Source organism: Malaclemys terrapin, chromosome 1 (assembly GCF_027887155.1).
Source record: "Malaclemys terrapin pileata isolate rMalTer1 chromosome 1, rMalTer1.hap1, whole genome shotgun sequence".
Lineage (NCBI taxonomy): Eukaryota > Metazoa > Chordata > Testudines > Emydidae > Malaclemys > Malaclemys terrapin.
In genome coordinates, this window is record NC_071505.1 from 218,434,727 (window position 1) to 218,562,541 (window position 127,815).

The 127,815-nt window shown below is 43.4% G+C and overlaps 2 protein-coding genes across 2 annotated transcripts; both read left to right on the forward strand.

The window, feature by feature from the left end:
- Positions 1-59,956: 59,956 nt before the first annotated feature.
- On the forward strand, positions 59,957-102,385 carry GEMIN8 (gem nuclear organelle associated protein 8). Its single transcript, XM_054007454.1, has 4 exons — positions 59,957-60,045; positions 72,621-72,657; positions 75,526-75,973; positions 100,500-102,385. Exons 2-4 carry the CDS (start codon positions 72,655-72,657, stop codon positions 100,754-100,756), a joined length of 708 nt encoding a protein of 235 aa, XP_053863429.1. The 5' UTR covers positions 59,957-60,045; positions 72,621-72,654; the 3' UTR covers positions 100,757-102,385.
- On the forward strand, positions 62,346-65,079 carry LOC128825210 (uncharacterized). Its single transcript, XM_054007442.1, has 2 exons — positions 62,346-63,559; positions 64,504-65,079. The coding sequence occupies exons 1-2, from the start codon at positions 63,016-63,018 to the stop codon at positions 65,004-65,006; spliced, it is 1,047 nt and encodes a 348-aa protein (XP_053863417.1). The 5' UTR covers positions 62,346-63,015; the 3' UTR covers positions 65,007-65,079.
- Positions 102,386-127,815: the final 25,430 nt, after the last annotated feature.

The window sequence follows — 127,815 nt, forward strand, 5'->3', positions numbered from 1 at the left end:
TGCTGAACAAATTGCCCTATATCAGCTCCAGAAATCATACAGTGTCGTGCTCTCTTATTTGTCAGTGTTTGATTTTGCAAAGGGACACATTTCTGTTTAGCCAAAGTGAGCAGAGATGCCTCGTACTTGTGTGAACAGTGCAGATAACTTCTGCTATGTTTGTGGTGAAGTGACTTTTTGCATCACAAAAGCGCAGTATAACCACTATGGTTAAGAAAGCCTATCACCTTTATTTTGGCTGCAAAATTGGAGATCAGGACAAGAGGTGGGCCCCACACATATGCTGCAACACTTGTGCAACAAATCTTTGCCAGTGGTTGAACAGGAAAAGGAAATCTATGCCTTTTGCAGTGCCAATGATTTGGAGAGAGCCAACAGATCATACCAGCAATTGTTACTTCTGCATGGTGCCTCCAGTTGGGAAAGGTGTGTCAAAGAAGAAAAAGTGGACTGTGCATTATCCAAACACTCCATCAGCTATACGCCCAGTACCCCACGGAGAAGGACTGCCGATTCCTGATGCACCAGAATCATTCTCCCTTGAGTCAGACAAGGAAGAGGATGAAACTTCTGGTCCTGAACCATCAATGTCACAGGACCCACATTTTCTCCCATCCTCCTCCTCTGAACCACACCTTATAACACAAGGTGAACTGAATAACCTTGTCAGGGATTTGGAACTACCCAAGAGTAAGGCAGAGCTGTTGGGCTCCAGACTACAGCAATGGAATCTCCCGGCAGGTGATGTTAGGGTTTCCATGTTCCGTGACCGTCAAAAGGATCTTGTCCCATTCTTTTTCATGGAAGGTGATTTTGTAGCCTGCAACAACATCGATGGTGTGATGGCAGCCCTCAACATCGTTCATGATCCAGATGAGTGGAGACTGTTCATTGATTCATTAAAGACGAGTCTTAAAGCTGTTTTACTGCATAATGGCAATGTTTTGCCACCAATTCCAGTTGGTCATGCAGTCCATATGAAGGAAACCTATGACAACATGAAACAACTTTTGAGGTGCATAAATATGACCAACATCAGTGGCAGCTTTGTGGCGATTTGAAGGTTGTTGTTCTCTTGCTTGGTCTGCAGACTGGATACACAAAGTACTGCTGTTTTCTCTGCGAATGGGATAGTCGTGCAAGAGATTCCCACTACATCAAGAAAGACTGGCCACTCCGACAGTCATTGGAGCCTGGGAGGAAAAGTGTTCAGCATCCACCACTTGTTGAATCAAGGAAGATTTTGTTACCACCCTTACACATCAAGCTGGGTCTGATGAAGAACTTTGTCAAGGTCATTGACAAAACACAAGCAGCTTTCAAGTACCTCCGTGAAAAATTTCCAAGGTTAAGTGAAGCTAAGATAAAGGAAGGTGTCTTTGTTGGTCCTCAGATTCGTGAACTTCTTCGAGATCATGCATTTGACCATGCACTGCGTGGCAAGGAAAAGAGGGCATGGAAAGCCTTCCAGTTAGTGGCAATAAATTTTCTCGGAAACAACAAGGCAGACAACTATAGGTTGTTGGTGGAAAACCTCCTCAAGGCATATAAAAGCCTTTGTTGCAACATGTCACTAAAGATACATTTTTTGCACTCTCATCTAGATTTTTTTCCACCGAACTGCGGAGCAGTGAGCGACGAGCACGACTAGTGATTTCACCAGGACATTGCAACAATGGAGAAACGCTATCAGGGCAAATGGAGCCCATCAATGCTTGCAGACTATTGCTGGACAGTGACAAGAGATGCTCCATTTAATGAATACAAGAGACAAGCCAAGAAGCGCCAAGTAGACACTGAATAGGACTAAACTATGTACATAATAGTTTTTTGCCTTTTGTTTCATAATACATTTTATTTATATAACCCTTTTGCTGATTTTTAAAGTGTTACATAAACAGGACAGGTGAAATATTATCATGTAAAGCAACCATAAACACACGAAAAGACCTGGTTTACAATTTATGATTAAAACTCTATCTACACAATATACATAGACATAAAATGTAAAAACTTAGAAACAGTAGCCAATCAGTTGTTTTAATTGTCATGTTTGAATTCAGCACATCAAAATACATAATAAATAGCACATTTTATCTCTGAAGCAGACGACTTCTCAAAAATTGTAGACCAGTGTAATGTCACACTCATGATTCAGCAGGTTTGAAGCTCTCTCAGCCCACAGGGAAAGTTGGGTTGTAAGGCTGGCTCTTCAGACAGTGAAGGGGGCACCTGTCCCTTTCATAGACTACTGCCAGAAGAATTTCCAGTACTTCCTTTTCTGGAACTCCTGGCATGAAAGGGTAACTTGCTGATTCTCCATATGGAGTAAGGATTCCTGCCATGTTGGTATCTTGAACACTGGCAGCTCATCACCTTCATGCTCCTCGTGTTCAAATACCCTTCACAGCAGTGTGGCCACTGAGGAGCGTGAGTGGCTTAAAGTGGGATTTATTTACCTTTGAAATTAGAGGAGGGGAATTCTCTAGACATTTTCCTTGAGGAGATGGCAGTTGACACTTGGTCCTCCCCTCCCCTCCCATTTATTTAGCGTCTTCATCCAAGCCCTGTTACATCCAGGGCATGTCAGAACATGAGCCAGGCATTCACCCTTAACATTATCTTGCAGCTCCGTGGCTTTCTGGAGTCCCATTATCTGGATGAGCATGTGACAGCTTTCAAACAGCTGGAAGACCATATCACCAATCTGAAGCATCTAGGGGCAGCCCAGAGGGGCATGGGAGAATATCTGTTTGACAAGCACGCATTGGGAAAGAGCAGCTAAACTTCCCCCTACAGACAGAGATTACTGTGAGGACCCATGAGGCTTCTGTTGCTTGCAGAGTATAGCACAAATATGTAGCCTGAAAATACTATAAATAAACTCTGCTGTTAACTCCAGCTGGAAGTCAGGTTTCTGTTGGGGGCTGCCATAAAGAGTAATTGGGGGGAGTAGGGAGGAGAGAGACTTCTCTGGAGATCTCTGCAGAGAATAAACATCTGAATCTGCCAAAGACTGCACTAAAACTGGATAGGTTTGGAAGATGGAACTACAGGTTTGATTTATTGTGGGGGTAGGAGGAAGAAAGGGAATGCTGAGGTTGGGGGAATGGGATAAAATGTGACAGGATTAAATGCTAAGGGAGAGGTGAGGAGTACTTCAGAATGGAATTGACTGGATGAGGGGAGGAAAGAGTAGATCAGAATTGATAAGAGGTGACGAGTAGAGTAATGAAGTGGGGTGGAACCACAGACACGACTGTGAAGCCCAAAAAATCCACGGGGATAGAATTGCCTGTGTAAAAGAGAATCCGGGTAAGGGGTTGTAGGTGGCATAGAGACTGAGGGAGGGGTGTGGTAGAAGACAATAAAGAGTGAGTTTATTAGTCTCTCCATGCCAAACTATGGCCCAGGGGCCACATCTGGCCCTTCAGATGTTTTAATCCAGCCCTCGAGCTCCCGCCGGGGAGCGGGGTCTGGGGCTTGCCCCATTCTGCACGTGCCGTGGCTCCTGGAAGCAGTGGCATGTCCCCCCTCCGGCTCCTACGCGCGGGGCAGCCAGAAGGCTCCGCACACTTCCCCTACTCCAAGCACCACCCCCGCAGCAACCATTGGCTAGGAACCTCATTTCTGCCCCCCATTTCAGAGCCCTCACCCCTCCCGCACCCCAACCCCCAATTTCATGAGCATTAATGGCACGCCATACAATTTCCATACCCAGATGTGGCATTCGGGCCAAAAAGTTTGCCCACCCCTGCCGTAGGTACAGGTAGATCTCAGTGCATATATTAATCTTAAAAATCTGCAAGGACAAAATGAGGACAGACTATCATAATGGCCCCTTCTCATCTCAGAGTCTATGGATGTGCCTACATGCAGTTGGGAAGCATGATTCCCAGCACAGGCAGGATGCACTACCTCACCTAGAGCTAGTGTGCTAAAAACAGCCATGTGGATGTTGTGCCCTGGGCAGCAGCTTGGGCTAGCTGCCTGAGCTCTAACCCAGGAGGTCAGGGGGCTTGGGTGTGGGGTGCTAGCCTGAGCCTCTGCCAATACAACAATGTCCACACCACTATTTTTAACACACTAGCTTGAGCTGAGACAAGCCCAAATCTGTCTGCCTGAGCTGGGAATCGCACCTCTCAGATGCAGTGTAGATACACCCTCAGAATCTTACTGCTTCCCCATGCCTGGAACAGCTTGCTTAATGAAGTACTCCATCCAGCCTCATTCCTCTCAGTAAGCCTTTCACTGCTCAATTATCTCACCTCTCCTGCCTGGCCTTCCAACCATTTTACACTGGCTCACATTCAGTTTATTAAAATATTGTTACCTAAAACTCTTGATGCAGAACTGCATCATTCAGGCTCAACTATGCCAACAGCAGCCTCTGAACTAATGGTGGCTGTTGTACTACAACTGTGACAACCCAACAGCAGGGTGGATCCTGGTTGGAACAACTTTCCCCTGATGATTCCTATAGGGAAGAGCATCGTTAGCTTGTACGCAGGGTACAATGAGCAGAGACCATACACTGAATGGCACATTTGCTAAGCATTCTAGCCACTGCTCTCTAGTCTTGATGACTTCTGGGATGCTGCCTTCACCTTTGCACAGAGTTGCCAGCAGTGAATGCCCGGCACCCTAAGTAGCATCAGGAGAAATCAGAGTAACCTGTGACTGAACATACCCTTTGGCTATACCTGACTCCTGAAGACATATATGTTCACTGAGGGGAAGGAATCTGTCTTTGTGTACTTCTGAGAAGCACTGTGCACATCTAAACATTACAGAAGTACTATTGTATTGGACACTTTCCTAAAATAGCCCCCTAAACTCTCAATTTGACTTCTGAACATAAATACCAGATTACAAGCACGCAAGCTACCCTCCTTTGGCTGACTGCAGTCTGTTTCTAGAAATCAGTGTTTAATTATACATGTACAAACCACCCTATTACCAAAACTGTGTGGTTAAGCCAAGCCATTTGCTGTGCAGCTTCTTGCAAGAACTGCCATACATATTCAGAGGTTGCTCTAGCTATAAGCAAATAGGCAGCTGCCTGGGGTAGGTGGGCCAAATCTGAGTGTGTGGTATGGAGGCCTTGTACATGGGGTGATAGCGTCACTCAGGTTTGACCTGGCCAGGTGACTTTGGAGTGAGTGGCGGTTGGAGTGGCACAGTGAAGTTTTGCATAGGGCAGCAGATTGTCTTGAGTGGCCTCTGTCCATATTCAGTATGATCTGGCAGCTGAATCCACCTCAGATCTACAAATCTCATTTTCTTTTATGCCACTTGCTTTGGAAATGGCCAGTAGAGATGCCCCATTTTAATGTTCTGTGAAGTCTCCTCTGGGGAAGGATGTTCAATATGGAAATTAGTATGTGCAACAAATAGCTACCAGACTATACGTGTGATTGGATGGAAACGAAACCTCTGTGAGGCTTCATTAGTTCAGTGTACACACTTTAGCCGCAGCTGTGCTTTCTAGTCACATGTTACTAAACTGCTTTTAATGAAAGCCAAGACAACAAAGAACTAGCTACTGCTATACAGTTTAGTATGTGGGCCTTGAACTGCTGTATGCTAGCATCAGTGACAGAAAATAGTTGAAGTTACTGCAGAAGACATGATTGGACATGTTCAGCCACCAGAATATAATTTGAGTAATGGGTAAATCAGAGGATTTACAGCAAATCAGTTTACATGTTCTTAGTCTACTTCTTGAATATTCTGTTATGCACAATCTCTTTATTTTATTGGATCCCATAATGTTACATGGCACCACAATCTACTATATATGGGGTGGTTTGCCATTGAAATAAATGTTTTTACCATGGAAGAAATTCATGACATTTTTTCAGCTATATCACCCTAGGCTGTAATCTCATCCACTGTCATAATGCAATTAGAGTTGGATCTGGTCAATATTTGGATGCCACACCACTACAAGAAATGCAGATGCTGCATGCTGGTGACTCAATGGGTAGTGCATCTCCCTTTATATTTGAATCATTCCATTTGAAAGTACATGGCTGGTCTCCGTGTTTGGAAAGACAGAACACCTTTCTTAGGGGAAAAATACTATAAGTGCACCAGCTTGCACTAAATACACTTATCTCAGCATATCTCATTTGCCTAATCAGATTAGGCAATGTGTTGCCAACTTTCATGATTTTACTGTGAGTCTTGTAATATATGGTGTTTTTCTTAATCCTGGTCAAGGTATTATGTGAGAATATCAGTTTTCATTTTAAAAGAAATTTCTAACCCTTTTGGTTTCAGAGGGAAACTTGAAAAGATGACCCTGGTGTCACCTTTAGGATCAAAAACCAGAAGGCAAAGAAAAACACTCAATCTCCTGGCTTTTTGTGTACTGACCTGTGATTTTTGAACATTTAGAAGTGGCAGTACTGTAATCAAGTTGATAGATATTCTGATTTGTTATTTCAGGAGCAGCCAGATGATATTTAATCCGTTCAGATGCCTGCAGAGCAGCATTGTGCAATAGAGACGCCATCATGAATCAAATTTTGCTACCAAGCACAAGCAAGCAAATAACTTTCCCTTTTTCTTCCACCTTCATTTCAATTTCTTGATAACTATATTAAATGCTTTCTATATACTGTAAATAATCCTATATTACTGGACCATGCTGCCAAAATAACTTTGATTATAATCCAGAATATCGTAAAAAATCCCTGCTATTCTAGTAGGGTTTTGTGTTTTTTATTTTCTGTTTTCCAGTAAAGGTCACAATGACTGAGTTATAGTGAGTGTGTGTGTGTTAGCTCTCTTCCTACTGCCCCTGCACAGCAGCAGGTGTGCATTAATGCTCCACTGAAATCCAAAGGAATGTGAGCAACTACCTATGTACATTAATCAGCACAGCAGCTGTGTTCAGCCTAGATGTACCTGGAACATTCGGCAGCCGTCAAGTGGTTCATGCCAGTGTAGGTAATGTAATTGTGACGAGGTAACTGATATCAGCGCCAAATAAAATCATTTGAGTGGATGCAATGGATAGTACATTTGATTAGTAATGGAGTTTCTTGTGTAATTCTACCCTGAAGAAAGCAGCATACCTAGCACTTTCCCCTGAAATATGAACAGAAGTTTTTGTTATCACCCTGAATACGTGAATAGATTTCTCCTTGTTGAAATCTATTGTAGCTCAGTGTATACTAGATGGATTACCAAGTGTTTTGTGTTGTGCATTAGCCCTTCTAGAGGGACCATTTCCTTATTGTTAGATTTCATTCAACAAAGATTGAAACATTGAAGTATTGGTAAAGTTATAAATGCATATTACATGTATTGTATTGGCATAAAGCTCCAGTTAAGATCAGGCCCCACTGTGCTAGATTTCATAGATTTTAGGACTGGAAGGGACCTTGAGAGGTCATCGAATCCAGTCCCCTGCCCTCATGGCAGGACCAAATACTGTCTAGACCATCCCTGATAGACATTTATCTAACCTACGTACATGTAGAGTTTACGTACATGTAGAGTTTTTGCTAGCACCAAAGAGAAAACAGGTCTTGTGGCCTGTAGTGGTGCAGGTGGCCCACTCCAGCAGGGGGTGGAGCAGAAGCAGCCAAGGAGACTGTGGAAACCTGCAGCTAATTAGGGAGGGGCTTGTTAGGAGCCAGACAGGAGGCAGCTGCTGGGGCAGCCCAGATATAAGGAAAAACAACGAGGAGACCTTGTGGCACCTTAGAGACCAACACATTTATTTGGGCATAAGCTTATGCCCAAATAAATGTGTTGGTCTCTAAGGTGCCACAAGGACTTCTCGTTGTTTTTGCTGATACAGACTAACAGGGCTACCACTCTGAAACCAGATATAAGGAGCTGCCCCGTAGAGCAGAGGGGAGTCTCTCCCTGACAAGCAAGGGAGGAGGGCTGGCTCCCAGGGACAGCACCTGAGATAGAGCAGTGCTGCGCAGGCTCAGGGGAGCGGAGGGTGAGCTCTGGCCTGTTACCTACTAGGCTGCAGGCCCCTGCCAGAAAGGGCCAAGAAGGTGCAAGGGCCAAGGGGAAGAGGCCCAGGGGCGATAGGCAGACAAGGGGAGAGAAGGAGGGCAGAGAGGCTGCCGCTAGAGGGTCCCTGGGTCGGGACCCAGAGTAGTGGGTGGGCCTGTGTCCCCCCTGCACTGGACCTGGCCATGGAGGAGTATGACTAATACAGACTGCAACTTGCCCCTGAAGTGAGGGGCTAGACTTTGGGTTGTGGTTGGCCCCTGCGGCGGGTGCAAGCTGAAGGACTGCCATTACCCCCAGAAGGGGAGAGAATGGAGGGGGCACTGCCAGAGGGCTTTGTCCAGAAGAGGACGCCGCAAGCCAGGGAGCAACATGGGTCCCAGACAGTGGAGTAGAGCAGATAACGGGCAAGACACCACCCGCAGAGGGTGCTCCGGAGCTGGACTGAGCTAGTTCCCGGAGCAACCAGCAGGAGGAGCCGTGGTGGTGAGTCCAGCAACCCGTTACCCAGCCAGTTGTGAAACTGCACAAACATATGAAAGTTCAAGATGGAATTGTCCACTTGACTATCTTGAAATCACCTTGATTCCCACTCTGAGTTGTAAAAGTCATCCTATCAAAAAGTAGAAATGATACATAAATGATAGCTCAAATTCCTTAGAAATCCCCTTGCAGGGAGGGATAGCTCAGTGGTTTGAGCATTGGCCTACTAAACCCAGGGTTGTGAGGTCAATCCTTGAGGGGGCCATGTAGGGATCTGGGGCAAAATCAGTACTTGGTCATGCTAGTGAAGGCAGGGGGCTGGACTCAGTGACCTTCCAGCTCTATGAGATAGGTATAACTCCATTTATTATTACTCTGCAGGGTGAAAATTATGTGTTATCATCTGGTTGGTTTCTTCTCTCTAGAGGATGTCAGCATTGTATGCATACAGGGGCATATTGTGGCTGGCCTTGTGAGTTGAAGGGAGATGTTGTCATGGGACCTTCCCTCTTTTTCATGTGTGAATGCAGACCTGTGCAAGGCTAGTGCTGCCCATAGTGCTTACTTTCCCTACAGGCTACAGTGAGAATGGGGCTGTGACATCCCAAGTACATCCCTCTTCATTGGCCAGGAGATCTGATAAAGAGGGGAGAGCATGCTGCACCTTTCACTAAGTACCAGAGCACAGCATGCAGTTCCCAAGAACCAGAATATGTCCTTGGGATTCCTTCTTACAGCAGAGCCCTCCTTCATCCTATTTTATATCAACATGGGTCATGACTTTAATCCACAGGGCTCTGTCCTTGGTCTCCTTCTCTCTATATATACCTTATCTCTAGAGTATCTCATCCACAAACAAAAATTCAACTATCAGTTCTATTCTAATGACTCACAGATATCTCTACTCCAGAGCTGTCTCCTTCTGTCCAAGTGAAAATCTCAGCCTGTCTCTGTAACATCTCCTTGTGGATATCTAGACACCAACTCAAGATCAACATGGCTAAAATAGAGCTCTTAATATTACCCTGCCCCCAAAACCTCCCTGATACCTCCTTTCTTGATCACTGTGGACAACACCACCATCTTCCTTAGCACACAGGCCCATAACCTGGGTGACATCTTCAACTCGGACCATTCTGTAGGTCCTCCCATCAAGGCTATGTCTAAATCTTGCTCATTCTTTCTGCACGTGGCCTTTCCTATACATCCACTCTGCTAAGCTCTCATTCAGGCTGTCCTCAACATCCTTCACTCTGGCCTTGACAAACACAATCTCACCTCGCTCATATCCATCCATTTATTGCTGCTACAAAGATCATTTTCCTAGCCCATTGCTTTAATCATGTCACCCCTCTCTTCGAATCCCTCCACTGGCTCCTTCTCTATGGCATCAAACATATAAGGTGCTTGTCTTCATTTTCAAGGCCCTTCACAATATAACCCCAACCTATCATTTCTCATTTGTTATCAAGATGCTGGCTCCCACCTCCACTCAGCCCATGATCTCAGTGTTCATTGCCCACTGATTAAATTTTCAAACAAGCACCTTCATGCTTCCTCCCCTCCTTCCCCTCAGGCTTTACAGAGAGGAGCTCCTTTTAAATATCCACAAAGATACCTCATCCTCCTTCAAATCACTCCTTAAAACTCTCCTTTGCTGTGATTTGAAAACTTGACAAGGGTTAGGCTGTTGGTGTATTAAGACTACTGCCTATCATGCTGACTAATACTGTCTCATTGTTTCCCTGTACTTTCCTATCAGTCTATCTGTTGTCTCGTCCTATACTTAGATTGTAAACTCTTTGGAGCAGGGAGCATCTTTTTGTTCTGTATTTCTACACCATACAGCATAACAGGATCCTGGTCCATGCTTCGGGGCTTGTGACCAGGTGTATAAACCCTGCACGGATACCAGAGAAACTCCATTTTGTTTCCCTGGCTTCCATTTTAAATAAGCAAGAGTCACTCCACCATTAGATGGAAGCTGCAGGTCACATAGCATTGGCAGAAGATCTGAATTGGCGGGGAAAGGGATGGTAACAGTAGATCATAACACTGAGGAAAATAATGGTGGCAGTTAGAAACAAGGCTAAAAATCGAACTGACCATTTGGCATGTGTTGGCATGCATCCAAGGAATGTTGGCAGTTAGCATGAATCCAAAAGACAATCTGACAGAAAGATATAAGCGGAAGTGTCCAGACAATTCTGCCAAGACGGTCTAAAAGTTAGTGTGTCAGTGGGAAATTGAGAGAGTAAGAGCTGCAGAAGCAGAGACCTGAGAGCTGACAGACAAGTAGGCAAGCAAGCAGCAGCAGAAGCAGCAGTAGCAGCACAGGGAATCCTGCCACTGGAGCAGATGGAGGAGAGACAGGGAGAGAGGAGAGAGAGAGAGCGTAGGAGAGACAGCATGGTGAAGTCAGCAGACAGGGTAAGCTTGTCAGTTATAGTTATAGAATAGTATAGTGTTATTGTGTAGTGGGGGGAGGGTTAATAAAGATATAGGAATGTGTGTTAATTGTAGGAGGAATTTATATATGTAAGACTTAAGGTACATTAAAAACTGCTGTCAGCAACCTGTGAAAGACTGGCCATCTGTAGCAGGGCACAGCCACCTAGGGTTATCTCAACTGTATGTTATTGCGGTTTGAGGTACTCTTTAATTTGCTATAATGGATTTGTTATTTTGTAATATATATAGGGTGACCAGATAGAAAGTGTGAAAAATTGGGATGGGGGTGGGGAGTAATAGGTGCTAATATAAGAAAAAGCCCTGAATATCAGGACTGTCCCTATAAAATCGGGACATCTGGTCACCCTATATATATATATAGAGAGAGAGAGAGAGAGAGAGAGAATGAATACCGCTTGTGTCAATCATTTATTTATCAGAAGGCTGTATCCATGTCATCCAGATATTTCCTTAGCCACCCTGGAGACCCATACCTAATGAGAACCAATTAGTTATATGTTTTCAGGGTAACAGCACCAGTGATAAAGGGGTTAAAGAGCTGTTGTGGGCAAGGCAGGCCCCGTCAATCATGTCAGTGGTGAAATAAGGGCTTACAAGCAGGAATTCCCAGTCAGTTGCTGTGCTGCTCTGGGAGCAGACAATGGCTCTACAGCGCCCAAGAGCAACTCCTGAAAGCCTTCAAAGGAATTGCCCTCATCAATGTCCCCATGCCTACAAGGAGATAACAGACTCTGATATACTGCCCAAGTAGGATAGGTTTGGCAAGCCACAAGGTGAGACATTAGGTGATTGGTACCACTACCCTCTACTTCTTTTGGGGTTAGGGAATCTGGGACTATACTAAAGGGACTAGGGGAGTGGGAGACAGGAGACCCGTTCCCTTCAAACACAATCAGACTAGTTGACTCAATTTGTATCACAGATGGGGCACCCCAAGGACTTTTCAGTGTCCAGACAATAGGAGATGCCCATCAGCAGCCTGAGAATTGTAAGAGGGCTCCTAGGCTCTATGGCTATACAAATAATAATACAACTGACAGATCATAAGTGCTTCACAATCCTTCAAAGACTCGCTATGAATGAATGAATGAAACGTTTACTCTTATTATTCTAAGAATTAATGTTTTAGAGAAAAACAAGGGGAAGGCAAACAGCACTTTCAGGAACAGTCTAACAACATTAAAGGGGAAATGGCTGCCATGTATTTGCACTAGTTATACGTTTAAATACTATAATATTTTTGAGGTAGCAGAATGAATGTAAATGTAAGGGAAATGACCAAACTGATCATCTTGAATACTGCTAAAGACAACATGAAATGGAAATTTAAACCTGGATAGGGTTCAAGAAAGGGTCTTGAAAGAGTCTGCAGTAGAAACACCAAAAAATTCACTAAGGCAGCAGTTCTATAAAAGGATTTTGTATACTGAATGATGATGTTATATCATGCCATTGAATCTCACTAGACAGGTCTCCAGCCTCATGTAATAGGGACTGGAAATGCATCTAACTGATATGTATTAGCTTTTATGAGTGGATGGCTGGGCTAATTTATCACCAAAGTCAATCTCTGAGCATCAGCAGTTCTTGTTATCTCACTTCTGATGGAATGAGAGAGGGGTGGGGAAATCTAGCTCCTTTGGTAACCAGCAGCAGATTAATTTTAATCTGAAAAGTAAAGTGCTTTGGAGTCTCCAGAAGACCTCTGGTAGGTTATTTCTGTCAGTGTTCTTTCTCCAACTTGTCCACATCTTCCCTGAAAGTGGCAACCCAGAAGTGGACACAATACTTCAGTTGAGGCATAATCAGCACAGAGTAGAATGGAAGAATTACTTCTTGTGTCTTGCATACAAGACTTCTGCTAATACATCCCAGAATGACTTTCTCATAAACAAACTAGGGAACTACAACCTAGATGGAGTTACTATAAGGTGGGTGTATAACTGGTTTACTGTTGCAGCAGTGTTACATTGTTTAGCTTGTGATTCACTATGACCCCCAGATCTCTTTACGCAGTACTTCTTCCTAGCCAGTCATTTCCCATTCTGTATGTGTGCAACTGATTGTTCCTTCCTAAGTGGAGTACTTTGTATTTGTCCTTATAGAATTTCATCCTATTCAGACCATTTCTCCAGTTTGTCCAGATTATTTTGAATTTTAATCCTATCCTCCAAAACACCTGCAACCCCTCCCAGCTTGGTATTATGGACAGACTTTGTAAGTATACTCTCTATGCCATTACCTAATCATTGATGAAGATATTGAATCAAACTGGACCCAGAACTGATCCCTGTTGGTCCTCACTCAATATGCCCTTCCAGCTTGACTGTGAACCACTGATAACTACTCTCTAGGAGTGGTTTTCCAACCAGTTATGCACCCACCTTATAGTAGCTCCATCTAGGTTGTAGTTCCCTAGTTTATGAGAAGGTCAAACAAGATAGTATCAAAAGCCTTACTAAAGTCAAGATATACCACATCTACTGCTTCCCCCATCCACAAGACTTGTTACCCTGTCAAAGAAAGCTATCAGGTTGGTTTGACATGATTTGTTCTTGACAAATCCATGCTAATATTACTTATCACCTTATTATCTTCTAGGTGTTTGCAAATTGATTGCTTAATTATTTGCTCCATTATCTTTCAAGGTGCTGATGTTAAGATGACTGGTCTGTAATTCCCTGGGTTATCCTTATTTTCCTTTTCATAGACGGGCACTCTATTTGCCCTTTTCCATTCCTCTGGAATCTCTCCCATCTTCCATTTTTGAAAATAATAATTAATGGCTCAGATACCTCCTCAGTCAGCTCCTTGAGTATTCTAGGATGTATTTCATCAGGCCCTGGTGACTTGAAGACATTTAACTTGTCAATGTAATTTTTACTTGTACTTTCCCTATTTTAGCCTTTGATTCTACTTTGTTTTCACTGACATTCACTGTGCTAGACATCCAATAGCTACTAACCTTTTTGGTCAAAACTGAAACAAAGTCATTTAACACTTCTGCCATTTCCACATTTTCTATTATTGTTTTTCCCCCCTCCTTGAATAATGGGTTTACCCTGCCCTTGGTCTTCCTCTTGCTTCTAATGTATTTGTAGAGTGTTCTCTTGTTACCCTTCATGTCTCTAGCTAGTTTAATCTCATTTTGTGCCTTGGCCTTTCTTATTGTGTTTTTTTATATATATTTATCCTTTGTAATTTGACCTCGTTTCCAGTTTTTGTTGGACTCTTTTTTTTTTTTTTTTTTTTTTGAGTTTCAGATCATTGAAGAGCTCCTTCAATAATTGAAGATCTTCAGATCATTGAAAATCTCCAAATTACTGAAGATTTTGGGATTATTTGCATTATTTTAATGACAAGAACATATTGTTCACCTCCTTGTATGTTAAAATGCAGTCATACTGATGTGCTAGTTATCAAAAATCAACTACTTAATAAAGGAAAAAATAATGGACTTCATTTAGCATGTTGAGGGCTTGTTGGCTTCCAAGGACACACTAAATGTATTTTTGATAAATGAAAAAACTGTGATGGTTTTTTGTGGAGGCGCAAGGAGTGTTAAAGTCTTATTATAGGCTAAGGACATTAGTAAGCATTAACTTTGTCTGTAAACTGAGTCTTGGAGAAGCTTTTGGTGTGGTTTGTTTTGTTCTTTTCTTAGTTACAATGTGAATCAGAGTGTAATCTTACTCTGGGACATGATGTCACTATATGGACTGTGCAGAATCACACTGGCCTTTTCATTACTCTTGTCTCATGGCAAACTCTGAGCTAAGGTCAGAGTGACCCCTGGGTCATTTTTGGCATTACTGACTTCTGAACTGTGAACATCTGAGTTTCTGATTATTTTTCCCTGTAAATTTAAACTAGCACTATTGCAAGTTGAATCCCATTTGATTTCCCGACCATGGGCCTGCTCCTGCAAATGCAAGGAAAAAAAGATACTTGCATATGTATTTGAAGGAAGAGACCCTATATTTCTAGCCTTTCTGAGTGTCTTTGTATAATTTCTCTACCACCCAATTTAGTGTCAGCTGCAAATGCAACTTGTGTTCTTTACTCCCTCTTCCAGATCAATCCTGTTAAAGACTGGAGCTGGTCAGGAAATTTTCATTGACAAAGTCATTTTAAGGAAATATGGAAAAGATTTTCCCACCATTTCTAATAAATACATTGCATTTAAAATACATATATAGAACGTAGTTGCTTAGGTCTGATTCTTTACATGGTTAGGTGGTTATAAGGGAGTTTGCTCAGAGTACCTCACTTGATAGCATCAATAATTCTAAAATCTAATTATCTGTTTTTTTCTGCTTTTAGCCTGTCATCAGTCTAGCTTTATGTTGTCATTTGTATCACTTCGAATAAACTTCAAAATTAATTTCCTTTAGCCATTTCATTATGTTTTTCTTATAAGACACTCGGATATAATCATTTTTGATTATGTCATGAATTTGTATTTTCTATTAGAGCAAGTAAGGCTGTAATCTAGTTTTATAAGCTAAGACAATATAATGTAATATTGTGGATTTTAAGGTCAAGAGGTGTCACTTTCACAATGATTAAATATTGAAATGGATTTTTATTGTTACCTAATTTAATACAAGACAAAATTAAGTGAGTCAGCTGAAGATGGATCAGCAAGGTTCTAGGTAATGACAGATCAGGCCTGTGTTTCGATTGCAAAACTTTAAATCAGTTTCATTTTGGGGAATAACAGAATATATGATACAGCTTTCTCAAGGCAGAACTGGGAAGAAATGATGGATTGGCAGAGTCTACACACACACCTCTGGGGTTTACCTTTATTGTTAATTTTACTAAAAAACAAAAACATTTGTTTGTTTTCTCCTGACCATGACTTGTTCCTAAAGTTTCATCTTACAAGGCCCTTCTATCTCTGCACTTCATTCCCTCTTCCCTCTCAGAAAGACAGTGGCACAACTTTTATATTCTGAATTGAAAGTAATGAGCTTGTAGCAGGTTAGCAGTTTTTTTTCCTGAGACACCTCACCCTGTTAGCATGTGTTGGTCCTGCTGTCTTAGATGTATTCTAAATCTGGTCACTGTTTCATCCTTTCTCCTTCCCACCTCAAGGGTACCATCTAGGATGTACGTGCCTTTGTTTTCCTCTGTGCAATCCATCTAGGACCCAGCTCCCAAAATCCCATGTGGCTGCCAGAAGGGTCTCCTCCCTGCCTGTGGCATTTCCCCTTACCATGCCCATGAACAAAAGCAGTAAAAGGTTTGACCTGAACAGAGCCCCATAAATCTTTGGATGTGGACCGTCACCAGAGTCGGTCTCCACAGATGAGCTTGCAGGATCAGTACCTTATTCATTGATACTACTATACATAAAATAATAGAAATCTTAATTAAAAGAACATCTACAAAAATAAAGTTGCAAAGCTAAAATCAGATGTTGTCAAGAGCGCATTTGGCTGCTATGAAAACACTTATACTGGCAAACACTTTTATAAAAGCTGAGAGCCCCAGCCATCACCCCATCCCTGACAGTGTTAAAAGGAACTAGGGGCGGGAGGTAAAAAAACCTTTCCCTTCTCAGCTGGAACAAAATGTTGGGGTGATGGGGGGGGCTCTTGCTTTCTGTGAACCCTAGTTTAAATAACACTTTTTTTCTTTATAGTACTGTGATGAGTTGGAATTAAGGCTCTATTTATTACTTATTTGATGCGTTCTATATTTTTTCTCCTTGGAGTGAATTTATATTGTGATGAAGCTCAAGAAGTGTTTAGCTGAAGGTATTCCTAGTAGTCATTTTATTGGGATACACTATATAGGCAGCTCTCCCTGGGATTTCTCTCTGGCTGTTCTATATGCTGTCTACCATTGTTCTTTTTCTATACTCCTGTTGTTGAAGGTGTTCAACACAAAGCAGAAAAATAAGGGTGAGGCTTATGTAGGATGACCAGATGTCCTGATTTTATAAGGACAGTCCCGATTTTTGGGTCTTTTTCTTTTATAGGCTCCTATTACCCCCCACCCCTTGTCCTGATTTTTCACATTTGCTATCTGGTCACCCTAGGCTTATGTAGAAAAGTTTATAGCAGTAGATGCCTTTGTGACCCCAAGTGGGACCAAAGCTACAAGGAGGCAGTTCTGTTAGCAAACAATGATGATCAAATTCCCCTTATCTACCATGATACATTAAGCTGTTAAAGTGGTCCAAGAAATACCAGATGTTATGTCTTTGGTTTCTAAAGCTGCTTCTAAGGTTATACTTGAAACTACTTTTTTGTGGGAATGCAAAGTTCGGAAGTTCGGTTTGATTTCATTGAGAATAAATTACATTATATTTACAAAAATATCTGAATGGAGAGAAACAGGCAGAGGTAGTGGCAGCAGGGAGAATGCTCTCCTCCGTACATGGAAAGCTACTTAACTGACTGACTGTTTAGGTGATAGACTGGCACCCCGGGGCCAACAACAACATCCACCCCTAGCGAGAGTGTAGGAAAAGGCATTCCCCTTTGTTTTGTATTGTGAATTTGTTTCCTGTTGTTTGCGGGAGGAGTACTCCTTGGGCCTGCCCCGAGGCAGGAGCAAATTTACTATGAAACAAACCATGTGGTGGGATGGGGCCCCCAACAACAGGGGGGCCCCCAAAGTGCAGGACAAATCTCATCTGACAACCTGCCCCCAAGTCCCGGCCAGCAGCACAGCAGGGCTCAGGCAGGCAGTGTCTCCTCCCCCCAAGGGGCACACAGAGACATGCCAGCAACAGGGTTAAATCGGCTCACCGCCCTCTCTGCCTCCCGCCCTCCGTGCCGCACTGCTCCCAGAAGCGGATGGCATGTCACTGTGGCCCCTGGGGGGGCGGTCTCTGCGCCTTGCCCCGAGCGCCAACTCCACAGCTCCCATGGGCCGGGAACTGTGACCAATGGGAGCTGCGGGGGCAGCGCCTACGGGTAGCAGTTCACAGAGACCCCCTGACACCGCCGCCTAGGAGCTGCTGCCAGAGAGGGGGGGTGTGCCGGTCGCTTTGGGAGCCACGCCACCCGAGATAAGTGCCACCCCTCCTGCCCCTGTCCCGCACCCCACCCCACCCCCCTGCCCCAGCCCAGAGCCTGCACCCCGCACCCAAACTTCCTCCCAGAGCCCAACCCCCGCATCCCCTCCTGCACCCCCCCAATCAAGGTACCTCACTTTATTTTCATTTACTTCCCATTACTTATAATATAGGAGAAGGAAGAAGAAAAAAAGAATGAAAAACACGAGGGGGGGCAAGGGGGCGGAAATAAAAAGAACATTCTCTCTTCTTGGCTGGGTCCTGAGGGAGGGCCCCAAAAATGAAGCTACGCACAGGGCTGCACTAACTCTAAATCCGCCATTGCCCCGAGGCCTACCTGGAAAATATTGACAAATAAACACCAAGTGGGAAAATAAATATTGTCCAGTTTGGGGCTGATTTACTCCAGGCCCCCCACTGCCAGAGCGGGAAGTGCTGAGCCCGGTGACATGGAGGAGGTACCTTGCCATACCACCCATTTTTGAAAATCCTTGCCCCCTCTTCTCTTTTCTGTTGTGTAGAAAAGTTTTGCCTAGTGAACTATTCAGACATTTGAAAAGAGACAAACAGGACATCGTGAGGTCTTTTCTTAATATTTTACAGACCCCCAACTCCTTTTCTGTATGACTGTGTGTGTGTATATATATATACTTTCTCTAGAAGTCTTGTTGTAACAATCTAGATAATATATTGCAAAGAAAAGATAAAGAAAAATACATTTAAATGCCATTAAAAAGTAAAATAAAGCCATACATGGCAGCCAGAAATAGACTAGTTCCCAAAGTGTGACTCAAAATACAATTATTGTGTCTGTGCCTGTGAACATGCCTGGAAGGAAAATGGAGGACTCTTAGGAATTTGAACAGTCATTCCTTGTTTGCCTCACATACAGCACTTTGCTCAGAGATCTCCATAGGCTGGATATGTTATGGACTTTAACTCTTTTTTTAGACTTCCATTTAAGAGTGTCATTCCAAGTTCTTCTACATGTACCAAATAGATAGGCACCAGCCATTATATCTTGGTCATCAGGGATGGATCAGAGACATTCAGAGCTAAACATAAGCTTCTACAGTTTGAGCCAGGGTACTGTTTCCCCTACCTGCAGGTGACTTATATCCTCTGGAGACAGGGCCGGCTCTAGGCACCAGCAAACCAAGCACATGCTTGGGGCAGCAGAATTCTAGGACGGCATCCTAGGACTGCATTCGCATTTTTCACAGCCACATCACATTGACAGTCCAATCACATGGGTCTAAATGGGTCTTTAAACCAACCTCTTTGTTGGGGGAAGTGCCCTTTGGAGCAGAGGCTGCAACTGAAGAAATTGCACAGATAAGCTTCCCAATCACATTAATTCTCAAGTGGCAGTTCTACATTCAATAGTAGAGCTGATGGAAAAAATGGAGAAAATCCCTGTGACAATTTTTGTGACATGTTCACCCTGTTTTGTGTCACAATTTCAAACTTAGATGAACAATTTCACCAGCACAAGGTGGGTTTGGCATATGCTGTCAAAATAGGGAATTAAAAGTCTGAGATTTTCTTCTTGGCTGATCCTACTTCCCAAGCTGCTTTTGAAAATAGAATGGTCAAAGAAAATTCTGTTTTTAAATTTGAAAACATAAACTATCCATTATCTTAAGTAAATTAGGGAAATGGTGGGACTCAAGAATTGGACAATCATTTCTTTACAGCTGAATGGATGGGAACTGCCACTTTTTCTCCTCTATTGACAGAGGGAAAACTCAACACCCCTGGCAACTGTGGCCATGGTGCCACTGAATGTCTCAAGACCTTGTAGGCAATGCTAAGAGTTTAAGAAATGCCCCAAAAGCCTGGGCCAGTATGGCTTAGCAGGGAAGCATTCTCAATCAGTTCCTGAGTGACATGTTCTAATTGCCTCCTGAGAGGAATGAAGAAATTCAAGTCTCCTATCTCTCCCAAAGAGCATACATTTCCTTACACTTGCTCACATGGAAAGTCGGTGCCTGATTTACTAAACTCCTTAGCCCCATCCTCTGAAAATTCATAAACACAGCCTCACTGACAGGTTGGCCAAACACAAAACAATACCCTAAGCTAAATGATTAAAGCAAAGAACAAGAATAGAAGAATAAAGGAATATCCACGGGAGCAAGAATTCTTAAAGGTGAAAAGTCCAGTTTGCAAGAGAGCTTTAAAATAGACTTACCACTTTTTCATGTATGCAATCCCGTGCCATTAAATAGCTTTTCTAGTAAAAGAGCCATGACATCTACATGCCTTTTGCTCCTGGAGAGGTAATTGCTTTTCAGCACAAGTCATTTCAAGCTCTGTGCCATAAACTGAGTGACACAGTGGACAAGTAATATTGTGTTCCCATAGCACAAATTAGGAAGGCAGCAGACCAAGAGAGTGACCATATGCCCACCAGCTCCCCTGGATTTCAAATTACAGCATGTGAAGCACTAAAAAACCCTGTCCAGCAATTTGTTACAAAATGGACAGTATTCCAGCCCATATTCTTTCAGAATAATTCTGGTGTAAACTGGTTTTCAGATGTACTGTGAATACCTGGTACTTCAAACAGGAAAGATTTTTATTGTTCATTTTTAAATGTCTTTTGATTGTTTTGCATTTGAAATTTGTTTCTCGGCTATGTCAGATATTGTGACTGTTTTATAATGATTTCAGCTTCAAATTCCTAGCTCATAGCTGAGTGAAATGAATATGTAACTCCCTGCTTGCTCAGAGTGGCGCTCTGTCCCGCTCTAGTGGTGGCTAGGCCACCTAGAGAACGATGAGCCTGCTACAGCCTTGACTAAGAGAGCTGTGTCTTTTAGCTCACACAGTAGAAGCTTATGTGTTTAGCTCCAGAGACTCCCCAGGTTTGATCTCCACTGCTGACGCCCATGTGCGGGTCGGTGTTACAAATATATAAGGTTTAGAATATAATATCAAAAAATTACTTGAAAAGAATGTTAAGGTTGCAGAATCAAGCGCTCAAAAGTTAGGAAAGGCTAGAATTCAGGTTACCTGTGCAACCTTAATTTCATCCACCTTGTGCACATGCATTATTATGCAATCTTGAATTACATGACCACATACTATCTCTTCCACAGGACCCCTGCTTCATTCAGTGTACAGAATGGACAGCACTCACTTAATGAGCTGCTATTCAATATTTCATTTTATCCTTATTGCTCAATGTGTGGCCCTATGTCTTATTTACTGCACGCTGCCCTGAAAACATCATTATTATTATCCTCATAGGCTTTTCTGCGATGCTTAACGCTATAGTATCTAAGTGCTTCATAAACATGAATTTATCTTCACCAGACCTCTGTGAGGTAAGGGGGTGTGTGATGGGATGTGTAAAACCCACACTGGGTTCAAAGGGGTTAAAGGACAATATTGGGCCCAGGTAGCTCCACCCCTGAAGATCATGATCCAGCAGAAGAGAAAGCTTAAAAGGGAGCAACTCACTCAGAGAGGGGAGCAAGACAGACCTACGAGGGGGCCAAAGAAGCCTCCCTCTGGGGAGAAGGATGCACACTGAGTCCAGTTGGGGCTGAATGTTCAATTGTATTTTCTTTTGATATCTTATATTGGACTTGGAGCCATGGGAAAGATGGAGTGTAGAAAGTGACATAGGGAGGCACTAAAATGAGCCAGACCTTGATTGGCTCTCAAAGTCCTGGTTGAAAGCTCATTGGAGTGGGAGGGCCCTGGTTCCCCTACCAACTGCCCCTGCTACAGAAGGGACATAAGTCTCATTCCCACCCCACTCACTGTCTCGTAAGGAGAGGACAAGGATAGTGAAAACACAAGGTGAAGCTAAAAGCCCATACATTGATGAGGAATTGGAATGAAAAACCATCCCACTGGAGGGTGAGGCTGGATCAGAGATGATTGGTACCTGCTGATAGTGGGGGAACACAATTTAAAGGGTCACTCTCAACAGCTTGAATCACACCCCTCCCAGGCATGCCTCCCCTTACCTTCAGCAGCCCCTCCCTGCAACTCCCAGCTGTTTGCTGTTGCCTGTCCCCACGGAGATAAAGCAGTGGCCCTTCGCTGCAGCTCTGCCTCTCCCTGTGACCGCAGCTTGCAGCTCATCAGCTCCACGAGCTGCTGCACAGGAAGAGGCCCCAGCCAGCAAACTCCGGCAGAAATCAGGGGTGGGGACACGTGCCTTCTCATGACCCCCTCCCCGCAGCCTATGTGCCGCCTCTGGGCTGGATATTGGATGTGCTACCTATTAGACCATGTAGTCCTCCGAGGACTCTGTTACAGGGATTATTATCCCTATTTTACAGATGGACATCAACATGGGTGGCGGGTGAACCCCAGTCTCAGGGAGGCTAGCCCCTGGCCTGCCCCTTCTACCTGAGATCCCACCCCTCTCACGGCAACCAGCTCCCCTCCGCCCACTCCAGTGCGCTGGGCAGGTGATGCAGTCCCCGTCCCCCAGCCCCGGAGCACCGGGTGGGTGGGCGGGCAGCGTGGCCCATGGTCCCCTTCCCCTAGCCCCGGAGCATTGGGTGGGCAGCGTGGCCCATCTCCCTCCAGCCCCGGAGCGCAGGCCAGCCCCCATTAGCCCCAGCCTGGGGCCACAGCCACGGGGGGAAGAGCCCCCAGCAGCACAATGCCGGGAAGCAGGAAGGGGTCTGGCAACGGAGTATGGGTGGGGCCACGCAAGGCTGTTTGGGGAAGCTTAGCCTTGCCCTGCCTTCAATACCTGCTGCCCACAGACACCAAGGAACACAGATTACGGTTAAAAGTGTCCACTAGTCTGAGACACACAGGATCTGATTTTTCAGAGTATTTAGCATTATCTAGCACATTATATGTTCAAAGTACAGCTCCAGTTGATTTCTGTTGCAGTTGTGAGTGCTCAGCACTTCTGCAAGTCAGATGCCAGTGTCTCAAGGCAGGCAACCAGAAAATGAGGAACCCATAATTAGTGACTACCTGTGAAAAGTTTTGTTTAAGTGACTTAGCCAGCGTCACATGGGAACTCTATGGCAGAACCAGGGACAGAATCCAATTCTCCAGTACAATATTCAATCGTTTGGTCCCAAATTCAAACCACATGCTATGTTTCAATTCTGAAACATCACTGTGATTTTCTAAACATAAAAGGTATTACTGGCCTTAGCGATCAAACAAATTGAAAGCGGGAGGAGAGAATCTCAAAACATAGTGTGGAAATAGAATTAAAATCAGTTAAGATAAAGGAGTAGTGAAGGGGACTCTTAACATGAAGCTATTTTGTTCATAAAAGTTGAAATTCAGAGATGCACACACACACAGCCTGAGTAATGGACTATGTGGGATGCTACACTAGCCTTAAGAGGAACCAGAATCCCCCACTCTAATCTGGGGACAGGTTGCTGGTATGTCTCTCCTTCACAGGGGCTGAAGCAATATACAATTCCCCTCCATGCTCCTGTGTAGCTATTCCCAACACCATATTTAAATAAGCAGCAATCTGTAGCCCCACCTCCAATATGCTCCTCCACTCTGGTATATTCTGAGCTGATTAGAAATCCATCTCCCCAGTGTGCTAAGGATGTTTCTCCCACACTCCATCCCTCGAACAGATGCTGTAAGTCTTCTGCAACACAGAGAACTCACACAGCCTTCTTCCAGGGAAGACTTTAACCCAAATGGTATCAGAGGGGTTACTATAGGATATAATTACATAAATGTTCAGAGAGAAGTTTAATAGATCTCTCAACTGGTTTATGTAAAAATCTGCAGGGCTAGAAGTGGGGACCCTGGAGATCATGGGCCACTGATGCCACCACATCACCACTGTCTGGGCTCCTGTATGAGGAACTTGGGAGGCTGGGCCAGCAGGAAGTACCACCCAGCAGATCCTGAGTGGCAGCTCCTTGCAGCCCACTGATTTGCTGGCACCAGTACTTAAGCCAGGAAGACATGACAGGGAATTTTCTGAACAATAGATACTGCCCCCTTGTCTTGTTTCAGACCCTGCATGTGAGATCCCAGACTCCAGCGTCTGACCCTGCCTGCCTCCTGGCACTGGTCTTGGTTTACCCTCCAGCCTATCTTAGACTCTGACCTCCTGGTAACTGGACCTTACCTGTCTTCTGATGCCTGACTCTTGGTTTGCCCTCTGGTACCCGACTCAGCCTGACTCTTGATTCCCGGACTGACCACTAGATCGGACCACCCATGACCCAGTCATGACAGTTTATATGTTAAATACTTTCACAGAAAAATTAACTAAATTCATGAAAATCTGTACTGAGCAGCAGGCTTCATCCAGTTCCTTTAAAGATTGTCTTCTCAGGTCATTAACATGCAGGGGATGTAAAGGCTATAAGTAAAGGCTTCCAAATTCAACTTTAGCTGGAAAACCCAGACAATTTATGGCTACAGTCCAATACCTTTATTCACAGCAAGTGGAATTTTCCTTTGTGAGTGGTCCTATTGACTTCAGTGGGCCCACCTGTACAGTAAACACTGCTCAACATGACTAAGGATATCAGAAACAGCCTCTTCTTACATGCTTAAATAGGACGTACGTTGTGCATAAGTTTTCTGCTGGCCCTCTGCATAGGGTGATTTTCACTCAGATATCAGGACACTGCTTTCCTTTATGAACCAGCAAGTTCAGAACCATTGGTGGTTCTTCGAGTAGTGTCCCCAGGGGTGCTCCACTATATGTGCAGTAGTGCCTCCACACCTGGGATCAGAGTTCTTCGGTAGCGGTGCCTGTTGGGCTGCACATGTGCTCCTCTCCATCTCATGCTGTGAGCAGCGTCTACATAGCGCTGTGCAGTCCGACAGCCCTCAGTTCCTTTTCGACCACCTTTGGTCTGGGACAAAATCCTGAGCAAAGCCCCTCATACGTCCTTAGCCTTTAGCAATAATAGTGTTTCCATTATAAAGTTGTAGATTTTAGCCATTTCCTTTGTTTTTTTCCAGGGGAAAGAGAAATATTCTCTTGCTCTTCCCTGCCCGTTATTCTTTAGCTTAGCACAGGTTTCCTTTCCTACGCCCTTCCCGAAATTCTCCCCTCTCAGGGTTATGCCTGGATCCCCTGGGTTCAAGAGGTGCCTCTTCTGTCATGAGACCATCCCCATGAGCAACAGTCACTTAGAGGGCATATGCTGTCTCAGTGAGGGACATGTCTCACCGAAGTGTACCCACTGCCTCAAATTGAAGGCTCGGTCCAGAAAGGACCACGAACTGAGGCTAAAACTTTTACTAATGGAGAGCTCTCTGCGACCAGCCTCAGATCCTGACCCTGATACCTCTCCTACACAGCAATCGCCATTACCATGGTCATCAGCTGACCCTCATTCACCACGCACCACCAAAAGAAAATCTACTGTCTCCTGTCCAGACAAAAAGAAACAGGTCACTAGTTCACCCTCTAAGGAGCTGCCTCAGAGAAAGACTTCCCCTGTGGGATGCCTCAACGTCTTCAGGGCTGAGACTTAGCTCCAGCAACCACCCAGGCATCTCCGGTACCACCACTAAGGAGAGGTCCAAGGACCCTAAATGGGCAGGACTGCAGACAGAAACACTATCACCCAGGACCAAGAAGGACAGTGCAATAATTTCAAAATCAGTACCAACCACCTCAACCCAAAAACAACAGAGTGCTTCAGCACCTAGCAATCCCTCGGCACTGAACAAGCCCTCGGCACCATCTACTGGCTGCTCAAAAGAATGCAGTCCACCCTTGGCACCAGCAATGCTCCCAATCTCTACACAGCCACCCATGCTGATGATGTTCCTCACAGTACCACAGGAGTTTCAATATCCCAGAGACCTGATCATCTCAGACACCCCAGAGTCGCTGCTTCTCCGTAGTGAACTCCCTACAGCTCATGCCTCTTCCTCAGAGACACAACACCACTCCCCTTCATCACCGAGGATCGCACCACCCTTCTCTAGCAAGGAAGAAGAGGAGGAAGAAGAGACATACTCCATTGCACCATGCACTCCACCAGCATATCAAGGGCAGCCATACAGAGAATCATCTCATCCTTGATATCCAGAGACCAGAAGCAAACCAGACCTCTGGTACAGACCCCCATGGATACAACCCCTTATGCCAGTGGTTTTCAAACCACGGGTCGTGACCCAGTACTGGGTCGTGGAATGTAAGGCACTGGGTCCCGACAACTCTGGTCAGCACCACCGATCGGGCCATTAAAAGTCCCGTTGGCGGTGCTACCTGGCTAAGGCAGGCTAGTTCCTGCCTGTTGTGACACCTAACTGCGCCCCAGAAGTGGCCAGCAGCAGGTCCGGCTCATAGGCGGGGAGGCCCTGGGGATCCATGCACTGTCCCCGCCCCGAGCACCGGCTCCACACTCCCATTGGTCAATGGGAGCTAGGGGTCGGTGCCTGCAGGCGAGAGCCACGCAGAGCGGCTTGCGCACCTCCACCTAGGAGCCGTACCTACTGCTGGTCACTTTTGGGGCACAGCACGGTCTGCAATGCCAGGACAGGCAGGAAGCCTGCCTCTGCATCCCCGCTGTGCTGCTGACTGGGAGCCACCTGAGGTAAGCCCACGCCCCAAGCGCCTGCCCCAGCCCTGAGCCCACCCCCCAAACCTGGAGCCCCTTCCTGCACCCCAAACTCCTCATCCTCAGCGCCACCTCAGAGCCTGCACCCCCAGCCCAGAGCCCCCTCCCACACCTTGAACCCCTCATTCCTGGCCCCACCCCACAGCCCTCACCCCTGCACCCCAACTCTCTACCCCAGTCCTGAGCCCCCTCCCACATCCCAAGCCCTTCATCCCTAGCTCCGTTGGGTTGCGGGCATCAACAATTTTCTTCAACTGGGTCGCCAGAAAAAAAGTTTGAAAACCACTGCCATATGCCAGTTCCCGTACATTGGCCCTATTGGAACCCATGGGCTGCATAGAGGGTGTACTTTCCCAAACCGCCTGCAGAGCGGAGACAGAGATAAATACACCCTCTGTCTTCATCAGCTCTATACCACCTGAAACTGAACCAAAAGCACGAGAGAAGCAGGAGGAAGAAACTGATGTAGAGGTTACACCGCAAACCCACTATTCCTCATCTTCCCCCAGTGAGGCCATCATGCTATCACCTCCAACGTTGGCGGACGCTTTTAAATAGTTCCAAAAACAGTTCTGCATGATTGCGGACTCTCTCCAGAATCTTCCTCTGGAGGAAGTCAGAGAGCAACAGCACAAGTTGCTTGACATCTTGCAGGCCTTACATCAGCAAAGAGCACTCCTGATCAATGAGGCCTTGTTAAACCCTGCCAAGGTGATCTGGCAGACCCCAACGTCAATACCACCCACCCGCAAGTGAGCGGACAATACTATGTCCCCACTAAGGACATGGAATTTCTCTTTTCCCACCCTACTCCAAACTCCCTTGTTATCAATGTGGTACAAGAACAAGGGGAAACATCACCACTCTAGGACAACTCCCTAGGACAAGTTAGACCTCTTCAGTTGTACAGTAACGCCTCGCTTAACGTTGTAGTTATGTTCCTGAAAAATGCGACTTTAAGTGAAATGATGTTAAGCGCATCCAATTTCCCCATAAGAATTAATGTAAATGTGGGGGGGGTTAGGTTCCAGGGACATTTTTTTTCCACCAGATAAAAGACTATATTATATATATATACATACACAGTATAAGTTTTAAACAAACAATTTAATACTGTACACAGCCATGATGATTGTGAAGCTTGGTTGAGGTGGTGAAGTCAGAGGGTGGGATATTTCCCAGTGAATGCCTTACTGCTAAATGATGAACTAGTACTCGGCTGAGCCCTCAAGGGTTAACACGTTAATGTAGCCTCACACTCTACAAGGCAGCACAAATGGAGGGAGGGGAGACAGCATGGCAGACAGAGACAGAGACACACACCATGTGTGTGTGTGTGTGAGAGAGAGAGTGAGAGAGAGAGAGAGAGAGAGAGATGCACATTGCCCCTTTAAGTACACTGACCCCACTTTAAGTACATTGCCTTTTTAAGTAGATCAGCAAGTTGAGACAGCAGCTGCTGTGAGCAAGCTCCCTTCCTGAGCCCTGTCGTGTCCCCCTCCCTCCCCCCCTGCTCTATGGAGATGGGGTAAGAGGGGGGCAGGAGCAGGGGGGCACCCTGACATTAGCCCCCCTCTTCCCCCACCCGCACAGCAAGCAGGAGGCTCCCGGGAGCAGCTCCAAGGCAGAGGGCAGGAGCAGCACATAGCAGTGGGGGGAGGGACAGCTGAACTGCCGTCAATTGACAGCCTGCTGGGTGGCTGCGGCACAGGTAACTTAGAGGAGCTGATGAGGGCTGCCGGTCCACCCTGGTTCCAAGCCCCCACCAGCTAGCTCCAATGGGCTGCTCTTTCTGCAAGCAGTGGACAAAGCAGGCAGCTGCCAAACAACGTTATAAGGGAGCATTGCGCAATTTTAAATGGTCATGTTCTCTAATTGATCACCAACGTAACAACAAAACAACATTAACTGGGACAACTTTAAGTGAGGGGTTACTGTAAAACATATTCTTCAGCTACACTCCAGTTCCATATCGCTAACTATGAGGCACTTATAGCCGAATATAATCAAAAACTATTCCAAATTCCAGGAATTCTGTCAACATCTCCCAGATGACAAAAAGGAGCAGTTCCAGGCACTGAAGACTCTGATCCCAGGTGCAGGGGCACTACTGCACCTACAGTGGAGCACACATAGGGACACACATCTCGAAGAACCTCAGTTACTGCACAGGGTGAGTAACCTTCTCTTTTCCAGTCCAGACATGAAGACCTCTATTGGGCCACCACTCACGCTACAAAAATGCAGAAAAATATGCATGTGACTCTCCCAGAATGCCCTCTCCTGCCCCCAGGCCTTCCCTCAGCATCCCCCAAAGCCAAGACTTGGGGACAGAGAAGTAGCATATGGCCACTTATGGAAGCCTTCTGCAGTGCCTGTGCCAAGTCTTTCATGCCCTCTTTTGACAAGGTGAAGCAGCAGCCTGGAAAAGATTAAGGGATCCCCCTATCACATGGCTGGGCAGGATATATAATGAAGAGGAAGTTGGGCCCAAGTGGCAGAGGAGATGGGTGTGTAGTCTTTTCCCCTGCCTGATAGAGGCAGGGAGAAAATCTGTCAATTGCTAGCTACAGTTCCAGAGGAAGAGTTACTTTATTTTATGCTATTTATATCTTGTTTTCAACCACTAAATCATACCCTGAGGCAAGGACCTCAGAAGGACTTGTGTGTGATGTTTGCTTCCCTTTCCAGAGTAAAATAACCCATTATTTTACACACCTGTATGCCAGGTCACAGCACAGGAGACAATTAAAAAAAAACCCACAGTGCTCAAAGTGGCATAAACAGGTGCTCCTGAAGTATCTGATTGCAAACCAGGAGCAGATACACTCATCTTTTCTATAAACTGTAAGGCTTACTCACTGAGAACAAGCTTTTTTGTAGCTGTTCTGTTCAAAGGTAATTCATTGCTACAAAGTCTTCATCCCAGTAATAGCATAAACAGGTTTCATAATCTTATTCAAAAGAATACACTGATATACTAAAAGATGGCTGTATTTCATTTAGGGTCAGTATGATGGGGTCTGCCTACCCTGCACTAGCCCAGACAGGATTAAGCCCATATTATTGACAGCAGAAGTCCCACCTCCCTGGCGGGACTCGGCATGCTCCAAATGCTCTAGCAATATAAAGGAAGGAAGCTTAACTCATTCTGGGTTATAGGCCACAGGGGAAGGACTTGTCTGGGAAGCTCTTGTGGAGGGTCAGCCACAGCCCTGGACTACTCCAGGAATCAGCCTTCCTGGACCCGCTTGAATCCCTGCGACTGAAGGAGCTACAGGAAGTGACTGGCATAACTGACCATGGAGAATCCAAAGCCTCATGGGAGATCCAATGCAGATACTGGTAGGAAATGACCAAGGGAGGGTGATGGAGCGGTACCTCCCACCTGGGAAACCTCGGTGTGTTTTGGTAGGACCCCCTGCTGAGTCAGTGGAAAATTGCTCTGCCACTGTTAGGGCCCTGGGTTGGGGCCTGGTGGAGTTGGATGGGCCTGCCCCCCCTCCCCCACTGGGCTGCCACACCCCTTGGTGGGTGCCCCACCCCCTATTGAACTTTGGCTGCTAGGCCATGCTGCCCTGCATCTTAAGGGCTGTTCTATTGACTCTGGTTGCTAGATCATGCTGCCCTATATCTCAAGGGTGGCTCCACTGAACTCTGGCAGCTAGGCCACGTGGCCCTGCACCCAAGGGCTGTTCTGTTGACTCTGGCCGCTGGGCTGGGCTGCCCTGACCCTAGGGGTGTAGATCATCAGGGTCAGAAAGATGGAGAAGAGTCAGCTAAACTGAACCTCCATTCCCATTTTTAAAATGTGAATAAATATGGCCTTGAAAAACTGGATCTATCCCTTACTTGTTACAAGGCTTCCAGTCCTGACAGTCCAATTTCTGACTACAAATTTTCACTACTTTTGGACTGACTTTTTTTACTACTGAATTTGATGTGTACTATTTACAATTAAGTGCCATTCATAAACATTCAGACCTAATGTAACTCACACCAGTGATAATTTGGTCTGCTGAACGTACTGTAAGAATACTGGACTAAATTCTGCTCCTGGTGTACATTTATTGTAGCTTGAAAGTAACTCCCCTTAAAGTTACTCTGAATTGTCATTGCATACATGACAACAGAATGTGGCTTACTACCTAATGCCATTCAAAAAGTTTTAACAATATTTGCCCACTTTTTATGTGATCAGAGCAATTTTTCAGGTTGTGATCAGTGGGCCAGAGTGTGGAAGTGTATGGAAACTACCAGCCTTCACTTCATTAGTATGAGCAGGCATAATCTAAATTTTTACTAGTATTCAGTCCTTTGATCCAAGCGCCAATTTTTCCATTTATACTATTTTCAGAACTCAACTTTTTTTTTTCTTTTTTTCCAGTGAAATGGCAGTTTTTCCCTCTGTTGAAGCTGCTTTTCAATGTTAACAACAACAAAACATCTAAGGCAAAACTACCAAGTGTTTCTTGCCAGAGGTAACTATTTACCACAGCGCCCCCAAACAGGTCAGCATTACCAGAGAGTAAAATAGGCCTAAATATATTGATATTATGAAACATCCTAATTGTCAAGTTAGGAAGCCCCACAGATCTGGCCACAGTCATCCATGCATTTATGACCTTGAGGCATGGTTACTGCAAGTCATGTCTAAGAGTGAAGCTACACAACTTGGGGGGGAAAAATGGTACAAAATACAACTGATTTGCGTAGCAACAACGCATATCAATCCATGGCTCTTTAGGCTAGCTCCCGATGACTAAATACACAGCCACTTTCAACGGCTGTGCTGTTGTTCAAAGCCTTCCAGAGGCTTGGACTTTGCTAACTGAAAGATCTCCTCCTCTTCCTCCATGACCATAATTTCCTATAACAGACGCCACTGGAATAATGCAACTCTTGACTAGCATGGGGGAGTTTGTCAATGCAAGAGACAGAACTTTTGCAAGAGCTGAAAATGATGATAGATATTTATCATTCTCGTTTTATCTGTTAATTATAGCTTTCCATCAATAAATTTACTCATTCTCTCTCTCACACACACTCACACTCTCTCTCACACACACACACACACACACAGAGCTATTTTCTCTGTACGCTGAAAAGAGAGGGATTGTTATTTCCACTTGTAAGTGTTTTGGAGACATCCAGATAATATGGTGATGGAACCTATAACAAAGCCTAGTTAAATAGAAGTAAAGCATTTAATATCAATCATGGAATTGAACAACAATATTGATCATGGATGATCCATGATCAACAGTTGCATCCATTTATAATAATTCACTTAAATATAGTTTTGGCTTTTCCAATCATTGAGGTTGATACCCATGTAAAAATGTGACAGGTATAAACACTATGGCCAACATTTTCAAATCTGAATGCTTACAGCACCCATACCTTCCACTGATGGTAATGGAAACTCAGCACCTCTGAAAGTCAGGCTGCTTCTCATTAAGGAACCAAATCCCTATTTAGGCTCTGGTTTGACAATGTTGGTGTTGCAGCCCAATTCTGAAGTCAACAGGCGTTAAACTACTGTACGAGCAGGGAGAATTGAGTGTGAAATCTCTTATCCTGTAGAATAGTTTCCCAAGGCAAGTGATGAATGTCATACTAGAAAATAAACTGTAGGGAGAAAACTACATTAATAAAACCCTTTGATTGACCATTTATATCCACAAGAGTCAGGAAATTCACAACTATGGATCCCAGCACAATTGTGGGATTTACCCATGTATATTAAGCAACAAATGTAAGATGACTATTTATTACTGTATAGCTTATATAGTAACATTGGTGTGCATGGCACTGTGCAATACACTAGCTGTGCCAAGGCAAAAGAACTGGTCCCTGCTCAGAGAGTTTACAGTATAAAGATACAGCCCATATAGTGTAATATAAAATGCTGACAGCCCTAGTATAGCTGTAGGCATTAAACATGCTTAATTGCACCCACCCACCCAAACAGACAGGCATCAGTGCTACAGAAGCAGCATTAATGTAGGCCTGTATTCTGGCTGCTTTCAGCTGCATGCAGAAGCTTGTATATAGTTTATATCTTAAAGGGCAAAATTCACCTGCACCCTGCTCTGACCCACCTACCACAAATTAGTCCTAGGAATTTTATTTTTATAGGACTAATTTGTGGTAGGTGGGTCAGAGCAGGGTGCAGGTGAATTTTGCCCCTTAAGGTCTAAACTGCCACCTCTAGTATGGGTGGCCTGTGTTTAGGATCTCTGCAGGCAGTCACTATTGGGGGGGGGGGGGACACACCATTCCTGTCTTGGGGTTTCCTTTCCAGGCCCTGGCTTTTCAGGGTTTTATGGTACATATGTACAGCACAAACCAAAATTAAGCCAAAAATGGCTTGGTTTAGGGCTAAGTTTGATTGTTGCTGGATTTTCTTTTATTTTTGTACCTTTAAATTATCAACCATAATGCTTCATTAATTTAGGTTTGGGAGCAGGGGGAGGGGGCGGCGGCGAGGGTATTTCCCATTGTCCTAGTTAAGCACAAATTTATTCAATGTTGGATGGCTTTACACTTCTGTATTGCCCTACTTCTCGTTTCATGGTCTTCTGCAAAATTAAATCCAGTTCTACCAGATACATTCTAATGAGTTCAGGGTACATCTATCCACATGTTTGAGGCAGTGTTACGGGTTGGAATGTATTTTGTACATTTGCTCCAAAAAAGAGAGAAAACCGAAGCTGAAAATGAAATCCTTAAGCAATGAAACAGCACCAAGAAAATTCCCCAAACCCCCAATTACTACAAGACCTTGCTCACTCACACCTGCTGTGCTGCCAACAGACCACACACTGCTAAAACCAAGTTCGCACTATTTAGACTTGAACAAAAATTCTGTGAGTCTATAGAGCTAGCAGAAAAGTCAGTGGCACAAAGACAACCACAAACAATAGGAACACTTAGTGAAATCACTACATGGAAACATAGGCACTGATGGAATTTTCAGTTTTATTGAGGTCAATATCAGTTCATACCTCTCCGTAAAAACTGTATCAGAAGATGATAGTCTCTCCTGACCTGTCACTATTATTGTAAAGTTCTAAAATGGTGCCCATCCTGTGCAGTAGGTGCCTAAACCATCAATTAAAAAGCAAACAAACAACTTTGCATCAATATATTCACCTCAACCCACCCCTGCCTCGACAGCCTTAGAGAAGAGAGGGAAAAAAAGATGGGCTTTTCAACGTTCCCAGAAGGCTAACCGATCTGGGCTCTGCTGCACCAAGAGTGGATTGAGATCTTCAGCTCCTCTGGTTATGTATTAGCTAAAGTGAGCTGGGAGAGTGGGACAGAAATGCTGGCAATCTAGGGAGGGAGGAAGAGTTCTTTTCTTTCTCCCAGGACAGTGTTACTGGGTGACGAGGAACAAAAGGGAGGTCTAGTGGATTGCTGATCTAGGGGACAGGAGAGGAATCATTGTGTTGGGGAAGAATTCAGTGAGTTGGGAGACAAGGCAAGAGTGGGGTTTCACTGGTCCTTGCCCGAGTTGAAGGTCAGAGAAGGACCTTGTCTGTAACAGCAGCCCCCTCCTCACCAGTAAAACAAGTTGTGGCATACAACACTCTGCTCCCTGATGAGGGGGTCCTCTGATCCATGTCACCCCTACTGACTAGATAATCTTGATTTTATTTTTTACAGTGTAACCCGCTGTGCTCTGCAAGCACCATCAGAGTTCCTTCAAAAGACAAATCAGGTAGGCAAAACTCTGAACTGCACATGTCAATAGGTTATTTTTATAGTAGTTTTTATTTTGACTTGGCTTTCAGACTAGCTCCTGAGGACTGGAAGTACTTCAGACTCTATGCTGCCCTCAAGGCAAAATGTTATTAGGACAAATTTAAACTCCTCTTAGGAGATGAAATCAAATCTGACACAGAGAAACAAAATCATTTACCTTTTCCCTTATGGGAGAAGTGGAACACTATTAAAATAAATTCATTTCCAGTAAAGAAAACTGCTCAGTTTTCTGTTTACATTTTTAAAGCAACATTTTAAGATTACTACTCTTAAAAATATGGAGGAATGGGAGGGGGAGAATAAACCCTCAACTTTCAATTAGTTGTACCTCCTGGCCTTCAAAGGATACTTTTTGGATTTTTAGTTTGTTTTATACATTATTCATGGTCTATTTCCAGGAACAGCCAAGATTTTTGGTTAAGTATTTATTGAATTGGTGTGATTTATCTTGTCACACTAAGGGCAAGTCTACACTACAAAATTAAGTCAACCTAAGTTAAATCAATGTACAACCACCGCGGTAATTAAGTCACTTTTGCATGTCCACACTATTCTTCTTGTGTTGGCAGTGCATGTAGGGTGACCAGATGTCCTGATTTTATAGGGACAGTCCTGATTTTTGGAGGTCTATTACCCCACCCCCGTCCCGTTTTTTCACGCTTGCTGTCTAGTCACCCTAAGTGTGCGTCCTCACCAGGCGTGCTTGCACTGATTTAACTGTCAGTGTGGGGCATTGTGGGACAGTGTCTGAAAGGCAACAACAGTCCATGTAAGCAACCGTGTCTACGCTGATACTGCATCGACTTAATTACATCAACCCAAGTGCTATGCCTCTCGTGTAGGTGGAGTTAAGTCAGTATAGCGCAGGGGTTCCCCAACTTGGTTCGTGGCTTGTTCAGGGTAAGCCCCTGGCGTGCCACGAGATGCTTTGTTTACTTGAGCGTCCGCAGATACGGCCGCTCGCAGCTCCCAGTGGCTGCGGTTTGCCGTTTCTGACCAATGGGAGCTGTGTGAAGTGGCGCTGGCCAGGCCACCACTTCCCACAACTCCCATTGGCCGGAAACGGCGAACCACGGCCACTGGGAGCGGCCGTACCTGCGGACGCTCAGGTAAACAAAGCATCTAACCGCCTGCCAGGGGCTTACCTTGAACAAGCTGCAAACCAAGTTTGGGAACCCCTGGTGTAGTGGATGGGTTACATTGGTGAGAGCTACATTTTAGTGTAGACACGAGTTAGGTCAACGTAAGGCAGCTTATATCAACCTAACTCTGTAGTGTAGACCAGGTCTAAGTGTTATGCTAATCTCACACTCCATGCTAAACAGGCCTCAGCTCAACTACTCACATTCCTGCTATTGTATGATGAATAGAGTAACATCCTGGGGTTTGCACAGCAGTTTTAAAAATGAGAGACAGAAATGCTTTAGGTAAAGTTTTCCCCAAGTCTGTTATACAACACCCTTCCTCACCACAAATCACAGAAAAACTGACATAGTATGAAGCTGAGTAATCTACAATATCAAGTTTCAGAGTAACAGCCGTGTTAGTCTGTATCCGCAAAAAGAAGAACAGGAGTACTTGTGGCACCTTAGAGACTAACAAATTTATTAGAGCATAAGCTTTCGTGGACTACAGCCCACTTCTTCGGATGCATCCGAAGAAGTGGGCTGTAGTCCACGAAAGCTTATGCTCTAATAAATTTGTTAGTCTCTAAGGTGCCACAAGTACTCCTGTTCTTCTTTCTACAATATCAAGGAAAGAAAAAGGAGGCCTGATTCTGATCTCCTGAGTTATACTAGTATAAATGAAAAAGTCAGACCCTCAATTTTATGCCCTTTGCACAGGTGTAAACTATCACATCAGGGGTAACATAGTAGAGAATCGGGACCTATGTATTTATTGAAATGGACCTTACTTGTTCAGAAAACTTTCCTGGCTTCACTTGAATTTTATGCCCCCTGGTAATGGCTTAGTTATTTCAGTTTCTTCAGTAGCTCTGTCCTCGGCAGCAGACCCCCTCAAGCATGCTACATTCTGTGGGACAGGCAGGCTGTCTCTGCTGGTCTGACTCAGTTGGAGAGATGGCCTTATGCTGGGTCTCTTTCTGCTCCTTGGAGAGGAAGGAGAGAAGCAAGAGGCATCCAAGGGAGAGACCCAAGTTATCTAGGACCCAATGGCTGTCTTTTGAGATATGGGAGGCCAGAGGGGAGGAAGTAGCTGGATGGAAGGAAGAGAAGAGTGGGCCTTAAGCTGCTGCACTCTTCACAGCTCGCTACAGTACAGTGATTGGTATCAGTTGGCAAATGTCATTTTAATGACAAACATCTATCCGAGCTATTGCCTGTTAGAATTATAGGGGAGAAACTGGCCATCTGAGAAACCACCATGTGGATACTGTTAGCAAATGCTGTATAGCACAACTATAAACAGACCCAGGCACAACCTAGCAAAATTCCTCCACCTAATTAAAGGTCTGACCTGGATCCTAGTTCAAGGGTGTTTTGGTTCTGGCCCATCTCTGCTTCTAATCCCCATTTCTAGAGGTGTTGTAGTAGCTGATATAGGTAACTATGAACCACCTTCTTGCTATAACTGAAAAATACAGGAAACAAGTTTTCACAGTCATGGATTTCAGTCTCTAAGGTTGGCTAATTATATTTCTCCATGGATAAAAAGAAACCATTTAATTTCAGTTTGAATAACTTACTTTATAAACATGGAAAAACAAAAAAGCCTCCATGAGAGAACCTGCTCTGTGACATGTAACAGAGGGTCCTGTGGCACCTTTGAGACTAACAGAAGTATTGGGAGCATAAGCTTTCGTGGGTAAGAACCTCACTTCTTCAGATGCATCTGAAGAAGTGAGGTTCTTACCCACGAAAGCTTATGCTCCCAATACTTCTGTTAGTCTCAAAGGTGCCACAGGACCCTCTGTTGCTTTTTACAGATTCAGACTAACACGGCTACCCCTCTGATACTTGATCTGTGACATGCTGCATCAAGCCTGCCGCATCAAATAGCAGCTGCTCTGCATACAAACCCTTTAGAAACTGAAAGGTACAATACATAGAAAACCAGTTGTAAGTTACAGAAATGCATATACCATATCAACTGGTCTGGAAATTGTGCCTAAATCTTCTGTGAAGATTTAATTTCACACCTAAATTGATGTAGAATCACCTCCCCGCTCTGTTTTCAGAGATACTGAATTTGTTATAAGTAGCACCTATGCATTAGTAGTGAGCATCCTCTTTGAAAATGTACACCACACCAACTTTAAAGTGCACCTTTTTAGGCATCTGAATAGCAGGTTACATGTAAAGTTGCTATAAAAAGGAGGATTTTCTACAGCTGCTGTCTGATTTCACCATTCATTTTAATTATAGCTCATCTGATTGGTTACATTATGAAATATACTGAAACTATGGTGCACTTGGTCAAAGAAACATTCAGTGAAGATAATTGTTGTCCTATTTTATTACTAAAGTTATTGCAAGGTTATATAATAACTTGTATGAATTACCGGTAGTGCTGAATATTTTGCCTTGCCAGCTGTAATATAAGCCAACTATTTTGCCCTTGACCTACAACAGTTTACATAAAACATGACAGATTTACAGGAAGAACGGGACACTTTCCCCATAGTTTGAAGAATTTTGAGCATCCATAGAAAGAAAAGCAGTTTAAAGGCAAACCAGTACTTTAAGCTCAGTTGTGTTCAAAATGAATAGTGGGAGAAGAGTATTAGAAGATTGGTATGATATTTATTAGGTTATAATGACATTAAAGCATTTAACTGTGGTGTATGTATAAATCTTTCCTATCTAAAGTGTATAACTATAATATATTGTGACACTCTGCATATGGCTTTTATATTTATACACGTTGTGCTTCTTAATTTATTGACTTTCATAAAACACCTTAAAGATGAATATACAAGAATGTCTTTCCTACATACATATTGAAATGTATTTTTTAAAAAAACTTTAAACAAATAGCCAGATAAATATACAGCTGGCCAGATAAATAGGTAAATGGGTTGGACTGTTCTCCAGTTCTGACAAAGAATCTTGTAGCACAATGTATTTAAAATAAAAAGTCTCCTCTTACTTTTTTTTTTTAAATGAGCTCAGTACAACAGTAAGCACAATACTTTTGTATTGCCCGATAATATACATTTCCCTGTATGACAAATACTTACTGATGCTACCCACTGATTTTCTTTCCATGACACCTTGTATGTTTATTTTTCAAATTGAGGGCAAAAGGTCCTATTGTTTTATGTAAACTGTAATAAGTCAAGGGCCTTATAGCTGACATTGCACTGCTGGCAAAGCAAATCTGCAGGATCAGGGCCTTTCTATGCAAATAATATCTGTCTTTTAAGGTGGTAATTTGACATACCCTGCTTGACAAATTGTACACTTACTTTATAACTAACTAACAATATATTAAAACTTTAGTAGATAATCTGGTTATATAATATATATGTGTATGAGGTGCTGAGATGGTCTAAGTTATTTTTCATTAATTGTATTAATTTTAAAATGTATATCAGCATTTTCTAAATAAAAGCTGTGAATAAATATGAAACATCTTGAAAGTAATTCATTTCACTTAGTTTTCTGCATTTGAAAGAATACCAAGGCTTTTTTTTAATTATTTTAGGCATGTGTTTAATATCCTCTGTAGAAAGTGAGAAGGCTGAGATAAAGTGAATCATAAATTAATACTTGTGGATTATCAGAATGTAAGATGTAGAGTCACTTAGTTTATATGACTGTGTCCAAATTAGTGGCAATCACCAGTTGATGCTATCTAAAAGTCTAAGTTGTGTTTAATTAAATGTTTGGGCAGATAGAGCTTGGTGAAATGCTTGTTGATAGTTAACTAGTTATTGATTATTAAACATTTAAATTGTGTTGCAATGCAGTTCTTTTGGAAGCTGTAGATGTTGCTAATAAACATTTGATCCCTCCTTCAGCTTCTCTGACTAGAATAATGTCTTAGGTTCAGTTTGGATGCCTACAACTTATACTCACACAAGAAGGATGCCTATACTTTATATCCAAATAAGAGAATATAAATATTATCGTGTGTGTGGCGGGTGTTTTTTTTTTTTTTTTTTTTTTTTAAACTATGGTGTCAAAACTCCTAAAAGTGCAGAAACAGTCTAAGGAAAAAACCTGGCTAATAAGGAGTTTAATGAACTCCAATAGCACAGGGTGGGACTATTAAGGCTGCAATCATGTAATGAGATACATGCAAGTGGACCCTTATTACTTCCAGTGCATTGCAGGGGGTCAGTATACATGCATCCCATTGCAGGCTCATTCCTCAATAATTAGAATTCAGTTTTCAGACACAGTATGAAACCCTTTTGTAAAAAAGGCAGCACAGAATGACCAGGGCAAGGTGAAAATATAAGTGGTAGAGGAGCCCTCCACATTACCAAAATCTTATCTATTGCAATTTAAAAGAGCAACCACATCATACCGGAGAACAGTCATCTTTAAGCAACATATAGCACCATCCAGTGTATTTCCCCAATAAATTCACATTGGGACATGAAGCATTATTTAAAGGGGAGATTTTTACAAGGGAAAGTGTTATGAAGTATTAGAAATTAAATTGCATTTATATTACCATCTTCCATGATGCATCATCAAAACTCCTTATCGGGAGAGAGGGCTAGGAGAAGGAAAAAAATATGACTAGGCAAATATATAGGAGCAGTGCCCATATTATTTTAAGTTACTTTAATTTTTTTAAATCTGAAGGAGTCATGATGGCCTGTGTTGTATGTGTACAGACTGTTTTGTTTAACACATTTGTACATTTTCTAAAACAACAAGCTAACGACTGTCACAGCCACTGCAGTTAATGAAGATGTGGGGATCTTCTACAAAGATAATATGAATTCAATGAGAATGCAACAGCTATGATAGTTTAAGTGCTGAAAAATGTAGTGTCCTATTAACTCTTCAGAAAGTTGGACATATGAATTTCTAGTGCTATTTATGTGCCAATCAAAGCAAATCCCATTGCAAAATGAAAATTTCATATTCTCTAACAGAACCTTACACATTAGACTGGTGTGAACAGTGACGCAAAGATAGTTTGGGTGGAGAGTGGATGCAGTCCACTATGTCAGTCCCCTCCCTGACCTGAGACCAGTATGCTTTTGTCTTGTATTTTTCTTTTGTTTTTTTCTACTACTTTGCATGTTTACTTTCACTAATTTCAGAATAATACTGTCTGAAGAATCTCTTGGGACACTTTTGTATGCCAGACAGTTTTCCAGCTGGAAACGTATACTGTGTTGAAATGTGAGAAGAACATGTTTATAGCCTAGGAAGTGCAGTATCTGAGACAGATTGTGCTTTTAAGGCTCAGTCTAGGGTTATTGGGTGCAGAGGGGCTGCATTGTAGAGGGAGCTCTAGGAGCAATTCTTGCTGATGAGGCTAGAAGTCTTGGAGGGAGCACACACAGTGGTGAACCCCTCACCTACCCTTTGCCCTTTCACAGCCTGCCAGCTCTGGAAAGGATGGGCATGGACCCTGACTTCTGAGGACACTGGTGCCTAGCCTACTAGTGTGTAAGTACATCAAAATAGCAATATTTTTCTACTGAACAAAATTATATGTTGTAGACAAATGTTAGATATGTCAATGTATTAAACGTAAACATAAATTGAACAAAACAATGAATAAATGTAACACATTTATTCAACATATTGCTTTGTTTGTAACTGATGACATCATAAAAATATGCCCACTATGTTAAATCAAGAACTGTTCTTGTACTAAAACTACTGCATTTGATATGGAACAAATCATTCTCACTCCTATACCCCACGTTTACCCAAAACCCCAGTCTCTCCCTTTGCTTATACCAACCCTTATATCAGCCAGTTTCTACCTCTGCCTCCTTCTCCTCCCCTTGATCTCATTGCCTCCTGCCTAATTCTCATATTTAATTCAGTCTTACACTCATTGAAGTCATTGGCAAAGCTCCCATTGACTTAAATGGCACAGATTGAGGGGCACTTACAAAATGGGTAGCCATCTTAGGCCTGGCCTACACTATGGGGTTAGGTTGAATTTAGCCATGTTAAGTTGATTTAAAAATGAATGCATCCTCACAACCAACCCTGTTACACTGACCTAAAGGGCTCTTAAAATTGATTTCTGTACTCCTCCCTGGCAAGGGCAGTAATGCTAAAATCAACTTTGCTGGGTCAAATTTGGGGTAGTGCAGATGCAAATTGACAGTATTGGCCTCTGGAAGCTATCTCAGAGTGCTCCATTGTGACCGGTCTGGACAGCACTTTGAACTCTGATGCACTAGCCAGGTACACAGGAAAAGCCCTGGGAACTTTTGAATTTCATTTCCTGTTTGGTCAGCGTGACTAACCCAGCAGCACAGGTGACCATGCAGTCCCCCAGAATCGTAGACCATAGAATGTTTCTATGCTACCCCTATCATCTCCGTCCCTGAGGTTATCGCAGATTAGAAGGCAAAAAAAAACCAACGCACTCACGATGACGTTTTCCGAGCTCATGCAGTCCTCCTGTACTGATAGGGCACAGCTTAATGCATAGAAGCATTCAGTGGCAGAGGCCAGGAAAGGATTAAGTGAGCACAAAAAGCGGAGGCAGGACGCAATGCTGAGGCTAATGAGGGAGCAAAAAGACATGAAGTGTCTGATGGAGGAGCAAACGGACATGACGAAGCATCTGATGGAGCTGCAGGAAAGCCAACAAGAGCACAGACCCCTGTGGCATCCACTCTAACTGCCTCCCCTCCTCCCCATGTGCCATAGCCTCCTCACCCAGATGCCCAAGAATGTGGGGGGGAGGCTCCGGGCACCCAGCCACTCCACTCCAGAGGATGGCCCAAGCAACGGAAGGCTGTCATTCAAACAGTTTGATTTTTAGTGTGGCTACAATAAGCAATGTGGCCTTGTCCTTCCCTTCTCCCCTACCCCACCCAGGCTACCTTGTCCATTTTTTTTTATTAATAAAAAAAGGATGCATGGTTTCAAAACAATAGTTACTTTATTTCGAAGGGGGAAAGGTAGTTGCCTTACAGGGAATTAAAATCAACAAAGGCGGCAGGTTTGAATCAAGGAGAAACACGCACAACTGTCATATCGAAGCCTGGCCAGTCATGAAACTGGTTTTCAAAGCCTCTCTGATGCGCAGCACACCTTGCTGTGCTCTTCTAATCGCCCTGGTGTCTGGCTGCTCAAAATTGGATGCCAGGTGATTTGCCTCAACCTTCCACCCCGCCATAAACATCTCCCCCTTACTGTCACATATTATGGAGCACACAGCAAGAAGCAATGGGAATGTTGGTTGCGCTGAGGTCTGACCAACAGCGCCAGTGATTTTTAAATGTCCAAAGGCACATTCTACCACCATTCTGCACTTGCTCAGCCTATAGTTGAACTGCTCCTTACTACTGTCCAGGCTGCATGAACAGATCCCCTGAGCTTATCGCTGGGGAGCAGGAGAGCAGAGTTGCAGGGGAAGCGATGGAGCTGTACACCATGCCCTGGAGATTGCTAGGAGCCAGGCAGGGAAGACGTTCCCAGAACCCCCGGCCAAGCTACATGTCTGACGGGGACGGTTACCAGTCCTACTGCACCGTCTGCTGCCAGCAGCACCCAGGAGGACCAGTACGGATCCTCCGAGCTCGTCGCTGGGGAGCAGGAGAGCAGAGTTGTAGCGGAAGTGGTGGATGACGACGGTTAGCAGTTCTACTGCACCATCTGCTGTGAAGGCAAGGAGCTGCTGCTGTGTAGCAATGCCAGCTGTTGCAGGTGCTTCTGTGTTGAATGCTTGGAGGTCCAGGTAGGGCAAGGTGCCAAGGCAAAAGAGCAAGAGCCCTTGAGCTGTTACATGTGTCAACCACAGAAGTGCTATGGGGTGTTGCAGCTGTACATCCAGTCCGGTCGGCGCTGTAAGATTTCTTCACCAGCGACAAAGGAGAGGAATACGATGCACCTAAAATCTAAAAAGGCCCTCACATTTCCCAGAGTATCTACCCACAGAACGTCAATGATTGCATTGGCTACTTGGATCACAGCAGCCCCCCACAGTAGACTTGCCCACAACAGCAGCGGTGACAGTGAGCTGAGCGGGCTCCATGCTTGCCATGGTATGGTGTCTGCACAGGAAACCCAGGAAAAAAGGCGTGAAACGATTGTCTGCTGTTGCTTTCACAGAGGGAGGGGCGACTGACGACATGTACCCAAAACCACGACAATGTTTTTGCCCCATCAAGCACTGGGAGCTTAACCCAGAATTCCAATGGGCGGCGGAGACTGCGGGAACTGTGGGATAGCTACCCACAGTGCACTGCTCCATAAGTCGATGCTAGCCACGGTAGTGAGAACGCACTCCGCTGACTTAATGCACTTAGTATGAACATACGCAATTGACTGTATAAAATCGATTTCTAAAAATCAACTTCTCTAAAATTGACCTAATTTTGTAGTGTAGACATACCCTTAGTTGAGGGCATCCTGACTTTATTCCTGTCTTACTAGGGGCAGCATCACAAAGACTTGAGAGAAATGATGACCATCTTAGCCAAGGAAGCCTGGTTTCGTTATTATTGAAAGTAATGTGAGATTTTGAAAAAGGCCAAAAAACTAACAAGATTGTTGCAACAGTTCATGAAAAACTTTTTAAAAAGCCTGATACCATGAGACTTATAGAATCATAAATATGCATGACTAGAAGGGACGTCGATAGGTCACCTAGTCCAGTCCCCTGCATTGAAGCAGGACTAAGTGTTTGTCTAACCTGTTCTTAAAAACCTCCAGTAATAGAGATTCATGGTAATATAGCAGGAGTTGATAACTCTGGAGAGGTTAGACCCACTAAAAAGAATTTTGATAAGGTTCATTTTCCAATGCCTGTAACTCAAATTAACAGATTTAATTGTAAAACCTCAAAATTATTTCTATACATAACTAAGATTTTGTACCCTTAACTATGGAGTTATTATGGTTTCTTCATAATCTTGTAAAAAAAATGCATGTGTACCCATATTACAAAATGTTGTGCAAGAATGGATTTATGTTGTATACAGAAAAGTTATACAACTATCCACTTACAGTGCACGGCATCCACCACCATCATATCTGAACACCTTCCGCGTATTTAAAATAGGAATAACAATCTCTCTCTCTTCCTTCCCAACTTTAGAGGGGTTCATTATTCTTTCATGTTCATTTCTAGGTTTGTTTGTATACATCATGTGTGTACAATGCCTAGCACAAGTGGATCTGACCTCTGCTGGGGAGTGCCTCTGGGCACTAGAACAATACAAATAATAACAAAGGATACATATCTTTGTTTGCTTGTTTATGTTTGTGTGTGCATGTGAATAAGTTGAGGGAAAGCTAAATTGCTTTCAGAACTATTTGCAACACACATTGATTCAGTTACTTTTTTGAGCATACTAAAAATGCTTATTCTATTTGACAGAGTTATCTTTACTCATGTGGACTGGTTGTCTCACTACTCTGCTCTGCCCCCAAACTAGGCCCACACACCACCTGGTGCAATAAACCCATCAGGAAATGTGCTGACAGTGAGATTATGGTTTTCACATTATACTATTCAGTTCATTAATAAAAAGTTTCATTGCTATCTTCTTTGGGAGTTTTTCTGCAAATGCTGAAAACAAACATTTAGGGTTTTATTTTTTAACTCAACAGGCAAAGGCTTTAGCTGTGGATTACAGCATACCAAATAGGAAAGATCATTTAAATTAGCAGAAGACGGGCGCTGCAACAATGTCTAATTAATGCTTTGGGAACTAATGTCATTACCATTTAACATCAAGTACTTGTGAAGGAATAAAAAGCTCTCTTACACTCCCTCATACTCCTGTGTCTTTTGCTTTCCTTGTAGCGTACTTAATGCTGGCCAGATTCCTCCCTAGTTTAACTGCTGAAGTCAATGATTGTCTTCCACGGACAACATCTATGGAATTGTACCATGGATGAATTTGGCCCAAACAATCTGCTTTGACTAGCTTCCATTCTTCTCCAGGGATAAAAGAAGCAGCACTTAAAAAGCTTGTTAATTCAGTTTGACTGGCTGTAAATGGTTATTTGAAGGTGTGACCATGGGATGTAACCAGACCACGCTTGATACATTTTTAATAAGCTCTCCTTATTTCTACTCTTGCTTAAGTTTGTAAACTTTACTTTTATCTGAATTTAGTTGTATCAGTGTGAAATTAGACGTTGCTCTTGCATCTTGATTAAAAGCAGATCAGGAACTGCTTTGATCATGGTGCTAAGCCAGTATTTGGTAAACCAAACCCACTTTGGTAACATGGCTAGTTTGAGGAGAAATAGCGCTATTTTGGGTAGGATGTTGTCTGATCTGCAAGCAGTGAGCGGTGTTCTACACTATGAGTAAAAGCCTGGTCGATGGGAGTTTTGCCATTGACTTCAGTGAGGCCAGGATTTCACCTTGTGCCTTTACAGTACATTTTCTCACTAAATTCAGTAATATTTACATTTAATATCCAACAATTATTGCTTTACTGTCTTGTCAGCCTTCCATCATTGCGCCAGGGAGATATGAATGTTCCAATTTTAAGTGAAATTAATTATTTCCTGTGAATAATTTGTCTAACTATAGTCTCATGCAAATGTGGGGGCTGCAGTCACACAACTTCCATAAGAGCTGTGCAGCTAAAGCCCCGAACAGATTGGTATTCATCAGTCCTATTCCCTACTTTTGAGCCAAATCCTGAAGTCCTTACTCAGGCCAAACTCCCATTGACTTCAGTGAGAGTAAGGACTACAGCCCAGATTTTCAAAGGCATTTAGGCATTGCTGTGCTCAGTGTTACAATGCCTAACTGATTTAGGAGCCTAAATCTTATTTTCAAAAGGGAGTTAGAAGCCAAAATCCCATCAACTGAATGGGATTGGGCTCCTAAGTCAGTTAGGCCTTGCAACACTGAGTGCAGCAATGCCTAAATACTTTTAAAAATCTGAGCCTGAGGGCCTCATGCAAAGCCTATTGTATCTTTTTGTAAGACCACCATTGCTTTAATAATGGGCTTTGAATCAGATCTAGCTAATGATTGCAGGACTTGGCCTTAAGTGCAGAAAAACAATTGCTTGTTTTCATTTAAATCATGAAAAGAAGACCTTCATTAAATTATTATTACATATGTCCTTGAGTTCAGTCTGATGGTGAAGTTTTGGAGTGCTTAAACCAGTTCAGTTTAAATAAAACCAGAAACCAAAAACTCACACTTGAACAAAACTTGTTTAGAGGCTTGATTAAATATTTTTAAATTTCTGAATTTACAGGTTTGTGCTGGGATTAAGCAGAAACATGTAGCTAAAATAAGAGAAGCAATAATCCCAATCTGGTCAGAAGCAGTATAGGTGAGTCGCATCATATGCGCATTTAACTTACGCGAATTCAACTATACGCGCTCAGCAAAAAAAAGAAAAACAACAAGATATCTGTAAATAGTGCGGGCGATTCCACCCTCCATTCCACTCAATGAGTGTATGCCCCGGAGTGAGTGTGAGATGGGAGACGTGAATCTGCTGTTCCCTCAGTCAGTCTTAGTTCCCGCGTGCCTCTCATAGTGTGAACATCTTGCCACGCTGAGTGTGATTCTAGTGTTTAAAGATACGTATTTTTCATACAACACGCCCCCTAAACGCAAGCCAACTACTTCATCTGGTGCTCAACTGAAGAAACAGAGATCTGTTCCAACGCTGGAAGAAAAACTGGCTGTGTTGGACTTATTGAGAGATGGTATGTCAGTCTCCAACATGGCGCAACGAATCTAGCATCGTTCCATCAAGATTCGAGAGAGAGAAATTCATCAAGTGCTCCAATAACTGCTAAGGTGACGAGCCAGGTGCATGATAAGACTTTAGTGAAGACTGAAAAGGCATTAAACTTATGGCTGGAAGACATGAACTGCAAACGTGAGCCTATCAATGGCAACATGTTGAGAGAAAAGGCTCTTACTATCTATGCGCTGTTCAAACCTCCTGCCGAAGAGGGACAGCCTTCTGATGAGAAGGAATTCAAAGCCAGCCCAGGTTGGCTTAACAGTTTTAGGAACCGCTTCAACCTCAAAAACGTGCAAACTACTGGTGAAGCTGCATCTGCCAATGAAGAGGCAGCAAAAGCCTACCCCAAACAATTAAAGAAAATCATAGAAGAAAAGGGCTATCTTCCGGAACAAGTTTTTAATGCTGATGAGACTGGGCTCTTCTGGAAAAAAATGCCCAACCGCACTTACATTTTGAAATCAGAAATACAAGCCCCTGGCTTCAAAGCAGCTAAAGTCCATGTGACTGTGTTATTTTGTGGCAATGCGGCTGGGCATTTAATAAAGCTGGGCTTGCTCTACAGGACTGCAAATCCCTGTGCCCTAAAAGGCAAGAACAAAAATCTCCTGCCTGTGTTCTGACAATCAAATAAAAAGGCTTGGGTGATAGCAGCATTATTTCTGGATTGGTTCCACAAGTGTTTCATTCCGGAGGTCAAGCGGTACCTCGAAGAGAAAGTACTTGACTTTAAAGTGTTGCTGATCGTAGACAATGCTCCTGGCCACCCTGTGGCACTCCAGTTTGCACACAACGATGTTGAAGTAGTCTTTCTCCCCTCCCAATACCACCTCCAACCTCTCGACCAAGGTGTGATTCGCTGTTTCAAGGCTATGTACACGAAGCTTATGTTCTTACGGATACGTAGCGCTATGGATGCTGATCCCAATCTTAATGTGATGGAGTGTTGGAAGTCTTCAACATTGCCGATTGCATCACTTATATTAAACCGGCAATGGATGCAATCAAGCCTGAAACAGTCAATGCATGTTGGCGAAACCTGTGAAAAGAATGTGTGAATGATTTTAAGGGTTTCCCGACCATTGACAAAGAAGTGAAACACATTGTTCAGGTGGCCAGGCAAGTGGGCGGTGATGGCTTCGTCGACATCCTTGAGGAAGAAATTAAAGAATTACTTAAGAGCCATAGAGAAACATGGACTAACAAAGAGTTAGAGGAACTGATAAAATCGTCTACAGAAGACGAAGATGATGACGACAAACAAGAAGAGCCAGCAAGTTAGAATCTTCATAATTTGCTGAAGTGTTCCAAGCAGCGAAACACTTCAATGATTTAATTTCTGAATACAATCCCTCTATGGAACGAAGCCTTAAAATCACACGTAGTATTACGGACGATTTGAGACCGTATCAATAAATGTTTGAGCAGCTCAACAGACAACAGTGACAGTTGCCAATCACCATGTTTTTCAAGGAAAAACAACCAGCAGCAGATGAGCCTACGCAATCAATTTCTCGAGCTGAACCAGAGCCAACCACTTCATCTACAACTCGCTCTCCGTCACCCAAGCTCTCCGTCACCTCCATCTCTTGGATTGACATGAAGCCCTGACGACCCCCTGTAATTACCCCCTGTAATTAAAAATACAGTACTGTAAAATTATATTTTGCATATGTACTCTATTATATACTGTACATTACTGTATACATTATACATATTACTGTACAGGGTTGTACACACAAAACCATGTACAGTATACCATACTTTATGGGCGATTTTAAGGGATTTTCAAGGGTAATTTTGACTATACGCGATTTTTGCCTTACGCGCTGACTTTAGAACCTAACCCCCGCGTAAGATGCGACTCCATTGTAATTAATGAAACCTCATAAGAGAATATGTACTCATGCTGTTTCTATGCCAAGGATATTTAGAGACAAGGTGGATATATTGGACCATATATAGAAGAGCTTCTTAATAGAGAAGAGCTCTGTGTAGCTCAAAAGTTTGTCTCTTTCACCAACAGAAGTTGGTCCAATAAAAAATATTACCTCACTCTCCTCATCTCTCTAATATCCTGGGACCAACATGGCTACAACAACACTGCAAACAACAAAAGAGATTTAGATTAATTCAAATTCACTTCCACATTTGTTTCCAAACCCTTTGAGGTTTGCTCAACACTAATTTAGATCCATTCTATTTACATTAATACTGGCTATTGTTACTTTATCTAAATTTAGCTAGGGCTGAATGTTGAGGCACGGGCTATCTTTAAATTAAGCCTTGTGCCAGATCCTGACGTCCATGCTGTTTATATCCAGCCCTTACTCAGGAGAGAAAAATGAAGTGAAGGCCTCAGGTTTTCAGTGCAAGATGTGGCATCATGTCTCCCAGATCAATGAAGGGAGAGGGCAGTTTGCATGTGGACTTTGCCCCTCCTGCATGGAAGCAGGAGTCAGCCACCTCTAGAGCACCAACTTCCTGGGCCCTGCAAAGGGCATTCTGTGGCTCTGAAGTTGGCATAGGAATAAAGAGCAGACCAAAGGCAAAGCTGGTGTGACACATTGTCCCTCCTCCAGCCTTCATAGGAGCTTTCCTGAGAAGAAATTCTACTCTGTATTTTTCTTCTGCAACCCCACCTCTTCAGTGACCCCAGTTGTGGCTTGCTACTGTGCTGCGTTCCACTGTGCTGCTGTTCACAAACCAGCCACAAAATGACCTATAGCAAGTATTCTGATGAAAACTGTGGACATAACACAATAGATGCCTTGTATAATTACAAATGGGTTCAATCAGTAACCTAGCAAACAAAACAAAACAGTCCATTGACATTCAAAATAGGCAAAGTAATTGAAATGCATAAACACAAATATATTTCACTCCCCCTGAAATAAACACATTATTTATGTCTATACATTTCAATTGCTTTGCCTATTGGTTCTCTGGCATATCTACAAACTGCTTTATATTTGGCCTCTATGTATATGGCCATGGTTCATTACGACAGCTCTGGCAAATCCAACAGAATGACTTGCTAAATGATGTCTGTGGACACATACAATGCTTGGAGTGAAGAATAAAATGTTGATACTGGCCTATAAACTGGAGTCTTGCTTTCAGGGTTATACAGTTTTATCAGGAAGATAATTCCAGCATTTACTCTATCTCAAAAGGGATTAGTTTAAAGTGAAAATGAAAAAAATCTGTAGCTGGATTGAACTTTGATTTAGCTGGCTATTTTATCCTGCTTCAAGATTTGTGGTGGCAGCCTGACAAAACTTTTTATTTTTAGTTTCTCACAGAGGCTACTGTATATCTGGATTAAGAACATGGCACAATAGCACAAGAAACATCTTCTGAGATTCAGGTGTATAATTATTTCAACCTTTCCTCTTGTAAGCTTTATATAGGGGGGAAATGCCATAATCTTCCCTTTCTGAAGGGATCACTGAATGTGTTTAAAGGGGGATAGAATTGCATATAAATCCTGCAGTCCTATTGCTTTCCCAGTGTCTAGAAAAGATAAGACCCTGGACGAAATTTAGACTAAAGTCAAGCCAAACAAGACAAAGATCTTGCTAATGGGTAAATGAAAGAATTTTTGTAGATAGACAGAGCCTCTGACTGATCCCTTTATGGAGGGGCATGCTTTCTTGTCCCTGTGATTTGCTGTCTGTCTTTTTTTTAAATTCATTGATGCCGCTGGATTCTCAACTGACATCAGTGGCCCATATAATGCCTTTTACCATATTGGCTGGCCTGGAGGTTTTGTCTCTTGAAGTCTGCTGTTGACTTTACTACAGTTATCTGTGCCTTTGAGCTCAAAAATTGACCAATGGAGTGTGCCCTACATATGGCTCTCCTTGAAGATGTCAGCTAGTGTAAAGTACATCTGCCTACTTTTTAATTGGGACAGAGCAACATGAACACATGATACACGTCGTCTGTTCTGGCTCTCAGTTTGCTTCTGGTTGCAAGGTGTCAGTGATTATCTTAAAAGAAACACCTTGTATTGTCTGGGACATGATTATCTCTGAGAATGCTTTTCTCTGTAAAACCAGTTGTAGCAGTTGGATTAATCAGCATGGTCTTGTCTGTCTCAGGATATGTAAAATTATTATTCTGAATCTACAGCACTGGGTAGGCACATTTATGAATTTTAATGAATAAAGAAAGAAAAGCTACACAATAGTATAGGACAATACTGTAAATGCAAGAAATCATGGAGACATCACTGAGGCAACCAATGAAGGAAGGCTTCCCAGTGCAAGGTCTACTGCTCAGGTATGTGCATCCAGTGTTATGTGCAGTATGTGCAGCCACCTCTGCAGCTGGGAGCCCCGGGTTGATTTAAAGGCCCTGGGGCTCCCAGTCACAGCCGGTGCCCCAGGGCCTTTAAATCTTGAGAGGCCCTGCCTCCTCCGGATGAGGCCACGCCTCTTCCGGATGAGGCCACGCCCCCCTCAGGACTCCGGCAGTACTGGTAAGTCCTGTAAGTTACTTTCACCCCTGGGCAAGACACAACTAGTGGCTGTAAGAAACAATAGGAAAGGAAAGGGGGAGAGAGAAGATGGGGGAAACTAATAAAAATCACAAAGTTACAGAGGCTAACAATATGCATAACTTGATGCTTCCCATTCAAACAGTATCTTTACACTTGCAGTTGGCATGCTAAAAATAGAGATGTAGCCTCAGCAAGATGGACTAACCAACCCGAATACAGCCCCACCCCAGACCTTAAGTTGTCACGGTTTTTAAATCTTTGCCTATTTCCAGGTTTGCTTTTTAAAGATATGCAGCAATACACACCTGCATGACTAAGGGCATGATTAAGCCTTAAGAGTGGGGTTTGCAAAACTGCCTACTGGGTTTGGATGCCCAATTCCTGTTAATTTCAGAGTACTCTTGTGTCCAAAACTCTTAGGCAGCTTAGCTCAGCCCAAATGTAAAAGTTAAATGGCTAAAGACAGAAAATTCTCTTAGGGAAGTCAGTCCCATCCGTAATATGCCCTGCTATGCCAAAGTACTAATGCTTATGCTATGTTACTGTATATTCTCTATTATTGCAGGTCAAACTGTTTGAAAAGCCCTACAGCACTAGGATGCAATTTAAATGCTATATTTTAGCATTAACTCTGATTTATTTTTGTGGATTTTGGCTCATTAATGCAGATATTTAACATATCTGTGTGTACGATTTACATGCCTTTGAATTTCTGTTTTTAGTAATATTTCGAGAACTGAACGGAAAATTAAAAGAAATCTCCCATTGAGGCTGGGCCCAAAGAATCATTGGGCCTTAAAAAAAGGGGGAGAGGCAAATTCACTGCTGGAGTAACTCACATGGAATTTGGTCCAACATGCTCAGATAGGGCCAGATCTTGAAATGCTTTACTCATTTTAAATAGCACTCTACTTCACTTGTAGTCCCACTGAAGTTATTAACACTACTCATGGAGTAAGATGTAAAGTAAAGGTATCAGAATCTGGTCCATATCCTTTGCCTTTACAGTCTACAGTCCTCCTGCAATTGCCTCACCTATCCACTATCGCCTTCATGTATTTAGAACATTTGGCATTTTTAATGAGATTTCTAAATAAAAAATAACTGTTGACGCTTCTTTTGTCATTGAAATAACTCGGTTGTTTTGTATTCAAGGAAAAAAATTAAAAGAAATGTGACTGGATCACATTATCAGCCATAATTTCTAATTATAAAAACTAGATACAATTCCTAGGAATGCCAAAAATGACAACATTCAAAGAGCTACATTAAGACAAACTAAAAAACCGACAAACCCAAGGGGGTAAAGAAATTCAAAGACAAGAATTAAACTGCATTATTATCATATTGATTATGCATACATACTGCATAAAGTACAGAAAATTCTGATCTATATTATAGACGGTTGTGCCAAATGTCCCAGTGCTAAACCTTCAGGAATGGGAATTTGAGAATTGAGTTTCTAGCTCTGAAAATTCAGATGACACAGGGGTTCTGTTTTCCAAGAAATCATACAGAACACAACATTTTATTGAGTATTAGCTGCACATGTCATTTTTAGTTGGCAGATGATTTACCTATTCAAAATTTTAGATTCACAACTATTACTGTTCCAAAGAATTGATGCATTTGTACTTACAATACTGCCACCTATTGATGTAGATGTAGTATTGTGTATTATACCAGAGCATTGAGACTTTTTTTTTGGTAACACTTTGCACTTTTTAATCACCTTTAAGCTCTGTGTAATTTACTCCCATGCCCCAATCAGTAAATGAGGAAGAGATCTTCAGCACAGGGATGCTGTGAAACTTACTAAATTAATGTTTTGTAAATCACATCCCTGTACTTGAGTGGGAGACACTGTAGAAATGTAAGGTAATATGTTATTACTGCTAAAGTTTACCAAAATGGGGCAGTCTTTTCATTAGGTTACATTATAACTGGAACTAAATAGGATTCACATCACTTTGACTTTTCAATGGGGGCTAGATGCCTAATTCACTTAAGCACTTGAAGAGCTAACCCTTGGAGCCCAAGTCCTATTTTCAGAAGTGACTTAGAACCTTAGGATCCTCAAGAGGTATTTAGACATCTAACTTCCTTGATTTAGATCTGGGCCCTAAGCATCACTGAAAGTCATTGGTAACTAAATTTGTTAAAAGGAGCAGGGCAGTTTTAGTGGGGGATCTCGGTACTTGTAATGATCAGGCTGAGTTTATATCTCCCCTCTTTTAAAGCATAATGCAAAACACATATCTTCCTTTAACAAAGATGATGAAATGGGCAGTATCACTTTTCCTTCTTCTATATATTTTCTTCCAAGAATGCTCTGCAGAAAAATCTAACTAAGGAGGAGCTGTGATGGTGGTTCATACTCAGTCAGCAACTATATTCTTTTAGTTCTTCTGTGCTACAGTGATAGGCACACTAAGAATAAACAGAATTGTTTTGCTATTTTTTCGGCAGAATACCTTGCTGCTGTCTGCAAGGAAGGATATTAAAATGAAATCTAAATGCTATGTTCCAGTGCTGCGGTTTGATATGGAACTTGGACAAATCTTGGAAAGGCTGATGAAGGATGCAAACAGTAAAGAATTCAATGATGGCAGCTTAAATTAATGCCAATCAATATGGTTTTATGGAAAATAGGTCTTGTCAAATAAACTTGATATTTTGAGGAGATTAGAAATTTGGTTAATGATGATCTACTTAGACTTCTATAAGGCTTAGTACCACATGACATTTTGATTAAAAAATTAGCACTGTACAAAATCAATACAGCACATATTAAATGGCTAACTTATGGAATTCAAAGTAATTCTAAATGGAGAATCATTATCTCCGTGTTTCCAGTTGGGTGTCACGGGGATCTGTTTTTGGCCTAATGCTACTCAATATCTTTATCAATGACCTGGAAGAAAACATAAAATCAATCTAGTAAAGTTTGCAGATAACACAAAAATTGGTGGAGTGGTAAATAATGATAAGGACATGTCAATTCCATGCATTGATCAGGGTTGCATGGTAAGCCTGGGACTTTCTTGAACAACATGTATTTCACTCAAGCAAAATGCAATGGCATACACCTAGGAACCAAGAATATAGGATGGGGGATTGTATTTTGTAAGGCAGTGACTCAGAAAACATTGGGGGTCATGCTGAATAAACAACTGAACATAAGCAATTAGTGTGGTGTGATGTGATGTGATGGCTAAGCAATGCAATCCTTGGATACATAAGCAGGAGAATATTAAGTAGAAGTAGAAAGGTATTATTGGCACTGTATATGGCATTAGTGACACCACTGCTGGAACACCATCCGGTTCTCATGTTCACACTTTAACAAGAATGTTTACAATTTGGAAAGGGTTCAGAAAAGAGCTACAAGAATGATTCGAGGTCTGAGAAACCTTCTTTATAATGAAAGACTAAATAGGATCAGTCTATTTAGTTTATTCAAAAGAAGATTAAGAGGTGACATGATCACAATCTATAGGGGAAGATTTCTGATGGTAGAGGGCTCTTTAATTAGCTGACAAAGGCATAACAAGATCCAATGACTGAAAGCTGAAGCTAGAGGAGGGAAAAAAATAAACTAGAAAAAAGGTGTAATTTTTTTTAAACAATGAGGGTAAATAACCAACTTACTTAGGGATGTTGTGGATTCTCTATCACAGAAAGGCCTTAGATTTGATATCTTTCTAAATTATATGCTGTAGCTCTATCAGAAGTTATGAGATTGATGCAGAAATTTCTTGGTGAAAGTCTATGACCTCGTGTAGTCTGTTGGGGGGAGTGGCTCCTCCCCCTCCAGGTCTGTGGGCAGCCAATCCGCCCCATTACGTCTCTGGGGGTCGCCTGACTTGGGGAATCAGCGGGGCAACGGGAGATGTGAGCTCAGGCCTGTACTCCGTCTGAGCTGCTAACAGTTGATTATCCCAGGCCCTTGATCAGGGTGGGGCAGTAGAGAGTCAGGGGAGCTGCAGTCAGTCAGCCTAGGCTCTGGTTCAGAGTGGGGCAGTAAACAAAGTCTCTCAGTTCCAACCTGTATTCAGGTGGGGCTGCAAACAAAGTTGGTTAACTCAGGCTTTCCTTCAGCTAGTCTGAGGGAAGGGGAAACTGTCACCCACCGCTTGGGTGGCAGGGAGGGACACAGGCCTTCCCACTCCACTGCGTCCCAGCCCAGGGCCCTAAGGGTGGCGGGAGTCTGCCACCACGTCAATGGGGATCCAAGCCACAACACACTGACTCACCCTCAGGCAATGTGGGATACTGCCGAATAATTCTGGAGGCCATTCACAGTGCATTGGATGGCCACAGTGGCGCCGCAGCACTGCAGTGGCAGCGCTGCACTCGCTATTCCTCTCGGAGAGGTGGAGTACATGCAGCGCTGCAACCAAGGAGATACAGCGCTGCAAATGCCTTGCCAGTGTGGACGGGGAATGAGTTACAGCGCTGGGGGCGGCTTTACAGCGCTGCAACTCGCAAGTGTAGCCAAGGCCATAGAGTCATTCTGCTGAGTCTAAACCAAGAGATTTATTTTTTGTTTTGTTTTTTAATTCCACCAGTGTGTGTGTTTATAGAAAAAGAAACATATGAGTGTTGTGAGGCTCACCATCTCAGTGCGCCCCCTCACAGCAAGACCTGGCATTGCAGCATTTTTACCTCAGTTTCCCTACAACAATCTTTGACCCACTGCCACCCTAGAGGTGACTTGACACTCCAACCAGGCCAGAATTCCCTGGAGAGAGAGATGCAGGCTGGCTTACCTGTAGAGGATTCTAGCAGTCTTGCTCAGGAAATTCCTCTTCCTCCTTTTAAGTCCCACACCCTGCACCAGTGGAATTGAGTAGAATAGGGGTTCTCAAACTGGGGTCAGGACCCTTCAGGGGGTCACAAGGTTATTACATGGGGGGTCATGAGATGTCAGCCTCCACCCCAAACCACACTTTGCCTCCAGCATTTATAATGGTGCTTAATATATAAACAAGTGTTTTTAATTTATAAGGAGGAGTCACACTCAGAGGCTTGCTATGTGAAAGGGGTCACCAGTACAATAGTTTGAGAAACAATGAAGTAGACTAACTCAACAGGGCTGACTGGCCCAAGACCTTCTATCCCTTAAAAGAGCAGGCCACTCTGTTACAGAGAGCCTTTTTACTTAAAATGAGAGAGGCCCAAACAAAGTGAGAGTTGGCAGAGAGCATAAAGGTGTGTGGACATTCAGCACTGAGTAGAAAAGGCTGCTCCATTATTTGTTAATGAAGTAAATTAGAGTCTCTGAAATAAACACACACAAAAAAAAAACTTTAGCTTCTAACTAAGAAAGAAAACACAGGTCAACCTAGTATCTAGTCACGGAGTAAAAACCCAGTATAACTATGCAGGCAGAAGAGTACCAAGAGATTAGTCAAGATCGGACTGCTTACCTTGTGGCCAAATGGCAATGCTACATTTGTGCAAAAATGTGTGTAAAGAGAACACTTAAGTTTTAACATTCTCCAACAGACAGCTTCTCACTTTGAGAAGATGACCTCTGTTACTGCATTTGTCTACTGACAGACACTTGAATTCAGCGGAACTACTCACATGTTTTAAAGCATTTGTGTGTTTGCAGAATCAGAGCCCAGAACTCCAGAATTTTATCCAAAATTCTCTGTGAAGGCAGACCCAAGCAGTCCCAACTTTGGGAGATCAAAAAACAGAGCAAAGCTAGAACAATGTTGAGCACTCTGAAAATCCCACCCAGAATATTTTTTTAAGTAATTTCTTGTTTATTTTTGCAAAATTCAAGAATAGTATTATTCTGCAAATAAAATAAAATAAATAATAAAACAATAATAATAATAGCACCTAGGAGCCCTAGTCATGGAACAAGACTAGGTTGTGTTAGCCACTATACAAGTACTGGACAAATGCTGTTTTTTCCCCTTCATCATTGCATTTCTAGTGTATGATCGGTTGCATTTTTAGTAAGTGGCTGTTATTCCTGTAATGTTTGGGGGAGGGATAGCTCAGTGATTTGAGCATTGGTATGCTAAACCCAGGGTTGTGAGTTCAATCCTTGAGGGGGCTATTTAGGGAACTGGGGTAAAAATCTGTCTGGGGATTGGTCCTGCTTTGAGCAAGGGGTTGGACTAGATGACCCCCTGAGGTCCCTTCCAACCCTGATATTCTATGAAATCACTACAGAAATCAAAATTCTCTTGTTTAAAGTATCCATTGCTTCACTTTGTGGGTAATAAAATCAGCTCCTTAAGTCAACATTTCAGATCCAAAGCTTCCTGGTGGTAATAAAACATCAATTATGGAAGCATGTATCCCCTCCCACACACCTGTTCAACTATTACCTGAACAGATATTCATTTTATTTTGGAGATCAACCATATTTCTTACCACTTTCTGTGATCACAATTTATATTGAAAATAAACCCTTCTTATTCTCCCCAGCATCTGCTCTACATTTCATGTAAAAATCTTCTTACCCAAGGAAATTGCTGATGCTGATAAAGCAGGAGAAATTAATCACATACCATTCCCTATGATGTCCAGTAAGCATTAATGTGATTACTTAGACAATAATTCAGCAAGGCACTTAGTGCGGGCTTAACTTTAAACACATCTCTATTTCAGAAAGCATTTAAGCAGGTGCTTAAATTTAATCAAATTAAGAGCTTTATTCTGGTGACAACCGATTAAGAGATGTTTGTAAAGCTTCTGCTATAGCTGGGAGTGAAATTTCCAAATCTGGATGCTATAATCTATATGCAGGTAACTTCAAAAGTAATTTACGCTGCTAAGAAGACTATAAATTACTATGGTTTGTGCTAGATGTGAGTAGCTGACAATTACAACTCCTATATTAAAACTGAAACAATTTCCCTCAGTCAGGGACATTACCAGGGTTCTGATATAAAACAGTACTAAATATAATACTACTAATAATAAATCTATTAAAACATTAACAGTGATATAAAGCAACTATCTTTATTATTTTTGTTTAACTGTAAATATGTCTTGACATCAGCACATTCCTAAATACACAATGTTAAATTAAATGAGGTTTTCAATGTTCCTTTCATGAGCTAACCACAAACATATATATAGATGCAAGCAGGGAACAGAGATAAGTCCTACAGAGGATGCATTACTAGCAACAAGCTAAACTGAGTTAGGCCTGGATCCAAAAAAGGTATTTAGACTCCTAACTGCCTTGGAAATCAGTGGAAGTTAGGAGCCTTACTTTTGAGGATCTGGGCCTTAATGTCTAATTCAGACTAAGGGAATGTTTTCTGATCAAAGCATTAAATGTTTGTATGTAAGCAAAAGACATCCATGAAAATATTTTGCCTCTCTTAAAGAATAATAATCAAATAGCTTGTTGTTAAACTATATAAAGCCATCCAGGATTAGTCAATAAGCAAATATTTCCAATGCACATTGGTTGTCGTATGGAGGCATTATCAGCAGCTCTGTAGTTAACCCTGTGTGCAGATTTTCACTTGAAGCAGTTTCAGATGTTATGGGAAGAAAACAAATGTTTGTTACAAACATACTGACTCCACAAACTCTGAATACAGATGTAGGTTGCAGCTTTCAAAGGAGCCTACAGGAGTCTTGTGCCCAAATCCCTCTGAATGCCAATGAGATTTGGTTGTCTAATACTTTTAGGCTCCTTCAAAACTCCCAGCCTTCATCTTTTGTAAAGTTGCTAGGAAGAGTTTTCAGCAGCACCAGCCAGGCGAAACCGAGAGGCCCCAATCTGAATACATTTCAAGCACCCAGCACAAACTGGGTATGGGTGAGTTACAACCCTTGGTGATGGGGTGAGGCCTTCCAGCTCCTCTCCCTGACTGGAAGATCGGGGGTCCCAACGTTGTGAGGAGCCCAGCGCCTCTCTGGGGCTTGTTCCGTCCCACACCAGACGGTGGAGCTGGAAGGCACCAGCACCGCCCACTGGAAATCTGCCTCCTGCAAAGGGGGTCAGGCTGGCGGGCTCCTCTCCCGCTGAGGGAGAAGGGGGTGCCCCGATCTCCTGGCTGCTACAAACAGGGGCCGGTGCAGTCACTGGGGGAGGCCGCCTGGTGTCTTTCGCCCCCACGCAGAAAAGCCCTCGGTGCCCGCTTTCCCCTGAGGGCGTCTCTCAGGGCGAGCCCCGCACAGGCGCCGGGCGGGCCGGTGTTACGCAGCAGAGCGGCGCAGGCCAAGCGGGGAGGGCGGAGGACGCTGGTTGCGGCGCCCGCTCTGCTCCGCCAGGGGGCGCCCAAGCCCAGGGGATCGGGAGCCGGCGAACCCCGCCCCCGGGCCCCGCTTCCCGCCGCGGCAGGAAGGAAGGACGAGCGGGCCTCGGCGCTGGTGCTGCCCGCGCGGACCCACAGTACGTGCCGCGGGCCCCGCTCCACGTGGGGTGCGGGCTGGGGGGAGCCCCCTGGGGCCGGGGTGAAAGCCCCCGTGGGGAAAGGGGGGCTGGCCCCAGGGCGAGGATCCAGACACCTGAGGCGGGTAGGGGGGGAGAGTTCCCAGCCGTGGCAGCCCATGTACCTGAGCCGCCGGGAAGAGGGGCTCCCCCGGACCCGCCCCGGGGTGGTGAGGCCGTGGGAAGAAAACAGAGAAATCCCTCTCTTCCCCCCACTGCCCTACCGCCTGGGAACTCAGCTGGTGACTGGGGGGGGACATCCCCTCCCCCAAACCATCCTGTGAACTGGGGTGAAGCGATGGCGTGGGGAGACCACCCACCCCTGTGTGAAGTGAGGGGGGGAAGGACCCCTAAGCAGGGGGTGTTTGGGTGAGGAAGAAAGAGAACCCATTCTCACCCCCAAATGATAACAGCGGCCCCCATGCTGGGCTCCCTGTCGCAAGGTGGCTGCCCCACCATTGTTCTGCAATTATTTTTATTACCGTAGCACTTTAGGAGCACTAGTCACATACCAGGGCCTAGCTGTGTTAAGTAGGGTTACCATACGTCCGGTTTTTCCCGGGCGTGTCCGGCTTTTCGGCAATCAAACCCCCGTCCGGGGGGAATTGCCAAAAGCCGAACATGTCCGGGAAAATGCTGACCGGGCACTTCCCCTCCCGCGGCTGCTCTGCTCCTCCCCTGACTCTTCGGCTCTGTTTAAGAGCCGAGCTGCCCGAGCGCTATGGGCTTCAGGCAGCCCCCTTGCCTCCAGACCCCAGCCGCCGGCCGGGCACTTCCCCTCCCGGGCTCCGGCGGCGCAGGGTCCGGAGGCATGGGGGCTGCCCGAAGCCGGTAGCGCTCAGGCAGCTCGGCTCTTAAACAGAGCCGAAGAGTCAGGGGAGGAGCAGAGCCTCCGGCCGTGGCGGCTCTGCTCCTCCCCTGACTCTTCGGCTCTGTTTAAGAGCCGAGTGCTACGGGCTTTGGGCAGCCCCCATACCTCCGGACCCTGTGCCACCGGAGCCCGGGAGGGGAAGTGCCCGGCCGGGGGCGCAGGGTCCGGAGGCATAGGGGCTGCCCGAAGCCCAAGCGCTACCGGCTTCACGGTTTGCCGGGCAGCCTCCAGACCCTGCGCCCCCGGCTGGGCACTTCCCCTCCCGGGCTCCAGCTGCGCTGGGGAAGCGCCGGCCGGGGGCGCAGGGTCTGGAGGCTGCCCGGCAAACGGTGAAGCCGGTAGCGCTTGGCAGCCCTTTCCGCGTGGGTGGGAGTGGGAGGGAGGAGGGAGCGGAGTCAGGGCAGGGAAGGGGCGGAGTTAGGGCGGGGCTGGGGGTGGGAAATTGCCGGGTCCAGGGCCCGTGGAGGGTCCTCTTTTTTTATTTGTTTAATATGGTAACCCTATGTTAGGTGCTGTGCAAACATAGAGCAAAAAAGATCGTTTAATACACCAAACAGCCATACTTAGTAAGCTTAAAACTGCTAGTAGTTGGTGGCACGCAACCCAGGATTCCTCATCGAATTTGGTCCGCTGGTTGGATCATTAGCTTCCCTGGCCAGAGCCGGGTACTGAGGGGCAGCACGACATGAATACTGATCCTTGCCCTCCGGTGCTAGGCACTGTACACAAACACACAATAGAAGACAGGCCTTGCTCCAATGAGCTTAAACTCTAAAAGACTACTCATTTCCTTCTCACTTGCACACTACTTCCTACCACTGACCTGCCAATGCCCCAAGGTAGGACAGAGACCCAAAATGAGGCATACCCGTGATAATTTATTGTTCATTATTACAGGTGTTGTTTTTTTTTTAAATGTAGTACAAATTGACCTTTCAGTTTTTCCAAATCCAAACATTTGGCCTATAAGCCACTCAAATGCACCAGGTATCCTGGATTTCAAAGCAACACCCTGTATTCTCAGATGCATATAGGACAGAGGTCCCCAAACTGTGGGGGCACCCCTCCAGGGGGCACGGAGAAACATTCAGGGAGGGTACCTGGGGCCTGAGCCAGCCCCAATGGGGGAGGGAGGGAGAGTGCTACCCAGCCCCGCTCCTGGCCACAGCCCCGCTCCACCTGCATGTGCACTGCTGGCCACAGCTCCACTCTCTGCCATGGCCCCTGCTCCCAACACTGCCCTGCTCTCAGCTGAGGCCCCAGCTGCAGCACTGGCCCCGCATCCAGCCCCCTGATCATGTCTCCGGGGGGGGGGGGGGGAGGGGAGGGGAGGAGAGAGTTTGGGAACCACTGTTATAGGAGTAGGGCCTTAGGCTCTTGGGACCTGGTGAACTGTGATTTTTATACATGCTACTGCATGGTCTGCATGAAGTTTTTGTACTGATTTAACTATTTCTGCGTGTGTTTGTGAGGCAAGGGGTTGATTTTCTACCAAAACAATTAAATGAGTACAGTCTCTAACCTGGGCACAGCTATACCATTATAACTTATTCCCGTTTCCTTACAGCAGTAAGCTGTACCTGCATAAGCACCTTTATACCAGTATAACTGTATGCATATTAGATGGGTCTGTATCGCTCTAACTATGTTGGCTGGATAACAGCCAGGTCCTAACTGAGGCCTGGTCTACACTACGAGTTTAGGTTGACTTTAGCAGGGTTAAATCGAATTAAGCCTGGACACATCCACACGACGAAGCCCTTTCTTTCGACTTAAAGGGCCCTTTAACCCAGTTTCTTTCCTCCACCTCTGACGAGGGGATTAGCGGTAAAATCGGCCTTTGCGGGTCGGATTTGGGGTAGTGTGGACGGAATTCGACGTTATTGGCCTCCGGGAGCTATCCCACAGTGCTTCATTGTGACCGCTCTGGACAGCACTCTCAACTCAGATGCACTGACCAGATCGACAGGAAAAGCCCCGTGAACGTTTGAATTTCATTTCCTGTTTGCCCAGCGTGGAGAGCACAGGTGACCACGCAGAGCTCATCAGCACAGTTAACCATGATGGAGTCCCAGGATCGCAAAAGAGCTCCAGCATGGACAGAACGGGAGGTACGGGATCTGCTCGCCATATGGGGAGATGAGTCAGTGCTAGCTGAACTCCATAGCAGTAAACGAAATGGCAAAATATTAGAAAAGGTCTCAAAAGCCATGAAGGACCGAGGCCATAACAGGGACACACAGCAGTGCCACATGAAAATTAAGGAGCTAAGGCAAGCCTACCACAAAGTCAGAGAGGCAAACGGAAGGTCTGGGGCCGACCCGCAAACATGCTGCTTCTACGCGGAGCTCCATGCCATTCTAGAGGGTGAAGCCACCACTACCCCAACCGTGTGCTTTGACTCCGTCAATGGAGAAACACGCAACAGGGAAGCGGGTTTGGGGGACGAGGAAGATGATGATGAAGACAGCTCACAGCAAGGAAGCGGAGAAACCGGTTTCCCCAACAGCCAGGATATGTTTATCACCCTGGACCTGGAACCAGTAACCCCCGAACTCACCCAAGGCGTGCCCCCAGACCCTGAGGGCACACAAGGGACCTCTGGTGAGTGTATCTTTGTAAATATCATACATGGTTTAAAAGCAAGCGTGTTTAATGATTAATGATTAATTTGCCCTGGCAATCGTGGCCAGTACAGCTACTGGAAAAGTCTGTTAACGTGTATGGGGATGGAGCAGAAATCCTCCAGGGACATCTCCAGAAAGCTCTCCTTCATTTACTCCCAAAGCCTTTGCAAAAGGTTTCTGGGGAGGGCTGCCTTATCCCGTCTGCCATGGTAGGACACTTTACCATGCCAGGCCAGTAGCACGTAGTCTGGAATCTTTGCATAACAAAGCATGGCAGCGTATGGTCCCGGTGTTTGCTGGCATGCAGACAACATCCATTCCTTATCTCTCTTTGTTATCCTCAGGAGAGTGATATCATTCATGGTCACCTGGTTGAAATGGGGTGATTTTAGTAAGGGGGCATTCAGAGGTGCCTGTTCCTGCTCGGCTGAACAGAAATGTTCCCTGCTGTTAGCCACGCAGTCAGGGGCGGGGGAGTGGTTAAGAGATCATCCCAGAGAATTGGGTGTGTGTGTGTGTGGGGGGAGAGGGTAGTTGGGTTTGTGCTGCATGTTAACCCGGAAACCCCAGCCCCTCCTTTTATATTGCAAACCCATTTTAAATGGCCAACCCAACGGGTCCTTGGTATGGGAAATGAGGGCACTACTGTTTGAAACCATTCCCACATGTTAAGAGGGTTAAAAAAGCCAAAAGACTGTGGCTTACCATGGCTGCCTGCAAGCCAAATTCTGTTGCCTGGCACCGCGTGAGTGATCTCTCACACCAAACTGGCAGGCCCTCAATATAAGAGGAAAAATGCGACCTTGTAACGAAAAGCACATGTACTGTGTAATGTGAACAGCAAAATTTAACGTGAAAGAGTATACCCATTGTTCTCTAAAATGTGTCTTTTTTAACCACCTCTCCCTTGTCCTCCACCAGCTGCAAATGTTTCTCCTTCGCAGAGGCTAGCAAAGATTAGAAGGAGAAAACGGCGGACTCGGGATGATATGTTCACGGAGCTCCCGATGTCCTCCCACGCTGAAAGAGCACAGCAGAATGCGTGGAGGCAGTCAATGTCAGACTACAGAAAAGCACAATATGAACGAGAGGAGAGGTGGCATGCTGAATCGCGGGATGAACAGAGCAAGTGGCGGGCTGAAGATGATAGGTGGTGTCAGCTTGCAGACAGAAGGCAAGAGTCGATGCTCTGGCTGCTGGAGCATCAAACTGATATGCTCCAGCGTATGGTTGAGCTGCAGGAAAGGCAGCAGGAGCAGAGACCGCCGCTACAGCCCCTGTGTAACCAACAGCCCTCCTCCCCAAGTCCCATTGCCTCCTCACCCAGACGTCCAAGAACACGGTGGGGGGGCCTCTGGCCACCCAGTCACTCCACCCCAGATGATTGCCCGAGCATCGGAAAGCTAGCCTTCAATAAGTGTTAAACTTTTAAAGTTTTAAACTGCAGTGTGTCCTTTTCCTTCCCTCCTCCCCCACCCCTCTCGGGCTACCTTGGCAATTATCCCCCTAGTTGTGTGATGAATTAATAAAGAATGCATGAATGTGAAGTAACAATGACTTTATTGCCTCTGCAAGTGGTGCTCGAAGGGGGGAAGGGAGGGTGGGGTGGTTGGTTTACAGGGAAGTAGAGTGAACTGGGTGCGGGGGCAGAGGGTTCATCAAGGAGAAACAAACAGAAGTTTCACACCATAGCCTGGCCAATCACAAAACTCATTTTCAAAGCTTCTCTGATGCGCACCACACCCTGATGTACTCTTCTAACCGCCCTGGTGTCTGGCTGCACGTAATCAACTGCCAGGCGATTTGCCTCAACCTCCCACCCCGCCATAAATGTCTCCCCCTTACTCTCACAGATATTGTGGAGCGCACAGCAAGCAGCAATAACAATGGGAATATTCTTTTCGCTGAGGTCTGAGCGAGTCAGTAAGCTGCGCCAGCGCGCTTTTAAACGTCCAAATGCACATTCCACCACCATTCAGCACTTGCTCAGCCTGTAGTTGAACGGGTCCTGACTACTGTCCAGGCTGCCTGTGTACGGCTTCATGAGCCATGGCATTAAGGGGTAGGCTGGGTCTCCAAGGATCACATTAGGCATTTCAACATCCCCAACGGTTATTTTCTGGTCCGGGAAGAAAGTCCTTTCCTCCAGCTTTCGAAACAGACCAGAGTGCCTGAAGATGCGAGCATCATGTACCTTTCCCAGCCATCCCATGTTGATGTTGGTGAAATGTCCCTTGTGATCCACCAGGGCTTGCAGCAGCATTGAAAAGTACCCCTTGCGGTTTATGTACTCGGTGGCTTGGTGCTCTGGTGACAAGATAGGGATATGGGTTCCGTCTATCGCCCCACCACAGTTTGGGAATCCCATTGCAGCAAAGCCATTCACTGTGGCCTGCACGTTTCCCAGAGTCACTACCCTTGATATCAGCAGGTCTTTGATTGCCCTGGCAACTTGGATCACAGCAGCCCCCACAGTAGATTTCAACTGTGAGGGCTGCTCTCATCCTGGTATTCTGGCGCTTCAGGGCAGGGGAAAGCGAGTCACAAAGTTCCATGAAAGTGCCCTTATGCATGCGAAAGTTTCGCAGCCACTGGGAATCGTCCCAGACCTGCAACACGATGCGGTCCCACCAGTCTGTGCTTGTTTCCCGGGTCCAGAATTGGCATTCCACGGCATGAGCCTGCTCCAGTAACACCATGATTTGCACATTGCTGGGGCCCGTACCTTGTGTGAGGGCTGGATCCATGTCAGTTTCCTCATCACTCTTGTCGCCGCACTGCAATCGCCTCATCGGCTGGTCCTGGTTTTGCTTTGGCATGTCCTGGCTCTGCATATACTCCAGGACAATGCACGTGGTGTTCATAGTGCTCATAATTGCCGCGGTGATCTGAGCGGGCTCCATGATCCCAGTGCTATGGCGTCTGGTCTGAAAAAAGACACGAAACTGACGGAGGGAGGGAGGGGCAACTGACGACATGGCGTACAGGTACAGGGAATTAAAATCAACGAAGGTGGCTGTGCATCAGGGAGAAACACAAACAACTGTCACACAGAATGGCCCCCCCCAAAGATTGAACGCAAAACCCTGGGTTTTTCATAGATTCATAGATTCTAGGACTGGAAGGGACCTCGAGAGGTCATCGAGTCCAGTCCCCTGCCCGCATGGCAGGACCAAATACTGTCTAGACCATCCCTGATAGACATTTATCTAACCTACTCTTAAATATCTCCAGAGAGGGAGATTCCACAACCTCCCTAGGCAATTTATTCCAGTGTTTAACCACCCTGACAGTTAGGAACTTTTTCCTAATGTCCAACCTAGACCTCCCTTGCTGCAGTTTAAACCCATTGCTTCTGGTTCTATCCTTAGAGGCTAAGGTGAACAAGTTTTCTCCCTCCTCCTTATGACACCCTTTTAAATACCTGAAAACTGCTATCATGTCCCCTCTCAGTCTTCTCTTTTCCAAACTAAACCCAATTCTTTCAGCCTTCCTTCATAGGTCATGTTCTCAAGCCCTTTAATCATTCTTGTTGCTCTTCTCTGGACCCTTTCCAATTTCTCCACATCTTTTTTAAAATGCGGTGCCCAGAACTGGACACAATACTCCAGCTGAGGCCTAACCAGAGCAGAGTAGAGCGGAAGAATGACTTCTCGTTTCTTGCTCACAACACACCTGTTAATACATCCCAGAATCATGTTTGCTTTTTTTGCAACAGCATCACACTGTTGACTCATATTTAGCTTGTGGTCCACTATAACCCCTAGATCCCTTTCTGCCATACTCCTTCCTAGACAGTCTCTTCCCATTCTGTATGTGTGAAACTGATTTTTCCTTCCTAAGTGGAGCACTTTGCATTTGTCTTTGTTAAACTTCATCCTGTTTACCTCAGCCCATTTCTCCAATTTGTCCAGATCATTTTGAATTATGACCCTGTCCTCCAAAGCAGTTGCAGTCCCTCCCAGTTTGGTATCATCTGCAGTTTGGTATCATCCGGGTTTAGCAGGCCGTTGATTTCACGGAGGGAGGGGGAAGCAAATGAATACAGAACAAATCTAGTCCATCTATTTTTTACATCTTAAGCTGGTAGCAGACGGTGCAGCTTGACTGATAGCCCTCGGCATCTTCTGGGTGCTTGGCAGAAGATACTGTACTACAACTGCTAGCCATCATCGTCAAGACGGTTCAATAGGACTGCCGGCAGGACTGAGTCTCCAGGAGACAAAGTATGTCTGCCCAGGTGCCTATGATTGAACTGGAGTACAACGATGATGGATACCAGTCGTAATACACCATCTACTGCCAAAAGGCAAGGGGCTGCTGCTGTGTAGCAATGCAGTACCACGTCTGCCGGCACCCAGATGACATATGGTGACGGTGAGCTGAGCTGAGTGGGCTTCATGCTTGCCGTGGTATGTTGTCTGCACAGGTAAAAAGGCGCGAATCGATTGTCTGCCGTTGCTCTGACGGAGGGGGAGGGGCCTGACGGCATGTACCCAGAACCCCCCGCGACACTGTTTTGCATCATCAGGCATTGGGATCTCAACCCAGAATTCCAATGGGCGGCGGAGACTGCGGGAACTGTGGGATAGCAACCCACAGTGCAACACTCCGGAAGTCGTCGCTAGCCTCGGTACTGTGGATGCGGTCCGCCGGCTTCATGCACTTTGAGCATTTTATGTGGGGACACACACAATCGACTGTATAAAACCGATATCTATAAAACCGGCTTCTATAAATTCGACCTAATTTCGTAGTGTAGACATACCCCGTGTCTCAAAAGTCAACCAGAGAACATCTTTAATATTTGTCGATATTCACAAACAGGAATGTAGTCTACAGGAGTTTTTGTTAAAAGGATATATTGGTGCAATTAATTGGGTCTGTGTGCACATCTACATTTCTACAAGAATTATGACTGGGCCATGTTGATATTAAAATTAACATAGGTAGCGATGCACAGTGGTAATTAATCGGTAGCTGAGTGACAGAAAAGGCTGAATGGATTTTATTTAAACATCCTCCTGCCCCCAGACTTTCTAGCACTAGAAAGGTAAAATGATAATTTGAAAAATATAAACTGTTGGTGCTACAACATGGCATTTTGTTCTCACTGAGTTCTTGGAATATGTACAAAACACTTACAGCAATTTCAATATTGGTTCAAGTCATTGGTCCATCTGTTCCTTTATCCGGCTGTGAAAAAAGGGGGGGGGGGGGAGAATCATTTCTGACCCACACAAGTGATTGATGTATTCCCTGAAATAAAAGTTGTGATGACTTATTCAATAGTTGTCTTATTTTGCAGAGCTACAGAATTTAATGTTGATAAGATTCTCCAGTCCTCTCTAATTTTATTGACTTCAGTGACTTTCTTTGACAGTAAATTCCACAGATTAACTTTGGGATTTGTAAAGAAGTATTTTAATTTGTTCCAATTCCTCCATCTCTTAATTATATCCTGTTCTATGTTCTATTACTGTGCAACAGTGTGAAAAGAAGTGACTGACTAGCTCTTGCTATGCTCTTCATAATTTTGAATAACTGAAAGTCCCCTCAATTTATTTTTATTTATTTATTTTGGCTAAACAGTCCTGTTTCTTCATGTCTTGCCAGACTGAACACTAATACTTTTGTCGACTGTTTGTAGGCCTTTTCAAGCTGTGCAATATATTTCAAGTGTGGCTACCAAAACTGTGTACAATACTCCACCAGGGGGCTGTACTCTCATGATGTACAATGTATCATCACATTTTCAAAATACAGCATTCCAGGATCCAATCCTCAACTTAACTTCAGTGGGACTGAGTGATGTACAATGCTTTGTGGGATCAGACCCGTACTCAGTTATAGCTTTCTTCTCACTACTGCTTGCTCACTTCAAGTTTATAAGTAGATGGGCATGTTTTGATGAATTGCAATACATCAGTATTTAATATAAATGGGAAATTATTTTATGATTTGAAAGGTTAGGAAAGGAGATAATAAAATGTATCAGAAATGGACTGTTTGTCCTGTGTACAGTGCCTAGCACAATGGGGTCCTTATCCATGACTGGGACTCCTAGACGCTGTGGTAATACAAACCGATAATTATATGGCTGTGATAACAAAAGGGGTGGGGTGGGAACTTTCTGTGCCAAAGCCCTCCAAGCAACAGAACATTTTAATACACATAAAGGGACCAAAGTATTCTTTGTCCATGCATTTTATTGTTGCTGCCTGCAGCCTTAAAATCTTTTACTTTAGGCTCCAATCCTGCCAGATGGTCTCTGCCAGCAACCCCTCCATCCCTGCAATGAGCCACATTCAGTGACACTCCACATGGGCACCAGGGTTTGCCAGCACAGATCATTTGGCAAGATTGGGGCCTTAATTTTACTACCATGAGTAGTCCCATTGATTGGACTATTCACCATAGTAAAGTTAAGCACATGTGTAAGTGTTTGCAAGATCGGGCCTTACCTTTAATGCCAGTTATTGCAAAATTCTCCCCATCCAATTGTCCGGGGATAGTAATTTTTGTATGAGGAAGTAAATTTTTTCATCACCATTATGGTAAGTGCGGACAAGTAGATTTTTTTTGCCTAGGCTAATATATTTCCTTGGTAGTTTTACAATGGTGATTCATAACTTTTAGTAATTTTCTTCATTCAAAAGTTAAGTGGTGTTCCCAGGGACATTAGACTACTTTCGGATTGTGTAGCAACCTCCGTATTTTAATTTTTAGGAATTGAAAAAAGTAGAGCCAGAATGATTTTATTTATTTTTTGCTTCTTGTGTGATTTTGATAACCTATTGAATTTACTTTTGAAGAGCCATTTTGCTTTTTGATTTCTTATTATTTCTTTGTTGTTTGTATTGTGGTGGTACCCAGTATCAGGACTTTCCTGTGTTAGGTGTTATATTTCTATAAGAGTTCGTAAATAATTTATGCAAATTAATTTTTTTCTGTTTGCTAAAGTGTATGTTTATTTCATATTCAGTAAACCATTACATTTTAATGGATTTACTAGGGCGTTTTCACCCCTCAAAAAGCTCTCTGTGTGTCTTTCTGAATATGGTGTGTATTTTTAGTCACTTATGGTATTAAAAACAAAGTCTCTTTATGTTAGGCTGTGAACCTGATTTTTTTTATCCTTAAAGCAGTTCAGAGAATGTTTTGGTATGAAAAAGTCATAGGCAGACACAGAATTCTAACGTATGTAATTTTTCTAAACTACAGGCAGAAAATGAGAGAGGCAGCTACAATAGAGTTTACATTTTAAATGTGAGAAAGAGCCCTTTATATTTATTCCAGTGACCTTGACAGTACCCAGATGTGCACATGAAAGAAACGAAAACTACACACACACACACATACACACACACACACGAAACACAACTTTTAAAAAGATGATAGCATGGAATACTGTGTGTTTGAGATTAACAGAAAGGGGCAGCACCCAGGTCTTTTATATATCTGTAGGCTAGTTATGCTGCAAGTCACTGCAATGTTTCATTAGTGACCTCAGCTCTTTTTTTTTTTTCTCCTGCCTCTCTTGGCAGGTGGAAAGGAAGACAATCAATTCAGTCTCTTTGACATTTTTGAACCTGATTCTGCTAACCTTTACTCACACGAGTAGGCCCATTGACTGTGTTGGGACTATTCATGTATGTAAAGACTGTTTGCAGAAGTGTTGGTGAGTGAGAGTTTGCATATTTGGGCTCTGTCTCCACTATACAAAGGGTGACAGTTCGGCCTTTGTGCTGACTTGTGGTAGCTTCATGATTTGCATTTCTTTGGTGATGTCAGGATGGACTGCATTCAAATCTCTTCGCTCAGCATTGCTGTCTTAAAGAGACAAAAGTTGCTGCTTGATCAATAAAGTCATAAATAGGAGGCCAAATGCTGCTCCAACTAACACCCTGGGCAGCCCCAGTGGGAAGAATTCTACTCAGTTATGCTGGTGTAATCTGGGATAACCCCAAAGAAGTCAGTGGAGTTACTCCTGTTTTACATCAGTGTAAGTGAAAGTATAATTTGACCCACTACTTGGAGTAGCTTGAGAGTGTCAGTTAGTGGATTCTTTGGCGCGCAGTCATTTTTTAAAAATGGTGGTGGGGGGTTAATCTTTGTATCATTCCCCTCTGCTGCCCCTGGTGTCCCTTCAAATGAGAGTTTCTGGGTGATGACACTATGTGGAATGGGTGGTTTGCTCTTTTAAAATCTTGGTATAATAAAATAGCTATCCAATAGTCAGGGTACTTTTCAAAATTCTCTTAAGTGGTTCGTGTTGGTAAATAACTTTGAAGATTAAAAGTGCAATGTATGTGCTAGGCGATAGTAATTTTAAACTGCAGGTTGTAATTGCAGATCTTTTTATGATCTGGTCCTTTCCAGTTTCCACTTCTGTACTTAACCTCCTCTCCTTTCCCCATTTAAGTATTTGATCATCACCTGAATTTGTCTGTGCTTCCTTTAGGTGAAGCAGTGTAGCAATCAGGGAAGCATAAAGGTGAGAGAAGAGGAGATGGTTATACAAACAATTACAACGTAGGATTAAAAATAAACAAAAATCTTACTACCTGAGTGAAATCCAAATGGTTTTAAAAATGCTTAAAATAAAAAATTGTATAGGATTCCTTCCGCAAACACTGCTGAGGAATAAAGTCAAGTGTTTCTCATTTAAGGTCATTCCTTAATGTCATTAATTTTGAAGATACCTAGAAGTAGAGGAAGCCACTATTGTGTGGAGGATTAAAAAAAAAGGGTAATGAGACCAAGTTTATTTATATCTTCCTGCATTCTACGCTGCGGGGAGTGGAGTGCCCTTTGATCTTCTTGAGCCTTCAATATTAATAATCTCCAATATTTAAAAGTTCCTTACTAAAACTAATTAGAATAAATGAATAAGAGGTTTCAAGTATTCTCTGATTACTCAAAATCCCTCATCTGTTGACTTGACTCTTGTCTGTAGCTACTAGGGTTCACTAGAGATGATTTCTGTGTTTTTAACTATCTTTTTATAAATTAAAAAACATTATTTTCTTTTCTAGTTTACGTTGATCGTTGGAGAAAACTCCACAAGTGATGGTAAGCATTCTTTACTTACACTGTATATCTGAGAGTGTGGGCAATGCATACTTTGTATGTTAACTGCATATACAAGCAAATTGTATTGAACCGTCAGCACATATTTAAAAGAATTGTATTTTAAATTAGTTAAATTGCATTCAAAGTAAAATTCATTTATTAAAAGTATTGTTTGATTGGTCTCTTCAGAGAAGAGTCTAGAGACATATGACAGGAAAATAACAGAGAAATCTGCTGATCACTCTTCTTAGATTTATAGCTTTTATATGGTTGAGAAAACTCCTCTGTATTTCCATTTACACAGCAGCTGAAAAAACACAGACATACAGCTATATTCCATAGTTAGACTTTAATGTGTTCCTTTTCCTTTTTCATCCCAATCTAAAACATCCCCTTAATTTTTTTTCAACAGATGGATTTTTAAAATTCTGTGAAAGAGTGAGGTTTTCTAGGGTCACTTTTTTTCCCCTCCCAAACACAGAAGTATTTGGATAAGCACCAAAATCACAATTCTGTCTACATGAAGTGGCCCTTTGTATTCCTCTCCCCCTAAATTAACAACTGGGGCTAGTCAGATAGGCAAATCAGCCAGCTGTATTCCAAAGTTTTCAGTGAGGTCATCACCAAGGCCTATTTTAGAAACATTTTAGTTAAAAAGAACTGAAGATATTTTTCGTATTTTAAAAAGATATGTTGTCATCTTGGGGAATACATAGAATATATGAAACTTTCCTTTTTTGTTAAGCTGTATTAACTGCTCTACTGATGTTCCCAAACTTGATTTTTGATTATTTCAGTGGGAAAAATTAAACAAAGTGCTTCAGAACTAACTCTGTGAAATGGGAGTTGCAACTTCTCAGACTTGACCACAGAATTTTCTGGTCTTGACTATACATTGAAGAACTAGAGTCAGGGTGACATTCTCATTTAACGAAAGCAAAGTAAAAACATTAAATATCCTGGTTTTTAGGAGTTCATAACAGTTATAAATAAATAAATACATCCTAGCAACAGGGCCAGATTCTCCTTACACCAGCGTAAATTGGAAATAAATCCCCTGAAGTCAGTGGAGTTTCACCAGCACAATAGAAGTGCATGAGGTACAACTGTCCCATAAAGTCTTAGCCAAAAAGGCACACATTTTGTTATGCATTTCCATAAAAATTAATTTGGTGGCTGTTTTTTAAAATCACTTGTATGACACCATAGATTTGCATAAACAGGTGAGACACAATCCCTGACCCAGTGTTTAAGTGAAATAAGAAAAATAAAGTTTATTAGCTTGAGACTTTTTGTTCTTGCAACTACTTAAACATAACCTTAAAATTATGTTATCAGTGTTTTTAAGCCCCTTTTTGGGGAGGTGACGGGGGGTCAGGAAGGGAGGTTGGTTTCTGGGCAGGGGTGGTAAAACTATAGCTATGAAGTGTCACTAAACCAAATTCATTTATTTTTTAAAAAAATCATTCTTGGTGATTTAGGGTATTAATAATACAGGTAAGGAAAGCACCTTTAAAGTATAATGTTTCATCTTGACAGTATCCCTGAAAAAGAAAAGATGACCTTCCACATTTAAGTCTAAAATAGTCCAAATGTGTGGCAAAAAAAATAGATCAAGTAAAACTCTCCCGCCCCTGAGACACACACAATATCTAGACCAAGGAGATGCATTATGGGACGAACATCAGACTTTACACTAAATTTCTTGGCTTTTGTCCGTTTTAAGACAGACACGTGTTGTTGCATCATGGGTATCCAAATGAATGAAGTGAGACCAACTTGTTTTTAAATCCAGCATCACTTTCCATGCATCCAGAGCCCTTGCTCAGAAGCTCTACCCCAAGGGCAGACAGTGGGCAAACACCACCCCAAGAGTGATTTAGCTTTCCATTATCCCTGACCTTTCTCCAACACTACCCATGTGTAGCCCAATTAGTAGGGGAGGGGAACCTATTGCAATCTTTTTCTATACAGAATTTACTGTACTATATAGGGTCTGCGGCACTCTCATAGAGTTATATGGCTAGAATAGAGCCAGGGGTAAACTGTTCTGTCAAGCAAACAAACATTTTTAAAAACAGTTGTTGCTGTTTTACAACTTGTTACATTTTATAACTGGAAAGAAATATTTTAATTTACTTCAGTCAATGAACTTTATTACCCTTTTTCAGATTATAGCTGCTGATGAATACAGAAGTGAGATTTACTAGCAGCACAGCACTTTGCTAAGCATGGGTGGCCTTTAATTGAGATCTTGACTAAGGTTTGATTGAGACGTGACTAAGTTGCCATCTGACCTCTACCACTGAAATCATTATGGCAAGGAGATGGGGTAAATGCATTACTAAATGAAATAGGTGCCTTTATTTTAAATATAGAGGAATTTCAGACACGTTACCCTCTGCCTGTTAACATGAAGCTTGTGTATTTGTAGTATTTGGCTTATCCCGCACACACTTTGAAGTAATCAACTCTCATTCAGTTCATCTTTCACCTATGTAGTATATCAATTCACTTGAATTCATTTGTATTTGTAAGTGCTGAGTATTTATAGCCACACAGCTCGGTTTGCATTAATACATTTCAACATTTTGCCCCACAGGAGTGGCTTCCACTGCAATAACAGAGCTTTGGGTGAAAGCTTTAGTGCAGTCATTCTCATTACTTTCTTCCTTGGTGACTAGTATCGTGAGCAACATGATCTATTTTTGTATGTATAGTATGTTCATTCTTCAAGCACTTGTCATTTTTCCTCCAATATACATGGTTTTTGTTATCATAGGAAGTAAAGCATTTGGAATGAAAAAGCTTTTCAATTCTAGGAGTTGCCTCAACACTGTCTCTCTCCTCTGCTCCCACTTTTTTCAGGAGGACTCACTGAATGAAGACTCTCAGCCATGGTATAATCAACAAGTATATGCAAGATACTGGAAGCATTACAGTCAAGCCATGCATTGGATGTACAAGCACAAAAATGCCTACAGGAAAGCCATGGAGTCCTTTTATCATCTGTCATGGTATCCATCCGAAACCTTTCCTTCAAGCCGTTACTCAGATTGGGATGGAGGCAACCCATCAGATGCTGACAACTATTCTACTGACGCTCCAAACAGCAGAGTGCGATACCCTTGCTGGCCCCAGCAATACCCAGGTGCCCATTGCAGTTCTGGAGTGAGCAAGGATATGGGCAGGGATTCTGAAATGGAGAAGGATTCTGAGTCTGAAGAGGAGATAGAATGTGACCTGAGCAACATGGAGATCACAGAGGAGCTCCGCCAGTATTTTGCACAGACAGAGGCGCACAGGCAGGAGTTACGTAAGTTCAGGCATTGTTTATATTATATACTTTCAATTTCAGGCTGTAATGAATATGTCCTTAATTCAACATTAGGGTGGTGCAATATAATACACAGGAGTAATCAGCACTAGAAGTAAATGAACCAGTGAAAATACTTGTGGTTTTTCTCCATAGAGAGAATGAGTATGAATGCTTTGGAGAGTAGAAGGAGCATGTATTTGTTCAGGAGAAAATGATTTGTTTAGAGCAATTCTGGGGGAAATTAAGGAATCTATAGCATTAAGGTAGATAGTGAAAATCTCCATCTTTTTCCTCAGCAGAACAGGTAATACTCATATTTTAATTATAAACTTTTTTCTATAAAAATGATCCTTTGAGTTGTTTCCAACTTTCCATTACTCTGTCCCTACTATGCTCTGGTTTATCCTACAAATTCCCAAGTGCTGAAAAATTTTTGCATTGACAACCAATACTTCCTTTAAAAACAAAAATATTTTTTTAACATTTCAAAATCCTGAATCAATTGATCCTCACATTTTAAACTAAAGCTTAAGTCAGTTGAGTTTAAAAAAAAGAAGATATCAATATTCTCAAAAATCTGGGCTTCTTAAGGTTAAAAATTTAGTAAAATCTTAGATTCCTGAGAGGTCCAGCCCAAAGGAAATTCCTAGCTATGTTGTTTAATGCTGAAGGAAGCTGCAATGTACTCTTTTAAGATGGAGTAGCCATTTGCTTTATTTTTCTTTGGCTCACCCAACAGTAAAAATTCCAAGACCTCTCTTCCCCTTCGGTACCCTTCAGTGTTGTGCAGGAAATATTTTTTTCTTTCACATTCAAAGCCTCAAGCCCAGCTCTGGGAAAATAGAAGGGGGGATATTAGCCAAAAAAATCAGTAGGGGACTTTTTGCAAGTCTCAGTCCTTGGGGATATCCAAGTCATCTTTATCTCTGTGAAATCCTTTAAAGAAAACAAAGTGTCTTCTTGTCCTGATTTATAATGTATTGCATAGACAAATAAACTTTACAGGCAAGTTTACAATCTGTTTTGAGGAAACAATGTGAAAAAAATAATTTTCCCCATGTTATTTGCATGGGAAATATTCAGCATAAATGCTTAATAGAATGAGCTTTCATTGTAATTATGCTATCCTTTCTCTGGGCATTAAGGAGGGAGAGAGGAAGGAAATAATTTTAAAAAAAATCTAATCAAGCAAGTAGGAATTTTTTGTAAATTACATTCTGCTGTTTAAATCCTTAAAGTTGAGAATATCTGGAATGCTGAAACACACAGGCTTAAATGTACACATTCAATCAATAGCAAAATCAATGAGTTATACCTAGCAAGGAATATAAATGGCAATAAGAAGCAGTTCTTTAAAGATATTTGGAGCAAGAGAAAGACAAAGGAAAGTGTAGGTCCTCTACTTAGCCAGGGAAAGTGAGCTAATAACTGATGACATAAAGAAGACTGAGGTGTTTAATGCCTATTTTACTTCAGTCTTCACTAAAAAGATTATTAGTGACAAAATACTCAATACAATTCACATTAACAACAAGGGGGAAGGAACGCAAGCTACATTAGGCAAAGAGGAGGTTAAAGAATGTTTATGTAAGTTAGATGTTTTCAAGTTGGCAGGGCCTGATAAAATTTATCCTAGGATACTTAAGGAACTAGCTGAAGCAGTCTCAAAACTATTAAGGACGGGTAAGCTCCTAGAGGACTGGAGGAGGGGAAACATAGTACCTATTTTTAAAAAGTGAAACAAAGAGGATCTGGGGAGTTATATACCAGTCAGTCTAACTTCAGTACCTGGAAAGATTCAGGAACAAATTATTAAACAATCAATAGCCAGCATGGATTTGTGAAGAACAAAGCGTGCCAAGCCAATCTAATTTCCTTCTTTGACAGGGTTACTGGCCTAGTGGATGGGGGTAGGGGGGAAGCAGTAGATGTGTAAGTAAGTAAAGGGCTTAATCTTGATTTTAGTAAGGCTTTTGACACAATCATGACATTCTCATAAGCAAATTAGGAAAATCTAAATCTAAATGAAATGACTGAGGTGGGTGCACAACTGGCTGAAAGACTGTACTCAAAGAGGAGATATCAGTGGTACACTGTCAAACTGGGAGGGTGTATCTAGTGGGGTTCTGTAGGGGTCAGACCTGGGTTCAGTACTATTACATATTTTCATTAATGACTTGGATAATGGAGTGAGTATGCTTATAAAATTTGTGGATGATGCCAGACTGGGAGGGGCTGAAACACTTTGAAGGACAGAATTAGAATTCAAAAGAACTTTGACAAATTAGAGAATTAGTCTGAAATCAACAAGATGAAATTCAATAAAGACAAATGCAAAGTGTACTACATTTAAGAAAGCAAAATCAAATGGACAGCTACAAAATGGGGAATAACTGGCTAGTAGTACTGCTGAAAAGAATTTGCGGATTATATTGGATCACAAATTGAATATGAGTCAATAGTGTGATGCAGTTGCGAAAAAGGCTAATATTATTCTGGGGTTTATTAACAGGAGTGTCGTATATAAGGCACAGGAGGTAAATGTGCTGCTCTGCTTGGCACTGGTGAGGCCTCAGCAGAGTACTGTGTCCAGTTCTGGCCACCATACTTTAGGAAACCTGGACAAATTGGATAGAGTCTGGAAGAGAGCCAGAAAAATGAGAAATACAACCTATGAGGAAAAGTTTCAAAAAACTGGGCATGATTAGTTTTGAGAAAACAAAACTGAGGAGGGTACCTGATAATAGTCTTCAAATATGTTAAGGGTTGTTATAAAGAGGACAGTGATCAATTGTTCTCCAGGGTAACAAACCTTGTGGATAACGGGGGAAGCAGTAGATGTGGTATATCTTGATTTTAGTAAGACTTCTGATACTGTCTCACATGACCTTCTGATAAACAAACTAGGGAAATACAGAGATGGAGCTACTATAAAGTGGGTGCATAACTAATTGGAAAACCATTCCAGAGAGTAGTTATCAGTGGTTCACAGTCAAGCGGGAAGAGCATAACAAGTGGGGTCCCTCTGGGATCAGTTCTGGATCTAGTTCTGTTCAATATCTTCATCAATGATTTGGACAATGGCACAGAGAGTACACTTACAAAGTTTGCGGATGATACCAATGCTGTGAGGGGTTGCAAGTGCTTTGGATGATAGGATTAAAATTGAAATGATCTGGACAAACCAGAGAAATGGTCTGAAGTAAATAGTATGAAATTCAATGGGGACAAATGCAAACTACTCCACTTAGGAAAGAACAATCAATTGCACACATACAAAATTGGAAGGAGTACTGCAGAAAGTGATATGGGGGTCATAGTGGGGATCACAAGCTAAATATGAGTCAAGGTGTTACACTGTTGCAAAATAAAGCAAACATCATTCCCAGATGTATTAGCAGGACTGTTGTAAGCAAGACAGGAGAAGTAACATTTCAGAAAAGATGTGGACAAATTGAGAAAATCCAGAGAAGAGCAACAAAAATGATTAAAGGTCTAGAAAACATGACCTATGAGGGAAGATTGAAAAAAATGTGTGTGTTTAGTCTGGAAAAGAAAAGACTGAGAGGGGACATAACAGATTTCAAGTACATAAAAGGTTGTTACAAGCGGAGAGAGAAAAATTGTTCTCCTTAATGTCTGAGGATAGAACAAGAAGCAATGGGCTTAAATACCAACAAGGGCAGTTTAGGTTGGACATTAGGAAAAACTTAACTTCCAGCCCTATGTTTCTGTGATTCTGTGTAATACACTGCTCAAGGAAAATAACATATAAGCAACATAAAGAAGCTCAGCTTAGCACCCGATGTGCAACCTGTACTCATGTGAGGAGTTCTGCTGTCAGAGACAGGCCTCTGTCCACTGTTGAAAATTTTAATCTGAAGAGAGAGAAAACACTTCGAGAACTACAACTAAGACAATTTAGAAATGCAGAATGTTTTCCTGTTAATTTTTTTCATGCATGGTGGGTATTTGAGGATTGTCATGATTAAGGCAAAGACCTGATACTCAGGAGATCTGGGTTCAATTATTGGCTCTGCCACAGACTTTGCTGTGTGACCTTGGGTAAGTTATTTAATACCTCTGTGCCTCAGTTATAAGAGGGGGGCCTATTAAAAGGCTCAGAGCTCTGAGTTGGGACGCCAGGGCTTCTATTCCTGGCTGTAGCACAGACTTATTGGGACACCGACACTGAGACACTGAGGTCCTGATTGTGCTCTCACACTAGTTTTGGCAGGTGTAATTCCATTCAGTTCAGTGAAGTTATTCTTGATTTACCATGGGGAAAGTGAAAGCAGAATCAGGCTCGTCTGTGTGCCTCAGTTTCCTCATCTGTAAAGTGCAAATAATGCTTACCTGCTTCATAGAAATATTGCAGCTAAATTAATAAAGTACTATATATTTATAAATTGCCCCCACAGCCTCAGATGAAAGATGCTTTTTAAGTGCAAACTTCTATTATTAATTCACAAAATACACTATCTGCATGTTCAGGAATAACTCTGCTTCTGACCAATAAATAAATAAAATAGGTTTTTATACATTCTGTTGGAGTTGCTTCAAAAAGGAAAGTAGCTAAGCAGAGGGAGGGTGAAATATTATGTTGTCTATTGGGTGCTGTAAACAAGTAGTAGTGAGCTCTGTTGAGTCCCTGTGGACAGTGAAAGATACGGTGCTGCTATGTTTAATTAGATAGAGCTATTGATTTTCCTGAGTACTGTTTTTAAGCCAAATGAAATTTATAGAGGGTTCATGAAGCTGAACTCTGTCATGACACGATCTTGTTCTATCTTTCATCCTTGAAGCTATTTTGATCCTCAAGGAAAAGTAGACGAGGCAGATAAAAGTGATCACATTATCTGCCTTGTATATGTTCTCTTTCAGGTATTTTTCTCTTTGTAATCCATCACAGCCAGACTTGGTTCTGGCCTGGTAGCCTAGTGACCATGGAGGGGGCTCAAGTTCAATATCTTGTTGTTAATTATTTGTATCTGCCATAAGAGTACAAAGTGCTACACACCACAATGTGTGCTGAACAATTAACGAATCTACACCCCAAGAAATTAACAATCCAATAATACAAGTGAAAATAAACTGATATAATATAAATCAGAATAAACAGACATGGTGTTTTATGGGTGTTGAGGGAAGCATGCTTTACAGCGTAGTTGGGGATTTAGACTTGTTTTCTTTTGAATGATTATAGTGCAAGAACTTGACGTATGTTAATTGGGATTTTATTCCAGACGTATGGTACAGTAACTCCTCACTTAAAGTCGTCCCAGTTAACGTTGTTTCGTTGTTGCGTTGCTGATCAATTAGGGAACATGCTAGTTTAAAGTTGTGCAATACTCCCTTCTAACATCCTTTGACAGCCGTCTGCTTTGTCCACTGCTTTCAGGAAGAGCAACCCGGTGCAGCTAGCTGGTGGGTGGTTGGAACCAGGGTGGACCAGCAGCCCCCTATCAGCTCCCCGCTCCCCTAGGTTCCCTGTGCAGCAGCTGTCCCTCCCCCCACTGCCATGTGCTGCTCCTTCCCTGTGCCTTGGAGCTGCTCCCAGAGACTCCTGCTTGCTGTACGGGGGGAGGGGGACGTGGGGGGCTGATGTCAGGGTGTCTCCCTCCCCCCTGCTCCTGCACCCCACTTACCCCATCTTCCATAGAGCAGGGGGGGACACATGACAGGGCTCAGGACAGAGGGAGCCTGCTGGCAGCAGCAGCTGCTGTCTCAGCAAGCTGTTCTAATTACCAAGACAGTGTACTTAAAGGGGAAATGCGCATCTCTCTCTCACACACACACAGTGTGTGTCTCTGTCTCTGTCTGCGATGCTCTCTCCCCTCCCTCCAAATATAGTCTTTTGTCTGGTGAAAAAAAATTCCCTGGAACCTAACCCCCTCATTTACATTAATTCTTATGGGGAAATTGGATTCACTTAACAGCGTTTTGCTTAAAGTCGTATTTTTCAGGAACATAACTACAATGTTAAGTGAGGAGTTACTATATTGGGTGGGATGCAGAAAGTCATGGAGTCAGGAGTGGGCAAAGAAGACAAATGGGGCAATGAGAGGACACTGGGTGGAGATTAAGGAACATGGGATAATGCTGGTAAGAAGGGTAAATAGACAAATTTATCTCCATCCTACCCAGCTGCTTCTATCTCATTGATCGTTACTATAGTTACATACAAAAACATATTAAAAGAATGTTATTTATTACATTTTCAAGCACTCAAAAGTTACTAACTACTGTACAACCGTAACTCCACCCCCTTGTGTGTATGCATTATGGCAATCTTTATTCTGTGATAACATACTGTTTTTCCACAGGATCCTGCCTCATTAAGTGCAAAGGGTGAACTAAACTTAAACTCATTTTATTTTAAAAGCGTCCTCCTTTAATGGCTGATCTACAGACCATTGAAGTTAACAGAAAGGTTCTCACTGACTTCAACAGAGAGGATCTTGCAGATCGTAGGGTGTGGGAGGAATGTAGGAAGAACTGAGATGTAGGCAAGGATGGAGATGTGCAGTGCTTTGAAGGTGAGGACAGGGAGTTTGAATATTATATGAAAAGAGGGATACAAATTCAGGGGGTGGGGGATGAAATGTCAGAATGATGGGAGAGGATGATGACTGGAGGTGCAATATTTTGGAAAGACAGGGAAAGTGAATAATAAGGAGGTGGGAGAAGAAAAAGTGGCAATTAAAGTAGACAGGATATGTTTGGTCAATGAAGGCTCCTAAATCTACGTGTATCCCAGTACACTCATATGTGTCAAGACTAGTTAGCCACAATACTATTCTTTATAGCCATATATCCATGAAAGGAAAAAAAGAAAATAACGGCGCTTATTTTTAAGATGTTATGCTTTTTTTCTCCTCCCAGGAACCACTACCGACTTCAAGAACATACAGGCTACTAAAGTATTTTTGTGTTCTGGCAGTGTTCATTGCAGTGACTCTTTACTTTGACACTAAAGCCTTTGAAACTGGCAAACTGAATCTCGCTTCCTGATTGAACACTTCAGTAGGGACAGAGTTTTTTCTTTGCAAAGGCCTCTCTTTTAAAACACCTCCTTTTCTTTCCTTGAGTTCTGCTCGAGTGCTCTCCAGCTCTTTGTATTCTCTTTGTGATCACGTAATCGATATGTATATTACAGCCGAGGTGTTTGTTCCTAGACTACCCCAAACTAATTCTGTGAGCAAAATTTAACTGACATAATCTCACAAATCAGTTACATTATCACACTAATCACATACTATAGTTACAGTATGAACACAGCTGCGCTGTTAACCTACTTCACACTGTCCTTCCCTATACTCATCACTTGCCCACTCATCTCTATCCAGCAATGAGTTATAAGAAAACTTCCTTTCAATACAGTCAGAATTTTTGTAGTGATTTAATTATTTTACTTTTTAAATTATTATTATGATTATGATTTTATTATTTTGTTGGACTACGCTGGCTATTGTGTTTGGTTCCCTGTGGAACTGGTGATTCCAGTAATCCAGTGGTCACCAACCAGTCGATCGTGATCTCCGGAGGTGCAGCGTGGCTGCAGTTAAGGCAGGCTCCCTGCCTGCCCCGGCCCCACGCCGCTCCCGGAAGCAGCCAAAGCAGCTCCAGGGCAGGGGGGTCTCCCTCCGCGTGCTGCTCTTGCCTACAAGCAATGCCCACACAGCTCCCATTGGCCGGGAATGGGGAGCTGTGGCCAATGGGAGCTGCAGGGGCGGTGCTTGCAGAGAGGGGCAGTGCGCAGAGCCACATGGCCCCCGCCCCCTCCCGGGGGCTGCAGGGGCCCTCTGGCTCCTTCTGGGAGCAGCGTGGGGCCGGGATAGGCAGGGAGCCTGCCTTAGCGGCAGCCATGCTGTGCCACACACCGGGAGCCGTCAGAGGTAAGTGCTGCCCGGCGGGAGGCCGCACCCCAACCCCCAGTCCTGAGCCCCTTCCTGGAGCCAGCACCCCATACCCCCTCCTGCACCCCAAGCCCCAGCCCTGACCTCCCTCCCAGAGCCAGCAACCCATATCTGCTCTTGCACCCCTGCCCCAGCCCAGACCCCCCCCTCCCGGAGCCAGCACCCTCCTACATCCAAACTCCCAGAGCTTGCACCCCTCACCCCTCCTGCACCCCAACACTCTGCCCCAGGCTCAGCCTAGAGCCCCCTCCCACACTGCGAACCCCTCGGCCCCAGCCCAGAGCCCGCACCCCGTCCCGAATCCCAACCCCCTACCCCAGCCGGGTGAAAGTGAGTGAAGGTGGGGGAGAGGGAGTGACGGGGGGGGGGGTGGAGTGAGCAGGGTGGGGCTTTGGGCAAGGGGCAGGGCCTTGGGGAAGGGGCGGGGTAGATCCTGGGTTGCTCTTAAATTCAAAAAGTGATCTTGGGCGTAAAAAGATTGGAGACCACTGCATTAATCTAACCTGCAGGTGACGTTTTGTGGTTGCATGTCTTTCCTCAGGCTACTGAGAGAAAAACATGAAGTCATTTTTCCGGGTTATTGCACATGTCAGATATGTAGTGTACTAATACCAAATTTTTCAAGAATGCTGGATGTAAAGGACAAAATACATTACACTGGCCTTTTTAGGTTTTCAAAGAACATGTTTTAAGAATTAAAATAACATAAAAGCAGTTTGTCAGGACTTGCAATTCAGCAGATTTTCTAGTTGCACATATTTTCCATTTCACACTTTTTAACCTAGTCTTTAAAACATTACTCACCTTTTGGATTTTTCTTACAGACCATTTTTCTCTTTGCATTTTTATTTATTTATTTTTTAATAAAAGGGAAAATGGCATAGTGCTATAATGCAAGGCTAATTATAGAATTAACAATGCACAGACTACTGTACCACAATAATAAAATGGCAATGGGGTAGTTTCCTGTATTTAAAAAGAAAGAAAAGCAGAGGAACTTACAGTCATGCCAGTTAATTATTGAGGCATCGCAGTCTGTGCATTGTTAATGCTATTCCTAGCTTTTTCCATTAGAGCCCCAATTTTGAATGGCTACATATACACACCCTCCCTCCAATTTACCAAAACTAGTCCAAATACAATGTTTCAGACATGGTTTCCAGCCAGAGGAAGCTTTTAAAGAAAAAGTTTTGCAGTGATCAAATTAGATGTTTGTTACATATGAGAGTTTGAAACTTCAGTGGTTTGCAAATTCATACTCTCTTCCCCCTCCCCTTCATCTTGAAAAAAGCAGTTTGTTTCTTTGATCTCAGTAAAGATTGCTGCCTTTGGCTATTTTGTAAAGATTGGTGGATTAAATTGGGAATTTTTCAGTATGCTATTTTTAACTTATGGAAATATCATTAAGTTTATATTTTTTTTTTTAATTTAAACCGGTAAGTGTGTGTGTTTCCTTGGAACCATATAATCTTCCAAATAGAATCGCAAGCCTGGAAGGGACCCCAAGAGGTCTTCTAGTCCAGTCCCCTGCACTGATGGCAGGACTAAGTATCAAACAGATCACTAAGATAGGTTTGTTTGCCACCACTATTTTTCCCCAAAGTACAGTAATTTTCCCTCCCCATTCTTCAGCTGCACTCTTTCCCACCAGAGGTCATAGCAGTTTCTTGGTTTTGGTTGCCAGTATCTTTTCCTCTTCTCCCCCACTGCCCACAGTGCCAAAACAGGGTGACTGGTGGCAGAATCATCACCCCACATGCACTCCCTTCATACATGTCCTCTTGACTTCAGTGGCTCTGCCAGCACGGCTGCCACTTGAATCTGTCAGCGTTCTCTTCCCAGTACTTGAATCACTGCAGATTCTTCTGTTGGAGATAGTACCTCTGAGATTGGACTGTCTCCTTAAGGCCAAGGAAATGACTCTAGTATTCACAGCCCTTCATGAGCTGCATGGAGAGGTGGGGAAGAAGCTGTCCTTCATTGCTATAGCCCAGTCTTGAGGCACTACGTTTCCCAGCAGCAGCCCTGTTGTAATGGAGCCTCTCCATAGGCTCTAGGAATTCGACTATGATGATGTTTCCTGTAGCAGCAGAATCTTCACCTGCCTCTCCTTTGCAGATGAAATTCTTTGGTACAGCATTCAGGACACTGCATGGGGAGGCAGACAACAGAAGAATTCCCTTCCCGGTGCAGGGAGGCAGTGGCAGAATTTTCACCTCCCCAACATGTACTTTTGTCTTGAAATATAGCTATAATTGTGCACTTCCAGAATCTAGACTTAGGTTCATTTGAGGGGTGGTAGAGGCAGATGGGTGGACATGCCCTCGTATCTGTAATTTCACAAAGGACAGTTCGTCTTTAGTTCTAAGAGTATCTGGGAACACAGATGATCCTTGAAGACTAGATGGTAAATTAAAAAAAAAAAAAAAAAAGAGCATGCAATTATCCTTTGGAAAATCCCTTCTGTCTTGTATTCTTCAGAGACAGTTTAAGCATATAAAAATATATTGCTTTTGTACATGGGGATGTGAATTTCACAATGATGCAACACAGCCTGCAAACCTTGAAGATTGCACTGTTTAGCTGTTGCTGCTATAAGAATAATAGCTAATTTAAAGGAGGCACTGGAAGGTTTAGGATATTAATAATGGAACTGGGCTTTCATCCCTGGGTTTCAAATACAACCTGAGCTTCACCATCACTTGTTGGCTCTTCAGTGGCTAACACCTAGGAAGTGTGGTTTGGTGGTTAAAAGACAGTTAGGAGATGTGATCTCTATTCCTTTCTCTGCCTTAGGGTTGCTGGGCAGCCTTGGCTGAGACACTTAATCTATTGCTGAGGTGCTGAGCATCTGCAGTTCCTATTGAGTCCAGTAGAAATTGAGGATGCTCAGCATATCTGACAATCTGTCAGTGCTTTACTATGGAGATGGGTGTCTAACTTTAGGAACCTGTGTTTGAAAATGTTGGCCTTAATCTTTCTGTGTCTCAGTTTTCCATCTACAGTTCATTGCCTCTTTCAGCTCGCTGCCAGGGTCAGTCTCACTTCACTCTACAACATAGGCCTGTCTCCCTGGACTCCTCTCAATTGTCGACGGATGCACAACCAGAATGCTATGAGGAACTGTGGTACTCAGCTAGCATACCACTCTGGGGAGGGCTTAGCAAGTTGCTCTAATATACAAACCCACTCTGACAATTTTGATGCATTAGCTACTCCTTACTCTTTTTTGAATTGTTTATTTTAATAACTCAGTTTTAGATAGAATTGCATGCCGGCTCCTGCCTCTGCTTCCTTCTAGGAGTTAGGGGGTTGAGGGCGTTGCTCTGTATTTGGGCTCATCAGACCTGTGCCAGAAAACTGAGGGATACAGTCCCATGTCTAGAGACTGCCTATGGGACGAGAAATCCCTCGTAGTCTTGCCAAACCCCAAGAGCCTGGGGATGTGAAAAACACTTCCCAGGAATGGGGAGAGTGACAAATTGTGGGTACTTCCAGCTGGAGGAGGGAGGGAGTGCTCTGTGTGGGGCTGTGGAGTACTAGGGGATTGTATCTGAATAGCCCAGTGGGGAGCCTAGGATTCTGTTTTCCTCTAGAGCTACTCCTGGCGCTGGACTCTGTAACACTAGCAGTTTTCTGAAGTTAGTCCTGCTTATTTGCTTATTCTGCTGGCATCTGCAGCTGCTCTTACTGGCTCCTGTACTCTCCTTTACATGCTTTTCCCCTCCAGGGGAGCCTGGGAGAGCAGCTGCAGCTGCTGGGGAAAGAACTGGTGAGACCCTGCTGACGAGAGCAGCTCTAGAGGAAAGCAGTGTCTCCTGCTCCTCTGGTGGCTCTTCAGAAGTAGCCTCCACATTGCCTTGAATGCCTATTCAGCTCTCTTTGTGCTCCTCTCCCCAGACTGTGTGTTTGCTGCCTGCCCCGTAACCTGCTGTGGTTGGATACCCTTGCTAGGCTCCTTTTGCAGGAGAAATGTCTGGCATTTTTGGTCTCCAAAATCAGTGCACTTTGGCTGGAATTCTGATGGTCAGTTCCTTGTTCTTGCCCCAATGAGTCCTGCAGGAATGTACCTCAGCAGAGCCCCAGCCACTGTCTCCTACTGGGAAGTGGAAGCAGGGACCTGGAAACAATGAACACATTCTAATAAGCTATTAAAATAATTTTTTACTATAACCCCTTGTGGATGGGGGAGGGAACTATTACAGTAGCTATTTCTATAAGAATTTTTAAGTGTTGTAGTATAAAATATTGGGATAAATAAAGCGGAGTCCATAGTTTCTGCAATTCCTTGGCCTCCTGCCCCAGAATATGGCTGCACAATATCTAAAGTTTCATTTTTAAAAGATTAATTTTCTAGTCCTTATGGTTCAAAGAAACCCTTCCAGATGCCTAGCTCTGAGAGATGTGAACTGCTCCCATTCACTTCAATGTGTCTTAATGCCCAAACTTAATAATGGCCATGTAAACTTCAGCATCTTTCATTATTTCTCTGAACATGTTAGCAAAGCATCCCAATCCAGATAACAAAGCTCTTATGCATTGTTGTTAGAGGTAGTCCGGGGAAATGGAGCTGAGAGGTCAAGGGCTTCTGCCTCCATCCCCTTCCAAAATTGTCACCTACTAATCTGTTCGAAAGAGAAGGTGAAAGAGAAAGGCAGAGAGTAATGATGGTCTGATGGTTAGGGTGCTGCTCGCCTCAGATTTGAAAGACTGGGTTCAATTCTGTGCTCTGCTACACACATCCAAGGTGACTTTGGGAAAGTCACTTAGGCGATGGCTACACTACAGCCACCCCCCTGAGTGGCATAACTTATGCCAACTTAAGCGTCAGTGTGGACAGTGCTCTCCTGCTGACCTAGTGAGTTCTCTTACCGACATAGCTACTGCCACTCGCAGGGACTGGGGTAAGTAAGCTGCCGGGAGAGCTCTCCCCCATTGGCTTAGAGCAGCTACACTAGAGAGCTTACGGTGGTGTGTGTGCATCAGTGCAGCTGCGAAACTGCAAGCTCTCTCATGTAGCCACAGCCTTAGTCTTTCTGTGCCTGCAAAATGGAGATAATAGCACTCCCCTGCTTCATAGGGTTGTTCTGAAGATATACGTACATTAGTGATTGGAGGTATTCAAATACTACAGAGATGGGGGCTATATAAAGTACCGAAAATAGATTGGTGCATCCCCTCCCCAGTTCCACAATTCTCATTTGCCTCCTGAGTGCCAAAAATCCCTTGCGCCACTGCCAAAGTCTCCCCTGATTTTTGAAAGTATTTGTTGTCAATATAAAATTCTGCAACACGTTGAAAATATGGCAGAAGTGTAAAATGAAAAATAAATTTTAAACTGAGATTTGTATTGAAATTAATATTAGAGTAAATAACACAGGGAGCACTCTTCTGATTCTGTGATTGCTCATATTTAATTCAGTAAAAACCTCCTTGTTTTGATTTCACTTGGAGCTACTGCAGAAATGTCACAGCACCAGAAAATTCAGCACTACTTTGACAGTGAAATCAGGAGAGTCAACTACAGAATTTAGGTCCTCAAAGTGTGTTTGGGACCCTGATTTTAACACTGTTGTCCCCAAGTATCAATACACCAACTTTCTGATACACTTTCCCACTGCATAGTCCTTGCAGATTGCCTTTCTTTTCAGCAGCTGGAGACAGAGATGTGGAGGAGATTAGAGCATCAATGGTAGTAGATTTGCTCGAAGCCTCATCAGTTGTGATTGTTTTCACATTCCTATGCCAGAGCTGTGGTGCAGTAGAGTTAAGAAATCATTTTCTTCTCTTACCACCGCATCGGTGAAGTCTACACCTGTGGAACTGTTCAGTGGGGGGTTTCATTGTGAAGGACTTTTTTTTACTGCGAAGAAGGAAAATTTGTTATAACCAGAGCACATAGGGGGAGACAGTGTCAGGGCAGTAGGTGTTAAGTGCCTTCTCATCCTTTGTGGACTTTCTCGCTAAGATGAATTTCTCACAGAGCCGAGTCTGTCCACTTATGGGGTGGACTGTTGTGCTTCTTGGTTGGTAAAAGCCCCAGTGCACCAAAGCACTTCAAAACATGCCTAAATGTGATCATGTGAGTAGCCCCTTTGAAGTCAGTTCAGGGTGGTACTGAGCTCGGTACTGAGCTCACACTTGGCAGGAATTGTTAATAATTTAACACTGGGCAGGATGGCAGCTGCCCTTTTTAAACAGGCAGTAGTTAGGCTTTGGGTCCAGAAGCAGGTTCTGAATGATTGATTGCCTGGTATCAGAGCAGATGATGATGGAGGCAGCTCCAGTCACATCTGGAGTCCATAAATTTTCTCGATTCTTATCAGTTGGTTTTTTTCTCAGTATTGATACCTTTGATTCATGATCTATTTATAGTAAGTATGCCAGGAAGGTATCCATTTTGATTTTATACATCTGTCAGCCCCAGTCTGTACCAGAGGAGCATTGCTGGAATTTGATATGGGGACATGGGGGTGGAGACTGGAATAGTTCAGCTTTTCTTTTTTTTTTAATGAAAGATTCCGTAAGGTGTCTTCAATAATTTTTCCTCCTCTCCAAGGGCTCTCGACTGCATGGTGCTCAATCTTGTCACCCTGCCTCTTCATCAAAGAATATGCTGCTTCTCTGCCCTCTCATTGCTCAGTTGAGATACACATGGATTGAGTGAGCTGATAATTTTGCTTTCAGTACAGAATTACGAGGGCGGGAAGTGGCCTTCGTTTAGTAGACATTGTAAATCTTAGTTTCATTTACTAAGATGCCCTGGTAGGTGAAAGACAGTATCAGAACTAGGAGACCATGTTTTAGTTTATGCTCTGGTCTGGACTTTTGCTTCCTGGCATGCAGGAGGTTTCTCCTGCAGTTTTATAGTAGCTTAGAGTGCCAAACTTGTTGACCAATTACAAGTGAAGTTGCTGGGTGGTCGGCTAGCATAATATAACAGCAGAGGGAAATAGGAAGAACATTGAGAAGAAAGTCTGAGGGAAAATCCCAAATCCCTTGCTACCAAAGTTCTGATCAACTGAGCCACTCTGGAAAGTGTGATGGACCCCTCTCTCAAGAGGCTCCTTATGAAATGACGGACAAGCCAGGTTAGGAAACTTGCCCTGGTTGCTTAGAGGTTTGGACTTTTGGGGGTTGTTTGTTTGTTTGTTTTTTTAACTTGCTGAGGCCAGCTTAATCCTGACCAGTGTAATTTATTTTATTCTGTGTGTCTGCAGTAACAGTTTCTTGGATCACTGCTAGTTAACTGAAAGGTCAGTGCATAGTTCCTCAATGTTTCTTTAAAAAAAAAAAGTTAACATGACCGCTACAAAATGTTATCCAAAAACACTTGAAAAAGAGAGTTTTTGCTGAAGCAAAGAGTAACCATTTCCCCGTTGTTTATTATTTTATTTGCATTCATATAACATACAATAAAACTAGCTGCAGTTGGGAAATATAGCTCAACAATTTAATATGCTATTGTGAGAATTAAATTTTTAGAAAGTAATGCAGGCAAAATACTGTTTTGGATTATACTCACAATTCACATTTCAGTACTATTCAGTTGTCTGTGGTGTTCTGTACAGGTATGAAACATTTATTTCATAGCATACCTACTTAATCTCTATTCACAACTCTACTCAGAACATAGATGGTGATCTTTGACAATGGCAAAACAGATTTAAAAATAAAACACCTTTGGATTTGGGCATTCTGAATTTCTTGAGGAGGCTGATACAAGTTGTTTTTGTAATGGAGCGTATAATAAAGTACATTCTCTCTCCTGTTGTGTGTAAAGTTGTGTGGGCATATATGTAGGTATAGTTTATATATAGATTTAAGTAATCTCTCTGTTTACCGTAGCACTGGTGTCTTTGTCTGTTGTCAGCATTGTTGCCATCAGCGACAGATTGGAATTGTTTTTGGGGGAGGGGAAGGAGTGCACAATCAGCTGGTCTGAATCTAATCGTATTGCTGTAGACTTGATCCTTACTAGAAGCAGCTGCCAGAGCCTGATCCTGCGCTAATTTCAAAGTAATGGCCAGTAGCCCATTGCCTTTGTAATTCTGTCACGTGACTGAAGCGTACAGACTCTGGCTATCCCTTCCAATAGCGTGTGTGTCTTACTGGGTGAATAGTACAGCATAATGTGACCTGGTTCTGGTCACTTAACATTGTAAAATGTGCTATGCCTCAGTGACTGTGGATGCTTTAGTCCATTATGTATGCAGTGTGGACTGGTCCATGTGTGGCAGAGAGATATGATCATGGATTCTGTCAGAGCTGTCTGTAATTTCTAGACCAGACTTTCACTCAAAGTACTGCCAGCCAAGATGATTTCCATATGTAGTAATGCTTGTTTGAGTTCATGTGATAGTTGGGAGTAATGAGATTCTTTAAGAAGGGTTAACTCTGGAAGGTAATAGGGGGAAACATAAACCAGCTGACCGGCAGTTTAGTTGCGGATCCTGGACAGCAGAAATGAAAAGTGTTGCTAGTGTGAATGTTTGATAACAATCTAAACAATAAATCTTGAGTCATTTGTGATCTTGGATCCTTGGGCAGGTATGTGAAATCAGAACTGAGTCCTTACTTGCTAATGGTATTTGTAAAAAGAGAAAATCATTTTTTTAATCTCCTCTTACTCTGCACTTCAACAAGTCATTTAATCCAAAGATTTCAAAATAATTTGTAACCATTAATCATTCCAAAATTCCCTGTGAAGTAGGAAAACATTCTACTAATTTTATAGATCAATAGACGGAGGCACAGAGCGGATAAGTAACTTGCCAACATTATAACTACTCTGGAAATGGAACCCAAGAGTTCTGACTTCAGTTCCTTGTTTCTAACTATTATATATTTAAATTTTTAAATTTACATTCACTCAGTGTCTTGGTAGCGATTTCATCTTATTTCTACAATTGTCAGTTTCCCTCTCCTAAAGCTCTAGAAAAGCTGAGAAAGTGTCTGTTATAACAAAAGGAAATGAGCTGAATTGAATACATTTGATTCGGGAAATCTGTTTTGTGTCTGCTGGAACAGATTGCCTATTACAACCATGTCCGTTCTGAGGAGTGCACTCTTTGGACTCTTTCCTACTTGTTTCTCCAGTGAGATTTCAGATGACAGCAAGACTGACAATGAAATACATCTGCTCCTATTTCTTGTGTTGAAATCCACAGTGAAACTGTTTTTTCTTAAGAGTTGTGTTGTTCATAGATTTAAGTCGAGCTCATGGTAAAATGTTGGATATTTATTCTGATGGCTAGTAGGGATGAAGGTGACTTAGAACTATTCTGCATGAAGGTGCCTGGATTTATAATCTTTTTGTTAGTTCCAGTTTGTGGTTGGCTGCCATGGCAGTGACTGAGCGCTTGCCTACATGGGGAATTATTCCGAGAATAAAGTAATTTTTATTCCAGAACAGTGTCCACACATGGGAGTTATACCAGCAGAGCTATAGCATCATAGTTACTCTGCTATAGCTATGCCAGTCAATTTCCCTGTGTAGACAAGTCCTAATCCTTCTGTTTGAGGAGTGATGTGATCTCCTTCGGAGATCATGTTTCAGTGGCGGAAGGGTTCATTAAGTTTTCAGTTGTAGCCCTAATATTGTCATTCTGCAAGCAGAAGCCAGTTTGAATTTAATTAGGGCTACCATACGTCCGGATTTCCCCAGACATGTCCGGCTTTTCGTTCTTTAAATAGCCATCCGGGGGGGATTTCTAAAAATCTAAAAATGTCCGGGATTTCCCCCCGGTCGGCTATTTATAGAGCGAAAAGCGGGGGCCAAGCACCGCTCAGCAGCCAAAACCCTTTCCCAGCTCCCCCCATCCCCTGCAGCCTTAGCACGCCGCCCAGCCCCGCAGCTGTCCACTCCTCCTCCCCTCCCCTGAACGCTCCGCCCCCCTGCTCCTCCCCTCCCCTGCTTCCCACAAATCAGATGTTCGCAGGAAGTCTGAAAACAAGCAGGGGCAGGTGGGCAGCAGCAGGTAAGCTGGGGTGGGGGGGACGCGAGGAGGAGGGCTCCGGGGAGACGCGGCGCAGCCCAGTCCGGCCCTGGCCAAGCGGCTCTAGCCCCGGCCGGCCCCAGCGTCTCCGGCCTGGCTCGGCTTGGGCACCGGCCCCGATTCCGGCCAAGTGCGCCGGCCCGGCCCTGGCCCCAGCGGATCCAGTCCTGGCCCCAGGGGCACCGGCCCCGGTTCAGGCCGAGCACCCCCGGCTCCGACCCCAGCGGCTCCGGCCCGGCTCGGGACCCGGGGCGGCCGAGCGTGCCGGCCTGGCCCCAGCCGAGCACCTCCAGCCCGGCCCCAAGCCCCGTGACCCCGGCCGGAGCGCAGCCCGATTCCTGGGCTCTTGCTAAAGCCGGCCCTGGTCAGGGGACAGGGAGGGGGGGTTGGATGGGGGGAGTTCTGGGGGGGCTGTCAGTGGGGCAGGGATGTGGAGAGGGGTCGAGGCAGGCAGGTAGCAGAGAGGGTTGGATGGGTCAGGTTCTGGGGGTCCTGTCAGGGGGCGGGGAGCAGTTGGATAGGGCATGGAAGTCCCAGGGGTCTGTCTGGGGGCGGGGGTGTGAATATGGGGTGGGGGTGTGGATAAGGGTCGGGGCAGTCAGGGGACAGGTAGGGTCATAGGGGGGCAATTAGGGTGGGGGGTTCTCAGGAGGGGGCAGTCAGGGGACAAGAAGTAGGGAAGCTTAGATAGGGGGTGGGGTCCCAGGAGGGAGCAGTCAGGGGACAAGGAGCGGTGGGGGTTGGGGGTTCTGAGGGGGGCAGTCAGGGGGTGGGAAGTGGGAGGGAGTGGATGGGGGCGGGGTGGGGCTAGAGCAGGGCTCCCCCCCCACCCCCCCAGTGTCCTCTTTTTTGATTGTGGAAATATGGTAACCCTAAATTTAATGGCAATTTTAAGCATGGATGCTGCCTACCTAAGGTAATTCACAGCTAGAACTAGCTTGCTCACGCTGCATCATATTTTCTCATTTAGTACATGTGTGCAGGACTTTTCGTTGTTTTGTGCTCACCTGTGTCAAAGAAACCATATCCCGTAAATAAGACTGTATTTTTGCATAATCCCAATTTGTTTGAATTTGGGTTTACCCAAAAATTGGTTGCATCACCCAGGCTCCCACTGACTGATGTGCCATTCTGCAAAGCTCTGCATTGTTGCAGGAGCAGAGCTAGAGGGCTTCAGCCTTGTGTGGAACTCCTAAGCTCCTTGGGATTTCTAAAGAGCTAAAGCTAAATACCTTGGAGATCCCAGTTACAGAACCCTCAGTTTTTAAAGTTTGTTTTGTGGTTTTTATACAAATGTATTTATTAATTGTACCCAAAGGTTTAGCTGGTGTTAGTGATTAATATTTTTTATGATAAAATAGCCTGTTTCTGCCAGCTCAGGAAAGTTCACATGGAACATTGCTGTAGTTTTACAGCTCCCTAGCAAAACCTGTGGAAGAATCAGCCTCTCAAACTGAGGAGCAGCATATGGGTAGAAGATTAGCACACCAGAGGACTGCTTCTAACACAGCCTTCAGAGACAGAACTAGGAACTAAAAACCTCAGTGGAAAAGGTGAATGCCTAAATTCTTCAGATAGATTTGTGACATGCGGCTCATGTCCAGGTTATATTTAGAAGTGGATCGGGAAGCTCAGAAATGAGACTATTATTTATCTTTGTAATAAACAGACAAATACACTGAACAGGAATACTGGTCAGACATCACAAAAGAAAAACACTGAGGAAAGTGAAATGTTTTTGTAAAGAAATAAAAAAAATAAATTAATGGAGATATCCCATCTCCTAGACCTGGAAGGGACCTTGAAAGGTCATGGAGTCCAGCCCCCTGCCTTCACTAGCAGGACCAAGTACTGATTTTGCCCCAGATCCCTAAATGGCCCCCTCAAGGATTGAACTCACAACCCTGGGTTTAGCAGGCCAATGCTCAAACCACTGAGCTATCCGTCCTCTAATCTGTTATCTAAGATGGAAACTGGAAGACAGTAAAGGAAGAGCCGTTTGCCACTTCTGAAGAGCAGGACCGTGGTCTGTTGCCAGAATATCATTTGAATGGGCCACAACCCAGAAACATGGCAGAGTGCAAAACATTTCCACCCAAAGAGTTATGGAGAAGTCTTTATAAGAAGAGTTGTCATTTTGCATAGGCTCAGTAGATACAAGTCTCTGCTTACAGATCTTTCTCCAAATAAAAATGTATATTTTTTTTAAAAAGAGGAAAAAGTGTAAACTTCTGTGATTAGTCTTCAGGGTTCTTAGAAGATATTACAAATAATGAGGGGCAAAATGGATCAAAATTACAGAAAGTATTTGTTCTTTTAAAATGAGAATAAATAGAGTCATCTGGGCTACTAAGGGCCTCTGGGGAAAATTGCTTAAGTCTTGAGGAGGGCCAGCACATGGAGGGTTGTTGTGTCCACATGGAGCCACAGTTGCAGGCTGGGGGAGGGCTTAATCCTTATTGAACTAACAGCAGCTTATTCTGATCCTGTCAGTGACAGTCAGTAGAATTGCAGTTGTCTTTATTTGTGCAGATTTTGTCTCATCTAATGCATTACCAAATTAAAGATGATTATTTATAGCGGGCAGTGTAGGCAAAAAGGGATTGCTTTGGCACCTGATTACCAGGGTGACTTATCATTATAGGGGTTTTTTATTATTATTTTTCCACTCTGTGTTCCTAATCAAAATCAAGCTTTAGTGGAACATTAATGAAGGCCTGAAAACCTTGGCAGTGTCCCAATACAGATGAAAGTGAGTTAAATAAGTGTATTTGGGACTCTGGAAGTTGGAAAGGAATCTCCTCTTCACTATGTCTGGAAAATGGTCTGACAGGTTTGTTTGTTTTTTTTCCAAATGAGGATCATCTCACAGCAGAAATGTATTCAGTAGTGATATATTGATTCTAGAGATGGGTTTTAAGACAAAAGTAACTTTAGGGGTGGGGGAGGGGGAATTCCAGGAAACTGCAATTATAAAAATGTCAGCAGTGTTTATTCTTTATAGCGTAACCAGATGACACCACAGGTGGTTGCCTGCCTGGCTTATAACGTTTGCAAAATATTGTTCCACAATTGTATTAGAAAGTAAAATCTTGCCAGTAATTGAATGCTTTAAAAGGAAGCTTTGATATATTTATTTTAGTCTATGGGGAGTGGAAAGAGGGTCCACTCAGAATTATGTAAATAATTTTTTCAAAGGTATTCCTTGCTCCAGTTCCTTTGCCATGAGGCTCTGATTTGAGAGTGCAAGGGGATTCTAGTACTCTAGGTTGAGGATAACTTTCCTAGTGAGTCCTGCTAGTTTATGTATAGATTAACTTTGGTGTTTGCTTCAGATGAGCGCTGGATTCTTTGCTTTGACCTATATACATTATAACAGTTGGAAGTTTATAACATTTTCTTAAATTCAGTACATTGCTAGTTATTTATTTTCAAATCTTTTGATCCAAGGATAATTGCACATTTCTTGCACAGGTTCTTTTTATTTTTGTGCCTGTAAAAAGAGCCAGATGGATACTCATTGAGACCAAAGTCTGCCATTTTTCCACAGAGCAAGTGCAGTCTGAGCAATGCAAGTCAAACTTCCCCACTCTGCTGGAGAGACTACTGCTATAGATGCTTCAGTTTATATATCCATTCCTTCCTTGGCCTTTTTCCCAAGATTTCCAACAACTGTAGTAATTAGTGCCCATTATGATGGTAGCTTTTGTGACCACAAATAACTGGTTTCAGACCACAAACACACTTCACATAAGCCCCAAAACACCTCTGCTAGTAATACCTTTTAGCACTAGTGGCTTGGGCTGAAGTTGAACAAGTGTCGTAGAAGTGAAAAGCTGTGTGTCCCTTTGCATGCCCTCTGAGTCCGACCTCCTTCTGCAGAGTATTAAACAGCATTAGCTCTGGGCTTTAAATATCTGAGACTATATGATGTAGTGATTTTGGGAATCTCTTCACCAGAGCTATGGGATGATAAATAGGTTGGTAAACCTAGGTTCAAAAATCAAGGGAAATACATTTATAAATACAAAATAAAACATATACTGTAGCAGTGCACTGATTTATTTTGGGATTAGGATCAAAGATTATTCCTTATAGCAGGGGTCGGCAACCTTCGACACGCAGCCCATCAGGGTAATCTGCTGGTGGCTGCAAGACATTTTGTTTATGTTGACCGTCCGGAGGCATGACCCCCCGCAGCTCCCAGTGGCCGCTGTTAGCCATTCCCGGCCAATGGAAGTTGCTGGAAGCGGCGTGATCTGCAGCCTGTGGACAGTCAGTGTAAACAAAAACAACCAGGAGTCCGTGGCACCTTAAAGACTAACAGATTTATTTAGGCAGAAGCTTTCTGAAGAAGTGAGGTTTTTTACCCACGAAAGCTTTTGCCCAAATAAATCTGCCACCGGACTCCTTGTTGTTTTTGTGGATACAGACTAACACGGCTACCTCCTGATACTTGACACAACATAAACAAAATGTCTTGCTGCCCGCTATCCTGATGGGCTGCGTGCCGAAGGTTGCTGACCCCTGCCTTATACGTTTCCATATGGACCCTCATCTATGTGTTTCCTCAGGGGTATTGGCAGAAGAATGTTCTTCCCTTTGGAGACATGCCTTTTAAAACAAAATAATAGTAAGGGGAGCATCTAGATAGAACGGGTGTGTGCTCATAGTCCCGCAAACTCCCCCTCTACTTCTGCCACAGAAATATGGACAAATAAAGTAACCTTTAAAATGGCAAGGCAAAGCTTTCTGTCTCTCCAGCAAAGAAACAGACGCCAGAGTTGAAGTTTCATATTATACTGTTTAAAATATCTATTTTCTGTGTATGAGGAATGATGTGTTTAGTGAGGCTGACAGACTGTCAGTTGGCTGCTCTACACACTACTTTCCAGCATAAAAATAAACTGCAGATGTTCCAAGACAGATATATCAAGATACTTTAACTTTGGTTTGGGGTTTGCAGATGTTCTGTTTCATTAGAAATAAATCTCAGGGTTAGTGTTGATAAAAATGCATTCTCTATAACTCCACAGACTGAGTCTTGTGTGTGTTTAATACATTTTGACCTGTAAGCACTTTTGTTGTTTTAAATACACCTCTACCCCGCTATAACACGACCCGATATAACACGGGTTCGCATATAGCGCAGTAGCAGCGGGGCTCCGGCAGCGCTTTAAAGGGTCCAGGGCTCCGGCTGCTACAGGGAGCCCTGGGCCCTTTAAATCACCACCGGAGCCCTGCTACCCCTACCCCGGGGCTGCGGCAGCGGGGCTCCCCGCAGCAGCCGGAGCCCCAGGCTCTTTAAATCACCACTGGAGCCCTGCCGCCCCTACCCCGATATAATGGCGTTTCACCTATAACGCGGTAAGGATTTTTGGCTCCCCACGACCGCGTTATATCGGGGTAGAGGTGTACCAGAACAAAAACACATTTCTTGTCTTTTCTTCCCATAATAAGTAAACCAAAATAAGTTATTAACTAGGACCCCTGTTGTGGAAGATGTTGAGTACTCATCTCTCATCATAGGTGTTGGAACTAGTGATGCTGGGGGTACTGCAGCACCCCTGGCTTGAAGTGGTTTCCATTATATACAGGGTTTACAGTTTGGTTCAATGGCTCTCGGCACCCCCACTATACAAATTGTTCCAGCGCCCCTGTCTGCTGCTGTTTGCAATGGTTGTTGGAAATGTTCAGCACCTAGCAGAGTATATCTTCTAGGAGTTGTCCCACAATGTTGGACCTGTTGTTTTAACAACTTAATTAATCTTCTTGCCGGAGTGATGGTTTTTCAATTAGCCTATAGTTGACTGCATGGAGCTGAGCTGGGGATGGGGAATCATCCAGATATTACTTCCAGATGAGTTTTAATTTATTTCCAAGGACAAATAGAACTGTTTTACCTGTCTGAATTACTGTAACTTTACTTTAATACTTTGATATGCTGCTGGGTTTTTAAAACAGAAAATAATGAGAATATTGTCTGTGTGTGCTTGTAAAACTCAAGTAAAGAATGAACTTGGTGCAAGAGTGTAAACATGGCACTGACAGCTGTATTTCCCGCAATACATTTGATGGCTGGCACTTGCATGACATACTGGCTTGTTCCTTCTTTTCATGTAGAAAATGTAACTGGATACAATTGGCTATGATTCAACTAAAGTTACGCTGTTTTGTGTATCATCTCATCATAGCTGCAAAGTAATTACTTCCAGAGTTGGGTCTTCCACCTTGACGGGACGGTGAATGTGTAAGGGAGAGATGAGACAAAGCCGATTCAGTTTTGTTTTTTATAAATGCAAGATTCTCAACAACTTCAAGATTCAAGTCAGACTACTTTGTTCTCTTTTTAATTTTTAGTTATGCGATTCGGTGGTGTTCTTACATCACGCAGCATGTATTGTAACGTGAAATTTGCTTTGGGAATATAACAATAAGCCACACTTTGAGTGACTGTGTGCTTCAGGTCTAACCATGGGCCCCGCATGCATTTGACTCTGTATTCGCTTACAAAATAACAAACTGATGAGATTTCAGCAGAGCTAAAGCATGACTGGGTGGTACCCTAATCAAATATTAAGTCTCCTGAGGTTCTTTTTTGCCTAGGGAAGCAGCAGCAGCTTGAAGCCGAGCACCAGGATATGTATGTCGAAGCTGATCACGACCTGCACCTAACAACACGACGTTCGGTACAACCCCCTGCAGAAAGACCCGGGGAGAGACGTATGGCTGAAATGAAGAAACTCTATGGTGTGGGTGCGGCCAAAATCCAAGCCATGGAGACTGCCATGCAACTTGCCTTTGATAGGAACTGTGATAAAAAGCAGCCCAAGTACTGGCCTGTTATCCCCCTGAAACTGTGAGCTGTATCATCTTCTGTACTAGCAGTCCAGCGCTGCAGCTGTGGGTGCCCAATCAGGCTACATAACTCAATGAATGAATCGGGGTCGTCACTTGTTCTCCTTTCCCCTCCTGCCAAACACACTCCCCCTCTTCTTTTTAATCTGTCTACCAGAGTTTTCAGAACCTATAGCATCTCCACAGGGAAGTGCTAAATTATTGATTTGTACTGTAGTGAAATTTTACTTCTTTTAAAATATATATTTCACTAATTTAATGTTGGTCTGCCTGGACCATGCGTGCAGGAAATGCAGTAGCATTTGTTTGCACTTAGTGAGCTGGGAAGACTGTTCAGCAACACAAAAATCTCTACAAATGATCCACTTATTTATTATTTTTAATGTAGTAGCCTTGAGATCCATTTTAACACAGTACAGCTTGAAGTGTTGTGAATTCTGAACCCTCATCCTTGATTTGGGGATCCTGCAGTCAATTGGCCAAGGTACAAAATACTAAATTACTGTAGCTTAGCCATTTGAATGCTCTTTGAAAGCTTTATAATAAGGCAGGAATTTTTTATTCCAATCTGAAACTTGGCAGGCAGAATTTCAATCCAGAAGCAAACTTATATGAAAACATTAAAAAAGAAATTTTGGCCATTTTTATTATACAACTGTTTGGCATGGTAGCAAAAATGTCTAATTGATTTGATACATAAAAAAAAAAAATTAAACCAACAGAGAGGATTAGGTTCCAGTTCTGTCACCGTTCACTCACACTGAGTAGTGTCTTACTCAACTAATAATTCCATTGATTTGTGAACTCACTGAGTAAGCAATACTCACTATGAATAAAGGAGGCAGAATTGAGCCCTTAATGTTGAAACGTGAGTACTCTGGATATGTAATCATGAAAATCCTTCTGAAAAGCAGCTATGTGTCACTATTGTATACTTAGTTTTCACCAAAACAAGTTTTCACCCAGTCAAAGTAATACAGACTTCAGACATTTTTCTGTAGAAAGAGTTGTGTAAAGAAAATGATGATTAAATGGCCTCTCTGTGTAATATGCAGTATTTCCATGCTACATTATAAGTGGTTCCAAAGAAACGTGTTAGTGACTTAACTGTCATAAACATGGGTGACCCGTTTTTGCGGTATTGAAGGCTGAGGCTGAAGTTCCAACCGTTTAATTTGCTCTAGCTATGTCCTGTACTTGCCTATACGGTCTAGCTGTTATAGCATGTGTGGCATATAATAAACCACATTAATCTCTCTGCCCTTTGCTATATACTGGTAGACTAGAGCAAATTTCAGATTTAACTTTGAATGTCCTTGTTCTTATCACTTGGTGTTACAGCATCAAAAGTACTTCTTTTTTTATTCTAACTGAACATAACATGAAGCGGTAAGATTGAACTCCTTAAAATTAAAAGCTTCCAGACCCCAGGACTCATTACTGATGTAATTGAACTAACAAGCTTGTACACAGGGAAAAAAATAAGTTGGGGTTGTGAAATGTAATCCTGCCTTTGGTGTACTTTAATTTTGTCATGGTATGTATGTTAGCGATCGACTACGAAATGTCAGGAATAGTGTTTTTGTTAGGATCTCTCTTGGTTGACAGAATAAACTTTTATCTTCTCATAAAAACTCTGTGATAAAAATTATTTGTTTTTACATCCTGCCCCAGCTATATAACGCTTTATTCAATGCCCAGGGGTGATAAACCTTCTCTTGGTCTCTCTGTTTGTTAGGGAAGGCTGCACCTTGCCCTGGTGCAGCTTTAACTTAGTTATGTTGTGAAAAGCGCATATGGGTGCAGATGAGGGTTTCACCGGAACCGTTGGCCCACTCACGGCCTATCTGGTAAGGTGCAAAGTGAGTGAGGAAGGCTGCTGTGCTCTTTGAGGGAAGGGCATCTTCCCTTCCAGATCATGTACAGATCTCTCTCTTCCCATATGAATGGGGGACTCTGCTGCCCTGGCAACATCAGCGGCTATTTTGGGGCTGGGGTGGAAGGTACACCCCCTCACACTTCTCTGCTCCTGAAGAGCTTGCCAGGGAATACACTCTTGGGATGTATATCTTTTTGTGGAGCCCCCTCTGTTAAAGGGATCTTCTGTACAGTAGAAGTAGTCCCAGGGGAAATAGATCTGAAATGCCTGGGAGTGAGAGGGTAGGCTGCCCGGGGACAGTTAAAGTGAAGTTACAGTGGATCTGTGGAGTTTAAAGGCAGGTTTCATGACCTGTTCCAAGGGGGACCAATCCTACCTTCTTCTCTGTTCCCCCCCATCTCCAGATGAAATAATGTGGGGAAATTGGGGAGAAGATTTCATCACCCTTAATTTCTCTCTCAGGTTTTTATGGGAGGGGTTGATCTGACTCCTCATTGGTTTTGCAGGAGGGAGCTCCACACATGATGCCCTGCAGGAGTGATGCATCTCGGGTTTAAATAAAAAAAAATAAAATAAAATAATGGAGATATCCCATCTCCTAGAACTGGAAGGGACCTTGAAAGGTCATCGAGTCCAGCCCCCTGCCTTCACTAGCAGGACCAAGTACTGATTTTGCCCCAGATTCCCAAGTGGCCCCCTCAAGGATTGAACTCACAACCCTGGGTTTAGCAGGCCAATGCTCAAACCACTGAGCTATCCCTCCCCCCCAAGGAGGAGGGGAACTCTCATCTGCAGACTTACGAGGTGTGCAAGAAAGAGGCTCCCTCCTACAAATCTCCCAGCTTTCATGGGACAGGCTGTTGCATCATGTTTAGCCAACTAACTCCACACACAGGCAATTCAGTGGAGTTTTGAAGTCTTTTATTACAATAATTCTTGTTGTTCCATCTTTTTTGTTTGTAAAAGAATCTGGGACATTCCAAAAACCAGATTGTGGAAGCTTCACAGTTAAGGACTCAGATGTGAGAAAATACAAATGTTGAGATTACATGGGCAACACTAATTCTGACCCCTTGCACTTATGTATTACACTGCAGTCCTTAATTACATGCCTTCGTAATATTTCTCAAATAATACCATGTTCTGTCACTTTAGCCTCTTGAGTTGAGGAGCACAAATGGAACCTTGTAGACCTGATTCTCCCCTGCCTTACACCTTGTGCAGTCATTTGCACCTGTGCAAAGTGGGAGTAAAATACCACCAAGTCAGAATTCTTCTTTCACTGGTGGTAGCATTTGACACCCTATTTGCATTCACTTTTCACAAGTGTAAATTTGACTCTACAAGGAAGAATCACGTCTAGGGTGCCACCGTTCTAATGGCTGGTAACTGGACCCCTCACGCCCCACTCCTTGCCCTGCCTGTTCCCCCAAAGCCCTGCCCCTGCTCTGCCTGTTCCCAAGCCCCCTCCCCTCCATCACTTGCAGGGTCTGTACCAGTATAGCTGAGGCCGCTTTGCCCGCCACTTGCGGGCTGCTCGGAGCCACGAGCCACACAAGGAGTCTGGCCCTGGAGGCGGCAGCTGCTGTTGCTGCCCTGCCTCCTTCCTTCCACTTAGGATTGCAACCTTTTCCACAGATCGAAAACAACGGACATCAGGGCTTGTCAAATGGCACCTGAACACACAAGCTGAAACCCAGACTGCCTGGGTGGAAACCGAACAGGTGGCAACCTCATGCCCTGGGTTGTAAGGAAAATGGACCTCATGGAAAATTTTGGTCTTAATCTCAGTAATTCAGCTTTCCCATCAGTAAAATGGGAACAATGCAAAACAACATAAAGATGTTCTAAAGATTGATTTGTTAATGTTTGAAAAATGCTTTGAAGATTGGGGGGCGGGGGGAATGGTAAAAGACTTTTTATTTATAAATGCATTAAAAATGATCATGACTGGACACAATATAAGTTTAACATACAAAGTGATGACCTCCACATCTGATACCCAAAAATAACCGGTTTGTGGTCACACAATGGAAACATTGTCAAAGATCTGTTTGTCCTTGTGAAAGTATTTCTCCATAAAGCAGCTGATTATGTTTCATCTTCTCACGGTTGCTGCTGCCTGTATGTGTGTGGGCTTATTAGTGGCTGTTCTAATTGGCATGATACATTTTTACCTTTATAGCTTGTTCATTTGTACTGATGCACTCCCTCTTTTGTGTTTTTTCTCTCCATGTGGTGAAGGTCCAGAAATCTCTTGCATGGTGATTGGCTACAGATTCTATAGACCGTATTCAGATGACTCACTCAGAAGGCATTTTTAGTATATACCATTCCTGAGCAAGTTACAACAAAATCCTATCATAACCTCTGTGAAAGACATGCACAGATATGGCCTATAAGGCATCAGTTTCTGGTGTTTGTATCTTGTTTTGTTCCCTTTGCTAAAAGATTCAGTTCAGTCTTAAAAACTAAAGCTACATTGGTCAAATGTGGGTGCCTATAGGTGGACACCTAAATTAGTGGCCTGATTTTCAGAAGTGCTGAGCACTCCCACGTTCCATCAAAGTTGTAACTCACTGCTCAGCATTCTCTGGAAATGGAACTGCTTTTATTTAGGTTCTTAAACATGGACTTAGAGGCATAACTTTAGGCACCTAGATTAAACATTTTTGCCTGAATAAATTGGCAAGTGGTTACTGCCCATTGTGTGAAATATGATCTCTGAGATCAGAAACTTATTTTTCTTTCTGTTCCTCTGAAAGTCCAAGGCTGTTTGGGAAAATGTTACCCAACATAGTGATGTAACAGCCACAATTCTCTAGAGTCCATCTTAGTTAACTACACATTCTGTCGATATGAAAGGATCATATTGCATTGCAGCTGAGTATTCTTACAACACTTCTGAATCCATTTGTTTAAAGAAAGTAACTGAACACTAGGTGAAATGTTAAGCACCCCACATGTTTGATGGAAAATACTATTCAGCCCAATAATGGCTAATTTTCCCCTATTAGTCATTTCCTATCTGGTGTCGTATCTGATTTCCTGAACTACATTGAGACTTGTTGCCGAAAAATCTTCTGCAGATCCAAAATAATTTTTTTAAAATGCTACCCCCATCCTCCTGGTTTGTATCTTCCCCAAAGAAATAAGCTCTTCTCGAGAGAAATAGTTTAGCAACCATATATCTCCCCTTTTCCAAGCAGAAGTGAGAATGTTGGTTCTGGGTTTTTAATTTTTATTTTAATCTTGTATCTTTTATTTCTGTTACACTAAAGATCAGGAATGAAATCTTGAATCAGGAATGAACCAGTAAGGTCAATGTAGTTTGCCATTGACTTCAGTGAGGCCAAGATTTCACCTGAGGTTTCCATTAGACTGCACTTTGGAGAGCAACATGGTCCCTGATTCATAGTCTTATCTTGAGGGCACATTCTTCTTACAAAGTTCCTTCTTACTTGATACTCATTGTTTACCTGATTTTTGCTGCTTCATGTGAGAAAAGTAAACCACTCACATTCCTTTCCACGGACATTTTACACAATCCTCAATTTTTTAACAGCACTCTCAGGAGCTTTCTTTTTTTGCAGTTGAGAAGCATATCACTCTGACCATAATGGGCCAGATTTGTTCTTAATATAACCAGGTGCACTTCTGTGGAAGTCAGAGGATTTCTGGTGACAATTTTAATTACTTTTAAAAAATTTTGTTGAGCTCTGAGGAATAATGTTGATGGGCACATAAACACTGGGGTGATAAGAATATTGTAAATGTTTATACTGTGTTTTATTTGTACTGTAGTACAATCCTTAGAAGCCCCAGTTGCGATCAGAGCACCATTGTACAAACACACAGTGAAAAGCAGTCCATGCCCAGTGTTTTATTAATCTCTACTTTCTCAAAATTCCCTTCACAGAAATGTCATATATAGTCTATATTTATACTGTATAATTGAATAAATTCTGCATGATTATATATTTTTAAATATTAATACATTGGGTTAGTTGTTTTGCATATACTTGTCAGCAGTATTGTGAATGCAGGAGAACCTCAGAGTTACAAATGCCTCGGGAATGGAGCTTGTTCGTAACTCTGAACAAAACATTATGGATTTTCTTTCAAAAGTTTACAACTGAACACTGACTTAATACAGCTTTGAAACATTACTATGCAGAAGAAAAATGCTGCTTTTAACTATCTTAATTGAAATTAAACAAGCACTGAAACAGTTTCCTTACTTTGTCAAATCTTTTTTTTTAAACTTTCCCTTTATTTTTTTTAGTAGTTTACGTTTAACACAGTACTGTACTCTATGTATTTATTTATTTATTTTGGTGATTGTTTCTGCTGCTGCCTGATTGCATACTTCCAGTTCTAAAGGAGGTGTGTGGTAGACTGGTTAGTTTGTAACTCTGAGGTTCTACTGTACTCTCCCTCCTTTTACTTACAAGGGTTGATAGAATTACTAAAGTCCTAATGCAATTTTTATTCTATAGCAGACACACCTTGGTATTTCTTGTCTTAGTTATGATGTATTGATTATGATGTACTGTCCCTTCCATGTGTGGCAGAGGATGGAAATACTCTTGTGGTGGAAATATAAATAATCATCATCTTCTCCTTTTCCCAGCTAGCTGGGTTCAGGTTGCCAGATCAGTCTTTTCCAGGCTTGCCACTCCATTTTCATTCCATCCTCCAATATACAGTTTATCCATTGTTTTCTTGGCCATCCCCTTGTTCTTTGTCCGCTAACTCTAGTCTCAAATGTCTCCCTAATGCGATTCCCTTCATCCATCATTCGTATATGCCCATACTCATCTCAGCCTTCTCTCCTGCAGCCTCTCTCTGATGCCACAGACCTTGGTCTCACTCCTGATGACATCATTCCGCCTGAGATCCAGTAAAGTCATCCTTCTCACTGCCATTAAACATCTCATTTCAATGGCTTCAGGTCTTCTCAAGCACCTCTCTTTGGTTACCCACGTCTCTGATCCATACAGAAGAGCTGGTCTTACCAAGGTTTTGTATAGTTGTCCCTGAAGTAGTTCAGCATCCATTTATCACAAATCACTCATCGTGCACCAGGCTTCCCTCACACTCAGCAGCCTTCCTTGCAGTTCTGTCAGTTTTTCCATTTGCCGCTAAGCAGCCTCCAAGGTTCTTAAATTCAGAAACCTGAGGTAGGTACTGGCTCTTGATGCTGATATTCATGTGTCTTGGTTCTGTACATGTCACCCACATGACCTCAGTATTTTCTTTATTCATTTTAAAGCCATATTTTCTTAGTTCGTTGTTCCAGTTATCAGTTCCCTGTACCAAATCTGCTTCTCTCCTAAACAGGGTTCCAGTGTTCGGCAAATGTGACCATGATAGTGAAAATATAAATGGTAATGTATTTTTCTAAAGGTGAACAAAAGAAGTCTGATTTGCATCAGGTACTTACTGCAAATGAAAAGCTTTTGAAATAAAGTAAATTTGTGTCAGTACCTGTGAATAGTAGAAGATCATTGCAGTAACCAAGAAAATGGTAGCACTATACCCAGTAGGAAATCTATGTATGTTTGTTCTTGACTATGTTTGTTCTATAACTCTTCTTGTACAGTATGTATCACTGATAAAGTTGCATTCTGTTGAATGTACATTCATTGCAATGTGGTTAACTAGGACTGAGGAGTTATTGAATGTAGCCTCCCATCCTGGTAGTCTCATGTTGTGATGATATTTTCGTATCACAGTGATGACGCTGAGCCAAGGTGTTATCATGTTATGTTGCAATAAGCAGAAATGACATCACAACACTGGGTCATAAACACCCTGATAATGTGACAATGGAGCTGGTCCCACTGGACCTACTCACAAATGAGGCAACACTACATGACTGCAGAATCAGGGGCCAAAGTGAATTAGGAGAATAGTAGGGGATTTAAATGATTATCACATTAGGGAAAACATTACAATTAAATATTTAAAAATCTGTTTATTTTCTGTGTATGTATTAATGAATGTAACTTTTGTTAACAGCAGCTCTGGAGGCAGAAGGTCATGGAACCGTATACAGTGGAGACTAGAAAGTCCTATTAATTCATCTTATTCAGTCTCTGGGACCAATACAATATTGTTCCCTATTGTGTGCTTCCCAATTCCGTTGTAGATCCACAGAATAGGATCACTATGGACAATAGCATTGCCAGCTTTTCTACAATGTCCCATTATCATTCGTCTACAACAACCAATTATATATATATCTGTCTCCTGGGAACTTCCCTGTGTTTTTCACATTAGCCCTTATCCCTTTTGCTTGCTGTCAGACTTTAGAATTTTGAAGCATGCTTTCTTGCACAGCTCCTCTTCAGATTTGATCTTGCACTGAAAAGAATGGTGCTGGATTTGTGACATTAAGTTCCATGGCAACAGAATGTGATATCATAAACACTGGATTATGAATTCATTGCAGGAACAAGACAGAGGAACAGCTGCATTGTAACGGAGAACTCTTAGTCCAATACTGATCTCCCACAACGGCGAAGCAAATGCAGATAATTACTGACAAAATAAATGGCATAAATACTCTCTTCATTTGTTCTCTAATGTGATGCATGCACTTCTGTTACTGCAGCATAAACAGGCATCTCTTGACTACAGAAGTGTCATTGCAGAGCACTTGGAAGGATTAATGGTTTGCCTTTTGCTAATGTGTTTCACTACAAAGGACGTGCTCTAAAAAATGTTCTCTAGTTTCCTTGTCAAAACCAGTTAAATTCTGTTTAGAAAGAGAGTGCTAGAACTGCGTTACTATACTCTGTGCCCTCCTATTGCTTTTTTAGGCTGCCTGTGTAGTTTGTATTATTCAAATCTCGCAAAATGAGATCTGTTTCCCCAGAATAACCATTGTTAAAACTTTTTCACAATCCGCATTGATAGCAGTTCGTAAAGCTAGAATAGGGTTACCATATTTCAGCAAGCAAAAAAGAGGACAGGAGGAGCCCCACCATAGCCCCGCCCCCATCTTGCCTAGCCCCGCCCCTGCCCCTTCCACTCCCTCCCACTTCCTGCCCCCCCAGAATCCCCAACCCTCCCCCCGCTCTTTGTCCCCTGACTGCCCCCTCCTGGGACCCCTGCCCCTAACTGCCCCCCAGGACTCCACCTGCTACCTAAGCCTCCCTGTTCTTTGTCCCCTAACTGCCCCCTCCTGAGACCCTACCCTCTACCTGTACCCTGACTGCCCAAAACCTTATCCCCACCCCCAGAAAGCCCCCCCTGAACTCCCGACCCCCCCCCGCTCCCTGTCTCTTGACTGCCCCCTCCAGAACCTCCCTGCCCCCTCTCCGACCCCCTGGCCCCCTTACCCTGCTGCTCAGACCAGCGTGCCGGGGAGGAGGAGCAGGGGGAGGAGCTCCAGACTGCCGGTGCGAACGGCCGGCTGGTGATCTGCGAATGCAGGGAGGGAGTGCTCTCAGCTGCAGGGGAGAGGAGGGGGAAGCGGAGGAGGGGGCTCTCTCTGGCCGTTGGAGCCCCATGTAAGTGGTACCATCCGGCCGGCTGCCCTGTTAGCCGCGTGCGGTCTGCATGTTTGGGGGGGGGGGGAGTCCAGACATTTACAAATTCCCCCCGGATGCTATTTTTAACTCTAAAAGCCGGACATGTCCGGGGGAATCTGGACGAATGGTAACCCTAAGCTAGAATATTGCACTGTGTTGTGCAAATTGCCATTCTGGGTCTAATCTGGCTTGCTTTACTTACACTTACTTAATGAAACCACTCATGAAAGTAGAAGAGCAAGCTGGATTTGATCCTAGACGGTATCCCATCCCACAGGAGTACGTGGTAATTTAGTATTGTTGAAATACAGAGCTTCAAAATAATAATAAAGCAGTAATTGAGCACACAGTTTTTCCTTCAATAATGAACTGTTTTCCTACCAAGCTTTTAAAGTTTAAGATGACACAGAACAGATGCCATGGTACTATTACACAATATGACACAGTGCATTCTCCTGGGGAATCAGTTCAAGAGTCAGAGATGCAATCAAATTCTTGGAAAAACTTTTCTAGGATGTTCGAGTGAGATGCTAAAACAAACACTTTTCAAAATCAAAATGGCAAAAAACTCAATTTTGCCCTGATTTCTCAACATTTCAGATCCAATATTACTTTCACTTTTGGTTTACGTAGTTTAACTGAAAAACTGTCCTTTGTTATCAGTGAAGAGCAATGGATGAAAAGGTAGCAGGATTTTTTGTCACTAACTAAAGATATCATTTTTGGAAAATGTCTGTTTCTTTGTCAACATGTATAAAATGTTAGTGATAGCTCTTTGCAGAGCTTGAAAAATTACTGAACGTTTATCAACCTGAAGGAAAAAAACTGCAGCCTCTCCTGCCACCACAAAGCTATGTGCCCTGCAATGTAAAGGAATTAAACAGTTATGCAATATATTTTAATCAGCTGTCTAATATTTTTTTGAAATGATCTCCAATGCTTTTGTTATATTCCTTCTTTCCCTTCCTGACATCACCCTACTTTAAAAAAAAAAAATTCTCAGTGTATCTTTTTTCTGTTATTTTCAGTATCTGTTTCTTCCTTTCTCTCCCCCTCCATCCTCATGTATTGTCTTCTATACCTCCTCCTCTCTAGGCCTGGATAAAATAATGGTGGGGCCCTGTGCCCTATGGAAATTGGAGCCCTCTACCTTCTGTAAACTAGGTAGCAAAGTGCTCCTACCCCATACAGACTCCCATATGGCCCTCTCTCCCCACCCCCACACAGATCCCCAAATGCCCCTCCCACCCCACATATGCCCCAACAACCCTCCACCAGCCCCACACTTATTCTGAGAACCCACACACACCTCCCAGCAGCCTGTCGTACATTCCACTCACCACAGCCCCCAACACCCATCCCCAGCATCCTGGTGTGACATACCAGTGTACAGTCCAGACACTGTGTCACCCCTGCCCTGCACCTTGGGTGCCTTACAATGCCTTGTGAAAGTAGCTCCACCTGGGCCACTCATAGTCATCCAGCATGCAAGTCACACCCTGAGTGTCTCTGTATAACTGCAGCTTGACGGTCACACCCTGGCCCTCACCAGCCTTGGTTATACTGCAAGGAGACCCCCAACACAACCTCAGTCCCAGATTTCTCCCCAGAAATGTATGCCCTGTATTGGACAATACAAGTTATATTAGGTCTGTTATTTCTTTAATCAAAATAATATGCACACAACTAGGCACCCCCAATGAAGTTTTCTAGACACTTCAGTTTAAATACACTGGATTAGATAAAACAATAACGTTTATTAACTACAGAGAGAGATTTTAAGTGAGTACAAGTAATGAGGCATAAAAGTCAGAAGTGGTTACATGAAAAATAAAGATAAAATACTAATGGTGCCTAACTTCACAAACTATGTTAAATTCTCACTGCATTCTTTCAGTAGTCTTACTGACCAAACTTCTTAGGTCAGGACCTCTTCTCCCAGAGTCCAGTGAAGGCTTCTGTTGTTGCTTCAGGTGCAGTGAATGTGACGAGGAAGGGAAAAGAGAGGAGTCTCTTGGGGTATATGTCCCTTCTTCTTATAGTCCTGTCAACCTTAGTGAAACATTTCCAGCTGGGAGCAAGGCGACAAGCAGACTGTGTGGATGGAAACTCCATGCTGTTTTTTTGCTAAGATGTCATTTTTTGTCCCTGTCCCCTTTCCTGCCAAAGAATGGTCACTTAACAGGTAATGGTCCATCAGCCTTGTTTACACCTGGCTGGGGCATCAGCTTACCCTGTGTCTCTGAGGAACTGGCTTGGCCACTCCCCAGACTTCTGTGGAAAACACATGTAGAGTCATGATCTCAGCTTATGTTTATAGCTGCACATATAAGGCAGCTATGTGCATTTTGCCATGATGTTATCGATCAGCAAGTTATGTGTTTTATATGATCCCTCACAAGATATTCCTTGTACAAAAATTATTACAATAGTGTGTAGGGTGTGAACACAGGACTATATTGTCACACCCAGTCTCTTACCCCACCGTTCCCCATTTTCCCCCATTCTCCCCATAGACTCCCGCAACTCAACCCACCACCCTGCCAGCATCCCTCACTTGCCCCGAATTCCTTCCCCACAACACTCCCCATTCATCCCATCCCCCTGGAACTTTCCTGTCCATTCACCAGCACCCCTGCCAGCTCAGCTCAGCACTCCGCTCCTGTCCCAGGCTTGGGTGGTTCTCCCTGATCCTGGATGCCAAGCTCTGCTTGCTCCCACCACGGCCCTGCACCCCCCACTCAGGAAGGAGGGGTGACAGGCCAAACTTCAGTGAGTGGCATTGCGATGTTGCAGCACCACTCATTTTTCAAGTGGGGGGAGGGACTGAGATGCAGGCCCTATGCAAGTGCACATTGGTTAATCCAGTCCTGCTCCTCCCAAAGTAAAATCAGACCATCTGGTCACCCTATACTTCAGCTGCTGGTCAAAACTGCCCAAGCAACAGCAGAGTGAAACTGATCGACTTCGTGTCAGTTTTGCTGCTGCATGCAGTGTTCTGAACAGCTGCAGTAAAATCTGACAAGATTATGATCAGTTTTTGCTCTAATGCATCTTGCCAATGCTCTGAACTAACAGTTGTGGCACTGGAGCTGTCTGACTGCAGACCCAGACAGGCATCCTTGCATTGGTTTACATTTTTTCTTACTCAGCCTGGGCAAGTAGATGTTTGATGCTATAGTGCTCTGCTCTGCATTATAAGCCCTTGTTTCAACTCTGTCTCTCATTCCTTAGGCTGTACTGAAGCACTGTGGAGGCAATATGCATACTCTATCAATGCATGATACTTTCTCCCCCATAATAATCAGCTAAATGCTTATGCAGTTACACAGACTTGCTTCAGAGGAAGACCCACCCAGCCTCTTAGCTGGAAAGCTAGAAGCAAAATGGGGAAAAGAGGGTGGAATATCAAGGTTCATATAAAAATGTATAAACTTCCAAGGAATGAAATGTGGCAAATAAATGGAGGGGGGAATCCCCACAAGCTTTTATGAGAGCAGAGGGCAGGGGATGTACTCCTGCACGTTGCGCTCCTGGACCAGAGATCTGAATGTGGTGGGACCACAACTAATGCAAGTTTATAAACAAAAACCAATCTTTTAACCATTTTATTACCAAACTCCATCCAGTCAGTCTGTTCAGTTTCCTGCCATAACTGACAGGGAATCAAAATAAATGAGTACAGGAACTCCTCACTTAACATTGTAGTTATGTGCCTGAAAAATGCGACTTTAAGCAAAACGATGTTAAGCGAATCCAATTTCCCCATATACACACATACACACACACAGTATAAGTTTTAAACAAACAATTTAATACTGGTACACAGCGATGATGATTGTGAAGCTTGGTTGAGATGGAGGAGTCAGAGGGTGGGATATTTTCCAGTGAATGCCCTACTGCTAAATGAACTAGCAATTGACTGAGCCCTCAAGGGTTAACTCTCACACTCTACAAGGCAACAGGAAAGGAGGGAGGGCAGACAGAGACACACACCCTGTGTGTGAGAGAAAAAATGCGCATTTCCCCTTTAAGTAGCTGACCCCAGGCTTAATTACACTGCCTTGTTAATTAAATCAGCTTGCTGAGACCTGAGACCGCAGCTACTTCCTAGAAGCTCCCTCTGTCATGTGTCCCCCCTGCTCTATGGAAGATGGGGTAAATGGGGTGCAGGAGCAGGGGGAGACACCCTGACATTAGCCCCTCCTTCCTCCCCCCGTACAGCAAGCAGGAGTCTCTGGGAGCAGCTCCAAGGCACAGGGAAGGAGCAGCACATGGCAGTGGGGGAGGGACAGCTGCTGCACAGGGAACTTAGAGGAGCGGGGAGCTGATAGGGGGCTGCTGGTCCACCCTGGTTCCATCACCCACCAGCTAGCTGCAACGGGCTGCTCTTCCTGCAAGCAGTGGACAAAACAGGCGGCTGCCAAACAACCTTGGAAGGGAGCATTGGACAATTTTAAACGAGCATGTTCCCTAATTGATCAGCAATTTAACATTGAAACAACGTTAACCGGGACAACTTTAAGTGAGGAGTTCCTGTACAGTGCAGAATGTTGTGAGTTGGAAGTAACACTAGACTAGTACTGAAAAAATAGTTTAAAAAAAAATAAGTATGCCTGCCATCTGTATGATACTATAAGGGCCGACATCACAAAACAATTCTCTCATAGACACAGGATACTCTAATATTGCCCACCAAAGTCCAATGTACTTATTACAGGGTCATATCTATCCTGTTTCTATTGGAGACAATGGCAAACTCCCACTGATTTAAGTGAGATTAGGATTTAGCATTAAGCCATGGTTGAAATACTGAGAAAAAGAATCTCTTGCATACACAATCTGAAATAAATAAAGTCTACTAAGTGATTACACAGAGGAGTAGAAAATAATTTTATCTGCATATAAAAGCACCAAAATATTAATGAGGGGTAAATTATACTGTCTATATATGGTAACCATTGATGATCAGGACTGCCTAGTCATTTCTCTTTTGTCACATATGCAGTTCAGTTTGCTGCTGCATTTTTGTCTTACAAAGTTAATTCCGTCAGCAGTACTGAAACTTCATCATTAACAAGCTCACCGACATAGCTGAAAGAAAAGTTTCCATTGTTGCAGTCAATACATAGCTGTGTGTTTGTTCTCCCTGGAGTTCTTGCATTATTCTGATGGCTACATGTTGCTAACTTTATTATTGGAATTTTTAAGCTTGAAAATCTTATAAGGCCGTGGGGTTCAGAGGGAACCACTGGAAAAAAGGAGTGGGGGTGGGGAAAGCTTCACAATCCAAGACCCAGTATTACCCACCCACTGCAGACATGCTGCTACGGCTCCTTGAAAACCGTTGAAAAATAGTTATTCACTCTTTCTTGTTTTGTGCATCATTTCATCTTCTTTCTTATTCTGCTCCTCACTCTCCCTCCTCTACCCACGCACATGCTTCCTGGTCCTCATCTCCACTTCCACATGCTTCCCTGCCTCTTGGCTCCTTTCTCCGTCTGCTTCCCTGCCTGGCTGTCTCATTCCCTTTTGCTGTGGACATTCCTCTCCTGCGGTGGCTAACAGCTCCAGTGCCAGTCGGTGCCTTGTTGTCTCGAGGGTAATTTCTGTTTTGTCTCCTCCTCCTGTATAGTAGTGGTTCCTAATGGAAGCAGCTAGGATGGTGGTTCTTCCTTGTTTCTAGCTGCTTTTTACAGGCATCTAGATACTTCTTTGCAAGGAAGAGCTTGGACAATTGTAGAGTGAGCTGGAAATTAAGAGAATCCAGCACCGTGTGACCATCCAGCTCCCAAGAACCTTCAGGAAGTACATTGCAGACCACCAGTGGTCCAAGGTTCACTGTTAGGGAATTGCTGATCAATTCATGCTGGTCATGCTAAGAGGCTTAACAGCGAGTCACACCCTTCCTGACGTTACATCATTTGCCTAGTTACTCCAATATTAGTAACTTTATACTTATGCATTCAGATGCAGGCCACACATCTGCCAACCCTTTTCAAAGTCAGTGCCAACTAACAAAGGCTGAGGCCTGATCTACACTTAAAAATTAGATCACCCTAACTACACCGCTCAGGGCTGTGAAAAATGTTGTATCCTGTGTGATGTAGTTAGGTTGACCTAACCCCCAGTGTAGATGTTTCCATTGACCTAGCTACTGCCTCTCAGAGAAATGGATTATCTACTACGACAAAAGTAAACAACCTTCCTTTGATGTAGGAAGTATCTACACTATAGTGGCAAAGCTGCAGTGCCATAGTTGTGCCATTGTAGCTACTGTAGTGTAGACATGGCCTGAAATCCAGTGATGCATCTCTTGCTCATACCAATTGAATTCAGTGGAAGAAATGCATATGTGATAGTCTGGGACACCATCTTGTCCTTAGTACTGAGGTCCTTTTAAAGTGCAGTCTCTTTTGCTGAACAATTTTCCAAAGTTGTAGTTTCAATAGCCCGCTTAGCAGTTCCAGCTAATTGTATTTGCCAGATTTCTGTGTTGGATTTTTTGTCTGTGGGCTTATCATGTGTCACAGATTGAAGTGTCACTAGAGGAGGTTTTGGAATTAATTGATAAACTTAACATTAACAAGTCACTGGGACCAGATGGCATTCACCCAAGAGTTCTGAAAGAACTCAAATGTGAAGTTGCGGAACTATTAACTAAGGTTTGTAACCTGTCCTTTAAATCGGCTTCTGTATCCAATGACTGGAAGTTAGCTAATATAACGCCAATATTTAAAAAGGGCTCTAGAGGTGATCCCGGCAATTACAGACCGGTAAGTCTAACGTCGGTACCAGGCAAATTAGTCGAAACAATAGTTAAGAATAAAATTGTCAGATACATAGAAAAACATAAACTGTTGAGCAATAGTCAACATAGTTTCTGTAAAGGGAAATCGTGTCTTATTAATCTATTAGAGTTCTTTGAAGGGGTCAACAAACATGTGGACATGGGGGATCCGGTGGACATAGTGTACTTAGATTTCCAGAAAGCCTTTGACAAGGTCCCTCACCAAAGGCTCTTACATAAATTAAGTTGTCATGGGATAAAAGGGAAGGTCCTTTCATGGATTGAGAACTGGTTAAAAGACCGGGAACAAAGGGTAGGAATTAATGGTAAATTCTCAGAATGGAGAGGGGTAACTAGTGGTGTTCCCCAAGGGTCAGTGCTTGGACCAATCCTATTCAACTTATTTATAAACGATCTGGAGAAAGGGGTAAACAGTGAGGTGGCAAAGTTTGCAGATGATACTAAACTGCTCAAGATAGTTAAGACCAAAGCAGACTGTGATGACCTTCAAAAAGATCTCACAAAACTAAGTGATTGGGCAACAAAATGGCAAATGAAATTTAATGTGGATAAACGTAAAGTAATGCACATTGGAAAAAATAACCCCAACCATACATACAATATGATGGGGGCTAATTTAGCTACAACAAGTCAGGAAAAAGATCTTGGAGTCATCATGGATAGTTCTCTGAAGATGTCCACGCAGTGTGCAGAGGCGGTCAAAAAAGCAAACAGGATGTTAGGGATCATTAAAAAGGGGATAGAGAATAAGACTGAGAATATATTATTGCCCTTATATAAATCGATGGTACACCCACATCTCGAATACTGCATACAGATGTGGTCTCCTCATCTTAAAAAAAGATATACTGGCACTAGAAAAGGTTCAGAAAAGGGCAACTAAAATGATTAGGGGTTTGGAACGGGTCCCATCTGAGGAGAGATTAAAGAGGCTAGGACTCTTCAGCTTGGAAAAGAGGAGACTAAGGGGGGATATGATAGAGGTATATAAAATCATGAGTGATGTGGAGAAAGTGGATAAGGAAAAGTTATTTACTTATTCCCATAATACAAGAACTAGGGGTCACCAAATGAAATTAATAGGCAGCAGGTTTAAAACAAATACAAGAAAGTCCTTCTTCACGCAGCGCACAGTCAACTTGTGGAACTCCTTACTTGAGGAGGTTGTGAAGGCTAGGACTATAACAGCATTTAAAAGAGAACTGGATAAATTCATGGTAGTTAAGTCCATTAATGGCTATTAGCCAGGATGGGTAAGGAATGGTGTCCCTAGTCTCTGTTTGTCAGAGGATGGAGATGGATGGCAGGAGAGAGATCACTTGATCATTGCCTGTTGGTCCATTCCCTCTGGGGCACCTGGCATTGGCCACGGTCGGTAGACAGGATACTGGGCTAGATGGACCTTTGGTCTGATCCAGTACGGCCGTTCTTATCGTCTTCCACAAATAGAGTCACGTCTTTCCTTTGTATATGGGAGGAATCATTTGATTGTAACAAGCACTTTAGGCCATCTAATAGCTGGGATATGTTCTGTTTTGGCTGAACTTTCTGCAGATACATTTTTTTAAAACAACTAAATTAATTTTTAAAAGACATGCCAGAAATAGTCCATCTTCACTAAAGACCAATTATAATTGATTACAATTAATATATCTTACATAAGTCTCATTACAGTTTCACTTTTGGATAGTACTATTTTTGTCATTGTATTCAGTAAATAGTTCAATTATTTCTTATTATCTTAAAGGAGAAACAGATTAAAGGTCCAATTTTTTTTTTTAAAAGTATATCCTTACCAATGTTGCAGACAAGACACTAGATTATTACAAATGTAAGATTTAAAAAAAAATCTAATTTACTTTTAACTGCACTGTTTGTTTACTTTCTTCATATATCTTACCATGGATATAGAATGAAAATACACTAGTGACTTGTCTGTTCCACTTTTGTTAATAGTCAGTTTCAACCATGCACTAGCAAAATCATGCCACGTTTGGGTTGGAAACAGTATAGAATGATTATATGTTTTAAAATAATATTTGTATGATAATTTTTTTAAAATCATGGAAACGTTTTTATTGGTTTTAGGTTTTTTAAAAACTGATTTTTACCAAACAAAATTTGGATCCAAATTTTATCTGACAGATTCTGAAGAAAAGCTCTGTGTAAGCTCAAAAGCTTGTCTCTTTCACCAACAGAAGTTGGTCCAATAAAAGATATTACCTCACGCACCTTGTCTCTCTAAGGGCAGGTCTTCACTACCCATCAGATCAGTGTAGATGCAATAAAATCGATCCCCGAACACGCTCCCCGTCGACTCTGGAACTCCAGCTCGCGAGAGGCGGAAGCGGAGTCGACGGGGGAGCGGCAGTGGTCGACTCACCGCCGTCCTCACAGACAGGTAAGTCAACCTAAGATACGCCGACTTCAGCTACGCTATTCGCGTAGCTGAAGTTGCGTATCTTAGGTCGACCCCCCCCGCTAGTCTAGACCTGGGCTAAGATTCTAAGTTCTTCTAATGCAGTTTTAACCTGATTTTGCTCTCTGACTTTCCACATGCTCTTCCTCAGCTGCCCAGAAAACCTCATGCATTCCTTTGAATTCCACATTTTGGATCTGATTCTTGGATCCCTGTGGAGTCAGTGGGGGGAGAAACTGGCCCTTTTACATTTGGGACTACTAAAAATGTCTTAATCTATGCCTTCTCTCCTTTTTATCATCCAGCCACCTTTCCAGGCCCATGCTTCCTAAACTACCTCCAGTGCTGGAGACAAATGTTGTTTCTGCTCCAATTATCTGTCCAAGTAAAGGGCCTGTTAAAGTGTAATAGCCATTGCTTTATCTGTCCATTCAGGTTAGAGCTCAGGAGATGTATCATCTCTGACTCTACAGTTTGTCTGCACTACATCACCATACACTTGTGCGTACTGAGTGGTTTATATTATTGCTGAGCCACCTGGTCATTCCTATCTATTTTTCAACACATTACATTTCTCCTTAACAATACAACTCTGAGGTGCATATAGCAACTTGCTAGAGCTGTAGTGGTGCATGCATGCAGTGTCCAAAGTGCTAGAGAAGCAATGACAGATAACAGGGAGAAACATTATGAAAAGCTAAACAACATTTTAAAAAGTACATTAGTAAAGAACCAAAGCAAGACAGCATACTATGAGGGAGTTTAATTCAACATTGTAAATTATGCTTCACTTTAAATCTTGGGCACCATTCACATTTAAAGAGTAAAATTAAAAACTTCTATATGTCTAAGTGCTTTTGTCATCTGATAGAGGTGAAAAAATGAGAAGGAAAATGAAATCAGCTGGTTGTAACTCAGCCTCCAGTTTCCAGCTGGAACGGGGAAAACTGTTAAAACGACTAGGCTTATGCTTTCCTCCCCAGCCATTTCAGTTTGGTTAAAGGTGCTGTGAAAAGCACACTCTGGAATATATTCAAATGCTGTCTGCAGTTGTCATCAAAGGAATTTTCTGTATTAAAAAAAAGGAGGCATGAGAGCCTTGTCTCAAGTCTTATATCTTGCCAAAATGTCTCCTGAGTTGGCTGCCCGGAAGCCATTATTTAGGTGCGTACCATGTTGGAGTTGCTGGATGACAGCCACATATTCAACATTCTCAAAATAAAGATTCAGGGGGTAGCCGTGTTAGTCTGAATCCACAAAAACAACAAGGAGTCCAGTGGCACCTTAAAGATTAACAGATTTATTTGGGCATAAATAAAGATTATTCTCTTAATCTGCAACTCAACATGATGATGATGGTGATCGACCTTACCACTGGCCCCGTGTCCCTCCCAGGACCCCAATGCCCCTTTCTCTGGGTGCTGCCACTTGGCAGTACTCCCACAGTTCTGGGTCTCCCCCTCCCAGGGTAACTCCCACACACTATCCCCACTTCACCTCAGTCTTGGCTACTGCCTAGTCTCTATCTAGCTCCCATTCACTGGGGCAGACTGCAGTATCAGCCACTCATTATAGGCAGAGGTTCAGACCTGCTGCCTCTGCCTACCCATGGGCTGCCCCCTGCAACCCAGTACCTAATAGGCCTTACCAGGCCTGCAGCCTTGGGCTTTCCTAGGCTGGAGCTCCCCGGTTCCCTTGGCCTTTCCTCAGCCCTGTTCCACAGTACCTTTTTCTGGCCTTTAACAAGGCCTGGAGCCTCAGGGGTTTCCAGGCTGGAGCTCCCCAGCTCCTCTAACCTTCCCCAAGCCCTGCTCTACTTTAGGTACCCTCTCAGCTTCCAGGCAACCAAGCCCTTCTCTCTCTACCACTAAAGAGAGACTACTGCTGCATCTAACTGCCCTGGCCTTCTTATAAGGCCCAGTCAGTCTCTTTGGGGTGTGGCCCCAGCTGCAGCCACTTCCCCCAATCAGCTGGGGTTTTGCTCCCTTCCCCAGCCCTCTGCAGGGCTTTTCCAACTCCTTCAGGGCTGGAGTGGGTGTTCACCCTGCTACAAGAAGCAGATTGGACTCAACAGCCCAGATCATCCCCTCCAACTTCCTGGTCCCAATTCAATAAAGCAGTTAAGCAACTGCTTAAGTCTTTCCCTGTTGGACTTATCCCCATTGGCTTCAATGAGACTTAAGTGTTTTGCTGATTTAGGGCTGGAATGTCACAGAGGAGGCTCTGTGGAAGAAAATCTCCCTGGGGATCACTTCTCATCATCCTGCCAGGAGGCAAGATTTGCCTCTGTCACATCCACAGGAAAGGTTGTGGTGTCCTCCTCCACAGCTGACAGATCAATCCAGACAGGTGTGGAGACACATCAGTGGGATAAGCTTGTACAGCTGTACCTGGTCTGCAGCTTCAATCTCCAGAGATGTCTGTCTGGTCTTTGCCAGCATTGATTCCAACTGAAAAACAGAGGTAAAGGAGAAGTAGTACCAAAAGTTTCACCTACATTCATACAGTCCTTTCCTGCGGCTCAGATAGCAATCCTCTGTCAGACATATTATTGCCTCATGGACATATTAATGCCTCACTGCATTACAGGCAGATGATCACAGAAACTGAGACAAATTTGAGGATCCACAATGGACAAGAAGGTTGCTATTACTACTGTTCCAAGAGTGAAGTTCTCTCAGGTCTTCATGGTGAATCTCAGCTCCACACTCCCCATGGGCCCAGACCGCACTCAGTGACATCAGGGGAAGAGCCAGGCACACAGTGACAGCAAAATATCTACAGCAAGAACCAGCATGCAAAGCTGAGGGGAAAGTTACTCTTTAATTGTCAAGGTCGTAATCCAACCATTGGTTCTTCATTTGTTTTTTACAGTATTTTAAAGCATTTTTAAATCACAAAAACACTGTTTTGGTTATATGACAGATGATTTGGAGTACACGCTGGAGTGATAAGAGCATGCCATTGAATGGTGAATATGTATTTAGCACTCTGTAATTAACTCAGAAATGGTAATCACTAATTTTCAGATAAAATTAAGTATGGTTCATTGGGAAAAATTATGCATTCCCTTGAATATGCAATTATAATTATTCTAAAGCAATCACTGCTCATATTTACATATTGAGAAAAAGTTGCTGGAAATATGACCTACTTGGTAATAGAAAACAGTATTAATTTTTTCATGGGGTGTATTTGTTTCATTTTATATTGTAACTGAATTCTAAGTATCAGAGGGACTATATCTAGCATGTAGATAATGTTAACAAATTACTTTTCACTTTTTACTGCCCTACAAAATATATTTCTTTCTCAAAGTTGCTTTTTCCCTAGGCCTTCATTTACTGATGTTGTGAACAATTAGTCCAGCATCTTGTAAGATGAACTTCTGAAGCAACTCTGTGAACCGCACTGAGATGACTTCTTATGGTACCAACAACTGGAGTCCATAGCACTGCAGCCTCACATGAAAGGTACAAATGACAGAGGAGAGCATAAATCAGTCTCCTTAATCTAAACAGAAATACTGAATTCAAAAAATTAGAAAGGTCATTTCATCATCTTCATTCAGGAATGAAATTCAAAGTACAATAGTATATGATTGTCATTTTATTTCCTTTTAACATCCGAGGCTTCCATTAGGGCCACTTGAAACAAGAAACCACATGGGACACTGAAATGAAAAAAACAGTATGCACTGGACTTGCCAATAGAATCCTAGATGTTTGAGATGGAAAAGACAAGATCTTTGGGGGGTTTCCCTCATGAGGATGTTACTACAGCTAAAGCCCAATTTTATGACCTCTGATTTTACAAAATTCTCTTTAATCTGATTAACACTTGTGTCTCACATCTAAAAGTGGGCTGTTTTATGAACCCCTAATTTTTATGTAGATTTTGGTGTCACCGAATCATAGAATCCTAGAATATCAGGGTTGGAAGGGACCTCAGGAGGCCATCTAGTCCAACCCCTTGCTCAAAGCAGGACCAATCCCCAACTAAATCATCCCAGCCAGGGCTTTGTCAAGCCTGACCTTAAAAAACAATAAGGAAGGAGATTCCTAGGTAACCCATTCCAGTGCTTCACCACCCTCCTAGTGAAAAAGTTTTTCCTAATATCCAACCTAAACCTCCCCCTCTGCAACTTGAGGCCATTACTCCTTGTTCTGTCATCTGCTACCACTGAGAACAGTCTAGATCCATCCTCTTTGGAACCCCCTTTCAGGTGGTTGAAAACAGCTATCAAATCCCCTCTCACTCTTCTTTTCTGCAGACTAAACAATCCCAGTTCCCTCAGCCTCTCTTCATAAGTCATGTGCTCCACCCCCTAATCATTTTTGTTGCCCTCTGCTGCACTCTTTCCAATTTTTCCACATCCTTCTTGTAGTGTGGGGCCCAAAACTGGACACAGTACTCCAGATGAGGCCTCGCCAATGTCAAATATAGGGGAATGATCACATCCCTCGATCTGCTGGCAATGCCCCTACTTATATAGCCTAAAATGCCGTTAGCCTTCTTGGCAACAAGGGCACACTGTTGACTCATATCCAGCTTCTCGTCCACTGTAACACCTAGGTCCTTTTCTGCAGAACTGCTGCCTAGCCATTCGGTCCCTAGTCCGTAGCAGTGCATGGGATTCTTCTGTCCTAAGTGTAGGACTCTGCACTTGTCCTTGTTGAACCTCATCAAAAGTCCCCAAGACTTTTGTAAGATCAAGGTTCATATGTGCTTATTTCAGTCTTCTTAAAATTTAAAGAAGCTGCTGCCCACTAGCACTACCCACAGACTCCAACTAGAGCTTTGGGACGCGGGCTCCAGGGTGGCCTGGGCGGGTTGGCAGGCGGCCTGGCACTGGCAGCAGCGAGCGACCCGGCCCCAGCCCACCCCGCCAGCTCCTGGTGTCGCTCGTGGGAGGGGGCAGAAGCCAGAAAGAGGTGGGGCGGGAGCTTGGAGGAAGGGGTGGAGTGGGGGCAGGGCCTGGGCCGGAGTGGGGTGGGGGGTTTGTCCCAGGCCCCGCATCTCCCTAGGGATGGCCCTGCCTCTAGGAAAGGGAAATACTAGATGGGCCATATGGTCGCTTAGAGCACACAAGCTGTCCTGCCACGACAAGGCACAGACACAACGACAGAGCAATGGGTAGACTTGGGTGTGACACCATGAATGAAAATGGAGAGAGGCCTGTTGATTTCTGCAATATGAATGATCTAGTCATCGGCGGAACCCTATTTCAACATCGTGAAATTCATAAGCTGACATGGTGTTCTCCAAATGGCAGAGATAAGAACCAGATTGACCATATGATGATCAATGGCAAATGGTGATGCTCACTGACAGATGTGAAAGTGAGAAGGGGAGCAGATGTTGGCAGTGACCACCACCTCGTGACAGCCTCCATCAAGCTAAAACTGAGAATTGTGGGTCCACCAAACAATGGAAATAGACGTTATGAAGTTGACAAGCTAAAGTCCCCTGAAATACAGAAAGCCTTCGTTCTGCAGTTAAAGAACATGTTTCAGGCACTTGCAAACTTTGATGAAGAGGAGAGGAATGCAGATGAGATAAGTGGGACAAAATAACAACAATGTATAAGCAGAGCAGTGAAGCCTGTATAGGCCACAGGCAGAAGAGAAGCAAGGAGTGGATTACACCCAGCACATGGAAAGCCATAGAAACCAGACAAGCCCTGAAGAAAAAAGTTTTAGACACAAATCCCAGAAGCTAAAGGACAAATACCATGAGCAGTATATTAAGGCACAATGGGAGGTCAAATGCTTTTTGAGAGCGGACAAATGACATTATATTGATAATCTGGCAACACAGATAGAGGATGCAACTGCTCGTGATGAACAAGGAACCATCTACAAAACAATGCGGCATATCTATGGTAAACGGCAGACACCAACAAACACTCTCATCAGGGACAAACCAGGCCACCTACTGATAAAGAAAAAGAACAAGAAATGCGCTGGGCAGAGCATTTCAAAGAATTGCTGAACATGGCGCCACCTAAAGAGGAAGCAAACATCCAGGAGGCAGAAGAAGATCTTGATATCAACAGAGACACCCCAACTAAGGAACAGATCATCCAAGCCATCAAATCCTTAAGAAATAGAAAAGCTCCTGGCAAGAATAATTTGAATGTGGAATTGTTCAAGATAAATCCTGAGTTAGCAGCATCTATCCTGGCCCCTCTATTTACATCAGTCTGGGAAAGGGAAAAAGTGCCAGATAAGTGGACTAACGGGGCTATAGTGAAGATACCAAAGAAAGAAACTCTCAGTGATTGTAATAACTGGTGTGGTATGACACTTTTATCTGTGCCAACCAAGTTATTATGTAAGATCATAGTCCAGCGTATATCAGAGGCAGTTGATCGCATTCTCAGAAAAGAGCAAGCCAACAAGAAAGGGTGTGGCTGCACAGACCAGATCTTCACTCTATGAAACATAATAGAACAATGCTTAGAAAGGCAATGGCATCTCTACAAAAACTTCATAGACTTTGAGAAGGCTTTTGATAGTATTCACAGGACCAGCCTATGGCACATCTTGCGGGCATATGGAATACCTCTCTGTATAATTAACATCATCAAAAGCTTCTATTCCAACTTTACATGCAGTGCTGATCACAATGAGCTCAGATTTGAAGTCAGAATAGGAGTACGTCAGGGGTGTGTCATGTCTGCAATCCTCTTCAACATTGCCATCGACTGGGTAATGCGTTGTACAACAGAAGACATGCCAAGAGGCATTAAATGGACACTCTTCTCATCCTTTGAAGACCTGGACTTGGCAGATAATCTCACTCTCCTATCTACATACCCTACACCATATGCAAGAAAAAACAATTCAACTCAAAACATTCAGCCAGCAAATTGGACTGAAAATCAACAGCAGTAAGACAGATATCATGACCTGTAATATTGCCTCACCAGCACCAGTACAGATAGATGATCATGTTCTCACCAATGTAGAAATATTCACATACTTGGGCAGTACTATCAGCCAGGACAGTGGAACAAGCCAGGACATCTGGAACAAAATCAGTAAAGCCAGGAACACCTTCAGGAGCTTAAATACAGTCTGGAAATCATCAAAATACAACACCAAAACCAAACTTAAGATTTATCAGAACTACATACTTTCAACATTACTTTATAGTGCAGAATGCTAGGGAATGAGAAAGTATGACATGTCCAAACTGTCTTCATTCCATACAACCTGCCTCAGAAAAATCCTCTGTATCTTTTGGCCCAGAACAATCTTAAATCAAGATCTAGTCACACAGTGCAGCCAAGAAGATATGAGCACCATCATTACCAGGAGGTGCTGGAGATGGATTGGGCATGTGCTTCAGATGGAAACTGAGTCCATCACCAGAATATCGTTAAGGTGGACACTTGAAGGCAAGTGAAAATGAGGCCGCCCGAAAACAACACGGTGAAGAGCTGTGGAAGCTGAGCTGAAAAACCTGGGGCAGAGCTGGGGAACCACTTAAAGACTTGCCAGAAACAAACAGGAGTGGAGGAGCTTCGTCACTGCCCTAAATGCCAGAGGTGTAATGGGAACATGATGACATCATCATGATGATGATGATGATATGGTAGCTGCTCAGGGGGATAAACCATTCAAGAGAAATATTGTACCACTACACAAGGCCATGTGGGAAGAAACCACACATAGCAGTGAGCTATGAGAGAAAAGTTCACATAAGCGCAATAGTAAGACACTGTGGGTATGTCTACTCTACATTTCAGAGGTGTGATTGCAACACGTGTAGCTAGATCAAACCTAGCTCAAGTAACGATACCAGTGAATCCACGGCCACTTGAATATGTACCTAGCGTCTTGGGTGGACAGCGCTAGCCCATGCAGGTACTTGTGCTGCTGTAGCTTCACTGTTATTGTTCCTCGAGCTAGCTTTGGTCTAGCTAGATCAAACTAGCTCAGGTATGTTTACATGCACTTCAGTTACACCTCCCAATTGCTGTGCAGACATCCCCTGTGGGGAATAAGAATTCATGTAAGTGAGCTCCCTAGAACTGGTCAGAGAATTTATGACAGAATATGCTATTTTGTCAAAGCCAAAACGTTTCACGGAAATATACGGTATTCTTTCTGACAAAGTTTTCAAATGGAAGGTTTCTTTGGTTTAGGGTGGACTCTCCAATGCAGACCAAAAACAAATGTTGAAACCTCGAAAGTGGTCACTTGTCACTCTCAGGCCCACTCCGCTCACCACAGCCTGATATCCTAGCTCCACCAGTCTCTCCCGAGGTGGGGTCACACAGCATGTGGGAATTAATTTGAGGGCTGGATCATTCCCCACTAGAGGAATGAGGAAGGAGATGGGTCCTAGTAACCTCTTTTTAAAATAATATTATATAAACACCAACCTTCATGTGCTGTGGGGTC

Excerpts from the sequence above, each read along its gene's own strand:
- LOC128825210 (XM_054007442.1), top strand. The coding sequence starts at position 63,016 with ATGATGGAGTCCCAGGATCGCAAAAGAGCTCCAGCATGGACAGAACGG. Across the intron at positions 63,560-64,503 it reads GGGCACACAAGGGACCTCTG|CTGCAAATGTTTCTCCTTCG; the intron begins GTGAGTGTATCT and ends GTCCTCCACCAG.
- GEMIN8 (XM_054007454.1), top strand. Across the intron at positions 75,974-100,499 it reads GGCGCACAGGCAGGAGTTAC|GGAAGCAGCAGCAGCTTGAA; the intron begins GTAAGTTCAGGC and ends TTTTTTGCCTAG.